General features: G+C 39.5%; 5 protein-coding genes and 2 pseudogenes across 6 annotated transcripts; 3 read left to right on the top strand and 4 right to left on the bottom strand.

Moving 5' to 3' along the window:
• Positions 1-1,867: 1,867 nt before the first annotated feature.
• On the bottom strand, positions 1,868-4,290 carry LOC104433132 (laccase-4). The gene is given in 9 exon segments (XM_010045787.3): positions 1,868-2,213; positions 2,313-2,636; positions 2,639-2,902; positions 2,905-3,237; positions 3,338-3,466; positions 3,582-3,826; positions 3,903-3,993; positions 3,996-4,053; positions 4,153-4,290. Coding segments are annotated over 9 exon segments (1,662 nt in total). The 5' UTR covers positions 4,240-4,290; the 3' UTR covers positions 1,868-2,082.
• A 37,248-nt stretch (positions 4,291-41,538) lies between these two features.
• LOC120292548 lies at positions 41,539-43,942 on the bottom strand (annotated as a pseudogene).
• Positions 43,943-45,775: 1,833 nt separating this feature from the next.
• On the top strand, positions 45,776-64,767 carry LOC120296104 (annotated as a pseudogene).
• Positions 57,694-60,170, bottom strand: LOC104433131 (laccase-4). Its single transcript, XM_010045786.3, is given in 8 exon segments — positions 57,694-58,096; positions 58,195-58,785; positions 58,788-58,884; positions 58,886-59,121; positions 59,222-59,350; positions 59,466-59,710; positions 59,787-59,938; positions 60,038-60,170. Coding segments are annotated over 8 exon segments (1,668 nt in total). The 5' UTR covers positions 60,125-60,170; the 3' UTR covers positions 57,694-57,965.
• Positions 64,768-97,686: 32,919 nt separating the features above from the next.
• LOC104429900 (laccase-4) lies at positions 97,687-100,219 on the bottom strand. The gene is made up of 6 exons (XM_010042698.2): positions 100,093-100,219; positions 99,843-99,994; positions 99,522-99,766; positions 99,278-99,406; positions 98,242-99,168; positions 97,687-98,136 (listed from the first exon to the last, which is right to left on the bottom strand). Exons 1-6 carry the CDS (start codon positions 100,177-100,179, stop codon positions 98,006-98,008), a joined length of 1,671 nt encoding a protein of 556 aa, XP_010041000.1. The 5' UTR covers positions 100,180-100,219; the 3' UTR covers positions 97,687-98,005.
• Positions 100,220-111,534: 11,315 nt separating this feature from the next.
• LOC104433128 (protein NRT1/ PTR FAMILY 8.1) lies at positions 111,535-115,644 on the top strand. Of its 2 annotated transcripts, none has more exons than XM_010045783.2 (5): positions 111,535-111,664; positions 112,512-112,649; positions 112,780-112,997; positions 113,539-114,089; positions 114,644-115,644. In XM_010045783.2, exons 2-5 carry the CDS (start codon positions 112,535-112,537, stop codon positions 115,473-115,475), a joined length of 1,716 nt encoding a protein of 571 aa, XP_010044085.1. In that variant the 5' UTR covers positions 111,535-111,664; positions 112,512-112,534; the 3' UTR covers positions 115,476-115,644. The 2 variants fall into 2 exon arrangements, with proteins under 2 accessions (XP_010044085.1, XP_010044086.1); XM_010045784.3 differs by having other exon boundaries at positions 111,547-111,664; positions 112,520-112,649.
• Positions 115,645-117,478: 1,834 nt separating this feature from the next.
• LOC104433127 lies at positions 117,479-119,781 on the top strand. The gene is made up of 2 exons (XM_010045782.3): positions 117,479-117,960; positions 119,184-119,781. The coding sequence occupies exons 1-2, from the start codon at positions 117,607-117,609 to the stop codon at positions 119,628-119,630; spliced, it is 801 nt and encodes a 266-aa protein (XP_010044084.2). The 5' UTR covers positions 117,479-117,606; the 3' UTR covers positions 119,631-119,781.
• The last annotated feature ends 24,398 nt before the right edge of the window (positions 119,782-144,179 follow it).

Below are 144,179 nucleotides of genomic sequence, written 5' to 3' on the forward strand. Positions count from 1 at the left end.
CGCAGTCGACTAGCATGCACAGCACAGAGACAGGTGTACATAGTTTTCGTTCAAGCGTTTCATCAAGCACGCAACGGGCAAGAAATGAGGAAAACGACGCTGGCCACTTCTTAGGACTCAGACTTAGACCTAGACCTGAGCGAACACATGGAAACGCTCAACATCAAACAAATTGACTCAGCTGGACACAATAAACTCAAGAATCAGAGAAAACTCGCTTGGCTATTCCATCACCAAAACAGGGCAGTTCCGAGAGAGTTCATGGGAAGGAATTTCAGTCATAAATCCCTACTCGGCTCGAAGATGGCAGCGCGAAGGCCAGTTCGAGACAAATCGAACTTCAGTCGACCACCTCGCGATATCCCCGAGCCGAGATCCTCGGGAGCAAACAATTTAGACAAAAAGGAAACTCGCCTGAGAATGCCGAGATTTGGGAATGAAAAGTTTTGCTCTCGAGGGCGTCGGCTGGAAGTCAGCAATTGGCCTCGAGGAGGGGCGAGCAATACTCCACCCAAGTAGCTTCTAGCTTTCTCCCTAGTCGTCTCCTTCTCTCAAGCTCGCTCCTTACTGTTTTTTTGTTGTTGCTGTTTTCCTCTCGGTTCCAGTCCTCCTCTTTTTTTCGCTCACTCTCGGTCTTATACTTCCTGCAGGTATCCCCGAGTGAAGACCCCCTGCCGTGCCAGCTGGTTAATCGGTCTGCTTCCTCGACCCGCGGATCGCGCCGAAAGCCCTACCATGCCGATCCTCTGCCTCGCCTTCTCTTCATCTTCCCGTTTCCTTTCTTTTTTTTCTGCAGGAACTTGCGAAGACCACGGCCAAGCCAGTTGCCGGTCGGCTGCTCCCGACCCGCGGATCATGCCGCGCCCCTGCCACACCGATCCTCTGCTACTCTTCTCGTCGCTGTGCTGCTACCTTGCTTTCTTTCCGTCTCCAGCTCTCTGCTTTTTGCAGGTTGTGCAGGTCGTGTGAAGACTGAAGGAGGGAGAAGACCGGATGCGGGCCGGGCCGAAAAAGAAAAGAGGTTGGGCCGGCCCAGCACGCGGGAGGAAAAGAAAAGGAGAGACGGGTCGGGCCACAGCCGAATCAAGCCCGACCCAACCATATTCTTTTTTGTTCGTTTTTTTTTAAATTAAAGAATATTAATTAATTTTTTGTGATTAATTCCTAATCTTTAACGCTACTTTAAATTAATTAACTTATGTAAAATTTAGGTGTCAACACCATGTCTCTAATGTTTTAATAGTTCTCATGTTGCCATCTCTCCTACAAATAGAGGAAAGCTCTCATTGTAATGCGAACTAGTTAAATAAATGGAATTCCTCTTCATGAGTTGTATTATTAATCTGATTTTTAATCCAAGTTTCTCGGTGGTAACTCAAATAGTTCTTAATCCTTGGCCGGTGGAGCAATCCTTACCTTGGTGGTGAGCTACCATCTATCTAGTTATTTATTCTAGCCTGATGGGCTATTAACTTAGTGGCTGAGCACATTTCTAATGATTGCATCTTTGTGCCTGTGGTGTAAGGGCTCTCAGCCACGGAAAGTCCGGTGTGTGGAATCTATGAATTTGCTTTTGATTGATTCCTTTTAATTAGCTATTTCCTCTTCTATCTCCTCCTCCTTAGACGGCTCCCGAAGGATAAAGCCTAGAATGTGTGTTAGGAGCAGAGAGGAGAACTTAGCTATATATATGATAACATCTATTGGACCTATCCATCATATGTCACTGTTAGAGGATTAGGCCCATTATCAACCAAAACATGATAGTCTAGTCTCTGTGTGCACAATTAACTTGTCAAGTATTTGCAATTTTGGCGAACAGCAGAATCTTTTCTCTTTTCCAGAAATTTTTTTAGCACCTAGCTGATTAAGAAAAATTCTTACGAAATACGAACTTTGCAATCAAAACATGGAATTTTTTTTTTCTTAATTAACATGCGTGAGCAATACTGATCCTACTTTTGCTCAAGAAACAATTCTGATCTTCATTGTACTAGGACAAAACCACCTACATATTTTATCTTCTCATCACTCTTCATCTCCAGATGCCGCATACTTGATTATCAAATTTTTCCCCATGGATCAACACTTCGGAAGATCACTCGGAGGCGGTAGAAGCGACTCGTTCGGGCCTTTCCCATTGTCCACCAAGAAGGCCATCTTGAGTCCCCAGGTTGTGTGAATTTCCAGATGACAATGCATGAACCAAACGCCTGCAAAAAGTTTCAACAACAGAGTCATGAAAAACTTGCAGAGTGGTTAAATTTTTGGAAATAGAGTAAACGAGAATAGTCGATAAACTAGAATTGTACCGGGATTATCTGCTCTGAATCTGATTGCAACCCATCCCCCAGATGGTACTCCTATTGTGTTCCTCTCGACAGGATCAACAAGGTTGAAGTTCTTCTGATCCACTTTCGGATTATAATTTCCTAATCCCTTCCCAATGGCGAAGAAATTGAACCCGTGAAGATGAATTGGGTGGTTCTCTGGGGCGATAATCCCGGTGTCTTGCAACACCAGCTGGACCGTCGAGTTATAACGCAACCGGTACACCTTTGTCCCGCTTGTGGTCCGCAAATTTGATGGCGGTGACCCCGTGTAGTTGAAAATGGTTGGCGGGTTACCAGGAAATCGCTCGTGAAGACGCCGCTTTTGTTGAAGAAATGTGCTTGGAGAATGGCTGTCGTCGGCATCACGAATGTCACGTTGTTCATGCTTGCCACGACTCTGCTTCCGTTGCCAGCTTTGCAGGAAGGGCAAGGGTTGATTCCTAGTCCAACTGTGAAAAGGAGGCTGTGATCGACGGTAAGAGGGACTTTGGCAGGGTACCTCTTCGAGTTGAGGCTCCGGAGCGAGTTAACGAAATTGTTGGCCACAGCGGTCGCGTTTTGTGGGGAGTCTTGGTGAGGGTCGTGGAGGTCGCAGCAAGCGTGCCAGAGTAGTGTAATGTGGCGGTCGCGGTCATGTTGTCGACAGCGATCGGGGAGTCCATAAAAGGGGAGGCGGCGACCATGTACTTGCCAGAGCTCTGGTCGGTGGAGATGAGGGCATTGGTGGTTTGGCCAGGTGCAATCACGATCGTGTCGGTCTTGAAAGGCTTGACGTAGGTGGCGTCGACCTCCACGATGGTCAGCTGGTGCCCGGCAATCTTGAAGAAGAGCTCCTCATTGAGCGCAGCGTTGATGATTCGCAGCATGTACTTCTTGCCACTCTCAACAGGCAACGTAAATCCACCTAACATCAGAGAAAATGAAGGTCAACATCAACTCAGTGAAACATTTTCATCAAGATTCAGATGTTGTTTTCATGGCAATGTTTGTCGATGGATTGTTACCCTGGGAAGGGCAATTGGAACTTGGCCCTGGATGGCCATTGATCGTGTGAGCATCGGAGACATTCGGTGCTAATCCGGACTTGATGGCTTGACTGATCACAGCTTCTGTATCAGATTTCCACCATTCGCCTGATTCACAAACCCCAAAATGGTTCAGAGCTTCTACTAGTATATGCTGTCAACCAAGCAATGATTGATCTTTCATTTTGGAAGTGAAGTAGATTGGAAGCGAAATCGAGCATACCCAATACGACAACAACTTCCTTGTGGGGTTTAGGGAAAGGGTATGGAACACCACGCTTGGGCAAGATGACAATGGCTCCGTGCAGGGTTGCCCTGAGCCAGAGTATGTGTGCATGCCACAGGAGGGTGCCCCGTTGGCCCGTGATGGTGAAATTGTACACATAGCTTTGGCCCGGCTGGATCGGGCATTGGGTAATGTATGCCGGCCCGTCGGCCCACCCCGTCCTCAACTGCCGGATACCATGCCTGACCGCATATACACCAAAATTAATATGCAATCTCTTGAAGATAACAATTTAATTTAACGCTCGGTTGAGCTCACCAATGGATGGTGACATTGTATTTGACACGGTTAGAGACCCTCACGAGCACGGTGTCATCTTCCCTAGCATAGAGAGTGGGTCCCGGAACATCCCGTTCACGGTCACGATGGGCTTGCTCGAACACAGTCTCGTGGTATTCTTCATTACCACCTGCCGATTAGAGGAATAAATACACATCGCTGCACGGGCTACCGTCCAAACAAGCAAGTTTTACAGAGGAATACTTCATTCCATAATGTTGTTACTTACATTGAATGTGTAGTTACGGACTCTGCCCTCAACCACGGCCGGAGTGATGCACGCAACGAGAACTAGGATTTGAAGCCAAGAGTCCATCTCTTGCAGTACAAATCTTTGTAGCTTAATTCGAAGCAAGCTTTGTTCTGGTGATCATCTGATGCAAAGTTCCTCACTTAAATAGGGGTGGAGAATCGACACAAAATTGCTGTTCCGTCGTTTTCTTCATCGTTAGGTTGATATGAAGGGGATTCTTACAAATCAAGACTGATTAGGAAAGCAATTCGGATCAGTTTCATGCGATTCAAATCTATGGAGTTCAAAAGATTATTTATTTATCAAGGACTCGCGTTAGCTAAAATGACCCTCACAAATTGCATATACTGATTTGTTAATAATTGATCGGATCGAAATCATGGCGTCATCGTTTACTAGAATCGAAAGATCCAGTCATAGTATGTATTGAACAAACAAATTATTGGAATTTCTGAAGCTATAAGATCTCGAATAGCGGCATGTATAACCAGAAAAATCCTTACTTGTTGGTGTCATAAATGCCTCAATTATCTGTCGAGTTTTCTTCGTTTTTTAATTATTCACAAAGGACTAATATGGTACATTCCGTTAGAAGGAGTTGCTTAAATATCATTTTCAACGTACCATTCAAACCTCATCGAGAAGCTTTAGTTGGTTCCAACTTGAAGTAGTTCAGATTTTATTTTTTCCTTTAGCAAAACTCATGACCAACTTGATTGTGAGATTTCGACCAATTGAACAATTTCTTGGCAAGCGTTTGACCTTTTTGTTTCTCTCATGTCTTACGCATGCTCGAAGTAGGTTCATGATACGTCCTCTACTAAGATTCTTGTTCCGTATGCTTGTCGTGCTATGTTTCATGTTACCTTTTCATAGCGTGTTGGGAGCTCTACTGCATATGCTGCCATCCGCTTGAGGTTAGATTAAATTCAGTGCGCATTTGAGTTTACATTGAGCTCTGATTTCCTGTTTCAGTCTTGGTTATCTTTTAAAGTTTGGATTTGATGTCGATTAACTTTTAACATCATACCAACCTGGGATTGATCCAATGGTAGAGGCGGTCTAGTTCTTTCGGTTCAAGAACCAGTGGTTGTGTGTACGATTTCTAATTTAGGGGACTCAAATTATGTTGGAAAATTGTTGAAAATGCATTGAAAAAGATTAGAAAATAAATGAATTGTTTAAAGCGACAAGCACTGTTTAGAATGATTCCGCTCATTGGAGTATGCAAGTTAGTGCATAAGGCTCTAGCAGCTATCATTCTAAGATACAACAGACTTTTTTTTTTTTTATAGTCCACACTGAATATTAGAAGAAAATAAAAATAGCATTATGTTCAAAACCCAACAATAAAATGAAAGACACGCAAAGAGAAATAAGAATATTGTTGTTCGATATATCAATATGACTTTCCAATTGTGTTTAGAGTAATAATTTATAGGTAAAAAAAAAAAAAGAGAGCCGTTAAGAAATAGTGATAAATTAATTAGTAATTATTGAAGAAGACGATCGTTGTATAGGCATTATCAAATAAATCCAATGTTATAAAACCGCTAAAAAGCCGTTACAAAACCATTATATGGCCATTGTAAAACCATAACAAAAATGAGAAATTTTATAGCAGTCATAATTTCTAACAAATATTTTCAAACTACTAAAATATCTAAGAATTAAGTGAGGGACCGCTGTAATGAGTTATAGTATTAATTTTACTTCACATAATAGGACGCACACAAGCTGATGCTTATTAACCTTACACGCACATGCTCGTTTCACTCAATATATACACAATCTCTCTCTCTCTCTCTCTCTCTGCCCTTATTTGTCTACCTATGTCCTTTCCGCGCTTGTGTCTTTCCGCGCTTGTGTTCATGACTTTGATGGACAAGACAGAAAAGCAACACCATGTTTTAATGGTTGCATTCGCATCTCAAGAACACATGAACCCCATGCTCAGGCCGGGGATGAAGCTACTGTCCAAGGGCATTATCGTCAAGCGCGCCACCGCATGCTAAAATACTCCTTGGCCGCTGTGTATTCCGCCTCTCGGATTGAGCTTCTCTACTACTTGGACAACCTAGCTTTGACTTCAACCGGAGGACCCTCCTCGACTGTTACATGGAGTCCTTGGCCAAGTTTGGAACCTCCTCGACTGTTACGAGAACCTGGAAGCGCCAACCTTTTGTGCAACATCATGAAACCTTTTGTTCAATGGCTCGTCAACATGGCGGCGGAGCATGAAGTTTCATTTGCCTTACTATCGATCAAACCCTATATGTTCTATGCCATATATTACCGCTTTCATAACAAGCTCAACCCTTTCCAAACTTGACTTGCGCTGAAATGAGCTTGGAAATACCAGGCTTGCCATTATTTGGATGTGGTTCATAATTCCTACCGACAAGATAAAATGGGGTCTCAAATTTTATTGGTAGTCTCGGCTTGGGCTCATGAATAACTACTATATATATATATGTGTATGTATGTATATATATGTATATTTATTATTCTCTTTCTCTTGTTGTTGAATGATGTCATAGAGAGATGTGACATGCTAATTATAGTAAAATCCCCAATTGGACGTAGTCCTAGTTTTGAGGTGAATTGGGATAAAAATTTTGTGTTTCGAATTCTTTTTCTTATTTTTATTCTCTATTTTCTTTGTGATTGTGTGGCAAATCCTAACAAACACTGCTAGGCACACAAGATCTTCCATCTTTTGTGCTTGCAAATAACCTTTCTATCATGCCCCAAACCCCAAGCACACGCACACCCCTCAGTAGTCGATTAAAATGCGACATTCCCAGAACACATCACCGACACATTCATTTTATGCACATGCGGAAGCGAATTAAATTAACACCCAAACAATCAACAACACAAGGATAGTAAAAACATCATGTTTTCCACATGGTTATTTCCTCTATCGTACTAACGCCTTTTTTCCACGAACCATACTTTATATACATATCCAGTTAGTCCTACTAGTCTATACATATAAGTTTAACTACCATACATACATACATACATACATACATACATACATATTATTCTCTTTCTCTTGTTGTTGAATGATGTCATAGAGAGATGTGACATGCTAATTATAGTAAAATCCCCAATTGGACGTAGCCCTAGTTTCAAGGTGAATTGGGATAAAATTTTGCGTTTCAAATTCTTTTTCTTATTTTTATTCTTATTTTTTTGTGATTCTCAAACACTATTTTCTTTTTTGTGATTTGTGGCGAATCCCCAACAAACACCACTAGGCACACAAGATCTTCCATCTTTTGTGCTTAACACAAACAACCCTTCTACTAGCATTGAAAAGCTGTATTGTATGAGTCCTTTTTGGCCCTAAGCATGAAGAAGTTCAAGGGGTATTGGCATATTATTCATTCTAATGATGTATGATAGAGATGTTATAGACTCCATGTCCGAGCTATGTCTAATCCGATTTTTAATTTTCTTTGGATTGTCCAACAAACACCACTAGGCACACAAGATCTTCCATCTTTTGTCCAAACTCCATTGCTGTATTGCCTTTTTGGTCAAGACCAAAGAGATGATGTTGGTATTGAGATATGGAGATCCATTGTTGCTTGGTCACAAAGAGATGATGCATCATCGAGTGGTTGGATCAACAACGACACTCTACGGTGATTTATGTCTCATTTAGTAGCATTCATGTCCTTCTGGTTGAGCTGTAGGCAAAAACTTATTAAATTAAAACATATAGAAAGTTATTGCATAAACTCATTGAATAAACCACCGGAGGGTTGTCCTAGTGGCACCCTTCTTACATGAAAAATGGGAAGTGAGGAGTTCAATTGCCCACGGAGCTAGGGGTGAAGACATTTAGTTTCAAATGTGAGATTTGACTTCAATGCTCTATAAAGAGATATAGCAAAAGTTTGAAAGTGAGTTGAAAATTAGAGTAAGATGGACAAAAAAACAAAAAAAACTCATTGAATAATAATAGGTAGTCAAAGACCCTTTAAAAAAGGAAAAATATAACAAAAGTCTTAAATATATTGTTGGTGTCAATTTAGTCCTAAACCTTTTGTATTTATGACAATGTAGTTTATCGAACCAATTTTGGTAATACGCTGATATAGATGTCGATCATCTTACATGGCACGATTGATACTAAGATAGATAAAATTTTCAAATTTTAAATACTTTTTCATCTATTATCATTCGCTAAAGTAGAAAGCAATTGTCCTATGTGGCACAATCGGTGATGAAGTGGGTAATTTTTCATAATTTTTTTCGAGTTTATTTATTTATTTATTCTTTTTTTTCCTTTTTCCTTCTTTTTTCTCACCTAAGGCCGGCAAGGGTCACACAACCTCACCAAGATCTGGGCAAGGCCATCACGATCGTTAGCAAGGGCTTAGCAAGCCTTGCTAAACATAGTTGAAAAAATAGAGATAAGGAAAAGAGAAGAAAAAAAGGAAAAAGATGAAAAAATAAAATAAATAAATAATTTTAAAAATATTAAAATATTATTAAAAATTGTTCACATTAGTGCCGGTTATGCCATGTAGAATGGTCGACGTCCATGTCAGCAAGTCAAAATTGATTAGGTGGACTCAAGTGGTGAAAAGTAAAAATATCTACGACTCAATTGTCACAATTAAATAGCTTATGACTAAATTGGTAAAAGTGTAATAAATTTAGATTTTTCATACAACTTTTCCCATTTAGAATTGGATAAGGTATGGCCTCAAATCAAAGCTTCATTTTATCTAGATCTCAAACTAAGTATGAGAAAATACTCTTTGTCAAGTAATTGGACACATTCGACCAAAAAAAAAGGTAATTGGAAACAAAATGGACCATGCACAACATGTATATGACATAGTCTAAAGTACTCACTAATCAACATTGCATGCACTGTGTCACTATTATTTTTCATTAAAAGAGGTAGTGGTACTTACTATATATGTTATGGGCCTTGGAAAAGTCAACTCAGATTTTTTGGTGCAATATGGACGTCAAGTCAAATAGGGCTGTTAAATGGATGGGTCAGATTGAATTTGGGTTAGGGCAAAAAAGGTCTAATAGAAATTAATCCATTTTTATGCAATACAAATCTAGTGACCAATAGTCGAGTGAAATCGTTGACATTAAGGTGTACCACAATGAAAAATTGTTGTAAGAACTACACCAGAATTTCACGAAAAGGTTTAGGTCTAAATTAGCAAAATTAAAAAATTAAGAACTGGATCGGCATCTATACAATTGGTTTAGGATTGATTGGATGATTTCCCCAATCTCAAGTGTGATCTCCACATTTCATGTTCTCATCACAAACGATATAAATTGGTTTGAGTTTATTTTTAGTTATTGGTCTACTACTTATAGTTTTGATGGTATCAATTATATAACAAGATGGGACAAGTCAAATGCAATCGCATGGCATTGATATTAAATTTTTTATAGTTAGTAGTATAGGGAATCAAAGTTTATGCCATTGCCCAATTTAATGCACCTAACTGTACATCGATAGGGTTTCTCTTTTTATGAAGAAACTATTAAGAGCATGATGTAAGAAAATCATTGATCCAAAATAAAGCCATTCACTTCAAGAACTAGATGATAAAATAGCTCTCGAGTTTGGACCAATGAACAAAATTCGACTCAAGATAAATGAAATATATGTGGACACCCACGGTGGTGTACCATGGAAATTATATATCCTATATGGTATGGTCCAAGTTGGAGGTTTCCCATATTGGTCAAGGAAAATGGTCTAGAGATTTGACAAAGGACTTTTATTGACTATTATATATATTTATAATATCAGTCAAGGAATGTTTTTCTCAAGAAGTCAAGGATATGGCTATTTTCTTTGTGAGTGCCTTAGGTGCTCAATTTGGGAGTAACATCCCACAGGCACTTGGCACTTGGCAGTGGGGTTACTTCATTTAATTACATCAAGAATTTAGGTTTTGAAGCTCATTAAATTCTCATCGTAGGAATTTATGTAAACATTTGTGAGATTGAGAGATCATTTTTGAAGAAATTGTGGGGCTAAACACTATGCGAGTTATTAGATGTAAGTACGGTTAGAAAACACATATAGTATTTGAGTAATTCGAGTGTGGTTGTATTATTTATTATATTGCTTAGTCTATAGTGGAACTCAATACTACTCTCCATGCGGATGTAGGTCACCAATCAAACCACGTAAATCTAGTGTTTAATTTATTTTCTTGTTTTTCTATAATATTTTTTTTTTGTAAAAGTAAGCAATATTGGGGAAAGGCCAAACTGTACAAATAAACGGCTTCAAAAACTTGCACTCAAGATGAACAGACTCATTATGAGTGAAAGGAAGTCGAGAGAAAAAGCCAAGTGGCTACAACAAGAACACAAAAAAGAAGAGAGCACCAGATGGCAAGAACAACCGCCAGTCAGAAGCAACCAACAACGATCAGTAGCTTAGACAGACGGTTGGAGATCTCTAGAAGAGAAGATAATGGGGTCAACATCCCAAGAATGTTGTAGCCTTCTATTTCTGATGGAGTCCTCAACATTTCTGAAGGTGACCGCCTTGTCTTTGACGACTTTGAGAAGATGCTTCTTTATGGCCGAAACAGAAAGTGGCTCCCCCCTGAAGAGAATATTGTTCATGTTCTTCCAAATGATATGGCAAAGCGTACCAAAAGAAAAGTGGGCAACACATTTATAAAACACATTGCCCAAAAGCAAGGTAATGGCCCAACGGAGATTCTTCCCCTAAGACCAGTTCCGTTAGGGAAGATTACATCTGGCTGCCCAAAAGAAAGCAATACTGGATGTAATGCGACACCCAAAAAAGAGATGATCTATAGAGTCAAGCACCTCATTGCAAAAGGGTCAGGAAGCATCATCATTCCTACCATAAGACATAAGGAGAGATTGGGTAGGAAGCCTACGCTTGGTTATAAGCCAAATGTTAAGTTGGTATCAAGGTAGGATGGCATTGTTCCAGATAAAAGGATGCTAATTGACTCGGGCCTTCTTCCGCCTTATGGCCTCCCAAGCCGAGCCGATCGAGAACACGCCCGATGAGTCCTCCCTCCAACAAAGACAATCCTGGCTCCTAGACAACGAGGGAAATGGTGAACCCCAAGACTCAATTATCGACCTGATAGCTTGGCCATCATCATAAAAGAGGTCAGACACCGAAGCCTACCTAGAGAGAATGGAGTTGTAGATGAGCAAATTTGAGAAATATAAGTTCAAAGGACCCCTAGGGTACCAATTGTCAAACAAGAGTGACATTGATAGGCCATCCCCTATCCTCCAAAAGAAGCTAAGCCGGATTTCCATCCTGAGTTGTAGAATCTTCTTCCAAGCTCAAGAATAATAAGTCGGCTTCTTTACGACCCAAAAATTCCTCTTCTTTAAGAAGGTTGAGTGGACCCATTTGCACCATAAGAACTCCTTATCTGAAAACAAATTCCAGATATGTTTGAGCATGGCTGCCTTATTGCACTCGCGTAGTCTCCGGATACCATGACCTCCCTCAGCTTTAAGGAGGCACACATCATCCCAGGAGACCTTGGCACCCCCTTTGCCCAACTCCGGGCCTCTCCAAAGGAATTGTATGAGAATGTGCTCAATCTAGGTCTAACACTACCGCAGGAAGAATAAAGACACTCGCCTAATAGGCCTGAATGGCATGAAGAACTGACCTGATCAGTTGAAGAAGGCCGACAAAGAAAAGAAACCGATGAGTCTAGGATTGCACCCTTGATGTGATGCATCTAACAAGAGCAGCACAATCTACCTTCCCTAGCCTTGATGTAATAATTGGAACTCCCAAGTAGTGGACTGGTAAGTTCCCTTCAAGGAAACCAAGATACAACAGGATTTGATTCCTTAATGACGACGAGCCTCTTGATAGGAACACCTCACTTTTCCTCGGATTCGGAATCAAGCCACTCCAAGAAGAGAAAGTTTGGAGTCCTTCCTTGAGGAGCGTCACAGATGGCAAATGGCCTTCACAAAAGAGGAATACGTCATCTACAAATAACAAATGGGAGAGGTAGTAGACTTGCATCTCCAAAAGAATCTAAAATCCGGGTGTAGCGAGCACCTCCCGAGTAACCTTGAGAGCACCTCTATAATCAAAGTAAATAAATAGGGAGATATGGGATCACCCTAGCGCGGCCTTGCCCACTAAGAAAGAAACCATGAAGCTCCCCATTCACAACAATAGAAAACCGAGGTGTCCGCACACAGGTCATGATGAGGTGTACCAATCGATCAGGGAAACGAAAAATAAGGAGAACACTCCCAAGGAACCGCCAATCCATGGTATCATAGACCTTTCTGAAGTCCACTTTAACAGCACACTTAGGTGTATAAGGCTTCAAATGGAAACTAGAAAAGAGTTTCTGAGTCAAGAGGATATTATCCCTAATTCACCGTCCGTTAACAAAAGCATTTTGAGACGGGCTCACAAGATCCCTCAGCACTGTAGCAACCCTATTCGCCAACACTTTAGTATTATCTTGTAGATAGTATTGCGGCATGCAATAGGCCCATAGTCATCGATGGTAGTCACATTAGGAACCTTCGGCACCAAAACCAAAATGGCGTTGTTGATTTCCTTAAGGAGTCTCCCTAAGGTGAAGAAATCCTTAACGGCTGTTGTGACCAACTGACCAACCGTCCTCCAATTCTCCTTGAAGAACTCAACCATGAAACCATTTGGACCTGGGGCCTTGCCCCGAGCTAGAGAAAAAAGAGTGTCCCGAATCTCTAGGTCAGAGACAGGCCGAGCAAGAGAGGTGATCTAGTCATCATTAAGCTAAGAGCGGATGACCTCACAAATCTCCGGAACTAGAGATGTATCCTGCTCCACCTGAGGCTTGAGGAGGTCCTGGAAGTACTCCACAAAAGGCTGCTGGACTAGCTGCAGATCAATGATTTGGTTACCTAGGGTATCCTCCGTAGAAAGAATTATGTTTCTCATCTGTCTTTTGCTGATATAGTGGCGGAAGAACTTCATATTCTGGTCTCCCACCTTAAGCCATATGATTCTAGCTTTCTATCTAAAGAATGACTCCTCCTAAGAGTGAAGCTCCAAGAAGGCGTGGTGTTGAACCTTCTCCAGATCCGCAAGCGCAATACTGGTAGGATCTTGAAGGAGGCCAACCTGAGTCTGATTTAAAGCCTCCCTTGCTTTTGAAGTCCTTATGTAGATATTGGCAAAAGAATCTCTACTTAACTATTTGAGCTAACTTTTTAGGGCATTTAGCTTGCAAACAAGCTTAAACATAGAAATCCCTTCTCCTGGCGCCTCAAAAACTTGCTTCACAATTGTCTCAAAGTCCAGGTGCTTCATCCAGAAATCAAAAAACTTGAACGGCCTCCTCCGAAACACCGGGTTCTCCACCTTAACCACCATAGGTGAGTGGTCGGAGATCTCAGGAGCGAGGAAGGAGGCCTATGAGAAAGAAAAAACGTGGCTTCTTCAAGGGTTCACCAGGACCCTGGGTGCATTTGGGAAAGCTTTTGGGAAAAACCTTTAAGGAAATGGAAAGGCCTTTAGTCTAAAGGGTTTTGATGAAATGCAATAACTGTTTGGTAAACTATAATTAAAAAGCGCCTTGAGAAGCAACTTTGGGGAAATGTTGTTTGGTAAACACATATTTGGGAAGTCCTTTAGCACAACCAATTTAAGTTTTTAATTTTTATTTTTTTAAATTGAAAACAAAAATAATGACTTTATATATATTTGCACTGAGATTTATATATAAAAGAGATATATTAACAAATTCAATGAATTTTTTTTTATATTTGCGCTTAGATGTGTATATAAAAGAGATATATTAATGAATTCAATGATTTTTTTATAAATAATTTTGCACTGAGATGTATATATAAAAGAGATATATTAACAAATTCATAAGTTAACAAATACATCATAGTGGACTTTTTCTCAATTAAAAAGAAAGAGTAATTTCATTACAATAAACATGATTACATATGCATCAAAGAAATAAATAGGTTTTTATCGAAAATTACAAACATCCTTAATTATGCAAAGTCATTGCTGCTATAACAATTTTTACTTGCTTTTCAAATGGAAAACTTGGCATATGCTTTGGAATCTTCCACTTTTTCTTCAAGACACCAAAAGGTTGCTCAATTTCCGATCGCAGCGAGGATGAGCATGATTGAATACCTCTCGATAGCCTGTAGGGGCAGGACCTTGTTGAAATTTTGGTAAATGATATCTAACTTCTTTGTACAGTTCCAAATAACCCGTCAGATTTGGATATCTAGCATCTACTAAATAATATTTACCTGCACAATATAATATAAATATAATCAACATAGACCACATTAATACATATTAATGTACAAAAACCATAATTAACAAATCTGAGGAGGATGAGGAAATTGCACATCACGTCTCCCTAAAGCTCAATAGAAAATACGAGTATTATAGGCTTGGCCCTCCCAACTAGCCCAAACATAATTGAATTCTATATTAAAATTACACACTACTAAGATATTTTGAGTCGGTGTACATTTTTGACCAATAAAATGAATATGATCTTTTATAGGTATAACCGTTGGGATATGAGTGACATCAATAGCTTCAATACAATCCTAAAAAAAAAATACAAATATTATTGTATAATCAAAATTTGCTTTTAATTCATTCTTCCTATTGTATAATCAAAACATACCTTAAAATATGGAAAAAATCTTCGATTATTTTTTATCTTCTCTAGAACATCCCTAAATTGCCAATCAGCTGGTTGGATCAAATCTTTTCCCATTTCACATACTTTATCTAATACCATGCTAAAGTACCTGCTTATGGTTTCCCCAGAACATTGAAAGCACTCTTGTATCAACCTATTACATATATCATGTCCTAAAATATGAAGAAATATTCCACACATTTCTATAACATCAATATTCTTAGTTCCTTCAAGACTATAACGTGTTACTAAATCATGCATTAAATTATTAAATACAATCTTATCCATTTAAACATTTTATAACACTTTATTGGATTAGCATCTTCATCCATCAACTCTCCTACCATGCATTTCCTATATATGATAATGTCCTACAAGGTTTTTGGTCACTATGTATTGCTTGATAAGAGATTGCGGCTTGAGTAATTTCCACAATTTGCCAATATTCCCGTCCTCTTTTCATGAATTTCTCTTTCAGGGAGAGTCGTCAATATTTGTTTAAAGTAACAAAATAATAAGAAAAGTGATGGGTAATCATCCATCAATGAAATAGTTATCATCCATAATGTATATGCAAACTCCATCTGATCAAAAGAACACAAAATAAAAACGCAAATCTCAAAAACATAATTAAAAGAAGAGTTCACAAGTAGTGCAAATCACCAATCCAAAATAAGTTTCACATTACAACATAGATTAATATGAAAAGCTCAAACAAGTAACTAGCATCCTAGCAACGACTATTATGCTCCTCCAACTTATATTTCAACCACTCGACTTTCTCTTCATCTCCATCCAAATTCATAAAAATTTGCCTATTTTCTTTCTTTTCAGAAAGATGAGAGAGTGTAAAGAAGACAACTTTCTGTCTTCCTTAATCTCTTCCTTAATCTCAGGAATGGCTTTCAATGTTTGCATAATTTCTTTATAAGAGTCAAATTCCCTTGCAACCGATGTTGCATTGCTCATACTTTCAACTGTTGAACAAAGTCTGTCAATTTGCGATGCTAACTTAGCAGGTCCGGTCAATTTTTTCTCTCTCTTTCCTCGACCTTCCTTCGTGGAACTTTGCACCGTTCTTTTATGGCTCTTACTTTGACTTGGTTGTACATTCGTTTCACCTACATCACACTCTAAAGTATCATTAGTAGATCCTACACAATTACCAATATCAGCTTGTGTGGTCTCAAGATTTTCAGTATTGCCTAAACCTTGTGCAGGATTCCAGATAACACTTTTAGTGGCAACCGTACCTTGGAACATTCTATCCAACAAAACTTCCATATCCGAATGTTTGCCTTTCGTTCGAAAGACTTTAAGCTTAGGATTGGCCTGTTATAATAAGATATTTTCATGAGTTATATCACAAAAGATGAACTTATAAAAAAAAATGTGGCAGAAAAGATAAACACTTGAATCTTTCCCTCCCACCATTCATCACTCGCATCAATGATTTTCTTCCTTGGATCCCATCCTAGTCTTGTTTCCTTTTGAACCAATTGCTTCCATCTTTTCCATTCTTCCTTTAGATTATCCCACTTACTCTTCATTTGATTTTTATCATATTTTTTGCCCCTTAGCTCCTCAAACTTGGTAATTATAGCTGTCCATCCGTCTCTTTTGTTGCTCTCAGGACGATTGCATTTTTCAATTTGTTCAATGCACAATCGACAAAACGTTTCTACATCTTCTTGGCTCCAATATGCCTTTTTTTTTTTTGAACTTGCCATCTTCCAATAAAATAAACTCGAACACATTTGAAAAATGAAAATAAATGAGATTAACTACGACCCAATTCCCTATAGATGAATGAACACATATGCATATAGATAGAACTATGCATAGCACTAAAAAATATTTGCTAGACGGTCTAAGATTTTACATCCATACCGTGAGGAGCCCAGAGAAGCCATCTATATACAATCTTTAGACGCCAAAAGTGACTTCATTGAGTTCAGCAATTCAATCTTCTGCTTCAGGTTGATCTGGTAAATTTATATTATTCCTGCCATTTGTTGGATATATATATAGGATTTGGCCATGATGTTTGTTGTGTCTCTCAGCATAAGCCTAGATATTTAATCTATATTTGTGCTGAAAGTACATTCTAAACAGGCAGCTCTTCAAGTTTACACTATATTTCTGAGGTGCTTGGTCAACAGATCTCTTCTTTTAGTTCAATTGGCATCGTCCTTTATGTTTTCTTTGCAAATAATGATTTTATGGCTTGTATTTGATGTAATCAATGAACGATATAGCCATAGAAAATGCACCTTAAAGGAAAAAGAGAGGGAAGAGAAGGTAAATCTATTGCTGGTGTAATGGTTATTCAGTTTGCTAAATGAATTTGAAGAAAATGATTGCTGGAGTAACACATTAAAAGGTGAGTAGATTTAAAATGCCAAAGACTGCTATCTTATTTATCAAAGAAAAAGAGAGTATCACATAAAGATATCTATTACCATCCATTGTTTGGGCTTTATATTCCAGTCAAAGGGGTGATATAGCAAAACAAAACCAGACACTGAGACACATGAATATTTCTGTTAAAAATGAATGATCAAGTAACTTGAAGAAACTTGACGTCTTTTTTGTTAAATTGTGTGAAAACTAAAGAAGATTGCATACGATTGTTCAACTTGCAAAATGTTGTTGTGACAGTGAGAGAACTATTAATGGCACAAGCTAGACCATTTCGAGATTGGTCCCTGCATAAACTTGGGAGACAACGCCTTTGATGTGTGTGTGTGTGTTTCTCCTTCAAACACCCTAGCACAAGAAGCCGAGGAGATAGAGAGAGGTAGTGGCAGAGAGAGTGAGAACTGAGAACAGAGAGAAAATATGAGCTGATCTTTCTATTTCTTGTTTCTTTTTCTTTAGGCTTTTGGGGGATTTTTCACTGGATGGTGAAAAGGGTTGAGAGCGAAAAGCTTAAAAGGGGATATTTACTTCATGTGCTCTGTTTCCATGTCCATGGGATCTCTCTCTCTCTCTCCCTCTGCAGTCAACCCCATATTTGATATTAGGATGAAGCCTTGACTTGAGCATTGTGCAAGTGCTTCTTTTGAGCCATGGCCAGAACTAAACTTGGCACAACTCGGAAGCAAATTGAATCACTTGTTTTTGGTCCAAAGATCAAATTCTTACTACTAATGTTTCAAGTTTGTCTGTTATAATTTCAAATCATGGATTTTGGAAGGAACTGGAGCAAAACATCCATTATAATTGAAGCAAAACGTTGTTATTTTAGCTGAGTTGATGTATCTATCACATACACATGATATCTATGGTATACACATGTTTTGGGGTAGTTTGAAACGGAGATTATTTTTATAATGCTGATAACCAATTTCGTGTTTTTTTCTTTTTCAGGATCATCCAAAAAGTGGGCTGGGGTTATTTTCTTGTGTTATAAGTTCTTATTTTTCTTTTGGTTTTCTTTTCGTTTGCACCTTCTACGAGCGTGGGTTCTAATTATAAAGAGAGATCTAATTCCTCAAAAAAAAAAAAAAATACTCAACTTTAGGTCTAATTCTAATTTTACCTAGTACTTCATTACTAAAATTGCGATTTAATAATTCGCAAGATAAATGATCATGAGATTTAAAATAACTATATTACTAAATTTGATTTTGAGATAAACTTGTGCATAACAGCTACTCACAACAAACAACAAACAACTACTCATAATAGCTACTCACAACAAAGTTGATTTAAAGTCACTGTAATGAGAGAGTATCGTGTCCTAAGTGCGTTAAATGACTTTCTGGTTTCACTAATTTAACGAACATCGTCTAGGATAACAAATGCATCAAGAAATGCAATCACACACTTAACAATCACAACTAGAAAAAGCATAATAAGAAGGAATCGAATCAAAAGAACCTGGATTTATGGCGACATGAGCAAGTACATTCTCAGTGAAGAGGGAGGCAAACACGAGAGAGTCGAGCGACTTGATTCAACGAAGAAAGTAGACACCAAGAGAGAGGCGAGCACTGGGAATGATGAGCGAAGACAGAAGATGACCAAGCGGTGACCAAATAGCTGAGCAATAAAGAGCAACAACACCAAAGGCGCAACGAAACCAGAGGCGTATTCCATAAAGTAGGAGTGTCAAAAACCAAACCGAAAACCGAACCGAACCGAACCGAAAATTCGGTTTTTTCGGTTCGGTTTTCGATCATTCACATTAAAAACCGATATTTTTTTATTGGTTCGGTTTTTATCGGTTAATCGAACCGAACCGAACCACAAACTGATAAACCATTAAAAATTCGGTTTTATTCTCCCCCGACTCTCGTCTCCTTTGGCTCGATTTCGCGTGCCTCCCTCCAATCCATGGTGGCCCGGCTCGAGAGCCCCCCCCCCCAGCCAGCAGCAAAGCGGCAGCCAGTCACCGCTGCAGCGGCAGTCTGCAACCGGACGGTGATGGTTCGTCGACCCGAGCGTCAACTTGGAGGGCGGGAGAGGAGTTGGGTAGGAGGCAGCAATGCTGGAGGTCAAAGAAGAAGCAGGCGAAGATGGATGCATAGATGGAGGCGAATTGCAAGAGAGCATTTTGAATAAAAGAGAATGGGTTTTATCCGCGGAAGACGAGAGGAGAGAGAAAGGAGGAAGATGAAGTCGCTGGTTCAGCCTCATCTCCCGCAACCTCCCCGCCCCCGACCTGCTGAACGCCGTCTGCTCCATCTGCGACGACGTGGCGACGGGCGGCGATGGCGAGGGGCGAGGACGGGGAGGACGGCGCGGGCAGCGGATCCGAGGAGATTCCGGTGGTGGTCGAGAAGGGTCCGGTGAGGGTTTTTCTCTCGGTCGTTGATCTTTTGGGGTTTTTGATGATGCGAGCGTCCGGGGAAGATGACGCAGAGAGGAAAGAGGAAATAAAAGAAATGCAAAAAACTAAAAACCGAAAACCAAAAAACCGAACCGAACCGAACCGAACTGAAATTTCAGTTCGGTTCGTATTCAGTCGGTTATTCGGTTCGGTTCAAAAATTTTATAATGGTTCGGTTCGGTTCGGTTTTCAAAAAAACCGGGCCCGAACCGTTGACACCCCTACCACAAAGTAGTGACACCAAAGGTGCAACGAAACTAGAGGTATATTCCATAGAGTAGTGACACCAAAGGCGCGGCGTGGCGCAGCGAAATCAGAGGCGTATTCCACAGAGCAGCGACACCAAAGGCGCAGCGAAACCAGAGGCCTATTCCACAAAGCAACGTCACCAAAGGCACGACGCAGCACAAAGAAATCAAAGGCGTATTCCATAGAGTAGTGAAACTAGAGGCGTATTCCACAGGAGCGTATCAAGAAGATGGCTTTCGGGTTGTATGGGGGAGCTCGGTTTGATGAAGATTCTTGGTGTGTGCTCGTGGATTTGAGAGAGAAGAATAAGAAGATGAGAACTTGCAGGTGGGTCAGGAAGGGAAGAGGAAAGTGTGTACAGATCTAGGGTTTCTAAAAGGTTAAACTTGGAATTTTATTAACTTATAAGGGAAACAATGGCAATCGAACAAAATTCATTAAAGGGGGATAGCCAGCTTACTGAGAATGCTAAAATGCCTAAGGCAGGGGGCCCTGCCTTGTGCTTTCAGCCTTCAAAAGGCTAACTTTCAGCCAAGGATGTTTACAAAACAAATTGTCAAACACTCATTTTTAGCCCAAAGGGCTTTAGAGGCCTAAAGTGGCTTGGAAATGCCAGATCCAAACGCACCCCCTATCAATTTTCCTCGCCTTGTGAGAAGATCTAGAAGAAGTAGACCACGTGTACTGAAACCCCACATATCTAAGGTCCTCCAGTTTCGCTGATCTAGACACTACTTGAACTCGTCAAAGCACGACAACCACACACTCGAACCCCCTAACTTGTCTGAGGGGTCCTTGATAGCATTGAAATCTCCCATAACAAGCCAAGGCATATTCTACAAAGTATAACTCCTAAGCACAAGGTCCTCCCAAAGAGGTCTCCGAAATGTGAAGGAGTGCTCAGCATATACAATTGAAACACAACAGACAACTCTCGAATCCAAACACCTATGATTCCCATGAATCACTTGGTCCGAAAACGAGAAAGGTTCAAAGGAAACAGTGGAAGGATCCTAACTAACCCAGATCCTTCCCCGATGGGAGTGTTCAAAGTTAGCCAACCAGCACCAATTTGTCATCAAACTCCCATAAATAGCACTAAATAGATTGTGGGGGACTTTCGTCTCAACTAAATTGATCAACACCAACTGATTTGTCAAAACAAGATTCCAAACTTCCGCTTGTCTCGAGAGGGGCAACAAGGCCCCTGATATTCCAGCATCCTATGTACATATATACAAATAAACAAGAAAGGAAGAAGGAGGGTTACCTCCTTTTGGAGGAGCTGTGCTGAGTGGGAGGCAAAGCAGCATGGGTCGTCAAAGGAGGAGGGTCTAGAGCCAGAGTGAGCAGCTTGTCTTGTATAGTCTCAACCCTCCTATCAGTAGCAAATGCCTTTGGAGAGGGGCATGAGGAAAGTAGATCATCATCCAAAGAGGAGACTAGATTGTCCGAGCCCCCTAGCTCCTCTCCCGGGCTAGGCAACTCAAGAGCGAATGGCTCCGTAGGGCTAGCGATCTTGTTCGTAGAGACGGGGGCAGCTTCAGCCTGCTTCAAATTAAATTTGGGACCTCTAAGAGTTTTGCGAGAAGCGGTAGAAGGTGTTCCCCTCTCCACTACCGCAGCCTTAGGCTTCAAAAGACCACCCCTCATCACTCGAACTAACCTGGATGGTTGAGCTAACAACCACCAGGGGAGGAGGCTTCTTCTTTTTTCCTTTAACTTGCTTCCAAGCTTGCTATGGTATTGCAGGGACTACCAAAACAAGGGTGGGGGGCTAGACAGGATCCGAAGAAATAGGGGCAGTGTGAGTCTATACTAGCGAGGGGGAGACCTCACACTTGTGGCCAAACACGCTACACTTGAGGCATTCCATAGGCCTCCATTTGTATTCAACGGCAATTGAACGTGAAACTCCATCCACATTCACTTCAACCGCCGAAACTCTTGGCTGTTTTTCTTGGATCTCAACACAAACTCTATCAAAAGAAATCATCCTCATACCCTTCGTGCGTTGATTCACATGAAGGGGCTTGCCAACGGAGCTAGCTATGGCACTAATCGTTGGCGCATACCAAAGGTCAAGAGGAAGATTCTTGAGCCTAATCCATACTAGGACAGAAGATTGCCTTCCTTTTTTAGTTCCAACAAAGGCTTCCACTACTGCAAAATAAGGGGAACCCTTGCTCCTGTGAGAAGCCCCTCTTCTAATATCTTCCTACGAAACAAAGGATCTGGGACATGAAAAAAGAAGAATCCCTAGTCATCGGCTAGCACATCCACCAGCTTGGGCCCCAAGTATTCTTCAATGCTTGCTCGATGAGTTGAAACGGAAGACTCTTCCCTACAAAGTAACCAACCAAGTACTCATTCCACTTGGGGTCCGCAACCTACAACACTTCGCCGGATAAGTTAACAACCAGCCTATCATTCACAAAAGAAGGAGGGACATAGGTCAGCTCGTATCCCTTTGCTGCAAGTCTCGCCACATTAGCCCAAGACCTAGCTTGGGGGGGCCTCGAAGAGCTAGGCAGCTTGCTCGGGGCTTGGAGACATTTAGAAGGGGCACGAGCACGACTACAACCCCTAGACTGTCCTTCGCGGGGAGGCCTAGACCACGGTCCTAACTTAATCCCATTCCCAACCGAAGAAGGCCCCACGATGGGATGAGAGGGTTGAACCGGCTTCCCAATAGGTCGGCTTACAACATTACGAGTAGGAGGGCTAAGCCCCTTAACACTAACGGCACCTAGGTGGGCCTCATTTAAGAGGCCACTCCTCTCGGCCGAAGAAGGCTCCATACAAGTGGTCGAAACCCTCAAGCAACCTAACAAAACCCTCTATAGTATGGACAACTCAGAAAGAGAATCCATACTTGTGACACCCCGAACCCTTCGCAGGTCGTCACCAGCGCCAATGTTACACCTTATTACCTTTCTGCTTTGAAGAAGTGTCCTAATTCGCAGACACATTTTTTTTTTTTTAAACAAAACGGTCCCAACGTGACTCATTAGTTGAAGCAAATTAAAACATCACCGTCTCTCCCCCTACCAACCATGATACAAATACACACCACTAATCACCATCATTTTATAAACAAGCCATGACACTTTATTTACATATATATATCAAGATGGGATTCCCTTCGGGTCGGTACAACAAAAGGAAAGGCTAGGACTCAGCCACGTCCAGCCTAAAACCTCAAAAAGAACCCTCGACCCTCAACATCATACGTGCACAACCCCCATCAAAAGTGTCGGCTATCTATATCAAAAAGATCCGGCTCTTACTCATCGCGCGCAGGTCTCACACCCAACCCGGTGCATCAGGCGGTGGCGGCGGCAACATCCCTCGCATCGCTCCATCCCAACAAACGTGCACGAGATATGAACTCCCGAATGACGGGGCCCCCGGCCCAGGCCTATGTCGTACATCACTAGACAACGTACTCGAATAAAAGTCAGTCCGGAATAGAGGGACGGTCTATCTCAGCACACTCGACCTCTACATCGGATGGTAGACCGTAAAACACCCCTCGCGTGACGGCAGGAAACGGCATACTGCTAATCTGAAATGTGGGTCCCCAAAGGGGTGAGTACAACCACTCAGCAGATAGGGAAATCCAATAACAACTCAATGCATCATGCAATCATACATGCATTGCAAGCATTACTTACCTTGAAGCCATGCGCATACTATCATGCATCATCATATCAATTCATAACACATTCATGTGTATCATCATCGTAACATACATGTCATCATCATCATGGCATCATTACATCATACATGTCATCATCATCATGACATCATTACATTACACATGTCATCGTACCATATCATATATCATCATGCATATCATCATGCATATCATATCATGGGTGATCATCATATCACATCACATATCATCATCATCATGCATATCATCATGCATATCATATCATGGGTGATCATCATTATTTCACATCACATATCATCATCATCATGCATATCATATCATGGGTGATCATCATTATTTCACATCACATATCATCATCATCGTGCATATCATCATGCATATCATATCATGGGTGATCATCATTATTTCACATCACATATCATCATGCATATCATATCATGGGTGATCATCATTATTTCACATCACATATCATCATCATCATGCATATCATCATGCATATCATATCATGGTTTAATTTCCACTTTTAGCTTTCAATTTGATCACCACATCACCCATTTCTCAAATCATCAATTTCATCATCCCTTCGGGCAAAAACCTCCGACAGGGCTCCCAGCATTCAGCCATCCCAGGGCCACCGGGCTTCCGGCCCCCCACATTCCGGGCATCTCGCATCTCAACTAGCATCACGAGACATTCCCTTCGGGCAGAAACCTCCGACAGGGCTTCCGGCATTTACACTCCCTGGCCGGGCATCCCGCACCCCAATCCTGGCATCGCGAGGCATTCCTTTCGGGCAAAGACCTCCGACAAGGCTTCCGGCCCCCCACATTCCGGGCATCCTGAATCTCCTAGGGAATTCCGGTAATGCATCTCCGTACATTCCGGCCTCATCCTCCACCACAACCACTTACTCACTTATCATTGTCCACATTTATCATCATTTTGATCTCATTTTAACATGGCATATGATTCACACATGCATCACAATTCATGGTCATACATACACCAATGTCTTATCATACATGCAACAATGTATAATTATTTATTAATAAATTCAATGGAATTTATGGCCAATAAAATAATCCATTTTATTTTATTTACTATTATTTTATTATTATTTTTATTTATTTTTATTATCATAAATAAATATTAAATTCAATATTTATAATTTCCCAAAATCATAAAATTCAAGCAATCATTAAACAAACCAATAGGATGACAATTTCATGCAAAATTCATGGCCAAATTGAATTTCACACAATTTCACAATTTCTACAAAATAGCACATAATATTCGGATAATAACCAGAATGCACAGTTTCCGAATAAATTTGATTAAAATATCCATATGGTCTCCAAAAATTATGAAATTTTACATACTAATAGCCAAGACATTTTCGTACAACTGTCATGAATAAATCCAAGCCAGATTCTTTTTATATTATTTTATACAACCTCACGAAGCTTCTGGATCCATTACCGCATCGTCCAGTGTACACATCTCCGAAATATTGATATTTTACCTACTTATCCTCTTTCGTTTCCTCTGAAATTTAGATATGTTATAAATCAAGGTATCCTATACAAGTTTCATGCAGATATCTAAGTCAAATAACCAGAGTAGAGTCATCATTTAGGTCCTTGAAGTCTCGGGTATCTCAAAATACATCACCAGAATCATCATCTTCAAGATCTAGTCGATTTTCTAGGCTACACTTGTTCATTTCACTTCAAATTTTAGTATGTTGTAGTTTAAGATATCTCCTACAACTTTCATGAAGAAACCAAAGTGATATTCTCAACAAAAACCAACATGTAACCACGAATCCAACAAGAGGTCAGTAAAAACTCTCCAGATCTGAGGTCTCCGTAGAACAAGACTTTAACCCCTCAAATCTCCATCATTTTCCACTAAATTTCAGTATGTTGTAGTTCAAGATGTTAGCTACAACTCTCATGAAGAAATCAAAGCCAAAATCTGACTCTAAACACACATGCAAGCTCAAACAAGTTTCTGACTCACACGGTCCGAACACAAACAGCCACACCATTCACACGCCACTCATCCATGCTTCGGTTTTTCTCATCTAACACTCAAAGATTCAACATGCAAACGACATACAAGCATGCAAGAGAAGCTAGAGGACTCCCACTTGCCTCTAGGACGGACGGTCGACAGCGAACGGCGGCGAAAACGGCGGCTCCTCCTCGGCTCCGCCTCCTTCCTCTCTCAGCCTCTCCCTCTCTCTCGCACTCCTCTCTCTCTCTCTCACCCTCTCTCTCGGTCGAATGGAGTAAACCGGCCACCTTCTCTCTCTCTTCCCCTTTTATACTCCCCTAATCCTCATGATTAGCAATCATGACTTGCCTATAAACCAACCAATGCATGGCCTTCCCCTTTGCCACTTGTCACATTGAATTTTTTTGAATTTGGGCTTGGGCTTTTGGGCTTGGGCCATCCGGCCACTTCTTGGGCCTCCTCTAGGGCTGGCGACAGCCCACTTGTGGGCTTCAATGGGCCGCCCATCTTGGTCCATTAAAGGCTTAGGCCAATGGGCCTAAGGCCCATTCCAAAAATTAACCCCTTTTTCCTTCTTCTTTTTTTTTGAATTTCTTCTATAAATATTTTTAAACTTCAATTCTCATCTTGGCCAAAGTCTTGGGACATCTTGGTTATTGGAATTTAATTTATAAAGCACATGGCCAAGCATAAATTATTAATCTATCAAATTTAAAATTTCCACAATCATATGCACAAATCATCTAATTAAAAGACTAATGGCTAAAACATAAGCCATGGAAATTCTATCACCTAATTAGAGACTTTAACACACCTTATGGCTTGGCTTTGAATTTTGGGATGCCACAATACTAGGGCAAAGGCTGCAATAAGGAGAGGAGGGGTGCTACGGGGCCAATACAACCACCGCAAGGCCCTTCGTCTAGCTCTAGAACCAGCTCGAGCAAAACCAATGCAGGGGCCGACAGTGACTCGGGGAAGAAATAGGGCTGCTTCAATCTCCCCTAAGGGGCAAACTGGAACAAACCGTTAAGTGGGAAGATGGAGGGAAGCTAGAAGAAGAAACTCTCCACAAATTGAGACAAACCAGCGGCTAAAGCTCACGGGACGAGCTGAAGACCAGGCAGGATGAACAGTGTGAAAATCACCCTCTTGAGAGAAGATGATGAACAATATACTAAGAATGCACAAATTGCCAGCCCTTTATAATATTATTTGATCGTTTGCTTCTATAACAATGAGTATCAGAGCTAAGTTTGGTTGAGTTGAAATGAATCAATGGTGACAAAAGAAGGAAGAGTGAGAATTGACAAATTTAATCAAAATGATTTTGGTTTCTAAAAGATGCATATTGATGATTATTTGTATTTAAGAAATTTGCACTTACTCTTATCTCGAGAGAAATGAGTCAATGAAGTAAGATGAATGGGAATTGCTAGATAGACAAGCATTGTGTGTTATTTGGCTTACGTTGGCTTGTAACATCGCATTTAATAGTGTGAACGATAAGATCACTGTGGAATTGACAAAAGCCTTATAAAAAGTATATGAGAAGTCCTCGGTGATCAATATAGTCTACTTGATATGACGCCAATTTAACTTGAATATAAGTGAATGTGCGTCAGTTGTTGATTATATCAATAAATAAAATGTGATTGTTAGTCAATTAAGTTAAGTTGAGATTGACTTTGATGATAAATTACATGATTTGATTCTATTATCCCTATTGTCTTATAGTTGGAATACTACTATTACTACTATTAGTAATTTATATGGATCAATAAGCATGACGTTTGATGAGATTTGAGATTTGAGATTTGATTCTGAGTGAGAACATCCATTGAGGAGTATCTGTCTGCATTTACTACTTTAGCAGGTAAAATAAAGGAAGATCTAATACGTGTGTTAGCAAGAGTGGTGTAAATTCAAATAGACATAGCCAATCTAGGACTGATGGTGATGTGTTGAAGTTGTGACAAGAGGGGATATTTTAAAAGGGATTACTTTAAGATGAAGAATTCAAAGAGTTAGGAAATTAGATTTGAGTTTGCAAATGATGTTACTATAATGGCAGATAGTAATTCAGATAATATTGATCATGTATTGTCTCTTACAACTAATTCGTCGTTTGGTGAAAGGATTATGGATTGTGATCGCTCGTTACACGCAACACCAAATAGGAATTGGTTTACTACCTATCAATGCACATATAGTAGCAATATAATCATATAACAACGTTGAGTGTAATATTGTAAATGTTGGTAATGTTAGAATCCAAATGAATAACAATGTTGTAAAGACATTGACTGGAGTGAGGTGTGTTCTAGAGTTGAAGAAGAACCTGATTTCCTTGAGTGCCTTAAACTCAATTGTGTGTCATTATATTTCAGAATGTGAAATTCTAAAAGTTGTTTGAGGTGCATTAGTGATAATGAAAGACATGAAGCATAGTGGTTTACATGAGTTTTAAGATGAGACAATGATAGGTTTTGTTGCGGAAACGTCAGATGCATTTGATCAAGAGTTTAAATTATGACATATGCTTTAGGGTAGAGGTGAACGATTATAGGTGGTTCTAAGTGGAACCTAAAACTTGGAACTTGCCTGTCATAACAAGATTCATAATTTTTGGAACTTAGAACCTACTTTGCATGTCTAAGAACCTAAAATCTACCCTATAATAGGTTTTAGGGCCTACCTAGGTTCCGCTTGTATTCTTAATTGAATGGTTGTAGTGAATTATCACTATTAATGACCACCATTTGCAATAATTCGCTTATCACAACCCATATTTAAAGATACGGAGATTATGAAATATTAACAAAATAAAATTCTCAATCATGAATATAACCACAAATGGAAGTTCAAGCTAGTATTTTTAGATTATACTCATCATTGGACACTTGAAATGTCCTAGGCTCACGTGAAGACATAGAATAAGAAAAACAACAAAGACTTGTTTTGGTTTTCAGTTTCACCTAGAACTTGAAACCTACTCATCGAAATAGTTTTGGGAACTTATAACTTACCCTACATATTCTAGGACTTAGGATCAGTGGTATTACCCAAAAACTATGCTCACCCCTAGTTTAGGGCACATTAATGAGAGAAGCTTGGAAATTTTAAGTTAAAGAAATTTATTATATGGTTACATTACTAATAAACTAAATGTATGCAAGTGTTGTGATTTAGATCAACGGGAAAATGTGCAATTCAGTACAGGTGTTAGAAAAACCATGGAGATTGCAGAGTTGACTCATTTGAATGTTTGCAAGTTGTAGCGAATTTCTTCAAGAAAGATTGCCAGATATATGTTAACAATTGTGGATGAATACTCAAGGATGATCTAGGTGTTTTACTAAGGCACAAGTTTATGATGTTAGGATTGGAGAGTTGAGAGTTTTGATCGAAAAGGAGCATGGTAAAATGAATGAGCATATGCAAATTGATAGTAAGTAGTATAGAATTCTGCTCACAGTTGTTAAATGAATTATGCATGAAGGAAGGTATAGTGAAACATCACACTAGTGCCAATAAATCACGACATGCTGCAGAATTGCTAAGTACAACATTACTAGAGACGGCCCAAAAAATACTCTCTAATGCTTTTATGGCTAAGAAATTCCTAACCAATGTGCTTCGTACAACGAGCAACTAGGTGAATAGATCCCCAATGATTGAGATTGGATGTCGAACTTCCAAAAAAGTTTGGTAAAGTAAAGTTACTAATTATATTGTTCTCAAAATATTTGATCGTTTATGTTATGTACGAATTAATGATGGTAAGCTTGATAAGAGGGCAAGAAAGCGCATGTTCCTAGGCTATGCACAAGGTGAGCAAAGCAATCGATTGTGGTACCCGAAATCAAATTTACTTATTATCAATAGAGAAATTACATTTGACGAGTTTTCAGTACTTTTGGGCAGGAATGTTATTAGTAGTGTTTATACAAATCCCAATGGTGTTTAGCTTGAGATGGAGTTGCAATTAGAAACTCCTGAAGTAGAAGATACTGCCAAGGTAATGACACATATGGTGCTTATGGCGAGATTGAGCTTGTAGAGCCAACAATTGTTAAACTGCTGATATTTGCAAGGTACATATTCGATTTCCTCATAGATATGGATGCAAAAATGATTTTACTTTATTTATGGTAGAGGTGGTTGTGTCTAAGGGTGTGCAATTAGATTGGATATACCTAGGAACCTAACCAACCCATTCGGAAAACATGGTTTGGAACCGGTTCCTCTTGAAAATAGTCTAGGAATTGGTTCCCAAAATACGGAATCGATTTGAACCCATTAGGGAATCAGTTCCAGGTGATTACCGTTGGAGAAATCTTTCCAGAATATTTTGAAGCTGACAAAACATTTCTATCAGTCTAAGTCTGGATATCGATAGTTAAAGTCTCAAGACTTTATAGTCTCAAGACTCTGTTATCTCAAGACTCAAGACTCAAGACTCAAGACTCAAGACTCAAAGTTATTCTCACTGACAGTCTTTCTAATCCGGTGTTGAAGGAAATCCAAAGTCGAGGTTTATGATTGAGGATTTGATCCTATCCTCTGGGATAGATTCTTTGGTTGGATAATCATTTCGGATTCTTTATATCTTATCTAAGAACGATTGAAGATCCGATGGTCGATCGAAATAATCTTGGATTATTCTATTCTTGGAAACCGAGATCCCGATTGTATGGGCGAACAGATTGATGGGCTATCATCGAATTCCTTATATAGCTCGGATGATCTTCTTGATTGATTCCGTCCAACGGGTAGATTGGAGGAATTCCTTTGGTAAGTGCCAACGGCTATGATGGCATGAAGGAGTATAAAAGGAAGACGTTCTAGTTGTTTTAAGTGTGTGATCGATAGAAAAATTCCAGTCGAAGATCCTTTGATTGTTAGTTGAGACCGAGCGAAATTGTATGCGAGAGTGTTTATACTTGGTGACGCCTTGAGCAAGTGTGGTAGATCATCTACACCTAGAAATCAAGGAAGATCAACACCGTAACAACTCTTTGATCATAGTGGAATCCAGCCAATCGGCTGTCGGTGCGAAGAGTGGACGTAGGCTTGAATCAAGCCGAACCACTATAAACGAGTGTTCAATTCTCTCTTTCCCTTACTCGGTCTTGCGATTGAATTTTCAACTGTTGCAAAGTCTCTAATTGTTTAAGTATCGTGCAAACATCGAGAAATTTTTGTGTATACCTATTCACCCCCTCTAGGTACTCGTACTAGCTATCTCAATTGGTATCGAGCTGTGTTCTTACTTTGTTTGAAGTGTTTTACTTCAGAGTAAAAGATCCATGGCTAGTATGCTAGCACCTGGGCTGATGGAGGGGCAAAGCAATACCAGACCTCCCTACTTCGATGGAAAGGATTACAACATCTGGAAGAACAAGATGAAAGCTTTCCTACGATCAAAGGATCCTCGGAATGGGACGTAGTGGAAAAAGGAATCACTATTGCTGCTGCATCAAACACTGAAAGAGGAAAAGAAACCGTTGAAACCAGCGGAATGTCTCAAGAAGAAATAAACAAGAGACAAGCACTTGATGCTAAAGCAATTTATTCTTTATATTGTGCTTTGTCACCAACTCAATATAACAGAATATCTTCTTGTGTCACAAAGCAAAAGAAGTGGGACAGGTTACATATCACTTATGAAGGAACAGTCAGTGAAGGAGACCAGAATTAACATTCTTCTTGGTCAATATGAATCCTTCAAAATGAAACCAGGAGAATCTATAACCGACATGTTTAGTCGTTTTACGAGATATTGTCAATGGTCTTGAGAACCAAGGACAAAAAATTTCTGATCCCATGAAGGTGAACAAGCTTCTACGTGGACTCTCCAAGGATTGGAATCATATAAAGACTTCAATAAGAGAGACGCAAAGAATCATGCCATTATCGTAGACGAACGATTGGAACTCTTCGATCTTACGAAGTGGAACGAATTAATGAAGACGAAGATCCAAGAGGTAAGAAATCTATTGCACTTGAAATCAAATGATGATTCGATGATGCGATTCTGAAGATGATATGAATGATGAGGAGCTCGCCCTCATGATAAGAAGATTCGAAAACCGAATAGAAAAGGCGAAGGTTTATCCCAAAGAAACAAAGTTCTCGAGACAGCATGACCAAGTACGGTGATGAGGAACCAAACAAAGAAGTAGTTTGCTTGAATGTAAAAAGAAGGGACACATCGGACCCAACCGTCCTCTTCGAAAAGAAAAGAGGAAAAGCTGAGAAATTTCGAAAAGCTCTTAAAGCCGAAACCTGGAGCGATACGAGTGTGAAGAGAGTGATGAGGAATATGCCAACCCGTGTCTAATGGCGCAATCGGACTCGGACTGGATCGGACTCGAACGGTGAATTTGAGGTCTCAAAAAAAAGAAGGTAAAGTGGTATCTTGACGCGGATGCTCAAGACACATGACAGGAGACTCGAGTGTTTCATAAAGCTTATTAAAGTGAATGGTGGAAAAGTTTCATTCGGAGGAAATAGCAAAGGAAGTATTGTGGGATTCGGAATTGCGAAAATTGGAAATCTCACAATAAGCAATGTCTCTCTAGTGGAAGGACTCAACTACAATCTACTCGATTAGCCAATTGTGTGATACGGTTACAAGATCTTCTTTCAAGAAGGCATTTGTTCTGAATTAGCAAAGATTCGACTCGGTCTTTCATGGGTCGAAGGCATGGAAACATCTACCTCCTTGATGTAAAGCCAAATGAAGAACAATGCTTAATTTCAATTCAAGATGAAGCAATTCTATGGCATAGAAAGCTTGGCCATATCAACAAGAAGCAATTAGCCAAAATCTCTTCAAAGCAGCTTGTTAGAGGTCTACCTAAACCGCCATACCAAAAGTCGACTTATGTACTCCATGCATTCAGGAAAGCGGTAAAAATTCATTTAAACAAATAAATCATGTATCTACTAATCATGTAATACAGTTGCTTCATATGGATCTCTTCGGACCAACAAGAACCCGAGCATTGGAGGTAAGAAATATTGTCTAGTAATTGTAGATGATTACTCTCGTTTTACACAGGTATATTTTCTAGCAAACAAATCGAAACCTTTTCGTACTTTGAAAAGTTTGCTAAAAAGGTTCAAAATGAAAAAGGATGTGCTATTTCTAGTATAAGAACAGATCATGGAAGTGAATTTGAAAATCAAGATTTTACGAGATTACGTGATAAATGCTGGTGTTAATCACATGTTCTCCTCTCCGTATACTCGAGCAAAATGGAGTTGTGGAAAGAAAGAATAGATCTCTTCAAGAAATGGCTAGAACACTTTTAATTGAAAGTAAAATTTCTTCACGATTTTGGGCTGAAGTCGTTTCAATCTTGCTATATTATAAATAGAGTCTTTTTAAGACCTATTCTTGATAAAACCCCCTATGAATTGTTCAAAGGTAAGAAGCCTATTGTTTCATACTTTCATGTGTTCGGTTGCAAATGCTTTATTTTGAAAAATGCAAATGATCGAGTTGGTAAGTTTGAAGAAAGATCGATGAAGGCATCTTCCTTGGATATTCTACATCAAGCAAAGCCTACGAGTCTACAACAAAAAAAAAGCCAGTCCAGTGGAAGAATCAATGAATGTCAAATTCCAAGACTCGGTGCAAGATGAATCCAGCCCGACTCGATACGATGAGACCAATCCGCTCTAGATCTTCAAATGTCTACATCTCAAGAAGCATCTCGGATTCTGGAAGTCCATCATCAAGACGATCATGGAGAATCAAATAAAGAAAGAGATCATCAACCCAGTAACTGGAAACACAAATCCAGTCATCCCAAAGATCTTATTATTGGCGAACTTAATGAAGGAATCCGCACCCGATCAAAAAGGCATGAAGAATCTAGTGCTTTGTGGCTCTCATCTCTCAAATTGAACCAAAAGCATAGAAGAAGCTTTATCGATGAAAGCTGGATCGAAGCTATGCAAGAAGAGCTTAGACAGTTCAACATCAATGATGTCTGAATTGACATCTAAACCAAAAGGTAAAACTGTTATTGGAACCAAATGGGTATTCGGGAACAAAATGAACGAAAAAGGAAAAGTCGTACGAAACAAAGCAAGGCTCGTGGCCAAAGGGTATACGCAAGAAGAAGGAATAGACTATGACGAGACTTACGCACCCGTTGCAAGGTTAGAAGCTATTCGTCTATTACTTGCGTTTGCTTGTTACAAAAATTTCAGGTTATTCCAAATGGACGTCAAAAGTGCTTTCCTAAATGGATTTATCCATGAGGAAGTTTATGTGGAACAACCGCCTGGATTTGAAGACCCAAAGAAGCCGGACTCGCCTTCGACCGAAAAGGCTCTGTATGGTCTAAAGCAAGCACCTCGAGCTTGGTACGACAGATTAAGTAAGTTTTTATTACAAAATGGTTTTGTCAAAGGTAAAGTAGATACTACTTTGTTTATCAAAAAGGAAAACAAAAACTTTTTACTTGTTCAAATATATGTTGATGACATTATTTTGGATCTTCTAATGAAAGTCTTTGCAAGAAATTTTCTAAGTCTATGCAGGATGAATTTGAAATGAGTATGATGGGAGAATTAACATTCTTTCTTGGACTCCAAGTGAAACAAATGAAGGAAGGAACTTTCATCCATCAAGAAAAATATGCGAATGATCTTGTCAAAAGGTTTGGATTGGAAAAATGCAAAAGATCGACATACCAATGTCATGTTCTCGGAAGATAGACAAGGATGAAGAAGGGAAGAAAATAGATCAAAAGCATACGAAGCATGATCGGTTCACTTCTTTATCTTACCGCTTCTAGACCCGATATTTTGTTCGAGTGTTTGTATCGTGCTAGGTTTCAATCGGATCCTAGAGAATCACATCTCGGTGCCGTGAAACGAATTATCAAATACGTTGCTTCATCTTCAAGCATCGGTCTTTGGTATCCAAAGAAGGAGACTTTAATCTTCTAGGATACTCGGATGCGAGATCTGGCCGGTTGCGAATCGATAGAAAGAGCACTTGGAACTTGTCAACTACTTGGAAACAGAGCGGTGTCTTGGTTTTCGAGGAAACAAAGCACCGTAGCTCTTTCAACAACGAAGCGAGTATGTAGCTCTTGGAAGTCTGCTGTTCGCAAATTCTATGGATAAAACAACAGCTACAAGACTTTGGCATTGAAGACTCATGCACGAAATCAGATGTGACAACACCGGTGCTATAAATCTCACCAAAAATCCAATCCTTCATTCAAGAGCAAAGCATATTGAGATTCGACATCACTTTATTAGAGATCATATTCAAAATGGAGAAATCTCGATCCAATTTGTTGATTCAAAAAGTCAACTAGCGAGACATATTCACAAAGCCTTTGGAGAAGAATCGGTTTGACTTTATCCGCTCAAGACTCAACATTTTGAAGCTTGAAGAAGTTAAAGTCTAGAGACTCACCAACTCTAAAGACTCGATCTCTTAGACTCTAAGTCCCGAGACTCGGACATTCGTGGATAAAGACGTAAGTTGTATTTCTTCTAAAAGGTACTAATTGTCATTTAGTCGAAAAGGTACGATCTTTTGTTTAATAATTTTGGCAGTTATAGATTTTGAAAAGAAGTAATCGTTCACTTTCCATTGCACCGATTGAACTTCCCTTTTCAAAAACTAAGTTATATATACGATTTTCCCAAATCTTCAAAACCCTAAAAGCACTCTTCTCTCTATACTTTTTTTCTACTCTTTGTTCATCGTCGAGAAAGTGGTCATTTTTCTTGGGAAAGCAAGTGAAGGAATCCTCCAATAGACAAAGAAAGATGTCGTCTTCAAGGAAATCATCAAGAATCGCGAACGGGGACCACAAAGAATGAAGAAGGGACCGACTCATTTCGATCTCACCGAGGAAGAAGACTTATCTGGTCACGACAAAGTCCGATTCGCTCTCCTCCACGTCATTCAGCATCTCCCGCCCCACAAAGTGAAAGTCATAATCTGGAAGAAGAGATAATCGAGGATGCCGACCAGAAGAGTTCAAAAGCCTTCCTTTTTGTATAAACTTTATTGTGCATTGAAAAGCACGGTACTCCATTGAACTACATAGATGACTTCCTTAAGGACAAAAATTATGGGAATGAGTATCTTTTTCTGAAGAAAATGGAGGAATGGGGAATTGCCCCAAAAGGAAAAGCGAGGAAGCTCTTGCGAACATTCCAAGAGATCCTCGTATGCCGAGACAAAAAATCTGATTGACGCGAATGATGATGACAAAATGTTCCTTGAATTTGAACCTAGAATGGGTGTGGCGGCAAGGCGAAAGGAAATCGGATGGATTTGTTTAAATCCAAGGATCAAGAAAAGTGTATTACGATGCATTGAAAAGAGGGGTAATCAACCTAGAAGTGTCGATTTTGACTTCTGGATTCCATCAACTTGAACCTAAGAGAGAAGTTGAATTTGCTTCAACTTGAGACTTTCGCTCGACTCTGAGACGGGTATGATCATCCGACTGCTTATTTCTATTCAAATCTTAGCTTTTTGGATGCGAATAGAATTTCATTCAAAGGTTCGAGACAAAGTCTATGTGGTAGATGTGAATATGTTGGCGTAGACATAGTTGGAGTTGAACGGGACGCTATCTCCCAATTAAAGTCTCACCGCTCGAACTACTCGGATCTTGTCAAAGATAGGGATGTAGATAAGAAAATTATCTATTCCGAATGAACGCTATCAACATTGTGCTTCACAAGATTGTGATCAATTGTCTAAGACCTAAGTCTACTTCAAAGACTTCGTGTCTCTTTAAAGCAAAGTTGATGTATGCGATCAACTCGGGACGGAAGTTCTCTCTCCCGCACACTATTCTTTTCCATATGTACGTAACGTGTCAAAAGACAAAGGACAATTGCCTTATCCTCGGCAGTGACCAAGATCTTCGAGACATCTGAATATTGAACTGCCACATACTTTTTGTGTTCGACCGTGTGATAAGATGGTGGTAGGGTTGAAAATGTTAATGAAGATGCGTCTGCAAGAACTTTCTAAGGCAATGGAGAAATTCAAAGTGAAATCTCCAGTCCAGTCTGCTTCAAAAGGAAAAGGAAAGAAGGCATTTAGTGCTTCTTCGAAAAAAGAGGAAAAGAATTCTTATCCTGGAGGATGAGGATGAAGATGAAGATGATGAAGATCCCACTATTCCAAAGACCGACAAGAACAAGACGTTCGTGTCTTATTCGACGTAACTTCAGCGAAAGCGAGAAGAAGAAGAACAGAGAGAGAAGGAGAAAGAAGTTGAGGAAGAAAAAGAAGAAGTAAAAGATCGGTCGATAAATGAGAGAAGGGAAATCAAGAGATTGATCATCACTCTTCCCCTTTCGATGTCCTAGAGACGGGGGGAGTTAGCGAGCAAGAGAGGTCTCCACCTCATGCTTCGCTGAAGATCAAAGAAAATCTCCGAAGACCTAGAAGAAGCTCGGGTCTCTCAATTGCCCAAGAAGATGATACGACGATTCCAAATCTGCAAGACCGTTCGTAAGCGCCATCGTACGCACACACACCATCCGAGAAAGCCAATGCCGGTACATGACGGATGATTAGTAGATCTTCGTAGTATCATGAATATTCTTCGAAATGCGTAACCGGATATATATTCTGGATTGTGAAATCCAAGTCTTGAAGCATCTTGGACAAGCATCTTCGGTCTCTCGAAGAAAAATACAAAGACCTCTCTACAACTTCAAGCCAATGCCAAGAGAGAAGAGGTAGCTCATCTGCGAGAAGATCCGAAGAAGCTCGAAGGAGTAGTCCAGTCCATTGGGGATTTCCAGATCGTGCGCATTCCCAAGCGGACATGACTCCTTTCTCACCCTCTTTTAATGATGACAAAAAGGGGAGAACCAATTTGAACAAACATTATTTATTTGACTTTTTGTGGTTATGTTTATTTTTGAGTATGACTTGAGAACTTGAACTTGAGTGTTAGACTTGAATTGGTTGTGGATTTTGATGCTTGACTGGTTGCATTTATATCAAGTATTGTTACATGGTATTACTCATGAAAGACTAACCAATTTGCTGTGGATGCAGAGTCTGGTTGTTTATTAATCTTTATGAGTTAGCCATATTGCTTGAGAAATGTTTTTGCGGGTCAAAGTTGTTCAAATCTTCAAGAAAGTTTTGTCACCATCAAAAAGGGGGAGATTGTTGGAGAAATCTTTCCAGAATATTTTGAAGCCGACAAAACATTTCTATCGATCTAAGTCTGATATCGATAGTTAAAGTCTCAAGACTTTATAGTCTCAAGACTCGTTATCTCAAGACTCAAGACTCAAGACTCAAGACTCAAGACTCAAAGTTATTCTCACCGAGTCTTTCTAATCCAAAGTGTTGAAGGAAATCCAAAGTCGAGGTTTATGATTGAGGATTTGATCCTATCCTCTCGGGATAGATTCTTTGGTTGGATAATCATTTCGGATTCTTTATATCTTATCTAAGAACGATTGAAGATCCGATGGTCGACGAAATAATCTTGGATTATTCTATTCTTGGAAACCGAGATCCCGATTGTATGGGCGAACGAGATTGATGGGCTATCATCGATTCCTTATATAGCTCGGATGATCTTCTTGATTGATTCCGTCCAACGGGTAGATTGGAGGAATTCCTTTGGTAAGTGCCAACGGCTATGATGGCATGAAGGAGTATAAAAGGAAGACGTTCTAGTTGTTTTAAGTGTGTGATCGATAGAAAAATTCCAGTCGAAGATCCTTTGATTGTTAGTTGAGACGAGCGAAATTGTATACGAGAGTGTTTATACTTGGTGACGCCTTGAGCAAGTGTGGTAGATCATCTACACCTAGAAATCAAGGAAGATCAACACTGTAACAACTCTTTGATCATAGTGGAATCCAGCCAATCGGGCATCGGTCTGCGAAGAGTGGACGTAGGCTTGAATCAAGCCGAACCACTATAAACCGAGTGTTCAATTCTCTCTTTCCCTTACTCGCTTGCGATTGAATTTTCAACTGTTGCAAAGTCTCTAATTGTTTAAGTATCGTGCAAACATCGAGAAATTTTTGTGTATACCTATTCACCCCCCTCTAGGTACTCGTACTAGCTATCTCAATTACCCACCCAAGAACCGGTTCCTAGACCAATTTTGGAATCAGTTCACAGTCGCACGACGTTTTTTCCTCTCAGCACTCCTCCTTCGTCATTCCTTCCTCGCTCGCTAGCTCACCATTGCACTATCCATCGCTAGCTCACCCTCACACCGTCCATCGCCGGCTCTTTCTCACACCATTCAACAGATGGCATCTGCTATGTCGCCAAATTCTTGTGATCCAAAACATACTGTTGCAGAACCAACATGGCAAGACCTATCTCGCCAAGTACTACGTCCCCCTTAAGGACTCTCAGAAGCACAAGCTTGAGTACGAGATAGCCCTTTTTGCTCGATTTTATGCTCGTTCCCTATTTCTCGGGGCCAAATTGGCATTTTGCTTAGCTATACTCTTTGTCTTCTCTTGTGCACATGGTTTCATGGATTTCTAGGTTCATCAGTTGGTGGTCAACAGAAATTCCAAGTTCACCAATTTTATTGAGGTTAGGAATCTCCAGTCTTTCTTATCTCGAATTTGTTAGGCTCTTTTGTGTAAATGTGTTGTTAGCGCGCGTTATACACATTGTTTCCATTGATTATTTGTCAATTGGTGATTTTTCGCTCAGCAACTCCAGAATTTGGTGTCAACCTTAGTCCCCTCTAAAATGTTCTCGTGTATTAATGTATAATTCAAAGCCGTATAGGATCTCGGATGATTGCAAAACAGGATCTGGTGGAATAGGGTTGATCCTGGAACCGGATTGAAAAAACATGGTGGTTTGAGTATAGGGTCTAGTGCAAACAGAGTCGAGTACAGGGTAAAAAAAAGTAGAACCGATTATAATAGGATCAAGATAGGATCTAGGTATGGACCCGATCACCCCTAGTTGTGTCATGGGGAGCAGTTAAAAGTTGAACCGATAACAACAGGATAGGGTCTAGTGCAAATAGGGTCGGGTACAAGGTAAAAAAAAAGTTGAACTGATTACAACAGGATCAGGTATAGGATCCAGGTATGGACCCGATCACCCTAGTTGTGTCATGGGGAGCGATTAAAAGTGCCGGTGTTGTTGGTGTTTAGATGAGGTCTACAATTATGCTGAAATTCAATACTTGGACTTGGAAAATGTTTGTGATGGTTGAGCTTGTAAAGGACTACAGGAAAGTAGTAGTGAAGTCCAAATTCCAACGAAGCAATGACTTGACTCAAATATTGAATTAAGGTTGAGTCTATTAAAATATCTCAAGTTTGACCCCGCAAACGAAATCCGACTCAAGATAAATGGAATATATGTGGATGTTCGTGGTGGTGTGCCATGGAAATCATATTTCCTCTTCATTATGCTCTAAGTCGAAGGTCTTGCATATCAATCAAGGAAAATTGAAAAAAAAGGAAAAGATAGAAGTCAAGGAATTTGGCAAAGGACTTCATAATGACTATTATAAATATTTACAATATGGGCCAAGGGAAGTTTTTCTCAAGAAGTCAAGTGATGTTCTCTTTGTGAGTGTCATGGGTGCTCAATTTGTGAGTAACATCCCATAGACATAGGTGCTTGGTAGTGGGGTTTCTTTGTGAAATTACACGAACAATTCAAGTGTTGAAGCCAATTAAATTCTTGTGGTAAAAATTTGTGTATCATTCCTTTATTAGATTGAGAGCTTATTTCGTGATTAATTGTGGGGTTAAACATTATTTGGGTTATTGCATGTAATTGGAGCTAGAAGACAATGATAGTGTTTAAATGACTTGAGTATGGTTTCAATCTCTATTATATCGCTTGATCTATAGTAGAATATATTGCTGCTTTCTCTATAGACGTAAGTCATCTGATGGAACCACGTAAATTTAATGTCCTATTTATTTTCTTGTTTTATTTACATTATTGTTCGATTGCTTGCTTCTGCAACAATTCAAGAAACATGTACATGATAAATTCAAATAACACACACCCTTTCAAACTATGTCATTTGATTATGCCTGAAGTCATTATCTTAAACACAAGGAGTTTGTGACTAGATGAAATCATAGCAAGGTAGCTATACTAGAAGGTATGGCTTGCTCACCTCCATTTTAGGGAGAGATAGTTCTCATCAAATGTTTAGGTTTGACATCGCTTTACATCCAAAAAGGGACGAGCTACGTCCAAGTTCAATTAAGAAATGCAACTTCTTTTTTATTATATGGATGATGAAGTGAGAAGAACTTTTAACTTTATTATTTTAAGTCAGAGCAAGTTGGTAAAATCCCTTTTTTTTATGTCTTCATGCCCCTTTCACATGGTGATATAGGGGCAAAGAAGGGAAAAAGAGAGCCGTGCTTTCTCTCGCTTTTCATCTGGTGGGCCTAGAGGAGAGGCCCATAAGATGGGCTATTAACTTAGTGGCTGTGCACAATTCTAATGATTGCATCTTTGTGCCTGTGGTGTAAGGGCTCTCAGCCACGGATAGTCCGGTGTGTGGAATCTATGAATTTGCTTTTGATTGATTCCTTTTAATTAGCTATTTCCTCTTCTATCTCCTCCTCCTTAGACGGCTCCCGAAGGATAAAGCCTAGAATGTGTGTTAGGAGCAGAGAGGAGACCTTAGCTATATATGATAATATTTATTGGACCTATCCATCATATGTCACTGTTAGATCATTAGGCCCATTATCAACCAAAACATGATAGTCTAGTCTCTGTGTGCACAATTAACTTGTCAAGTATTTGCAATTTTGGCGAACGGTAGAATCTTTTTTCTTTTCCAGAATTTTTTTTAGCACCTAGCTGATTATGAAAAATTCTTACGAAATACGAACTTTGCAATCAAAACATGGAATTTTTTTTTTCTTAATTAACATGCTTGAGCAATACTCTTCCTACTTTTGCTCAAGAAACAATTCTGATCTTCATTGTACTAGGACAAAACCACCTACATATTTTGTCTTCTCATCACTCTTCATCTCCAGATGCCGCATACTTGATTATCAAAATTTTCCCCATTGATCAACACTTCGGAAGATCACTCGGAGGCGGTAGAAGCGACTCGCTCGGGCCTTTCCCATTGTCCACCAAGAAGGCCATCTTGAGTCCCCAGGTTGTGTGAATTTCCAGATGACAATGCATGAACCAAACGCCTGCAAAAAGTTTCAACGACAGAGTCATGAAAAACTTGCAGAGTGGTTAAATTTTTGGTATAGAGTAAACGAGAATAGTCGATAAACTAGAATTGTACCGGGATTATCTGCTCTGAATCTGATTGCAACCCATCCCCCAGATGGTACTCCTATTGTGTTCCTCTCGACAGGATCAACAAGGTTGAAGTTCTTCTGATCCACTTTCGGATTATAATTTCCTAATCCCTTCCCAATGGCAAAGAAATTGAACCCGTGAAGATGAATTGGGTGGTTCTCTGGGGCGATAATCCCGGTGTCTTGCAACACCAGCTGGACCGTCGAGTTATAACGCAACCGGTACACCTTTGTCCCGCTTGTGGTCCGCAAATTTGATGGCGGTGACCCCGTGTAGTTGAAAATGGTTGGCGGGTTACCGGGAAATCGCTCGTGAAGACGCCGCTTATGTTGAAGAAATGTGCCTGGAGAATGGCTGTCGTCGGCATCACGAATGTCACGTTGTTCATGCTTGCCACGACTCTGCTTCCGTTGCCAGCTTTGCAGGAAGGGCAAGGGTTGATTCCTAGTCCAACTGTGAAAAGGAGGCTGTGATCGACGGTAAGAGGGACTTTGGCAGGGTACCTCTTCGAGTTGAGGCTCCGGAGCGAGTTAACGAAATTGTTGGCCACAGCGGTCGCGTTTTGTGGGGGAGTCTTGGTGAGGGTCGTGGAGGTCGCAGCAAGCGTGCCAGAGTAGTGTAATGTGGCGGTCGCGGTCATGTTGTTGACGGCGATCGGGGAGTCCATAAAAGGGGAGGCGGCGACCATGTACTTGCCAGAGCTCTGGTCGGTGGAGATGAGGGCATTGGTGGTTTGGCCAGGTGCAATCACGATCGTGTTGGTCTTGAAAGGCTTGACGTAGGTGGCGTCGACCTCCACGATGGTCAGCTGGTGCCCGGCAATCTTGAAGAAGAGCTCCTCATTGAGCGCAGCGTTGATGATTCGCAGCATGTACTTCTTGCCACTCTCAACAGGCAACGCAAATCCACCTAACATCAGAGAAAATAAAGGTCAACATCAACTCAGTGGAACTTAAACTAAACTGCTTCATCAAGATTCAGATGTTGTTTTCATGGCAACGTTTGTCGATGGATTGTTACCCTGGGAAGGGCAATTGGAACTTGGCCCTGGATGGCCATTGATCATGTGAGCATCGGAGACATTCGGTGCTAATCCGGACTTGATGGCTTGATTGATCACAGCTTCTGTATCAGATTTCCACCATTCGCCTGATTCACAAACCCCAAAATGGTTCAGAGCTTCTACTAGTATATGCTGTCAACCAAGCAATGATTGATCTTCATTTTGGAAGTGAAGTAGATTGGAAGCGAAATCGAGCATTCCCAATACGACAACAACTTCCTTGTGGGGTTTAGGGAAAGGGTATGGAACACCACGCTTGGGCAAGATGACAATGGCTCCGTGCAGGGTTGCCCTGAGCCAGAGTATGTGTGCATGCCACAGGAGGGTGCCCCGTTGACCCGTGATGGTGAAATTGTACACATAGCTTTGGCCCGGCTGGATCGGGCATTGGGTAATGTATGCCGGCCCGTCGGCCCACCCCGTCCTCAACTGCCGGATACCATGCCTGACCGCATATACACCAAAATTAATATGCAATATGCAATCTCTTGAAGATAACAATTTAATTTAATGCTCAGTTGAGCTCACCAATGGATAGTGACATTGTATTTGACACGGTTAGAGACCCTCACGAGCACGGTGTCATCTTCCCTAGCATAGAGAGTGGGTCCCGGGAACATCCCGTTCACGGTCACGATGGGCTTGCTCGAACACAGTCTCGTGGTATTCTTCATTACCACCTGCCAATTAGAGGAATAAATACACATCGCCGGACGGGCTACCGTCCAAACAAGCAAGTTTTACCGAGGAATACTTCATTCCATAATGTTATTACTTACATTGAATGTGTAGTTACGGACTCTGCCCTCAACCACAGCCGGAGTGATGCACGCAACGAGAACTAGGATTTGAAGCCAAGAGTCCATCTCTTGCAGTACAAATCTTTAGCTTATTTCGAAACAAGCTTTGTTCTGCTGATCATCTGATGCAAAGTTCCTCACTTAAATAGGGGTGGAGAATCGACACAAAATTGCTGTTCCGTCGTTTTCTTCATCGTTAGGTTGATATGACGGGGATTCTTACAAATCAAGACTCATTAGGAAAGCAATTCGGATCAGTTTCATGCAATTCAAAATCTATGGAGTTCAAAAGATTATTTATTTATCAAGGACTCGCATTAGCTAAAATGACCCTAAAAAATTGCATATACTGATTTGTTAATAATTGATCGGATCGAAATCATGGCGTCATCGTTTACTAGAATCGAAAGAATCGCAAGATCCAGTCATAGTATGTATTGAACAAACAAATTGTTGAAATTTCTGAAGCTTTAAGATCTCGAATAGCGGCACGTATAACCAGAAAAACCCTTACTTGTTGGTGTCATAAATGCCTCAATTATCTGTCGAGTTTTCTTCGTTTTTTAATTATTTACAAAGGACTAATATGGTGCATTCCGTTAGAAGGAGTTGCTTAAATATCATTTTCAACGTACCATTCAAACCTCATCGAGAAGCTTTAGTTGGTTCCAAATTGAAGTAGTTCAGATTTTATTTTTTCCTTTAGCAAAACTCATGACCAACTTGATTGTGAGATTTCGACCAATTGAACAATTTCTTGGCAAGCGTTTGACCTTTTTGTTTCTCTCATGTCTTACGCATGCTCGAAGTAGGTTCATGATACGTCCTCTACTAAGATTCTTGTTCCGTATGCTTGTCGTGCTGTGTTTCATGTTCCCTTTTCATAGCGTGTTGGGAGCTCTACTGCATATGCTGCCATCCGCTTGAGGTTAGAATAAATTCAGTGCGCATTTGAGTTTACATTGAGCTCTGATTTCCTGTTTCAGTCTTGGTTATCTTTTAAAGTTTGGATTTGAAGTCGATTAACTTTTAACATCATACCAACCTGGGATTGATCCAATGGTAGAGGCGGTCTAGTTCTTTCGGTTCAAGAATCAGTGGTTGTGTATACGATTTCTAATTTAGGGGACTCAAATTATGTTGGAAAATTGTTGAAAATGCATTGAAAAAGATTAGAAAATAAATGAATTGTTTAAAGCATACAAGCACTGTTCTTTAGAATAATTCCGCTCATTGGAGTATGCAAGTTAGTGCATAAGGCTCTAGCAGCTATCATTCTAAGATACAACAGACTTTTTTTTTTTTTTATAGTCCACACTGAATATTAGAAGAAAATAAAAATAGCATTATGTTCAAAACCCAACAATAAAATGAAAGACACGCAAAGAGAAATAAGAATATTGTTGTTCTGATATATCAATATGACTTTCCAATTGTGTTTAGAGTAAAAATTTATAGGTAAAAAAAGAAGAAAAAGAGAGCCGTTAAGAAATAGTGATAAATTAATTAGTAATTATTGAAGAAGACGATCGTTGTATAGGCATTATCAAATAAATCCAACGTTATAAAACCGCTAAAAAGCCGTGACAAAACCATTATATGGCCATTGTAAAACCATAACAAAAATGAGAACTTTTATAGCAGTCATAATTTCTAACAAATATTTTCAAAGTACTAAAATATCTAAGAATTAAGTGAGGGACCGCTGTAATGAGTTATAGTATTAATTGTACTTCACATAATAGGACGCACATAAGCTGATGCTTATTAACCTTACACGCACATGCTCGTTTCACTCAATATATACACAATCTCTCTCTCTCTCTCTCTCTCTCTCTCTCTCTCTCTCTCTCTCTGCCCTTATTTGTCTACCTATGTCCTTTCCGCGCTTGTGTCTTTCCGCGCTTGTGTTCATGACTTTGATGGACGAGACAGAAAAGCAACACCATGTTTTAATGGTTGCATTCGCATCTCAAGAACACATGAACCCCATGCTCAGGCCGGGGATGAAGCTACTGTCCAAGGGCATTATCGTCAAGCGCGCCACCGCATGCTAAAATACTCCTTGGCCGCTGTGTATTCCGCCTGGGATTGAGCTTCTCTACTACTTGGACAACCTAGCTTTGACTTCAACCGGAGGACCCTCCTCGACTGTTACATGGAGTCCTTGGCCAAGTTTGGAACCTCCTCGACATTACGAGAACCTCGGAAGCGCCAACCTTTTGTGCAACATCATGAAACCTTTTGTTCAATGGCTCGTCAACATGGCGGCGGAGCATGAAGTTTCATTTGCCTTACTATCGATCAAACCCTATATGTTCTATGCCATATATTACCGCTTTCATAACAAGCTCAACCCTTTCCAAACTTGACTTGCGCTGAAATGAGCTTGGAAATACCAGGCTTGCCATTATTTGGATGTGGTTCATAATTCCTACCGACAAGATAAAATGGGGTCTCAAATTTTATTGGTAGTCTCCGCTTGGGCTCATGAATAACTACTATATATATATATATATATATATATAGATATGTATGTATATATATGTATATATATTATTCTCTTTCTCTTGTTGTTGAATGATGTCATAGAGAGATGGGACATGCTAATTATAGTAAAATCCCCAATTGGACGTAGTCCTAGTTTTGAGGTGAATTGGGATAAAATTTTGTGTTTCGAATTCTTTTTCTTATTTTTATTCTCTATTTTCTTTGTGATTGTGTGGCAAATCCTAACAAACACTGCTAGGCACACAAGATCTTCCATCTTTTGTGCTTACAAATAACCTTTCTATCATGCCCCAAACCCCAAGCACACGCACACCCCTCGGTAGTCGATTAAAATGCGACGTTCCCAACACATCACCGACACATTCATTTTATGCACATGTGGAAGCGAATTAAATTAACACCCAAACAATCAACAACACAAGGATAGTAAAAACATCATGTTTTCCACATGGTTATTTCCTCTATCGTACTAACGCCTTTTTTCCATGAACCATACTTTATATACATATCCAGTTAGTCCTACTAGTCTATACATATAAGTTTGACCCAAGAAGAAACTACTAGATAACCTACACCCCCAGGTCCCTCCGCCTCGGGCTCCAAATCCTCCATGACACCATCTAGGATGTTGATGTCCAAAGGATGAGCTACCTTTCCTCCGAACCCTTCAACCTCAGGCCCCAAGTTCTCCATGATATCATTTAGTATGTCGACGTCCATGGGGTGAAGTACCTCTTCATCCGGTTTCGACAGTAGGCCCGTCAAAACCCTGCAAAGGACCCTTTCGAACCCCATTAGGCTTGTTAAGGAACTACACTTTGAAGCGATGAGGTACCAAGTGAGATAGGCCCTCGTCGACCCAAATAGTGGTCACCACGAGCTCATGGTTCCAAGTGGTCCCGAGGATGGGGAAAAAGGTAGACTCGGACTCCACCTCCCGTGGACACTCAAAACGGACGTGACGTACCTCCATCTAAAGACCTGAAAAAAGGGTTAACCATGACGAGGTGAAATAAAATCTCAGTGAATCCTAATTAGGATGAGAATTCACTCAAAGGCAGCCTAAACAGGCATTACACACAAACTTACCTCGTCTCAGCACCTCCCTACACATTAGGTCATCACACATATCATATGTATATAGAAAACATATTTCATAACTGAAACATATCAATTCATCTTTCAAATAATCACAAAGGTCTCGATTATAAGACTAAATCGTTATGACACGTCTTATTCCGTGTCACACAATTTTGTCCCATAATCATGCGCATCAATCTCAACTACTCAAGCATGTCCCAGTTATTTACGACCTATCAGCCCCAGCCAACTCAACAGTCGGCGGTCATCCGGCATAATTGGGCGTCATCTCGCTCCGTCGAGTACGGCAACGTCTACATCTAGATATCATTCCATAAAGGAGCATCAGCCTAGTCTCCACTGCAACCAGCATCCGTTGACAAAGGGCATCTGAACTTAATCAGGCATCGCCCCGCGTGAACACATCAAGATGGGTTCCAATAGTGATCACACGCATATCCATACTCTGCCAAGAATATTGTATTTTGCACTCAAATGCCTCAATTTCAAATAATGGACTTTGCCAATTTTCTTCATATTAAAAATTCCCGGTAAAATAATTGTGCGTGATCACACATTTAAATCAAACCATTAAACGCGGTACTCTCCCATTTCAAAATTCCACAATTTTATATAGTACATAAAATATTTTGGCGTAAAAAATCGACACCCGGTATTTTTCTAATTAAATACCCATAAAATCAATTTTTGCAATAATAAACCATGACGACAATCAAGCACTTAATTGCACAATTAAGCAATCAATTTCACATATGGACTCATCCACGACGATCAGCATAAAATTCTAATAAACGGCTATCTCGTCACAATTTATGGTAATTATAATTAATTAAATAAATTGCAAATTATTTAAACTAATCCACTTAATTAATCTAAATAAGCTAACCAAAGTAACCTAATTGAGCTAACTAAACTAATCTAACTAGGCTAACTACATCAACCTAACTAAGCTAACCAACTAACCTATCTAACCATCCTAACCAAACTAGCTTAGGTAACTAACAATCCTAACTACTAATTACACTAACTAGGATTACACTAATTTTTAATTAACACTAACTAACCTACTAAGTGCAATTAACATCCTAATCCGAGATTAGAGCGTTAACTTACCGGATTAAGGCGGCGACGGGTTCACAGTGACGGTGGCATTAAAGCGGTGAGATCCTGTGACTACAGTGTCACCAACAAAGGCTTGGATGAGGCTGAAAATAGCCCAGCAAGCTCACGACTTGCTGCTGGTTTCGGTACTGAGCTAAGCTGGTTGGGCTCAGCTAAGGTGGGTTGGCCGGTGGGTGGCTGGCAAAGCTAGCTAGTGGTGCGAACAGGGACGGCCAGGGGTGGTTGCTGGGCTCAGGATAAGCTGAGGCAATCCGGCGACAAGGTTGGGCTGAACAAACGCTAGACACAAGTGGACGGAGGGCTGGCAAGTTAGAGGTGGTTGAGTGGGTGGTAAGGCTGGCGGACATGGAGCGGTTGCGGTTCCGGCGGCCAGGCAGGGGCTGGTGATGCTACTAGGTGGTCACTGGTGGTTCTAGCGGTGTGGAGGTGAGGCGCGACAGCAAAAGGAAATGGAGTGAGGTAGAAAAGAAGAAGAAGAAGAAAGCTGAAGGGTGTTCGGCCGGGGGATGCGCATGGAGGGGGAACAAGGAGCCAAGAAGGTCAAGGCTTCATTCAATGAGAGCCAAGCCTAAATATTCCATGCACTTGAGTGTTCATGCCCCAAAGTCTTTAGCAATATAAGTCAAGGCATCAACCAATGGTCAATTTCTTCTCATTTCTTCACAAAACAACTTCATTTTGATGGCCAAAAATGCCAAGGAAGCTACCCATACGAATTTCCCTTCAACTCTTCATAAACCAACTCAATTTGGTGGCTAAAAATTCAAATAAAGGTGCCTATCCGAATTTCTTCCATTTTCTTTGCTGAATTTGAATTTTTTTTCCGCAAAATTCCGAGTTCGACGGAATTTTTCAAAAGTTGAGACGATGTCCTAAAAATAAATCATGACACACTCAAATGTTTGATTCCTGAAAATAAATTCAAGTGGTTAAAATCGATTGGATGCGATTTTATTATAATCCAACCTACTTGGTAGCTTTTAGGGATTTTAATGCGTTTAACCTGTGGTCGATAATTTCCGATCCACGTTTGTGCATCTCTGACTTGTAGACGACTCTTGGTTGTCGTAAAAATCACAAGGTTTCAATTACGGGCACCGAGTATAAAATTGATAAAATAAAATAAATAAAAACAGGGTTAGTGCCGTTCGACGTAAATTTTGCAATCAAGCGGAATCACCTGCAATTCAATTACATGATTCCGTCAAACCGACCTATATCCGATCACTAATCGATTATAACAGTATCGTATTGACCATTGCCAATTATCACGGTCGAGTAGTCAATTTCCAATCGAATTCTCAAGTCTATCGCATTTATATCTCTTAACGACTTCACCTAATAAGTTAGTTAACTCGTGAGTGATTAGCTCAGAGAAAAAAGACCGTAGGTGCGTTGATGAAAAGCCCATTTCATATAATCAAGACAAGGTTGAAAATTCAGGATGTCACAACTCTTCCCCTCTTATAAAAATTTCATCCTCAAAATTTAAACCATTACAATTCTTCTTCGAAAAGGTGGGGGTAGTGATGTCTCATTGATTCTTCGCTTTCCCAAGTAGCTCCTTATGTTCTGTGGTGTTGCTAGACCACTTTAACCAAAGAGACCGTCTTGTCGCGCAGCACTTTCTCCTTTTGATCCACTATCTAAACCGGTCTCTCCATGTACGACACTCTCTCGTCCACATCTAATTCTTCAAAATTCAGCATGTGGGTTGGGTCAGGCTCGTACTTCCTCAACATCGACACATGGAAGACGTCATGCACTTGTGCAAGTCTCAGTGGCAACACAAGACAATATGCCAAAATCCCTATTCGCTCTAGAATCTCAAAGGAACCAACGTACCTCGGACTTAACTTCCATTTCTTGCCAAAACACGAAATACCCTTCATCGGTGACACCTTAAGGAATATGTGTTCACCATTCCAATAGTCTTCGATGCTTATCTACATAGCTTTTCTGACGACTCTGAGAGGTCTTGAGTCTTTCTCAAATAATTTTAATGACGTTTACTAATTGTTGAACTAACTCAAGACCCGTAATCTTCTGCTCTCCGATTTCTTTTCAACACACTAGAGTTACGTGGCTCGCCATACAACGCTTCAAACAGTTCCATCTAGATGATCTGCTGATAACTGTTGTTGTAGGCTAACTCAACTAGATGAAGTTGTTCCTCCCAGCTTCCTTTGAAGTCCAACACGCAAGCTTGCAACATGTCCTTGAGAGTGCTAGATATATGTTAACAATTGTGGATGAATACTCAAGGATGATCTAGCTGTTTTACTAAGGCACAAGTTTATGATGTTAGGATTGGAGAGTTGAGAGTTTTGATCGAAAAGGAGCATGGTAAAATGATTGAGCATATGCAAATTGATAGTAAGTATTATAGAATTATGCTCGTAGTTGTTAAACGAATTACGTATGAAGGAAGATATAGTGAAACATCACGCAAGTGCCAATAAATCACGACATGCTGCAGAATTACTAAGTAGAACATTACTAGAGATGGCCCAAAAAATACTCTCCAATGCTTTTATGGCTAAGAAATTCCTAACCAATGTGCTTCATACAACAAGCAATTAGGTGAATAGATCCCCAATGATTGAGATTGGATGTTGAACTTCCAAAAAAGTGCAGTAAGGTAAAGTTACTGATTATATTGTTCTCAAGATATTTGATTGTTTATGTTATGTTTGAATTAATAATGGTAAGCTCGATAAGAGGGCAAGAAAGTGCATGTTCCTAGGCTATGCACAATGTGTGCAAAGCTATTGATTGTGGTACTCGAAATCAAATTTATTTATTATCAATAGAGAAATTACATTTGACGAGTTTTCAGTACTTCTGGGTAGGAATGTTATTAGTAGTGTTTATACAAATCCCAATGGTGTTTAGCTTGAGGTGGAGTTGCAATTAGAAACTCCTGAAGTAGAAGATACTGCCAAGGTAATGACATAGATGATGCTTAGAGCAAGATTGAGCCTGTAGAGCTAACAATTGTTGAACTGCTCATATTTGCAAGGTGCATATTCAATTTCCTTATATATATGGATGCAAAATGATTTTACTTTATCTATGGTAGAGGTGGTTATGTAGGGGTGTGCAATCGGACTAGATATACCTAGAAACCTAACCAACCCATTCGAAAAACAAGGTTAGAAACTGATTCCTATTGAAATCGATCCGAGAACTGGTTCCCAAAATTCGGAATCAATTTGAACTAGTCTAGGAATTGATTCTAGGTGATTACCACCCAAGAACCGGTTCTCGGACCAATTTTGGAATCAGTTCCAAAACCCTTCTTTTTTCCCCTGATTTCTTTTCTTATTTTCGCAGTTGCATGGCACTTTTTCCTCTCGACACTCCTCCTACATCATTCCTCTTCCTTGCTCGTTTCCCTCCCTCGCCAACTCACCATTGCACTATCCATCGCCAGCTCACCGTCACACCATCCATCGTCGACTCCTTCTCACACCATTCAACGGACGGCATCCGTCGTCGCCAAATTCTTGTGATCCAATTTATACTATTGCAGAACCAATGTGGCAAGACCTGTCTCATCAAGTACTACGTCCCCTTCGAGGACTCTCAGAAGCACAAGCTCGAGTACGAGATAGCCCTTTTCGCTCAATTTTCTGCTCGTTCCCTATTTCTCAAGGCTGAATTGGCATTTTGCTTCACTGTAATCTTTGTCTACTCTTGTGCACATGGTTTGATGGATTTCTAGGTTTATCAGTTGGTGATCAACAGAGATTCCAAGTTCACCAATTTTATTGAGGTTAGGAAGCTTTGGTCTTTTTTATCTCAAATTTGTTAGGTTCTTTTGTGTAAATGTGTTGTTAACGCATGTTATACATATTGTTTCCATTGATTATTTGTCAATTGGTGAATCTTCGCTCACCCACTCCAGAATTTGGTGTCAACCTTAGTCCCCCCTAAAATGTTCTCGTGTATTAATGTATAATTCAAAGCCGTATAGGATGTCGAACAGTTGCAAAACAGGGTCTAGCGGACACAAGGTTTGTGACATTTTGATTTTTAGGTTCTGATTTCAATTGGATAAGTTGGGCCTTTCATCGACACGCTTATAGTGCTTTTCTCTTAGATGGCAACTCGTGAGATAACTAGACTATCTGGGGAAGTTATTAAGAGATTTTAATGCAATAGACTTGAGGATTCGACTAGGAATCGGCTACTCGACCGTGCTCATCTGCAGAGATCATTTCGGCATAGTAAGATCGATTAGAAATCTGGATCGGTTCAATTGAGATATGTGGTTAAACGTGGGTGATCCCACTAAATTACAAAATTCCCGTCGATCAATACTAGATTGATTCTTCTATCGTTTTGGTACCCTATGTCCATATTTGAAATCTTGAGATTTTCATGATAACCAAGAGTCGCAAATATGTCGAAGGGGTTCATTGTGGCTCGAAAAAAATCGACCACGAGTCATTTGCACTAAAAAGTTTTGAAACCTACCCAATAGCCTAGGTCACGCTAAAAACGCGCCAAAGTGAAATTAACCGTGAATTTGAATCCAATTTCAAAAATTGAAGGTTTTTCATGTCACAATAAATTCTAGGAACATCGACTCAGTCTCTGAAGATTTTTCTACAACCCAAGACTTTTTGGGAAAAAGTCGACATAGGACCATTTTTGTTTAGAAAAAGACAGGGATCGTTTTTTGTCGAGAAATTGGGAAGCAAATGGAATGTATGGGTGAGGAAAAATGCCAAGATGACTGATGTTGGGTTGATTTGATTTATTAAGGCCAAAAGGGATTGGATTGAGAGTGAGATCAAGTCCAACTGAAGCCAAAATTTGTGAAATTCATAACTCCCCCACCACCATGACTTATGGACCATCTAAGAAGGCTTTTAGAAGGATTTTTGTGCTGGAAAATTTCAAGCTAGACAAGCTTGGTGGACAAGTTCACGGGGACAAACTTGTGGAAAAAAATTGACTTGTGGCCCCCTTGTCCCCCTCTCCTTGTTCCTCAAGCCAACCAGCCAGCTTTCCTCCCCCTCTCCTGCCATTTTCGACCACTAGCAAGCCAGAGAAGGAGCAATAGCCACCTAGAGCTACTCACACGTCGCCGCCCTCGCCGTCACGCCGTTCACGCCATCGCTCACCACTTGCTGCCCTCGTGAGTTCGCCCAGCCCCGTGCACGTTCCAGCCCTGTTCCTCCATTCCAATAGCCCCCACAGCCCGTGTTAGAGTTGTTTGGCCCGCCTCCAACCACCGTAAGTCCTCGCCGTTGGCCATCGAGACTCCCTCAACCCATCTCGATTCTTGTTTGCCTCAACCAAACTTGTTTCCTCTCTTTTGCAGCAGCAAACATAAGGTTTATTATTGGGTTTCCAACGGTGCTTCAGGCCCATTTTGAGGTGGTTCCGAGCCCCGAAACCTAGTCTCACTTTGGAGACAATCATCCCTCATCGCGTTCCCATCGATTTGAACCGACTGGCTCATCGAACAAGTGAGTTTGCTCACTAAACCTTACTTAGGATGTTAATTATGCTTAATGGTTGTTTAAATTAGCTTAAGTATGAATTAGTGATAAGCTAGGATGGTAAGATTAGTCTTAGAATGAATTAGTGTTAATTTAATTAGTGAGATTTGTACAATTGATGATGGATTAGTTGAATCCAGTAGAATTCCTGCAGTTTGGTTTTCTGGACCCTCGCCATTTGCCATTTATGTAAATCGAAATGAGTTACGATTTTGAGGTTTATTTTTCTTGAGAAATGTTTTAGATATCCTTAGCTACAACATATATTTTTCTCAAGATTTTTAGGGATCTAAAAGAATGAGATATTAGCTTCGTCATTTTCAAATAGAGCCTCAATTTTATTGGGACCGGTGACCTTTTAGGATTCTAAGGGTTCTTATCAACTCTTAGGGTTCGAAATTCAAAATGGTTTCTTCACAAAAGTTGTTTGTCACATCCTTTAGTTTAACATATCAAATTTCAAATTAAATGGACATGGTTTATATCTCAAATCAAACTAATTTCAGAAAACAGACTTTCTGAAAAACGGACATAGTTTTGTACTGGATTGAGCGATTTACTGGGCCGAATGTAGAAGGATCTGGGTTAAGGTGTCTTCATGGAAAATGTTTTTTTTATGTGTCTTTTACAACATATTTAAATTTGAGAATTTTCTGAACTCGTTCAATTAGGTTTCTAGATTTAAACTTGGAGACGTGCGAGTGGGTCTATTCTGCTGGTTAGAGCCAGTCATGATTTTGTGATGATTCTTGAGGTTTTGATTATTGGAAATGGCACATTTTATGATATATGGTTGGTTTGTGATATGCCTAGAGATTATGCTTGATGATCGTGTAATAGTTAAGAGAATCCATCCCCAACGTGTGTTGGTGGATGTTAATAGTTAAGAGAAACCGTCCCCAGCGTGTGTTGGTGGACGTTAGTAGTTATTAGTTGTTTCCGACATGTGTCGGTAGTTATTAGTCGTTCCCGGCATGTGTCGGTAGTTATTAGTCATTTCCAACATGTGTCGGTAATTATTTTCTTCCCTGGCATGTGTCAGATAAAACTACTCGTGTGGGTAGCAATAGTTAATTAATTAGAATGCATGTTAAGTTGAATTAATGGATCGGTGTGTCAATAATTCTTGATTTGATGTGTATCAGTAGTTCTTGCTTGTGTGAGTAATGATTTAATTGTGATTCTTGCTCGTATGAGTAATGATTGGTTTGGACATTCCAAATTAGTGTGTAAAATTGCTATATACACATGGTTGTGATATGAATTGTGCTGACCTACAGGGAGGAACTAAGGCCAAGGTAAGCCTCTGTGATTGTATGATTGTGTGATTAAGATGTCTTAGGCGTATTACCCTCTTAATCGGGGTTTAGAGGGTGGCCTTGCTAAGACATTGTCTCACTAGTTATTGTATAACCATTTTCAGGTCCTTAAAAGGTGGTCGTGGAGGACCAAAGCCTCAAAGTCTGTGGAGGTGGAGTCCAAAGGATTGGTGTATGTGTCCAACTAGTATGTCGTAGGATAATTCCCTTTTTAGAGTCAATCATTTGAAGTCTTGTGGCTGTAGACTTTTGTATTTGACTCGGTGTATATTTAAAAGCATGTTTGTTTGAAAATTTGTTGTCTTGCTTTTCTATCCCGAGATGATTATTGTTATGGGATTTATTATTCGCTTCCGCATGTGCAATAAAAAAAAAGGGTCGGCGACTCATCCTGGGAAGTCGCAAAATTTTTATCAACCAAAGAGGGATGTGCGTGCACTCGAGGATTAGGGCGTGACAGGGTTGATCCTAGAACCAGACTGGAAAAACAGGGTGGTTCGAGTATAGGGTCTAGTGCAAATAGGGTCGGGTACAGGGTAAAAAAAAAAAGTTGAACCGATTACAACAGGATCAGGTATAGGATCCAGGTATGGACTCGATCACCCCTAGTTGTGTCATGGGGAGCAGTTAAAAGTGCCAGTGTTGTTGGTGTTTAGATGAGGTCTACAATTATGCTGAAATTCAATACTTGGACTTGGAAAATGTTTGTGATGGTTGAGCTTGTAAAGGACTACAGGAAAGTAGTAGTGAAGTCCAAATTCCAACGAAGCGATGACTTGACTCAAACATTGAATTAAGGTTGAGTCTATTAAAATATCTCAAGTTTGACCCCACGAACGAAATCCGACTCAAGATAAATGGAATATATGTGGATGTTCGTGGTGGTGTGCCATGGAAATCATATTTCCTCTTCATTATGGTCTATGTCGAAGGTCTTGCATATCAATCAAGGAAAATTGAAAAAAGGAAAAGACAGAAGTCAAGGAATTCGGCAAAGGACTTCATAATGACTATTATAAATACTTACAATATGGGCCAAGGGATGTTTTTCTCAAGAAGTCAAGTGATGTTCTCTTTGAGAGTGTCATGGGTGCTCAATTTGTGAGTAACATCCCATAGACATAGGTGCTTGGCAGTGGGGTTTCTTTGTGAAATCACACGAACAATTCAAGTGTTGAAGCCAATTAAATTCTTGTGGTAAAAATTTGTGTATCATTCCTTTATTAGATTGAGAGCTTATTTCGTGATTAATTGTGGGGTTAAACATTATTTGGGCTATTGCATGTAATTGGGGCTAGAAGACAATGATAATGTTTAAATGACTTGAGTATGGTTTCAATCTCTATTGTATCGTTTGATCTATAGTAGAATATATTGCTGCTTTCTCTATGGACGTAAGTCATCCGATGGAACCACGTAAATTTAATGTCTTATTTATTTTCTTGTTTTATTTACATTATTGTACATGATAAATTCAAATAACACACACCCTTTCAAACTATGTCATTTGTTTATGCCTGAAGTCATTATCTTAAACACGAGGAGGATAATGCCAGAGGTGGGGTTTGTGACTAGATGAAATCATAGCAAGGTAGCTATACTAGAAGGTATGGCTTGCTCACCTCCATTTTAGGGAGAGATAGTTCTCATCAAATGTTTTGGTTTGACATCACTTTACATCCAAAAATGGACGAGCTACGTCCAAGTTCAATTAAGAAATGCAACTTCTCTTTTATTATATGGATGATGAAGTGAGAAGAACTTATAACTTTATTATTTTAAGTCAGAGCAAGTTGGTAAAATCCCCTTTTTTATCTCTTCATGCCCCTTTCACATGGTGATATAGGGGCAAAGAAGGGAAAAAGAGAGCCGTGCTTTCTCTCGCTTTTGATCCGGTGGGCCTAGAGGAGAGGCCCATATGATGGGCTATTAACTTAGTGGCTGTGCACAATTCTAATGATTGCATCTTTGTGCCTGTGGTGTAAGGGCTCTCAGCCACGGATAGTCCGGTTTGTGGAATCTATGAATTTGCTTTTGATTGATTCCTTTTAATTAGCTATTTCCTCTTCTATCTCCTCCTCCTTAGACGGCTCCCGAAGGATAAAGCCTAGAATGTGTGTTAGGAGCAGAGAGGAGACCTTAGCTATATATGATAATATTTATTGGACCTATCCATCATATGTCACTGTTAGATCACTAGGCCCATTATCAACCAAAACATGATAGTCTAGTCTCTGTGTGCAACTTGTCAAGTATTGGCAATTTTGGCGAACAGCAGAATCTTTTCTCTTTTCCAGAAAAAGAATTTTAGCACCTAGCTGATTAAGAAAAATTCTTACGAAATACGAACTTTGCAATCAAAACATGGAATTTTTTTTTTAATTAACATGCTTGAGAAATACTCGTCCTACTTTTGCTCAGGAAACAATTCTGATCTTCATTTTACTAGGTCAAAACCACCTACATATTTTGTCTTCTCATCACTCTTCATCTCCAGATGCCACATGCATGGTTATCAAAATTTTCCCCATTGATCAACACTTCGGAAGATCACTCGGAGGCGGTAGAAGCGACTCGTTCGGGCCTTTCCCATTGTCCACCAAGAAGGCCATCTTGAGTCCCCAGGTTGTGTGAATTTCCAGATGACAATGCATGAACCAAACGCCTGCAAAAAGTTCCAACAACAGAGTCATGAAAAACTTGCAGAGTGGTTAAATTTTTGGTATAGAGTAAACGAGAATAGTCGATAAGCTACAATTGTACCGGGATTATCTGCTCTGAATCTGATTGCAACCCATCCCCCAGATGGTACTCCTATTGTGTTCCTCTCGACAGGATCAACAAGGTTGAAGTTCTTCTGATCCACTTTCGGATTATAATTTCCTAATCCCTTCCCAATGGCGAAGAAATTGAACCCGTGAAGATGAATTGGGTGGTTCTCTGGGGCGATAATCCCGGTGTCTTGAAACACCAGCTGGACCGTCGAGTTATAACGCAACCGGTACACCTTTGTCCCGCTTGTGGTCCGCAAATTTGATGGCGGTGACCCCGTGTAGTTGAAAATGGTTGGCGGGTTACCGGGGAAATCGCTCGTGAAGACGCCGCTTTTGTTGAAGAAATGTGCTTGGAGAATGGCTGTCGTCGGCATCACGAATGTCACGTTGTTCATGCTTGCCACGACTCTGCTTCCGTTGCCAGCTTTGCAGGAAGGGCAAGGGTTGATTCCTAGTCCAACTGTGAAAAGGAGGCTGTGATCGACGGTAAGAGGGACTTTGGCAGGGTACCTCTTCGAGTTGAGGCTCCGGAGCGAGTTAACGAAATTGTTGGCCACAGCGGTCGCGTTTTGTGGGGAGTCTTGGTGAGGGTCGTGGAGGTCGCAGCAAGCGTGCCAGAGTAGTGTAATGTGGCGGTCGCGGTCATGTTGTCGACGGCGATCGGGGAGTCCATAAAAGGGGGAGGCGGCGACCATGTACTTGCCAGAGCTCTGGTCGGTGGAGATGAGGGCATTGGTGGTTTGGCCAGGTGCAATCACGATCGTGTCGGTCTTGAAAGGCTTGACGTAGGTGGCGTCGACCTCCACGATGGTCAGCTGGTGCCCGGCAATCTTGAAGAAGAGCTCCTCATTGAGCGCAGCGTTGATGATTCGCAGCATGTACTTCTTGCCACTCTCAACAGGCAACGTAAATCCACCTAACATCAGAGAAAATGAAGGTCAACATCAACTCAGTGAAACATTTTCATCAAGATTCAGATGTTGTTTTCATGGCAATGTTTGTCGATGGATTGTTACCCTGGGAAGGGCAATTGGAACTTGGCCCTGGATGGCCATTGATCGTGTGAGCATCGGAGACATTCGGTGCTAATCCGGACTTGATGGCTTGACTGATCACAGCTTCTGTATCAGATTTCCACCATTCGCCTGATTCACAAACCCCAAAATGGTTCAGAGCTTCTACTAGTATATGCTGTCAACCAAGCAATGATTGATCTTTCATTTTGGAAGTGAAGTAGATTGGAAGCGAAATCGAGCATACCCAATACGACAACAACTTCCTTGTGGGGTTTAGGGAAAGGGTATGGAACACCACGCTTGGGCAAGATGACAATGGCTCCGTGCAGGGTTGCCCTGAGCCAGAGTATGTGTGCATGCCACAGGAGGGTGCCCCGTTGGCCCGTGATGGTGAAATTGTACACATAGCTTTGGCCCGGCTGGATCGGGCATTGGGTAATGTATGCTGGCCCGTCGGCCCACCCCGTCCTCAACTGCCGGATACCATGCCTGACCGCATATACACCAAAATTAATATGCAATCTCTTGAAGATAACAATTTAATTTAACGCTCGGTTGAGCTCACCAATGGATGGTGACATTGTATTTGACACGGTTAGAGACCCTCACGAGCACGGTGTCATCTTCCCTAGCATAGAGAGTGGGTCCCGGGAACATCCCGTTCACGGTCACGATGGGCTTGCTCGAACACAGTCTCGTGGTATTCTTCATTACCACCTGCCAATTAGAGGAATAAATACACATCGCTGCACGGGCTACCGTCCAAACAAGCAAGTTTTACAGAGGAATACTTCATTCCATAATATTGTTACTTACATTGAATGTGTAGTTCCGGACTCTGCCCTCAACCACGGCCGGAGTGATGCACGCAACGAGAACTAGGATTTGAAGCCAAGAGTCCATCTCTTGCAGTACAAATCTTTGTAGCTTAATTCGAAGCAAGCTTTGTTCTGGTGATCATCTGATGCAAAGTTCCTCACTTAAATAGGGGTGGAGAATCGACACAAAATTGCTGTTCCGTCGTTTTCTTCATCGTTAGGTTGATATGACGGGGATTCTTACAAATCAAGACTCATTAGGAAAGCAATTCGGATCAGTTTCATGCAATTCAAAATCTATGGAGTTCAAAAAAAAATTTATTTATCAAGGACTCGCATTAGCTAAAATGACCCTAAAAAATTGCATATACTGATTTGTTAATAATTGATCGGATCGAAATCATGGCGTCATCGTTTACTAGAATCGAAAGATTCGCAAGATCCAGTCATAGTATGTATTGAACAAACAAATTATTGGAATTTCTGAAGCTATAAGATCTCGAATAGCGGCATGTAAATCCTTACTTGTTGGTGTCATAAATGCCTCAATTATCTGTCGAGTTTTCTTCGTTTTTTAATTATTCACAAAGGACTAATATGGTACATTCCGTTAGGAGTTGCTTAAATATCATTTTCAACGTACCATTCAAACCTCATCGAGAAGCTTTAGTTGGTTCCAACTTGAAGTAGTTCAGAATTTATTTTTCCTTTAGCAAAACTCATGACCAACTTGATTGTGAGATTTCGACCAATTGAACAATTTCTTGGCAAGCGTTTGACCTTTTTGTTTCTCTCATGTCTTACGCATGCTCGAAGTAGGTTCATGATACGTCCTCTACTAAGATTCTTGTTCCGTATGCTTGTCGTGCTATGTTTCATGTTACCTTTTCATAGCGTGTTGGGAGCTCTACTGCATATGCTGCCATCCGCTTGAGGTTAGAATTAAATTCAGTGCGCATTTGAGTTTACATTGAGCTCTGATTTCCTGTTTCAGTCTTGGTTATCTTTTAAAGTTTGGATTTGATGTCGATTAACTTTTAACATCATACCAACCTGGGATTGATCCAATGGTAGAGGCGGTCTAGTTCTTTCGGTTCAAGAACCAGTGGTTGTGTGTACGATTTCTAATTTAGGGGACTCAAATTATGTTGGAAAATTGTTGAAAATGCATTGAAAAAGATTAGAAAATAAATGAATTGTTTAAAGCGTACAAGCACTGTTCTTTAGAATGATTCCGCTCATTGGAGTATGCAAGTTAGTGCATAAGGCTCTAGCAGCTGTCATTCTAAGATACAACAGACTTTTTTTTTATAGTCCACACTGAATATTAGAAGAAAATAAAAATAGCATTATGTTCAAAACCCAACAATAAAATGAAAGACACGCAAAGAGAAATAAGAATATTGTTGTTCTGATATATCAATATGACTTTCCAATTGTGTTTAGAGTAATAATTTATAGGTAAAAAAAAAAAGAGAGAGCCGTTAAGAAATAGTGATAAATTAATTAGTAATTATTGAAGAAGACGATCGTTGTATAGGCATTATCAAATAAATCCAACGTTATAAAACCGCTAAAAAACCGTTACAAAACCATTATATGGCCATTGTAAAACCATAACAAAAATGAGAACTTTTATAGCAGTCATAATTTCTAACAAATATTTTCAAAGTACTAAAATATCTAAGAATTAAGTGAGGGACCGCTGTAATGAGTTATAGTATTAATTTTACTTTACATAATAGGACGCACATAAGCTGATGCTTATTAACCTTACACGCACATGCTCGTTTCACTCAATATATACACAATCTCTCTCTCTCTCTCTCTCTCTCTCTCTCTCTCTCTCTCTCCCTTATCTTCTCTGCCCATATTTGTCTGCCTATGTCCTTTCCGCGCTTGTGTTCATGACTTTGATGGACGAGACACAAAAGCAACACCACGTTTTAATGGTTGCATTCGCATCTCAAGAACACATGAACCCCACGCTCAGGCAGGAGATGAAGCTACTGTCCAAGGGCATTATCGTCAAGCGCGCCACCGCATCCTAAAATACTCCTTGGCCGCTGTGTATTCCGCCTCTGGAATCGAGCTTCTCTACTACTTGGACAGTCTAGCTTTGACTTCGACCGGAGGACCCTCCTCGATTGTTACATGGAGTCCTTGGCCAAGTTTGGGCCCACTACTCTCTCAAATTTGATCAAACAATATTACGGGAACTTGGAAGCGCCAACCTTTCGTGCAACATCGTGAAACCTTTTGTTCAATGGCTCGTCAACATGGCGGCGGAGCTTGAAGTTTCATGTGCCTTGCTATCGATAAAACCCTATATGTTTCTATGCCATATATTACCGCTTTCATAACAAGCTCAACCCTTTCCAAACTTGCACTGAAATGAGCTTGGAAATGCCAGGCTTGCCATTATTTTTATGTGTTCATAATTCCTATCGATAGGATAATACGGGGGTCTCAAATTTTATTGGTAGCTTTGGCTTGGGCTCCTAAATAACTACTCTATAAATAAATAAATATATATATATATCATGCTAATTATAGTAAAATCCCCATTATTTTTTGATGAATTGGGATAAAAATTTTGCATTCTTTTTCTTATTTTTATTCTCTATTTTCTTTGTGATTGTGTGGCAAATCCTAACAAACACTGCTAGGCACACAAGATCTTCCATCTTTTGTGCTTACAAATAACCTTTCTATCATGCCCCAAACCCCAAGCACACGCACACCCCTCAGTAGTCGATTAAAATGCAAATTTCATTTTATGCACATGTGGAAGCGAATTAAAGTAACACCCAAACAATCAACAACACAAGGATAGTAAAAACATCATGTTTTCCACATGGTTATTTCCTCTATCGTACTAACGCATTTTTTCCACGAACCATACTTTATATACATATCCAGTTAGTCCTACTAGTCTATACATATAAGTTTAACTACCATACATACATACATACATACGTACATACATACATACATACATGCATACATATTATTCTCTTTCTATTGTTGTTGAATAATGTCATAGAGAGATGTGACATGCTAATTATAGTAAAATCCCCAATTGGACGTAGTCCTAGTTTTGAGGTGAATTGGGATAAAAATTTTGCGTTTCGAATTCTTTTTCTTATTTTTATTCTTTATTTTCTTTGTGATTGTGTGGCAAATCCTAACAAACACTGCTAGACACACAAGATCTTCCATCTTTTGTGCTTGCAAATAACCTTTCTATAATGCCCCAAACCCCAAGCACACGCACACCCCTCAGTAGTCGATTAAAATGCGACGTTCCCAGAACAAATCACCGACACATTCATTTTATGCACATATGGAAGCGAATTAAATTAACACCCAAACAATCAACAACACAAGGATAGTAAAAACATCATGTTTTCCACATGGTTATTTCCTCTATCGTACTAACGCTTTTTTTCTATGAACCATACTTTATATACATATCCAGTTAGTCCTACTAGTCTATACATATAAGTTTAACTACCATACATACATACATACGTGCGTACGTACATACATACATACATACATACATACATACATATTATTCTCTTTCTCTTGTTGTTGAATGATGTCATAGAGAGATGTGACATGCTAATTATAGTAAAATCCCCAATTGGACGTAGTCCTAGTTTTGAGGTGAATTGGGATAAAAATTTTGCGTTTCGAATTCTTTTTCTTATTTTTATTCTCTATTTTCTTTGTGATTGTGTGGCAAATCCTAACAAACACTGCTAGGCACACAAGATCTTCCATCTTTTGTGCTTACAAATAACCTTTCTATCATGCCCCAAACCCCAAGCACACGCACACCCCTCGGTAGTCGATTAAAATGCGACGTTCCCAGAACACATCACCGACACATTCATTTTATGCACATGTGGAAGCGAATTAAAGTAACACCCAAACAATCAACAACACAAGGATAGTAAAAACATCATGTTTTCCACATGGTTATTTCCTCTATCGTACTAACGCATTTTTTCCATGAACCATACTTTATATACATATCCAGTTAGTCCTACTAGTCTATACATATAAGTTTAACTACCATACATACATACATACATACATACATACATACATACGTGCGTACGTACATACATACGTACATACATACATACGTGCGTACGTACATACATACATATTATTCTCTTTCTCTTGTTGTTGAATGATGTCATAGAGAGATGTGACATGCTAATTATAGTAAAATCCCCAATTGGACGTAGCCCTAGTTTCAAGGTGAATTGGGATAAAATTTTGCGTTTCAAATTCTTTTTCTTATTTTTATTCTCTATTTTCTTTGTGATTGTGTGGCGAATCCTAACAAACACCACTAGGCACACAAGATCTTCCATCTTTTGTGCTTACAAACAACCCTTCTACTAGCATTGAAAAGATGTATTGTATGAGTCCTTTTTGGCCCTAAGCATGAAGAAGTTCAAGGGGGTATTGGCAAGTTCATTCTATGAGTATGATAGAGATGTTATAGACTCCATGTCCGAGCTATGTCTAATCTGATCAATTGGTCCACTGATCCCTCCATTGTTGCTTGGTCAAGACCAAAGAGATGATGTTGGTATTGAGATATGGAGATCCAACAAGAGGTGCATCGAGTGGTTGGATCAACAACGACACTCTACGGTGATTTACATCTCATTTAGTAGCATTCATGTCCTTCTGGTTGAGCTGTAGGCAAAAACTTATTAAATTAAAATATATAGAAAGTTATTGCATAAACTCATTGAATAAACCACTGAATGGTTGTCCTAGTGGCACCCTTCTTACATGAAAAATGGGAAGTGAGGAGTTCAATTGCCCACATTCTCAAGGGGAGCTGGGGGTGAAGACATTTAGTTTCAAATGTGAGATTTGACTTCAATGCTCTATAAAGAGATATAGCAAAAGTTTGAAAGTGAGTTGAAAATTAGAGTAAGATGGACACAAAAAAAACTCATCGAATAATAATAGGTAGTCAAAGACCCTTTAAAAAAGGGAAAAATATAACAAAAGTCTTAAATATATTGTTGGTGTCAATTTAGTCCTAAACCTTTTGTATTTATGACAATGTAGTCTATTGAACCAATTTTGGTAATACGCTGATATAGATGTCGATCGTCTTACATGGCACGATCGATACTAAGATAGATAAATTTTCAAATTTTAAATACTTTTCATCTATTATCATTCGCTAAAGTAGAAAGCAATTGTCCTATGTGGCACAATCGGTGATGAAGTGGGTAATTTTTCATAATTTTTTTCGAGTTTATTTTTTTATTTTTTATTTATTTTTCCTTTTTCCTTCTTTTTTCTCACCTAAGGCCGGCAAGGGTCACACAACCTCACCAAGATCTAGGCAAGGCCATCATGACCGTTAGCAAGGGCTCAGCAAGCCTTGCTAAACATAGTTGAAAAAAATAGAGATAAGGAAAAGAGAAGAAAAAAAAAGGAAAAGATGAAAAAATAAATAATTTTAAAAATATTAAAATATTATTAAAAATTGTTCACATTAGTGCCGGTTATGCCATGTAGAATGGTCGACGTCCATGTCAGCAAGTCAAAATTGATTAGGTGGACTCAAGTGGTGAAAAGTAAAAATATCTACGACTCAATTGTCACAATTAAAGAGTTTATGACTAAATTGGTAAAAGTGTAATAAATTTAGATTTTTCATACAACTTTTCCCATTTAGAATTGGATAAGGTATGGCCTCAAATCAAAGCTTCATTTTATCTAGATCTCAAACTAAGTATGAGAAAATACTCTCTGTCAAGTAATTGGACACATTCGACCAAAAAAAAAGGTAATTGGAAACAAAATGGACCACGCACAACATGTATATGACATAATCTAAAGTACTCACTAATCAACATTGCATGCACTGTGTCACTATTATTTTTCATTAAAAGAGGTAGTGGTACTTACTATATATGTCATGGGCCTTGGAAAAGTCAACTCAGATTTTTTGGTGCAATATGGACGTCAAGTCAAATAGGGCTATTAAATGGATGGGTCAGATTGAATTTCGGTTAGGGCAAAAAAGGTCTAATAGAAATTAATCCATTTTTATGCAATACAAATCTAGTGACCAATAGTCGAGTGAAATCGTTGACATTAAGGTGTACCACAATGAAAATTGTTGTAAGAACTACACCAGAATTTCACGAAAAGGTTTAGGTCTAAATTAGCAAAATTAAAAAATTAAGAACTGGATCGGCATCTATACAATTGGTTTAAGATTGATTGGATGATTTCCCCAATCTCAAGTGTGATCTCCACATTTCATGTTCTCATCACAAACGATATAAATTGGTTTGAGTTTATTTTTAGTTATTGGTCTACTACTTATAGTTTTGATGGTATCAATTATATAACAAGATGGGACAAGTCAAATGCAATCGCATGGCATTGATATTAAATTTTTTTATAGTTAGTAGTATAGGGAATCAAAGTTTATGCCATTGCCCAATTTAATGCACCTAACTGTACATCGATAGGGTTTCTCTTTTTATGAAGAAACTATTAAGAGCATGATGTAAGAAAATCATTGATCCAAAATAAAGCCATTCACTTCAAGAACTAGATGATAAAATAGGTCTTGAGTTTGGACCAATGAACAAAATTCGACTCAAGATAAATGAAATTTATGTGGACACCCACGGTGGTGTACCATGGAAATTATATATCCTATATGGTATGGTCCAAGTTGGAGGTTTCCCATATTGTTGGTCAAGGAAAATTCAAAAGAAAATAACAGAAGTCTAGAGATTTGACAAAGGACTTTTATTGACTATTATATATATTTATAATATCAGTCAAGGAATGTTTTTCTCAAGAAGTCAAGGATATGGCTATTTTCTTTGTGAGTGCCTTAGGTGCTCAATTTGGGAGTAACATCCCACAGGCACTTGGCACTTGGCAGTGGGGTTACTTCATTTAATTACATCAAGAATTTAGGTTTTGAAGCTCATTAAATTCTCATCGTAGGAATTTATGTAAACATTTGTGAGATTGAGAGATCATTTTTTGAAGAAATTGTGGGGCTAAACACTATGCGAGTTATTAGATGTAAGTACGGTTAGAAAACACATATAGTATTTGAGTAATTCAAGTGTGGTTGTATTATTCATTATATTGCTTAGTCTATAGTGGAACTCAATACTACTCTCCATGTGAATGCAGGTCACCAATCAAACCACGTAAATCTAGTGTTTAATTTATTTTCTTGTTTTTTCTATAATATATATATTTTTTTTTTTGTAAAAGTAAGCAATATTGGGGAAATGCCAAACTGTACAAATAAACGGCTTCAAAAACTTGCACTCAAGATGAACAGACTCATTATGAGTGAAAGGAAGCCGAGAGAAAAAGCCAAGTGGCTACAACAAGAACACGAAAAAGAAGAGACCACTAGATGGCAAGAACAACCGCCAGTCAGAAGCAACCAACAACGATCAGTAGCTTAGACAGACGGTTGGAGATCTCTAGAAGAGAAGATAATGGGGTCAACATCCCAAGAATGTTGTAGCCTTCCATTTCTGATGGAGTCCTCAACATTTCTGAAGGTGACCGCCTTGTCTTTGACGACTTTGAGAAGATGCTTCTTTACGGCTGAAACAGAAAGTGGCTCCCCCCTGAAGAGAATATTGTTCATGTTCTTCCAAATGATATGGCAAAGTGTACCAAAAGAAAAGTGGGCAACACATTTATAAAACACATTGCCCGAAAGCAAGGTAATGGCCCAACGAAGATTCTTCCCCTAAGACCTGTTCCGCTAGGGAAGATTACATATGGCTGCCCAAAAGAAAGCAATACTGGATGTAATGCGACACCCAAAAAAGAGATGATCTATAGAGTCAAGCACCTCATTGCAAAAGGGTCAGGAAGCATCATCATTCCTACCATAAGACATAAGGAGAGATTGGGTAGGAAGCCTACGCTTGGTTATAAACCAAATGTTAAGTTGGTATCAAGGTAGGATGGCATTGTTCCAGATAAAAGGATGCTAATTGACTCGGGCCTTCTTCTGCCTTATGGCCTCCCAAGCCGAGCCGATCGAGAACACGCCCGATGAGTCCTCCCTCCAACAAAAACAATCCTGGCTCCTAGACAACGAGGGAAATGGTGAACCCCAAGACTCAATTATCGACCTGATAGCTTGGCCATCATCATAAAAGAGGTCAGACACCGAAGCCTACCTAGAGAGACTGGAGTTGTAGATGAGCAAATTTGAGAAATATAAGTTCAAAGGACCCCTAGGGTACCAATTGTCAAACAAAAGTGACACTGATAGGCCATCCCCTATCCTCCAAAAGAAGCTAAGCCGAATTTCCATCCTAAGTTGTAGAATCTTCTTCCAAGCTCAAGAATAATAAGTCGGCTTCTTTACGACCCAAAAATCCCTCTTCTTTAAGAAGGTTGAGTGGACCCATTTGCACCATAAGAACTCCTTATCTGAAAACAAATTCCAGATATGTTTGAGCATGGCTGCCTTATTGCACTCGCGTAGTCTCCGGATACCATGACCTCCTCGGCTTTAAGGAGGCACACATCATCCCGGAGACCTTGGCACCCCTCTCGCCCAACTCGGGGGCCTCTCCAAAGGAATTGTATGAGAATGTGCTCAATCTGGTCTAACACCACCGCAGGAAGAATAAAGACACTTGCCCAATAGGCCTGAATGGCATGAAGAACTGACCTGATCAATTGAAGAAGGCCGACAAAGAAAAGAAACCGATGAGTCTAGGATTGCACCCTCAATGTGATGCGTCTAACAAGAGCAGCACAATCTACCTTCCCTAGCCTTGATGTAATAATTGGAACTCCCAAGTAGTGGACTGGTAAGTTCCCTTCAAGGAAACCAAGATACAACAGGATTTGATTCCTTAATGACGACGAGCCTCTTGATAGGAACACCTCACTTTTCCTCGGATTCGGAATCAAGCCACTCCAAGAAGAGAAAAGTTTGGAGTCCTTCCTTGAGGAGCGTCACGAGATGGCAAATGGCCTTCACAAAAGAGGAATACGTCATCTACAAATAACAAATGGGAGAGGTAGTAGACTTGCATCTCCAAAAGAATCTAAAATCCGGGTGTAGCGAGCACCTCCCGAGTAACCTTGAGAGCACCTCTATAATCAAAGTAAATAAATAGGGAGATATGGGATCACCCTAGCGCAGGCCTTGCCCACTAAGAAAGAAACCATGAAGCTCCCCATTCACAGCAATAGAAAACCGAGGTGTCCGCACACAGGTCATGATGAGGTGTACCAATCGATCAGGGAAACGAAAAGTAAGGAGAACACTCCCAAGGAACCGCCAATCCATGGTATCATAGACCTTTCTGAAGTCCACTTTAACAGCACACTTAGGTGTATAAGGCTTCAAATGGAAACTAGAAAGAGTTTCGAGTCAAGAGGATATTATCCCTAATTCACCATCCGTTAACAAAAGCATTTTGAGACAGGCTCACAAGATCCCTCAGCACTGTAGCAACCCTATTCGCCAACACTTTAGTATTATCTTGTAGATAGTATTGTGGCATGCGATAGGCCTATAGTCATCGATGGTAGTCACATTAGGAACCTTCGGCACCAAAACCAAAATGGTGTTGTTGATTTCCTTAAGGAGTCTCCCTAAGGTGAAGAAATCCTTAACGGCTGTTGTGACCAACTGACCAACCGTCCCCCAGTTCTCCTTGAAGAACTCAACCATGAAACCATTTGGACCTGGGGCCTTGCCCCGAGCTAGAGAAAAAAGAGTGTCCCGAATCTCTAGGTCAGAGACAGGCCGAGCAAGAGAGGTGATCTAGTCATCATTAAGCTAAGAGCGAATGACCTCACAAATCTCCGGAACTAGAGGTGTATCCTGCTCCACCTGAGGCTTGAGGAGGTCCTAAAAGTACTCCACAAAAGGCTGCTGGACTAGCTGCAGATCAATGATTTGGTTACCTAGGATATCCTCCGCAGAAAGATTTATGTTTCTCATCTGTCTTTTGCTGATATAGTGGCGGAAGAACTTCGTATTCTGGTCTCCCACCTTAAGCCATATGATTCTAGCTTTCTATCTAAAGAATGACTCCTCCTAAGAGTGAAGCTCCAAGAAGGCGTGGTGTTGAACCTTCTCCGAGATCCGCAACCGGTAGGATCTTGAAGGAGGCCAACCTAAGTCTGATTTAAAGCCTCCCTTGCTTTTGAAGTCCTTATGTAGATATTGGCAAAAGAATCTCTACTTAACTGTTTAAGCTAACTTTTTAGGGCCTTTAGCTTGCAAACAAGCTTAAACATAGAAATCCCTTCTCCTGGCGCCTCCAAACTTGCTTCACAATTGTCTCAAAGTCCAGGTGCTTCATCCGAAATCAAAAACTTGAACGGCCTCCTCCGAAACACCGGGTTCTCCACCTTAACCACCATAGGTGAGTGGTCGGAGATCTCGGGAGCGAGGAAGGAGGCCTCCGAGAAAGAAAAACGTGGCTTCTTCAAGGGTTCACCAGGACCACAGGTGCATTTGGGAAAGCTTTTGGGAAAAACCTTTAAGGAAATGGAAAGGCCTTTAGTTTAAAGGGTTTTGATGAAATGCAATAACTGTTTGGTAAACTATAATTAAAAGAGCCTTGAGAAGCAACTTTGGGGAAATGTTGTTTGGTAAACACATATTTGGGAAGTCCTTTAGCGCAACCAATTTAAGTTTTTAATTTTTATTTTTTTTAAATTGAAAACAAAATTAATGACTTTATATATATTTGCACTGAGATTTATATATAAAAGAGATATATTAACAAATTCAATGAATTTTTTTTTTTTTTTTTATTTTGCGCTGAGATGTGTATATAAAAGAGATATTAATGAATTCAATGATTTTTTTATAAATAATTTTGCACTGAGATGTATATATAAAAGATATATATTAACAAATTCATAAGTTAAAAAATACATCATAGTGGACTTTTTCTCAATTAAAAAGAAAGAGTAATTTCATTACAATAAACATGATTACATATGCATCAAAGAAAGAAATAGGTTTTTATCGAAAATTACAAACATCCTTAATTATGCAAAGTCATTGCTGCTATAACAATTTTTACTTGCTTTTCAAATGGAAAACTTGGCATCTTTTTCTTCAAGACACCAAAAGCTTGCTCAATTTCCGATCGCAGCGAGGAATGAGCATGATTGAATACCTCTCGATAGCCTGTAGGGGCAGGACCTTGTTGAAATTTTGACAAATGATATCTAACTTCTTTGTACAGTTCCAAATAACCCGTCGGATTTGGATATCTAGCATCTACTAAATAATATTTACCTGCACAATATAATATAAATATAATCAACATAGACCACATTAATACATATTAATGTACAAAAACCATAATTAACAAATCTGGAGGAGGATGAGGAAATTGCACATCACGTCTCCCTAAAGCTTCATAGAAAATACGAGTATCATAGGCTTGGCCCTCCCAACTAGCCCAAACATAATTGAATTCCATATTAAAATTACACACCGCTAAGATATTTTGAGTTGGTGTACATTTTTGACCAATAAAATGAATATGATCTTTTACAGGTATAACCGTTGGGATATGAGTTACATCAATAGCTCCAATACAATCCTAAAAAAAAATACAAATATTATTGTATAATCAAAATTTGCTTTTAATTCCTTCTTCCTATTGTATAATCAAAACATACCATAAAATATGGAAAAAATCTTCGATTATTTTTTATCTTCTCTAGAACATCCCTAAATTGTCAATCAGCTGGTTGGATCAAATCTTTTCCTATTTCACATACTTTATCTAATACTATGCTAAAGTACCTGCTTACGGTTTCCCCAGAACGTTGAAAGCGTTCTTGTATCAACCTATTACATATATCATGTCCTAAAATATGAAGAAATATTCCACACATTTCTATAACATCAATATTCTTAGTTCCTTCAAGACTATAACGTACTAAATCATGCATTAAATTATTAAATACAATCTTATCCATTTAAACATTTTATAACACTTTATTGGATTAGCATCTTCATCCATCAACTCTCCTACCATGCATTTCCTATATATGATAATGTCCTACAAGGTTTTTGGTCACTGTATTGCTTGATAAGAGATTGCGGCTTGAGTAATTTCCACAATTTGCCAATATTCCCCGTCCTCTTTTTCATGAATTTCTCTTTCAGGAGAGTCGTCAATATTTGTTTAAAGTAACAAAATAATAAGAAAAGTGATGGGTAATCATCCATCAATGAAATAGTTATCATCCATAATGTATATGCAAACTCCATCTGATCAAAAGAACACAAACTAAAAATGCAAGTCTCAAAAACATAATTAAAAGAAGAGTTCACAAGTAGTGCAAATCACCAATCCAAAATAAGTTTCACATTACAACATAGATTAATATGAAAAGCTCAAACAAGTAACTAGCATCCTAGCAACGACTATTATGCTCCTCCAACTTATATTTCAACCACTCGACTTTCTCTTCATCTCCATCCAAATTCATAAAAATTTGCCTATTTTCTTTCTTTTCATAAAGATGAGAGAGTGTAAAGAAGACAACTTTCTGTCTTCCTTAATCTCAGGAATGGCTTTCAATGTTTGCATAATTTCTTTGTAAGAGTCAAATTCCCTTGATTTATGCTCAATTTCAACTGCAAAGTCTGTCAATTTGCGATGCCTTAGCAGGTCCGGGATTTTTCTCTCTCTTTCCTCGACCTTCCTTCGTGGAACTTTGCACCGTTCGTTATGGCTCTTTTGACTTGGTTGGACATTTTATTCACACTCTAAAGTATCATTAGTAGATCCTACACAATTACCAATATCATTGGAAATGCCAGGTGGTTCATAATTCCTATCGATATAAAAATTTTATTGGTAGCTTTGGCTTGGGCTCCTAAATAATAAAAATAAATGGGATAGGAAAGATCGATTTATGAATGCCATGTTTTTTCATATTGAAATTCACAACCACACTTTCATTAACAACACAACTCATAGTACATTTACAATACTATTCATAGCTTACTTGTCTCACACCTATCTATACTAAGACAGGGTTCACAAAAGGGATGGGATCTCAATCCACATCCAGGTTATACTCAAGATCCCTCTCTGGATCATCTGCTTCTTCAAAAGTCTTTCTCCCCTTCAGGTTCCTCCTCCTCAGTTTCTCCTCAGGGTCCTGAAATGGTTATTCAATAACCAATGAGACCACGTCTCAGCGAATTCTACTCCCTAATACCCGATTAGTAAACTAATACACTTTAGGCTGCCTAAGCACATCACGAGTCAGAGGACTTACATTGGCCTCAGCTCCTTCCTGCAAGTTAGTATATATATCAAATATACATCATCACATCACATCACCCAATCAGATCGAATCGTCGATCAATCGACCTAGTCGATTACATGTCATCCAAATTATCGCTTGATCGACCCCTTCCATACTTTCTATAAGTCTGATTAACACCCACGACTACTCACCCTAGGTGATTTATAGATAGTATGTTATCTTATCTCTAGACGACATATAGAGTCATCGAGCTATCAAATCATACCGTACTGTCTCAAGATGATTTGTAGGATTATCGAGCTGGTAAATCATACCGTACTGTCTCAAGATGCTCCGTGGAGTCATTGAGCCGGTATACACACAATTTATCATACCGTACTGTCTCCAGATGCTCCGTAGAGTCATCGAGCCGGTAGATCATACCGTCTTGTCTCAAGATGCTCTATGGAGTCATCGAGCCGGTATACACACAATTTATCATACCGTACTGTCTCCAGATGCTCCGTAGAGTCATCGAGCCGGTAGATCATACCGTCATGTCTCAAGATGCTCCATGGAGTTATCGAGGCAGTATACATGTCATTCCAAGCAAACAATCAAATAACCAGTTTTATCATTCCCAATAAAATGCCATGAGTGTGTACTCGATCGGCCCTAATCAAAATATAATAGTTTCCTTTTTATAAATTCCACCATTTTCTGTAGCCCACTCAGATCCTTTTGGCATTATCAACCGATGCCCAGTTCTTTTTCAATTAATAATCAAAGATTATTCAATTAAAGAATAATTCATTCTTTCACAAATAATTCAATTCAGCATGAAATAGGGCTCAATTAAATAAACGGACTGCACCACGACAATCAGCATAAAATTCCGGTCACCATCCATCCTGGTTGAATTTCCGGAAAAATAAATAATTAATTAATTAATTTCGAAAAATAAAATAAATAAATACTAAAAATCCAATTTAGGCCCGTAATGCCTATTGGATGCCAAAACGGATCGGGAAAAATCCCGAGATACGTTCAATAAATAATAGAAACTCTCTACTTGCTAATGACTAAATCTAACCACCTAACATGCATCATTAAGTCACTAATTTAATTGTTCTAGACTAATCTAACCACCTACTTACATTTAATTAAATCTAACCAACCCCTAAGCATAATTAGCAAACTAAGAAAGCATTAGTGAGTAAAACTCACTTGAGTAAAGCAAAGATCGGAATACTGCGACGGCAATGCGACGGCGGCCGAAATCCGAACTTTCGGCAGCGTCAACGGACACTCAGGCCGGGCCCAAAGATCTTGCCTCGCAGGCTTGGGCTTCAAAAGGACTTGCTGGACTTCACTGGACTGGGCTTGAATTAAGACTGAACATGGGCTTCAAATGGACTGAAGCTTGCTGTGAATGGGCTTGAACCAGAAAAGAATCTGCTGGGCCGAAGACTGCTGAAATCATGGGCTTCCAATGGGCTTGCGGCTGAACTCACGAAGGAGCTGGGCAGAGTCTCACATGGGCCGCAGACTGACTGGATTCACGGGCCTGCTTCGTGGACTGGAGTTGCCGTGGCTTCAATTGCAGGGCCGATCCACGAGCTGGCGAAGAAAGAGACGAAGACGCTGAAGCTGCAGGCGTTGGATTTGCTGGCATCGAGCTGCGGACGACGCCGGATTTGCTCGAGCTGTTTGGGGACGTCTCGTAGAAGCGAGAAGTGGGTTGGCGTGTGTTGTTACGGAAGATGGGAGCACGCGGACAAATGGCCGAAGCTGCTGGAGTTGGCCAAGGTTTCGTGGATGCTGCTCAGTCAAACATCAAAGCCAGCGAGAGTGTTTTGACCGAGGGAGACCAACGTTAGTGGAGATGGGCGTTGGTAGCTTCGGTCTTCGTGGGGAGGAGACGCAGGCGCTGCTGTTGGAGGAGAAGACCACGTGGCTGAGAGAGGCGGAGAAGCGGACGAGGGAAGCAGCAACTGCTTCGCTTTGGTGATGTTGAGCCCGTGAAATTCGCTGGATGAGGACTGCACGAATTCGGGGGAATCACGGTCAACAAATCTGTAGAAGCTGAACCCGAATCTGCTGGACTCACGGCTGAATTCTCTAGCGTTGTTCGGTTGAGGACACGTGCAGATGGAGGAGTTTCGGCGGATGAAGGGCACGTGAGAAGTCAACTACGGTGGAGGAACTTGTTGGGTTGTTGACTCGGTTTGCTGCGGCAGAAGACCAAAGATTGTGGGAGAGCAGCTTCGGTCACCGCCTGGGAAAATCTTGCGACCGTGCTGGCAGTCGAAGGAAAAGAAGCGGACGCGTGGGGATTTCTTCGGTGGACTTGCTTCGTGGAATTTTTGGGGCTGCTTCAGTCAACTAAAGCTTCAATGGTTGACTGGAGATGGGTGATTTGCAGACGAGTGGCAGCTTGGCATGGGATGAGGCGCGCGAGTGAAGAATTCTAGCGTGAGTGGTGTCTGCTGGAGGGGAAAAATGGTGAAGACGGCAGCACATGGAGGGAGAGAGAACATGGAACGAAGGCGACGGCCACAGGGGTTGTTCGGTGGAAATTTTTACTGGATAATTTAAACGAAGGAGACAACAGAAGATGGAGGTCGGCAGCTTGGTCCGCACGAAGGAGGGGAATAGATAAGGATGAGTGCCCCAAAAGTCCACAACTTAATCTCTTCCATTAAAACCTTGTCCCCTCTAATTTTTTCTAGAATATAATTTCACCATTTATTCCAAATTAAAGCCAAAAATGCAGCCCTTAGTCCAATTCCGAATTTCCTTAATTTTTGGCTACAATTTCTTCATTTGATTCTCCAAATCAACGTCAAATTTTGCTGAAGAAAAATCCCGAATAATTTTCTATAAGTCCTTGATACTCAAAGGCTTGGCTTAGAAGTCCAAATTTCCTTTAATTGAGTCCATCCAAATTTCTGTTAATTTCCGCGACGTCCGAATTGATTTTCCGAAAAAATCCCAGAATCTCCGAAAAATCTTCTGAGACTGAGTCAACATTCCTAAAATATCTCGTGACACCACAGAACTTTCAATTTCTGAAATCGGGTTCGAATTCACGGTTAATTTCCATTCGACGCGTTTTTAGCGTGACTTAGACTACCGGGTAACTTTCAGAACTTTGCAGTGCAAATGACCCGTGGTCGATTTTCTTCGAGCCACTATGAACCCACTCGACTCATTGGCGACTTTCGATTGTCGTGAAAATCTCGAGAATTCAAGTACGAACACAGGGTACCAAAACGATAAGAAAATCAGTCTAGTGTTGGTCGACGAGAATTTTCCAATTTAGTGGTGTCACCCACGATTAGCCACACATCTCAATCGAACTAACTTGTATCTGATCTCAAATCGATTTATATCTGTGTCGTAATGGTCTCGACAGATGAGAACGGTCGAGAAGTCGATTCACGATCGAATTCTCAAGTCTATTTGCCTTAGAATTCTTAATGGCTTCTCTAGATAATCTAGTTATCTCGAGAGTGATCAGCTCTGAGAACAGCCCCATAGACGCATCAATGAAATGCCCGATTTATTCAATAGAAAACAAGACTAAAAATCTAGGATGTCACAATATATATATATATATATATATATATATATATATATATATATATATATTATTCTCTTTCTCTTGTAGTTGAAAGATGCCATAGAGAGATGCAATATGCTAATTATAGTAAAATCCCCAATTGGATGTGGCCCTAGTTTATGGGTGAATTGGGATAAAATCTTGAGTTTTAAATCCTTTTTCTTAATTTTATTCTCTATTTTCTTTATGATTGTGTAGCAAATCCTAACAGACATTGCTAGGCATGCAAGATCTCCCATCTTTTGTGCTTACAAACAACCCTTATGCTAGCATTGAGAAGCTATTGTATGAGAACTTTTTGGCCCTAAGCATGAATAAGTTCAAGGGGGTATTGGCAAGTTCATTCTATGAGCATGATAGAGATGTTATAGATTCCATGTTCAAGCCATGTCTAAGCCGATCAGTTGGTCCGCTGATTCCTCTGTTATTGCTTGGTTAGGACCAAGGAGATGATGTTGGTATTGAGATATAGAGATCCAACGAGAGGTGCATCGAGTGGTTGGATCAACAAAGACACTCTACGGTGATTTATGTCTCATTTAGTAGCATTCATGTCCTTTCAGTTGAACGGTAGGCAAAAACTTATTAAATTAAAACATATAGAAAGTTATTGCATAAATTTATTGAATAAACCACTTAAGGGTTGTCCTAGTGGCACCCTTCTTACATGAAAAAGGGGAAGTGAGGAATTTAATTGCCTACATTCTCAAGGGGAGCTGGGGGTGAAGACATTTAGTTTCAGATGTGAGATTTGACTTCAACGCTCTATAAAGAGATATAGTAAAAGTTTGAGATTGAGTTGAAAATTGGAGTGAGAAGGAACAAAAAGAAAAAGAAAAAAATTGAATAATACTAGGTAGTCAAAGACCCTTTAATAAAGGGAAAAGTATAATGAAAGTCTTAAATATATTATTGGTGCCAATTTAATCATAAACCTTTTATTTAGACCAATTTAGTCTTAGACATTTTGTATTTATGCTAATGTAGTCAATCTAGCCAATTTTGATAAGACGTTGACATAAATGTTTGCCATCTTACACAGTACAACCGATGTTGACATGAATAAATTTTGCAAATTTTAAATATTTTTTCATCTTTTATCATTCGCTGAAGTAGAAAGTAGTTGTCCTATGTGGCACAATCAATGCTAAAGTAGGTAATTTTTCATAATTTTTCTACTTATTTTTTTTTTCTTCTTTTTCCTTTTTCCTTCTTTTTTCTGACCTAAGGCCGGCAAGGGTCACATAGCCACACCAAGATTTGGGTGAGGCCATCATGACCATTAGCGAGGGCTCGGCAACCCTTGCTAACCATAGTTGGAAAAAAAAAACATATGAGGAAAAGAGAAGGAAAAAAAAAAAAGGAAAAAAAGGAAAAATAAAATAAATCAATCAATTTAAAAAATATTAAAATATTATTAAAAATTGCTCACATTAGTGCTGGCCATGCCATGTAGAGCGGCTAGTGTCCATGTCAACAAGTCAAAATTTATTGGGTGGACTCAAGTGGTGAAAGGTAAAAATATCTAAGACTCAATGGGCAAAATTAAATAGTTTATGACTAAATTAATAAAAGTACAATATTATTTAGACTTTTCGGACAAATTTTCCCATTTAGAATTGGACAAGGTATGGCCTCAAATCAAAGCTTCATTTTATCTAGATCTCAAACTAAGTATGAGAAAATACTCTTTGTCAAGTAATTGGACACATTCAACCAAAAAAAAAAAAGGTAATTGGACACAAAATGGACCATGTCCAACATGTATATAACATAGTCTAAAGTAACTCATTAATCAACGTTGCATGCACCATGTCACTAGTTTTTTTTTTTTATTATTAAAAGAGGATAGTGGTACTTACTATATATGTTATGGACCTTGGAAAAGTCAGCTCAGATTTTTTGTTGCAATCTAGATGTCAAGTCAAATAGGGTTGTTAAATGGATGGATCAAATGGATGGATCAGATCGAATTTGGGTTGGGTGAAAAATGGTCTAACACAAATTGATCCATTTATATGCAATACAAATCTAGTGACCCATAGTTGAGTGAAATCACTAACATCAAGGTGTACCACAATGAAAAGTTATTGTAAGAACTACACCAAAATTTCGCAAAAAGGTTTAGGTCTAAATTAGCAAAATTGAAAAATTAAGAACTGGATTAGCATCCATACAATTGGTTTAAGACTGATCGGATGATTTCCCCAATCTTAGGTGCAATCTCCACATTTCATGTGTTCATCACAAACGATATGAATTGGTTTGAGTTTATTTTTAGTTATTGGTTTGCTACTCTTCGCTTTGGTGGTATCAATTATATAACAAGATGGGACAAGTCAAATCCACTCACATGGCCTTGATATTATTATTTATTTATTTTTATAGTTGGTAGTATAGGGAATCAAACTTCATGCCATTGCCTAATTTAATGCACCTAAATGTACATCGATAGGTTTTTTTTTTGAAGAAACTATTAAGAGCATGATGTAAGAAAATCATTGATCCAACATAAAGTGTTCACTTCAAGATCTAGATGATAAAATATGTCTCGAGTTTGGACCAATGAACGAAATTCAACTCAAGATAAATGAAATATATGTGAATGCCCACAATGGTGTACCATGGAAATTATATATCCTATTTGGTATGGTCCAAGTCGGCGGTTTTCCATACTAATGGTCAAGGAAAATTGAAAAAGAAAATAATAGAAGTCGAGATTTAGCAAAGGACTCTTATTGACTATTATATATAGTTATGATATCAATCAGAGAATGTTTTTTCCCAAGAAGTCAAGGATATGGCTATTTTCTTTATGAGTGCCATGGGTGCTCAATTTGGGAGTAACGTCCCACAAGCACTTGGCGCTTGGTAGTGGGGTTACTTCATTTAATTACATCAAGAATTCAGGTTTTGAAGCTCATTAAATTATTGTCGTAAGAATTTATGTATAATTCATTTGTGAGATTGAGAGATCATTTTTTTAAGAAAGGGATAAGTGCTGTAGAAATCCTAAAACTTGTTGCAAAAATGTATTGAAGTCCTAAAACTTACAAAAAGTGCAAATAAATCCTAAAACTTGTCAAATGTTTCATTTGAGTCCTAAATTCAACGCCGCCAGTTTTATTGACGGAAAATGCTAACAGCTAACATAGTATTTTAAATGAGTTTTTTATTTTCCAGTTGGTTTCTTAAAATAATTTTTTATTTAATTTTAAAAAATATATTTAAAAACTAAAATTCAATTTTTAAAAACTATTAAAAAAGAAAAAAAAAGAAAAGGGCAAGAGTCACCAGCCGCCCATCGCCGGAGGGGCTGGCAACCGTCACTAGCTACCACCCGACCAAGGCTTGGGCTAGCGACCCTTACCCGCGCGGGCAAGGGCTCGGCGACCCTAGGCGAGGGCCGCCGGCCTCGCCTCCGGCGACCCTCGCCCTAGGCGAGGCTTCGACGGCCCTCGCCTAAGGCCGGCGAGGCTCACCCAAATCCGGGCAGCGCAGCCCAGATCTAGGCGAGCCCCGCCGGCCCCAAGCGAGGGCTGTCGAGGCCTCGCCTAGGGCTGGCAACGATCACCGGCCCCCCGTGAGGGCCGGCGTGCCCAGATCTAGGCGCCCTCACCCGTGTCAGGCGAGGGTCACCGGCCCTCGCTTGGGGCTAGCGAGCCCTCACTCACACCAGGCGAGGGTTGCCGACCCTTGCCTTGGTCGAATGATGGCCAGCGACCGTCGCCGTCCCCTTTGACGTTGGGCAGCCAACTCCTCTTGCCATTTTTTTTTCTTTTTTTAACAGGTTTTTAAAAATTGAATTTTAGTTTTTAAATATATATAATTTTTAAATTGAATAAAAAATTATTTCAAAAAGCCAGCTGGAAAATAAAAATATAATTTAAAATGCCACGTTAACATTTTCCATCAATAAAACTAACGGTGTCAATTTTAGGATTCAAATGAAACAATTTGACAAGTTTTAGGACTTATTTGCAATTTTTGTAAGTTTTAGGTCGCAAATGCATTTTCGTGACAAGTTTTAGGACTTCTGCAATACTTATCCCTTTAAGAAATTGTGGGACTAAACATGTGATATCCAAAATTTTCAATCATGTTTTCTATTGAATAAATTGGACATTTCATCAACGCACCTATAGGGCTGTTCTTAGAGCTGATCACTCTCGAGATAACTAGACTATCTGAGGAAGTCATTAAGGAATTTTAAGGCAATAGACTTAAGAATTCGACCGAGAATCGGCTACTCAACCGTGCTAATATTTAGAGGTCATTACGACATAGTTAAAAATAAATTTGAGATCAGAGATAAGTCGGTTCAACTAAGATGTGAGGTTAATCGTGGGTGACTCCACTAATTTGGAAAATTCTCATCGGCTGGCATTAGACTGATTTTTCTATCGTTTTGGTACCTTGTATCCGTAATTGAATCATCGAGATTTTTACGACAACCAAGAGTCGCTAATGCGTCTAGTGGGTTCATTGTGGCTCGAAAAAAATCGACTACAAGTCATTCGTATTAAAAATTTCTAAAAGCTACTCGGTAGCCTAGATCATGCTAAAAACATGCCAGATTGAAATTAACCACGAAAATGAGTTCGATTTCAGAAATTGAAAGTTCTGTCGTATCATGAGTCATTTTTTGGAACGTCGACTCAGTCTCAAAATTTTTTTCTACAAACCCGAGATTTTTTGGGAAAAAATCATCATAGGGCCATTTTTGTCCAAAAAAGTCAGGGACCGTTTTTTATCGCAAAATTAGGATGCAAGAGGGATCAATTGGTGAGGAAAAATTACAATTTAATCATTGAGATGTCGGTTGATTTTTGAGAGGCCAAATTAGATTGATTTAAACAAGAACAAGTGTCCAATTGAAGAGAAAATCAAGCAAATTCGTATGCCCCCACCACCATGACTTATGAACCAATTTAAGCTTCTAGAGGTGAGCTTTGGTGGCTAATTTGTGGCCATGGAAGCCAGCTAGTGAAGGGGTGAGGTCAAGGGGACAAATGAAGAGAAAATGTGACCAAGTGGCTCCCTCCAACCCTATCTTGTTCCCTTTCTCCTCCTGCTACCGTCGACTGCGTCTCCTTCATCTTCTTTGTGCCATTCAAAGCCCTCAAAGCCAAGAGAGAAGTAGCCGAGCCACCCCATCCACGCCGCACGCCACTATGACCGCCAGACTACCCGAATAGCGCCGTCCTCGCCCCACCGCCCATGCACGCGTGTCTCCGCCTTGCCGCTCCCAACTTGCTACCATCCCTAGTTGTTCGTGTGTCGTCCAGCACCGTGAGCCGCCAACGAAGCTTCCTCCAACCACCGTGAGTCTCCGCTTGAACCCGATTTAGTCCCCTCAACCTTCCTCAGTCCATCCCCGCCTTAAACCGAGCTTTTTACCCTCTTTTTCAGCCAATATCATAGAGCAAAACAGTGGGTATTCCAGCACTATTTTGGCCCGTTTTGAGGTTGTTCCGGACCCCGAAAGTTAAGCCTGCTTTGGAGAGAATCAAGCCCTGTCGCATCCCCTTCAATTTGCACCAATCAAATCGCCGAGCAAGTGAGTTTAACTCATTACTCCTCGCTTAATAATTAATTATGCTTAAGGGTTGATTAGTTTAGGCTAAGATGGATTAGGTAGTTAGATTAAATTATATTTGTGAATTTAATTACTTGTCGATGCATGTTAAGTGGTTAGTTTAGTGCAATTAGCGAGTAAACACGTTCTAGTATTTATTTAACGAACCTTGGAATTTTTTCTGGGTCCGTTTCGGCGTCCAATTAGGTATTACGGGCCTAAGTTGGATTTATTGGCATTTATTTAATATTTTCCATAATTATTTAATTATTTATTTATTTTTCGAAAATTAGACCGAAATAGCAGGTGACCAGAATTTTATGTTGATTGTTATGGTGTGGTTCGTTTATTTTAGAATTTTATTCCTAAATTAATTAATTTTGATAAAAAAAATTGAAAAATTACCGGGCGTCAACCTACAGCGCCAAAAATCTAATTTTGGACTGTTGAAAGTAGTGAGAAGATCAAAAGTGAAATTATTGTATTTTGGCTAAGACCAACCGTGTACCAACACACGAGTATTTTTATCAGGTATGATAAAAATGATGAATTAGTTGTATGGTGAAAGTGGTATACTATATTGGCCCGGAGGCCTTAATTTATCAACTTTGGGCAAGCATATAAATAGTATACCATAGTATCAGCTTTGAGCGAGCATATATATAGTATACTATATTATCAGCTTTGGACGAGCATATATACAGTATACTATATTATCAGCTTTGGGCGAGCATATATACAGTATACTATATTATCAGCTTTGGGCGAGTTATACTATCTACTTTCAGCTTTAGGTAAGCAGTCCTAAATTAATAAAACCTTATAGATAGTATTGAATATACCGACTAGGGAAAGGTCGTGGTGACATGTAATTGACTAAGTCGATTGATTGATGATTCGATCTAGTTGAATAATTGTTTGAATTATGTTGTTTGAATTATGTTGTTTGACAGTAAGGAACTAAGGCCAAGGTAATTCCTCTAACCCATGGTGTGCTTAGGCGGCTCTTAAGGCATATTTTTTTCCTAATCGAGTCTTAGGGAGTAGAATTCACTAAAGCGTTGTCTCAACCCATTGTGGGATAACATTTCAGGTTCATAGATGGCAGCACCTCCACCTCCTCCTAAGCATTTTGGTATATCGGAGGAAATCATTAAGATAGTTATCACATTCCAATACACCATCACCATAAAGGCTTGGAATATGTACTGGTCAAATCCACCATCTAGTTGATGTGGGTGAACCCCAAAAGGTGCCTCACAAATACCGGTCATGGTATCGACATTACAATGATGGACGAAGGGTGGCCCTGTACCGGAATCTGATGTACCTCTGTACGTTTTAGAGGTAACGTTCGGGAAGGGGACAGCAAATCCTAAGGGTGGATCGATGGTGGATCCAAAAGATCCCAAGCTTGGTGATGATCTTGACTCTTCGAGTGCTCAGTAGTGGGCTCCAGCTGGAGCATGGAAGAATGTGAGATTGTCGAGGAGGAGAGGAGGATCCAGGAGAGGATTGAAACCCCCACCCCTATTTGCAAGACTTGTGTATTGAACTAGCTTGAGTAGAACCTAACCTGTTACGGTATTGTATGTATATATATAACTCAATTGTTATATATGTACATAAGTGTGATGGTTTTTCAGGTTTGAGATCTTTAGTCCTACTCTCCTATCACATTATTTTATTGTCTGGGGATTTTATATCTGCTTCCGCATGCGCATTGAAATGAATAGGATCGGCGATACATCTTAGGGCGTCGCTATTTAATCGACCAATGAGGGATGGGCGCATGTTCGAGGATCGAGGCGTGACAAAACACTAGGGGTGAGCGGTTCCCGGTTCCTTACAAGTTCCATTTGAAACCTAGAACTTACCCTCGAGTACAGGTTCCTTATTTTTTAAAACTTGGAACCTACCCATAAAAAACAAGAACCTGGAACCTACCCTGTCAGAAGTTCCGAGGTCGGTTACAAGTTCCAACATGTTCTTTTTTCTTTTTCTTTTTTTGGTTTCATTTTCAAATAAACTATGCAACAATTGCTCAGTTCTGGGATTGGGTAAGATCTTAGGGAAAAGTTGTGTCTGATGTTATAAGCTAGCATTTTCACTAAGGAAGATCTTTATGACTTTAACTAAGGAAGCTACAAATGAAAATAAAAAGGAAAATTACTCTCCTTACTCTGTTACAGATAAGTGATAACAATAACGGACTGATGAAATATCCTCTTTATATTGAAATTCACTTGTCATAAACTAAAGGAATGAAAACATAACAATTGATACATATAAAGGTAGCTACCCAACATATGGTGATGAAAAATCTTACTAGATTAACCATCATGTGATATGTGCTTACCCTTGGGCAAAGATGATCATGAACTTTGAATGTTGCAACTAGTTTAGAACCCATATGCAGATCCCAAAGCTATCTGAACACGTTCAGAAAGCAAAAGAAAGAGGAAAATAATACTCAAATCAATAACATTTCAAGGTTAAATTCCACAGAAGAAAAGCAAGATAGTGACACAAACAGAAAATGGCCTCAACCGTAAGGTTTCAGTGGTCAATTTTCCTAAATAGATTCATCTTTTCTTCAAATACAGCATAATGAATATGTTAAATATTCAAGGATTTCACTGAATTTCAATAGACACTTATGACCCTGTTTTAAGTTCTAACACTACCCAACATTTCCACCACTATGTCAAGGAAAACTGGAAAGTTATTATCTGATGGTTTTCTGAGAAAACAATCAATGGATCGTGTCCGTATGGCAAGCCAAGAAAGTATTCTTTTTTTAACTCTAACCCTACTTTTTAGCATTCCCTCAATGGACATTTTGCTTCTGCAATGTGCACTACTTGCAAAAATAAAGGGAGAAAACCATATAAAAAGCACTTTGTTCTGCTTCAAAGAGATCAAATAACAATGATGGTTAAGATAGAATCATTCAATAATCTATAGAGACCTTTTATTGTCAGTAACACTTCGACTAAGGGGAGAAAGATATTTAAGAGAAGCGCCACTTACTGAGATAATGAATTATCTAAATCCCAAAACATTTACTGAGATAATAAATTATTTAAACCCCAAAAGGACAAAAATATAATTGATTAAGACAGACTTGATTATTTTATTTCTCTCTTATCATTGAATAGAGGAATAGAAACCAACCCTGCAGCGTCCCATCTCCTTGTGCTTGTGCTTGCATTGATTCTTTTTTCTTATCTTCTTTTTTTAGCTATTCAAGGATGTTGCCAATTCTTGAACAAAATAAACCATGATAATTAGCTTACCTTTAAGTTTAAGTAATCATGACTCATAAGGTATTAGCCAACAGCTACAGATTTTATGTCGGAGATTGATGCAATGATCTCTGTGAAAAATGATTTAGAACCACGTTGTTCTCCATCCTGTAAGCTGTATATCTAAGGTTTTGATGCCAGGTATCGGAACAAGAACACATGCAGATGACAAGAAAACTTACGATATAAATGCACAATGGACCTTAAAAATCAAACAACATAGTTGGCCGACACTCACATCCTTGCACTATGATCGCATAAGGCCGATTGCCGCATATCAACTAGACAGATGAAACCTCTTGAACTGCTGTAAGCAAGCAGATTATAGTGAACCAGATGGAACTGAGCTGAAGTTATGACCTCTGCAGAAGAGATGGAAGTGCTTACAAAAAAACAAAAACAAAAAAAGAAAGTGGGGGCAGCATCACGGTACCTTAAGGGTGATTGCTAAGTCAAGCGTTCAATTAGCTACTAGCAGAAGTAAAGAATTGTCGGCGAGCAAAGCATTGAAATTACTAGTCAAATCCTCCATATTCATTGGTTTTATGTCAATTATATTGAAACATTGACCACTGATCTCCATGTTCCACAAATTAATTCTAAGGTCATCAGCAAAAACAAAAGTCTCACCATCACTGTAGAGAGATTATAAAACAAGAAACTGTTAAGTGTCATTTTTATTGCTTGCCTTCGACAATTCCAACAAGAAAAGCAAGTTTTAAGGAAATTTTGAGCAACCCGACCTTCACCTGCCCCTATAGAATGCCCTAGTAATAAACTGGTGTGAAATGACTAGAGATGCAACCGTCGAGGGACTTGTCATGTGTTGAAAAAGCACTAGACACCTATCATTAGGCACAGGATTTTTTTTATTGTTAAATCCTTTAAGAAATAGCCAGTTGGAAAGCCATGCTATACTAGTGCAACTAAATATTATGCAACAAGTTCTAATATAACCTAAAATAGTTATTCAACTTACTGAACAAAATAACCATCATTACCTGTTATTCGAAACTAATTTTATGTTGAAATCATTAGCATGAGCATAAATTTGTCGACATCGTGCAAGGGCATCATCACTATTATCAGCCATCTAGTTTTGCATCAACATATATTATCATCCTATCACTTAAAGAATAAGGTTGGGAAAGGCACTAAATCTACACTGGTACATACCCCTAGAAGTTCATGTGAAGGCAACTCTTGGTAAGCTATTTTCTCTGTCCATTCTGCATGATAGCCATTATCAAAATTAATATTCTCTTGATCACTCAAGTAACTTATTTCTACCAATAGTGCATTCTCCGGAGAAATATAAGGATTGAGATCCTTTTCTCTCACTTTCTTCATCCTACATTCCTTTACCTGGCTTCAAAAATAACAAAACATAACAAATTTGACAGCTAAAAGCACATCTAAGCTCAAGTAGGAGAACAATCAAATGAAACTGCAAAAGGGGATAAGAAAAAGTAGTCAAGAAGGCCTAAAAACTCACCGTCATTCAATAATCATAGATGCAAATGTAGATACCCACGAGTAACGGATATCAAGCGTATGCCTAGTCACTGCCTATTTCCTCACATCTTGCAAATGTAGATACCCACAAGTAACAGATATCAAGCGTATGTCTAGTCACTGCCTATTTCCTCACATCTTTCCTTATCGATATACTATAACCTGACAAACACACTCATGGAGTTACAACGCATTTACCCACAACATTCTCTTCAAATAGATAGATGAAACACTTGATCTTTGAAAAAATCATAACAATATAAGGAGAGGAAAAGCATATGATATTGATTGTTAAGTTCCAAAAACCTTGTGCTAGCAGCGTCGGTGGCAACTGGGCTAGCAGTGTCAAAGGCAGCTAGGCGAGTAGTGAGCGGTGTCGAGGGTGACTAGACGAGCAGCGTCAGAGGCTGGGCGAGCAGCTTCGGGGGAGGCTCGGTGGCGGCGTTGAGGGTGAATGGGTGAGCGGTGTCAAGGGCAGCTGTGCGAGCAGCTTCGGGGACGATTGGGCAAGCAACGTCGGGGGTGGCTGGGCGAGCGGTGAGTGTCATCGAGGGCCGACTAGGCAAGTGACGTCGAAGGCGGCTAGGTGAGCAACATTGGGGGCGAGCCACATCGAGGGCAACTAGGCGAGCAGCGTTGGGGGTGGTTAGGTGAGCAGCGAGCAGCCTCAATCGGGGGACAAGCAGCATCCACCAACGGCATCGACGGCGAGCAATTGAGCAGCAAGACAAGCGAGGCGTGACAGTGTTCAATGGCGGCGTCGAGGGCCAGTGGCTGAGTGGTGAGGCGAGCGAGGTGTGACGGCATCGAGGGAGGCAAGGGTGGGGTGAGTGCCAGCCAACTGGCGTCCAATGGCAGGACAAGCAACGTCTCGCAGCAGCTGAGTAGCGAGGCGAGCGAGGGGCGACGACATTGAGGGAGGCAAGGGCGAGCCAAGCACGGGGCGACTGGCGTCCAACGACAGGACAAGTGGCTTCCAGTGGCGGCATCGAGGGTTAGCGGCGTTTGGCGGCGGTGTCAAAGGCGAGCAACGTCCGGCAGTGGCATCGAGGGTGAGCAGTATCGGCGACAAGGCAAAGGCAAAGAATGGGAGAGGACTCAAAGAACTTTGAAGTGAATTGAGAGTAATTGATTTGGGGCTTTTTTTGGAACCCTAACCGGTTCGATTCCGAAACCAAAACCGGTCTCTTTAGAACCGGGAATCGAACCGGACCTCCAGTTGGGTTCTTCAGTTCCCAGTTCTAAAGAGACCAATTCTACCCAAGAACCGTGCTCACCCCTACTAAACACTATGTGAGTTATTAGATGTAATTAAGGTTTGAAAACACATGTAGTAAATGAGTAATTCGAGTGTGGTTATATTCTCCATTATATTGCTTAATCCATAGTGGAACTCAATACTACTCTCCATGCAGACATAGGTCACCAATCAAACCATGTAAATCTAGTGTTTAATTTATTTTATTGTTTTGTCTATATTATTATTTAATTGCTTCCTTCAACAACAATGAATATCGGAGCTAAGTTTGGCTAAGTTGAAATGAATTAATAGTGCAAAAGAAGGAAAAGTGAGAATTGACAAATTTGATCGAAATGATTTTGGTTTGAGGATTATTTGTAGTTGAGAAATTTGTACTTACTCTTATCTGGAGAGAAATCAGTCGATGAAGTAAGATGAATGGGAATTGCTAGATAGATAAGCATTGTGTGAACGATAAGACCACTGTGAGACTAATAGAAGCCCCATCAAATATATATGAGAAGTTCTCAATGATCAATAAAGTCTTCTTGATGTGACGTCAATTTAACTTGAAGATAAGTGAATGTGCGTCAATTGTTGATCATATCAATAAATTAAATGTGATTGTTAGTCAATTAAGTTAAGTTGAGATTGACTTTGATGATGAAGTACATGCTTTGATTCTATTATCCCCATTGTCTTATAATTGGAATATTATTATTACTGTTGTTAGTAATTTATATGGATCAACAAACTTGACATTTGATGAGATTTGAGATTTGATTTCGAGTGAGAACATTCATTGAGAAGAATCTGTTTGTGTTTACTACTTTAGTAGGTAAAAGTAGAGGAATAACTAATACACGTGTTAGCAAGGGTAGTGTAAATTCAAAAAGATATAGTCAATTTAATACTAATGGTGTTGTGTTGAAGTTGTGATAAGAGGGGATATTTTAAAAGGGATTACCTTAAGTTAAAGAATTGAAAGGGTTAGGAAATTAGAGTTGAGTTCGCAAATGATATTACTGTAATAGCTTATAGTAATTCAGATAATATTGATCATGTATTGTCTCTTATTGCTAATTCGTCATTTAGTGGATGGATTATGGATTGTGGTTGTTCATTACACGTTACACCAAATAGAACTAGTTTACTACATATCAATGCACATATCGTAGTAGTATAATCGGAGAACAACGTTATAATTAGAATGAATAACTATATTGTAAGGACATTGACTGAAGTGAGGTGTGTTCTAGAGTTGAAGAAAAACTTAATTTCTTTTAGTGCTCTAAACTTAGTTGTGTGTCAATATATTTCAGAATGTGGAATTCTAAAAGTTGTTTGAGGTGCATTGGTGATAATGAAAGACATGAAGCATAGTGGTTTACATAAGTTTTAAGATGAGAAGATGATAGGTTTTGTTGCGAAAATGTCAGATGCATCTGATCAAGAATCTAAATTATGGCATATGCTTTTAGGGGGCTAATGTCAAGCCCCAATCCTCGAGCGCATGCCCATCCCTCGGTGGTCGATAAATTTGCAACGTTCCATAATGCATTGCCGACCCATTCATTTTAATACGCATGTGGAAGTGAAACAATACCCCTAACAACGAATAGCTTAGGATAGAAACGTAGGAAACAATTCACAACCAAAACAAGCATTTTATAAACAACAGGGTTTAGATACAAAACAAGTCTAGTAAAAAGTCTACAAAAGGTCGGCTCTAAAAAAGAAGCTGTCCTACAACATACTAGTCGGACACATACGTCGATCTTTTGGACTCCACCTCCACAAACTCAAAGGTTTCAGGTCCTCCACCAACCACTATCTAAGGACCTGAAAAGTTAAGCTCACAACAGAGTGAGACATTGTCTCGGCAAGTTCACCCCCTAAACCCCTATTAGGAAGGAAATACACTCAAGGGTGGCCTAGCCACACAATATAGAGGACTTATCTCGCCTCAGTTCCCTCCTGCACGTCAGTACAGTTCACAAACTCAACCAACCAATTCAATTCAATCGATTCAATACCAACGATACTATCTATCATTCAATCCAATCAATAATATCTATCAATCTAGTACCAACTATTAAATCACTCGGTCGATACGATAACTGCTCACCCAAGCTGATATAGATAGATAGTAGCTCACCAAAGCCGATATATGTATATTATAGCTCACCAAAGCTGATACATATATATAATTGCTCACCAAAGCTGATTAATGCTCACCCAAGCTGATGTGGTACTAAAAAAACCACTTTCGATGTCAACACCCGACACTCGGTATTTTCTGATTAAAATACCGATATTTCAAAACCATCACTCAATTTCACAATACTGCATTCAATTACAGAAACTAAACACATCACTTTGCGATCAACTCGAATTCTATCGAGCGGCTCTCTTGGTATAATTTCCGGAAAATATTAATTAATTAATAATTAAATAAATTCCGAAAATTAAATTAATTTAAATTTTAAAAATATAATTAAATAATATTTAATTAATTAATTAAAAGTATAATTATGATTACACTAATCTAATCGCATAATTAAACTAATTAATCCATCTACTAAATAATTATTTATCTAATTTAATTAACATTTAAATAAACTAATCTAACCACCTAAACATACTTAGCATAATCTAAACACCACTTAAGCATTATTAACTCCCTAAGCAGAATTTAGTGAGTAAAATTTTCGGATTAATGTTTCGATAAGTCCACAGCGACGGCGATGCCAAGGCGAGCAACAAACCTCCGAGTGGCGACACCAACCAAGGCCGGGAAGAGACCTAAAATAGGCCTTGAAGTCTCAAAGCCTTGCTAGTTTCTCAGCTTCTGCTTGCTAGACCAAGAGAGAGAACAAGTTGCTGAAACAGTGAGGAAGGGCTGATCGAAGCTCCGGTAAGCGAGTGGCCAGCAACCGGCGGTACCTAGGGGTCAAGGGGGACTTGTTAGTGGTTGGGATGGGCGGAGAAAGGGTTGGAATTAGAGGAAAATAGCGAAAATCGCAAAATAGTGCAGATGAGCAGGCGGACCAACGAACTGGTGGGCGATGGCTTCCGGCTGGCAAGCGGGTCAACCAGCGGCTCTGTTCGGTGAGCAACAGCCACCTTCCGTACGGATTGGGTCTCCTGGTCACGATGGTGGGTGGCATGGAGGCTGATTAGCACGGAAATGCAACTTTTAACTCGGGTTTTTGGAGAAAGGTCAGCTGGAGCAAAAATAGGAAGAAGGAGAAAATAAGAGGGAAAAGAGGTCGACGGTGGCTGCTCGGCTGGTTCGGCAGGTGTGTGATGGCGGAGAGGAAGCTACTGCTAGGTTTCCTAGTTCTCTCAAGCTTTTCCTAAGCCTCAATAATGGAGAAAGCCAAGCTTCAAGGAGAAAGAAGGGCTGCTAAAGAGAAGAGACCCCAAATGGCCTCATAGGCTTCTAATATTGGGCTAAACACTTGAGTGGCTGCCCCACCACTTGCTCAGTCATCCACAGCCCATTTCTCTCTCCCCAAGCTTCCTCAAGAAGCCTCCCATGTGGTCCAATTGTTCCTCCTCCCATGGCATACGAATTTGTACATTTTCCCCTCTAAATCCATCAATTCCCCTTCAATCCTCAACCAATTGAGTTCAATTTGTTGTCCATAAATCCAACCAAGGTGCCATCATCCTAATCAACATTTTTCCTCATTAATTAGTCCAACTTGAATTCCAAAAATGCGATCAAAAATGGGCTTACGAATTTCCCGATCCAAAATACCCTTACTTTGGATTTTTCGCCGAAAATCTCGGTTTGTAGAAAAATCTTCAGAAGATGAGTTAACATTCCTAAAATGACTTGTGACATGATAGAACTTTCAATTTCTGAAATGGGGTTCAATTTCATGGTTAATTTCAATCTGGCGCGATTTTAGCGCGTCCTAACCTACCGGGTAGCTTTTATGAACTTTTAGGAACTTTTTGTACAATTGACCCATGATTGATTATTTTCAAGCCACAAAGTGCATCTTCGACACATTGGCGACTCTCGGTTGTCGTGAAAATGTCGATATTTCAAATATAGATACAAGGTACCAAAATGACAAAGAAATCGGTCTAGTGCCGATTGATAAAAATTGTGCAATTAGATGGAATCACCCACACTTAATCATATGGCTCTGTCAAATCGATTTATCTCCGGTCTCTAATCGGTCTGTGCCGTAATGACCCTTGTAGATTAGCACGATCGAGCAGTCGATTCGTGGTCAAATTCTCAAGTATATTGCATTAAAATCCCTTAACAGTTTCACCTGATAGACTAGTTATCTCATGAGTGGCCAACTCAGAGAAAAGAACTATAAGTGCGTCGATGAAAAACCCAACTCATTCAATTGAAAACATAATTGAAAAATCGGGATGTCACAACTCTTCCCCTCTTATAAAAATTTCGCCCTCGAAATTTAAACCATTACAAATCTTAAAACAAATAGATTGGGGTATAGTCGTCTCATCAACTCTTCACTCTCCCAAGTTGCTTATTCAGTGCCATGGTGTTACCTAACCACTTTGACTAATGGAATGGTCTTGGTGTGCAAAATATGTTCTTTTCGATCCACAATCTGAACCGACCTTTCCACATACGATACTCTGTCGTCCACGTCTAAATCCTCAAAATTCAACATGTGGATCTGGTCAAGCTCATACTTCTTCAACATCGACACGTGAAAGACGTCATGCATTTGTGCGAACTTCGACGGTAATGCAAGACGGTTCCGATCTGGTTAACCGGAAACCCGACGTGGCACTTTTTTATTAATTTTTTAAGCTAATGTGGCTCGTCGAGAGTACAGTCAGCATTTAAACAACAAAATGACACCGTTTGGTCTCTCTCCCCAATTCAAAACCCTAAATCCCCAAATTGAGAGAGAGAGAGAGAGAGAGAGAGAGAGAGAGAGAGAGAGAAGATCTTCAACCGCCCACATCCCTTGCCTCCACCTTTGCCGGCGATGGGCCAGCCATCATCCTCGATGGCCCCCTCACTCGACAGCCGTGACTCCGACCTCAACCTTGACCCCAACGACGGCCACTCGGTGACCAAATCAAAGGTCGTGATCTAGCCGGTGCTCAGGGAGGCCACCGATGAGTGCACCACCCCCGATCTCTCCCTCTCCATCTCCGATCTCCCTGACAAGTGCCTAGCCTGCGTTTTCAATACCTAGGCTCCGACGATGGGGGCCGATGCTCCCTCGTGTGCCGCCGCTAGCTCGCAATCAAAGGCTAGAGCTGTCAGAGGTTTTACCCTCCCCACCCACTCGGAGCTGCTGGACGCGGTCCCAGCACTGTTTGCGTGGTTTGGCTCGGCCACAAAGCTCGCGCTCAAGTACGATCACAAGTCGTTAAGCATCAGCGACGACGCAGTTATGCCAATCTCACTCAAGTGTAGGGATCTCATGTGCCTCAAGCTGCGACCGGCGTTGGGTGAGAATCAAACAAAAAAACCCTAAATGAGTTGTGCAGCGTCGTTTTTGTGAGAGCATCCACTTAGGAAAAACGACATTCTTTTCTTAAGGAGGACAGAAAACAATGTCATTTAAAAGCCATGTCAATTTTTTTTTTTAAATATAAAAGCCACGTAATCATTTTGGCCGGAATCTCTTGCTGGTGGCACCAAAGTAATCGTTTTTCCTCCAATTTGGCACTTAAGCGATCCGATAGAAATTTTTGGCACCTAAGTGAGCGCCATATACAACTTTTGGCACTAATAGTATACTTACCGCTGCTTTTAGGGTAGAGGTGAGCGATTCCAAGTGGTTCTAAGTGGAGCCTAAAACTTGGAACTTACCCGTCATAATAGGATCTCTAATTTTTGGAACATGGAACCTACTTTGCATGTCTAGGAACCTAAAATTTACCCTATAATAGGTTTTAGGGCATACCTAGGTTTCTCTTGTACTCTTAATTGAATGGTTGTAGTGAATTGTCACATTTAATGACCACCATTTGCAATAATTCGCTTATCACAACTTATATTTAAACATACGAAGATTATGAAATATTAACAAAGTAAAATTCTCAATTATAAATATAACCACAAATGGAATTTCAAACAAGTAGTTTTAGATTATACTTATCATTGGACACTATGAAATGTCGTAGGCTCATATGAAGACATAGAATAAGAAAAACAACAACTTATTTCGGTTTCTAGTTCCACCTAGAACTTGAAATCTACTCATTGAAATAGTTTTGGGAACTTATAACTTACCCTACATATCCTAGGACTTGAAATAAGTGGTATTACCCAAAGACTAGGTTCACCCCCAATTTGTGGCATATTAGCGAGAGAAGCTTGGAAATTTTAAGTGAAAGAAATTTACTATATGGTTATATTACTAAAAAATAGAATGTAGGCAAGTGTTATGATTTAGATCAATGGGAAAATGTGCAATTTAGTAAGGGTGTTAGAAAAACCATGGAGATTGTATAGTCAACTCATTTGGATGTTCACAAGTTGTAGCGAATTTCTTTGAGGAAAAGTGCCAAATATATGTTAACAGTTGTGGATGAACACTCAATGATGATCTAGGTGTTTTACTAAGGCACAAGTTTGATGATGTTATCGGGATTAGAGAGTTTAGAGTTTTGATCAAAAAGGAGCATGGTAAAATGATTGACCATATGTAGATTGATAGTAAGTAGTATAGAATTCTACTCTTAGTTGTTAAATGAATCATGCATGAAGGAATGTATAGTGAAACATCACGCTAGTGCCAATAAACCACGACATGCTGCGGAATTGCTAAGAGGGACATTACTAGAGACGGCCCATAAAATACTCTTTAGTGCTTCTATGGCTAAGAAATTCCTATCGATACACTTTGTACGACGAGCAACCAGGTGAATAGATCCCCAATGATTGAGATTGGATGTCAAACTTCCAAAAAAGTGTGGTAAGGTAAAGTTACTGATTATATTGTTCTCAAAATATTTGATCGTATGTTATGTTCGAATTAATGATGGTAAGCTCGATAAGAGGGTAAGAAAGTGCATGTTTCTAGGCTATGCACAAGGTGAGCAAAGCTATTGATTGTGGTACCCGAAATCAAATTTACTTATTATTAGTAGAGAAAATACATTTGACGAGTTTTCAGTACTTCTAGGTAGGAATGTTATTAGTAGTGTTTATACATATACCAATGGTGTTCAGCTTCAGATGGAGCTACAATTAGAAACTCCCGAAGTAAAAGGTACTACCAAGGTTGAGCCTATAGCAAGGTTGAGCCTATAGAGCCAACAATTACTAAACTACTGATATTTGCAAGGTACATATTCGATTTTCTTATAGAAATGGATGCAAAGACGATTTTACTTTATCTATGGTAGAGTTGGTTGTGTCTTGGGGACTAGTTAAAAGTGCAAGCGTTGTTTGTGTTTAGATGAGGTATGCAATTGTGATGAAGTTCAACGGTTGGACTTGGAAAATGTTTGTGATGGTTGAGCTCGTAAAGCACTATGGGAAAGTAGTAGTGAAGTTCAAATTCCAACGAAGCAATGACTTGACTCGAATATCGAGTCATGGGTGAGATTGTTAAAATATCTCAAGTTTGAGCCCGCGAACGAAATCTAACTCAAGATAAATGGAATATATGTGGATGTTTATGGCAGTGTGCCATGGAAATCATATTTCCTATTTGTTGTGGTCCAAGTTGAAGGTTCTGCATATCAGTCAAGGAAAAGTGAAAAAAGGAAAAGACAAAAGTCAAGGGATTCGACAAAGGACTTCATTTTGACTGTTATATATACTTATAATATGGGCCAGGGGATGTTTTTCTCAAGAAGTCAAGAAGTGCCAGTCTCTTTGTGAGTGTCATGGGTGCTCAATTTGCGAGTAACGTCCCATAGGCGTAGGTTCTTGGCAGTGGGGGTTCTTTGTGAAATTACACTAACAATTCAAGTGTTGAAGCCAATTAAATTCTTGTGGTAAGAATTTGTGTATAATTCCTTTAATAGATTGAGAGATTATTTCATGATTAATTGTGGAGTTAAACACTATTTGAGTTATTGCATGTAATTGGGGTTAAAAGACACCGATAGCGTTTAAATGACTTGAGTATGGTTTTAATCTCCATTGTATTACTTGATCCATAGTAGAATATACTACCGCTTTCTCTATGAACGTAAGTCATATGACGAAACCACATAAATCTAATATCCTATTTATTTTCTTGTTTTATCGATATTATTGTTCAATCACTTGCTTCCACAACATTGAATATAGATTTATAGCATATAAATAACAATTCAAGAAACATCTACATGATAAATTCAAATAACACAGCCCATCAAACTATGGGATTTGATCATGCCTGAAGTCATTATCTTAACCACGAGGATGATGCCAAAGGTGGGGTTAGTGACTAGATGAATCATAGCAAGGTAGCTATACTAGAAGGCATGGCTAGCTCACCTCCATTTTAGGGAGAGCTAGTTCTCATCAAACGTCTTGGTTTGATATCGTTTTACATCCAAAAAGAGCCGAGCTACGTCCAAGTTCAATTAATAAATGCAACTTCTCTTTTATTAAATTGATGATGAAGTGAGATGAGCTTATAACTTTATTATTTTCGCTCAAAGCAAGTTGGTAAAATCCCCATTTTTATGTCTTCATGCCCCTTTCACATGGTGATATAGGGGCAAAGAAGGGAAAAAGAGAGTCGTGGTTTCTCTCGCTTTTGATCTGGTGGGCCTAGAGGAGAGGCCCATATGATGGGCTATTAACTTAGTGGCTGAGCACATTTCTAATGATTGCATCTTTGTGCCTGTGGTGTAAGGGCTCTCAGCCACGGATAGTCCGGTGTGTGGAATCTATGAATTTGCTTTTGATTGATTCCTTTTAATTAGCTATTTCCTCTTCTATCTCCTCCTTAGACGGCTCCCGAAGGATAAAGCCTAGAATGTGTGTTAGGAGAAGAGAGGAGACCTTAGCTATATATGATCATGTCTATTGGACCTATCCATCATATGTCATTGTTAGAGCATAAGGCCTATTATCAATCAAAACAAGATAGTGTAGTCTCTGTGTGCACAATTAACTTGTCAAGTACTTGCAATTTTGGCGAACAGCAGAATCTTATTTCTTTTCCAGAAAAAAATTATGGCACCCTGATTAAGAAAAATTCCTACGAAATACGAACTTTGCAATCAAAACATTGAATAATTTTTTTTTTTAATTAACATGCTTGAGCAATACTCTTCCTCCTTTTGCTCAAGAAACAATTCCGATCTTCATTGTACCAGGTCAAAACTACCTACATGTGCCTTTCCCTCTGTGCTCAGGCTCTCTTGTCTTCTTATCACTCTTCATCTCGAGCTGCTGCGTACTTCATTATCGATTTTTTCCTCGTGGATCAACACTTAGGAAGATCGTTCGGAGGCGGTGGAAGCGACTCGTTCGGGCCTTTCCCGTTGTCCACTAGGAAGGCCATCTTGAGTCCCCAGGTTGTGTGAATTTCCAGATGACAATGCATGAACCAAACGCCTGCAAAAAGTTTAAACAACAGAATCCTGAAAAACTTGCAGAGCAGTTAAATTTATAGTATAGACTGTAGGGTAAACGAAAATAGTTAATAAACTAGAATCGTACCGGGATTGTCTGCTCTGAATCTGATTGCAACCCATCCCCCAGATGGTACTCCTATTGTGTTCCTCTCAACAGGATCAACAAGGTTGAAGTTCTTCTGATCCACTTTTGGATTATAATTTCCTAATCCCTTCCCGACGGTGAAGAAATTGAACCCGTGAAGATGAATTGGGTGGTTCTCTGGGGCGATAATCCCGGTGTCTTGCAACACGAGCTGGACCGTCGAGTTATAATGCAACCGGAACACCTTTGTCCCGCTCGTAGTCCGCAAATTTGATGGCGGCGACCCTGTGTAGTTGAAAGTGGTTCGCGGGTTACCAGGGAAATCACTCGTGAAGACGCCGCTTATGTTGAAGAAATGCGCTTGGAGAAGGGCCGTCGACGGCATCACGAACGTCACGTTGTTCATACTTGCCACGACTCTGCTTCCGTTGCCAGCTTTGCACGAAGGGCAAGGGTTGACTCCTAGTCCAACCGTGAAAAGGAGGCTGTGATCGACAGTGAGCGGGACTTTGGCGGGGTACCTCTTCGAGTTGAGGCTCCGGAGCGAGTTAATGAAATTGTTGGCCACCGCGGTGGCATTTTGTGGGGGAGTCTTCGTGAGGGTCGTGGAGGTCGCAGCGAGTGTGCCAGAGTAGTGTAAGGTGGCGGTCGCGGTCATGTTGTCGACGGCGATTGGGGAGTCCATAAAAGGGGAGGCAGCGACCATGTACTTGCCGGAGCTCTGGTCGGTGGAGATGAGAGCATTGGTAGTTTGGCCTGGTGCAATCACGATCGTGTTGGTCTTGAAAGGCTTGACGTAGGTGGCGTCGACCTCCACGATGGTCAGCTGGTGCCCAGCAATCTTGAAGAAGAGCTCCTCATTGAGCGCAGCATTGATGATTCGGAGCATGTACTTCTTGCCACTCTCAACAGGCAATGTAAATCCACCTAACATCAGAGCAAATGAAGGTCAACATCAAGTCAGTGAAACATTAAATTGAACTGCTTCATCAAGATTCAGATGTTTTCATGGCAATGTTTGTCGATGGATTGTTACCCTGGGAAGGGCAATTGGAACTTGGCCCTGGATGGCCATTGATCGTGTGAGCATCCGAGACATTCGGTGCCAATCCGGACTTGATGGCTTGATTGATCACAGCTTCTGTATCAGACTTCCACCATTCGCCTGATTCACAAAATCCCAAAGGATTCAGAACTTCTACTAACATATGCTGTCAACCAAGCAATAATTGATCTTTCATTTTGGAAGTGAAGTAGAATGGAAGTGAAATCGAGCATACCCAATACGACAACAACTTCCTTGTGGGGTTTAGGGAAAGGATATGGAACGCCACGCTTGGGCAAGATGACGATGGCTCCGTGAAGGGTTGCCCTGAGCCAGAGTATGTGTGCATGCCACAGGAGGGTGCCCCGTTGGCCGGTGATGGTGAAATTGTACACATAGCTTTGGCCCGTCTGAATTGGGCATTGGGTAATGTACGCCGGACCATCGGCCCAACCCGTCCTCAGCTGCCGGACACCGTGCCTGACCACACATTCACCGAAATCAATATGTGATCTTTTGAAGATAACATTTTAATTTAATGTTCAGTTAAGCTCACCAGTGGATAGTGACATTGTATTTGACATGGTTGGTGACCCTCACAAGCACGTTGTCATCTTCCCTAGCGTAGAGAGTGGGTCCTGGGAACTTCCCATTCACAGTAACGATGGGCTTGCTCGAACAGAGCCTCGTCTTGTTCTTCATTACCACCTGCCAAATAGAGGAATAAAAACATATTGCTACATGAGCTATGTCCGAACGGGCTAGTTTAACAGAGGAATGCTTCATTCCATAATGTTAGTACTTACATTGAATGAGTAGTTCCGAACTCTGGCCTCGACAACTGCCGGGGTGATGCATGCCACGAGAACAAGGATTTTCAGCCAAGAGTCCATCTCTTGAAGTTTACTTGATTTGAAGCAAGCTTTGTTTTGGTGATCATCCGATACAAGATTCGCACATTTAAATAGAGTGGGGGAGGTCAATCGACACATAATTGCTGCCATGTCGTTTTCTTCATCGTTAGGTTGAAGGGGATTCTTACAAATCAAGATTTATCAAGGAAGATTCGGATTATTTTATGCAATTCCAAATCTATAAAAAAATAATTATTTATCTTATTATCAATCAAGAACTTCACATATAACAAGAATGATTCTCACAAATTGCAAATACTAAATTGTTAAGAATTAATCGAATCGAAGTCACGGCTTTATCTTTTGCTAGAGTCAAACGATTTGCAAGATCCAAACACAATATGTATCGATCAAACAAATTGTTGGAAAAGTTGTACGCTCTTGAAGAGCCATTTTAGTAGAAGATTCTTGCTTCTAAGTGTCATAAATCCCTTAATTAACTATCTAGTTTTTTCTTTCTTTTAAATTATTTACAAAGGACTAATAGGGTCCATTCCGTTAGAAGAAGTTGCTTAAATTTCCTTTTCAATGTGCCATTCGAACCTCATCGAGAAGCTTTAGTTGGTTCCAACTTGAGATAAGTTCGGATGCTTCTTAGCAAAAGTCATGACCAGCTTGATTGTGAGATTTCGACCGACTTGAAAACTTCTTGACAACCATTTGACTTTTCTGTTTCTCTCATACCTTACGCATGCTCGAAGCAGGTTGATGATAACTTGCTTAAGTATGATTCTGGTTACATATGCTTGTCGTGCTATGTCTCGTGTTCCATTTTTATAATGTGTTGGGCCTCTGCGGCATACGCTGCCATCCGCTTGAAGTTAGAATACATTAAGTGTGCATTCTGAGATGGCATTTCAACCTTGAGTTATCATCTTTCATCTTCATAATCTTTTAAAGGTTGGATTTGTTGTTGATTAACTTTTAATATCTTACCCAACTTGAGATCGACCCATTGATAAGTGCATTCCCATGTTTTTGACTTAGGAATGGATGGTTATGGGTTTGATTTCTACCGTGGGGAACTCGGATTTAAGTAGGGGGTGTGGCGGCTTCTTATTATACTAGTTCTTCTCTAGGTAGCCTATTAATTACGATCATACCCTGGGCTAGAAAAAAGAAAAATTTTAAACATCATTAATAGATCTAATCATGAGCCTGACAGCTACAAAAACCCAGCCCAATTTGATTAAGTCTAAACACAACTTGTCTCGACTCAATGATTTTGTATATAAATGATTGGACGAGCGTGGAAAAAAATTTAGTCTGCCGAATGATCCTATAGCCCCCCAAATAGGATCTCAGCCACTGTGTTCTACTAATATTGTACACGAAATTTCCTCCGCAGGTTCAGATGATTGTACATGCTTTTTATATACTTTATTTTTGTTAATAAATATTTTAATTACATTGTTGTTACATTTCCTAGCAACTTAAAATTCAAGGAAAAGTAATTTGTTTAACCCAATATCAAAGAACCGATTTAGAGTTTAATTTGATACTCGCTCTCAAACTCATTACACATGGCGAGTTCACAACTTGCTCACACAACATAAGAGCCATGCCCATTTTATAACATAGAGACAAGTCTTGCATATCAAGGAGAGTGCTAGGAAATATGTTACAAATGCTTTGTTGGTACGTTTCCAACTGTTCAAGCTTATGGGGAAAAATGTTTGTCCCGTACTTCTATTGACAATTTAAACTTTAGGAGGAAGAAAAGGGTTATTTAATGCAATGTCATTCGGCTAGTGAAAATCCAAAATCTTCTCACTATCCACTATTTTAATTCAGCTTGCTTTCATGTCAATCACATTCTCATATACAATTATCTATTTCAAGTGGTTATTACATTCACATCTTATGTTCCACATAAGTAGATCAACTCGCATTTATGAGAGTAATTACTAGATACATATTTGTTATACGCTGTACTAGTTGCCGACGGCTAAAATTTAAACCTTTCACGGTTGCATTGCATAGACACAATTTGACAAATTTAGTTGACGAGTACCTTTCTTCAAGTTTTCTCCTAGGAAGAAGCGGACATCATAATGAGTTTTGGAATACAAAAAGACGAAACCGAAGGTGGGTAAACTGGAACCACTTGACAGCACTATAACCTCCTTCCCACTAATTGTCTGACCATTTCTGGTCATTTTCATCTTCAAGCGCACTAGAAAAGGGTAATTTTGCATTCTAAAATTGTTTTTAGCTTCTAGAAATAACTGCTCTTCCTGAAGGAAAAAAAAAGGTTTTACCACAATCTGCTTTAAAAAGTTGAATTTTGGTTTCCTTGATATTCAGAAAAGACAGTAAAAGGAGCACACACCCCCGTTTCCTAGAATGAGGAGAAAACCTATTTGATGGGCTCAATTAAATATCCAGGTGTTCTTCTAATGATTTCAGTATCAACGAGATTATTAACAGTATTCCTTTTCGAGAATGTTAATAAATTTCAAAATCCATTTCATGGTTCAATAGTAACAACTATCTTTTGATTGGTACTGTAGTGGCCATTCGGTTGGGTATTGAAGTAACGAAACCTATTGATTTAAAAAATCTCAACTTATGCATTTCCGAAATAGTCCTTCAAAGTGAATCTTCCCTAAATACATCTATTTAATTAAATATGGATTTATTTCAAATATATAAATTGGACAAAAGGTGAAATATTATTTTTCTTTATAAAAGAAACTAAAATAAAGACGATTTCCAATTTATTCTTCATCAAATGGGTTTGTGAAAAAATGAATTTTTAATTTCTGCACTGTCCACCATATGTTTTACATCTTTTCTCCCAAAATCTTCCACTTTCCTATGTGTCCATCAATTAGGGCCCATCTTGGTTCGATGTAAATTTCTTGTAAAACCAATTGGACCAAGCCGAATTCATGGCCCACAAATTGGACCTAGCCAGTTTGCTGTCGCTTAGGAGGTCCAGAATTATAATTTAGTCCAGAGTCCATTTAACATTGGACAGAGCTGTTTTCGGACCTAACCAAGTTCTGCTTGACTGTCAAGTTTGCTCTTTATTTCCAAGATTCAACTAATGTCCATTGCCCACCCCTAGACCTAAAGACAAAAGCTATGTCTACCTAGTAAGTTGCTAGTTCATGAAGTTGACTGCGGTTACGCGTCTGCCGTATACACAGATCGGGACACAACTATTCTCTCTTAGGATAAGGACCTTGTCGGTTTAGTAAGAAAATTGGCCCGAAAGATGATGCTAATCTCCTTATTAAAGATCTAACATATCTTACGTTCCCATGTCTTTGAGATAACACCTACCGCTAATGTGAGTTTTATGAAATATCAACTACCACTATGTGAGTTTTGTAACACCTGACTATTCTAAAAACAGTTTTCAATTATTAAATGAAATCATACTTTATTATTTAAATAATCTTCTTTATGCCTGCCAGGTGTATTCCTAGACTTTGCAACTCCTTTACCAGAAGCTTGGCGGGCCCCTATTGGCCCACTTGGGGAAACCCATAAACTCATAAATCCTTTATTTTGAAGAGGGATGGTTCGAATTTGATTATTATTTAAATATTCTAACAAATAAAATAAGAATCTAACATATATCGGGTTTGTTCAATTTGATAAGGCTTTCTCTCGAAAGTTAAATTCTCGTTGACAAAATCTGAAATAAGCTTAATTGAGCATCCTACTTTTACTTCTTTGAGTTTAGTGGATTCAATGCTTTTATCCCCACATACTCTTGTTTTATTCTTTTCCTTTTGCTTCCCTACGGAGAGAACGCCATCGGAGAATGTTTGGGTAGGTGAGCCAGATCAACTCCGAGGGTTGCTCAAGTAAAAATCTGTCTCATCATCTTCGTTGAAGAATCCATAGAAGTACCAATCAGCGAATCTCCAGCAATCACGAGTGTTTGTGCGATGAGGGCATCATCACGGTTGGTGGGAATTCGCTGGATGATCAAACTAGCCTCGGTGCCAAATCGATATGACAAGCCGCGAGCAGACTCGTCCCGATGATTAATTGGCATGCACTAGGAGAGAGAGTTCATTTAAACACCCCCCCTATCAAACCCACTATTTTAGGATGCATTTATTTCGTAACAAATAAATAATTTTGAAAACTCTTTTTCTGAAATCAATAACCTATATAGCTTAAATGAATATTTTTCATTGTTTTAGAAAATGTTTATGAAAATTTTTCATCGACTCATTATTTTAAAAGAAACAAGCGACCATTTTAAAGAAAAAAAAATTTAAAATGATTTATTTTAGTGAAATAAACGTAATTTAAAATTAAATTATCTTTAGACACTAGGCCTACGAGAAGCATTAGGTGCAAATTCCTAAAGTTACAAGCAATCATTTTCTCTAAAAAAAATTTAAAAATATTATTTTTTAACTTACTTAAAGGTTAATATCATGAAGAATCCAAATTAACAAATTTACCCAAACTAATTTTTTTTTTTCGATAACAGCCGGCAGCCGGCAGCTGGCGAGGTAAACCCGGGTGATGCTAACACAGGACCCACCACCACAACGTTACACTTAAGAATCTCTAACGACAATGCTTGGGGTTTAAACTTCTTCCCTTCGTGAGGGAAAGAGAGCCCGAAGTCAACGTTGCCACTGCAGGCGGTGGTTACCAAAACTAATTTTTTTACCACTAAAAATTATAAAATTGGTGTACCTATGATACATTTATCTTAAACTAATTTTTGGACTAATGTCAAATATATATTCTATTAATTTTCGTTAAATTATATTTAATACCACAAAAAATCACAATAGATACACTTATGCAAATGAAGAGTAAAATCTCAAACTGATATACTCGTTAACTGTTACATATTATTCAACTCGACAATTTGAAAGTACTATTTAATGGAATTAACGGATGATAAATTTATTATTTATGTACTAATCTTGTATTTTTGATAATAAAAAAAAATAATTTGAAATAAATTGATAATAGCTATACTACTTTCGGATTCTGATGGTATTAATCCTTATTATAAACTACGTAAGCGATTAATTATACTTCGCCAAATAAATAGAGTTTAAAATTAAAATTTAAAATGGTCTCGGGACGCTCGCGCCTACGAGGCATCGTAGGTGAAAATTTCTAGAGATGGGCGAGTCCTTTGGTTTTCATATTTGTATGAGCAAACGCAAATTACCCGAAACAATGACGACACAAAAGCAGAGTCCCCGTCGGATCCCGGATGATAGCGTGCCGAGAACGAAAAGCCAAGAGAGCCCATCATTAATGTGGTCATCCATCACCCTGTCCCCTCTGATCACGCATTCAAGAATCAAACGTCATCTCTAGATCCCGCCCGCAACCCTATGATCGACCGTGCGACTTTGGTTTCTAATTTATGACGACCAGGACCACGTCATCATCGGTCATCATCGACGTCTTCGAAATTTGTCTTTGTTATCGGCACTTTTATCATCGAAGCCGTACCGCCTTCGAATGCTCAATAGACGTGTTTGAAAATAATGATTACGCGCACCAAGAAAAGAGTTGGTGCTCTTGTATTGAAAATCGACACTTACGAGGTTATTGTGAACTCTTATGAAGAAGTGACCCTTTTATTTTTGGGATAAATGTATTAATAATTTTAAAACTTATTATGAGAGTGTAAGTGAGTGTTGAAACTGTTGAAAAGTGCCATAAGATCCTTGAAATTTATCAAATTGGTGTAATTAGTCCTTTTGTAAAGTCCGTCAAATTTGGCTAATAAAAAATTTTGACGTAACTTTTCTTGTTGTTATTGTCTCTTTCTCACATGACGTTACTCAAACACTAAAGCGACATTGTTTTGATCAAAATCTCAATTTTTTAACTTAAATATTGGTCATATTAGATTTTAAAAAATAAAAAAGTACAAACCTATTGTCCAGCTTATGACTACATCCTCGATGGGCATCGATGATGGCTGGCAACCTTGTCTAGATTAGGAGGGTAGTGGCCCACTCCAGATTTCAACGAGGGTTGCTGGCCCTTGTGGTGGCGCTAGCAATTCCTCCGGCCATTGGTGATGCCATTGGTGATGCCCTATCGAAGATGGGACAATGGCTGTAAGGGGGAGGGCTTGGCCCTCCTTTTGCTGGTGTTTTATTTATTTATTTATTTTTTCCCTTTTTGTGTCTTTTTTACTTTTTACCTTTTCGGTTTTTTTAGTTTGTCTTTTTCTTCAAAAATTTTGGATTTTTTTAACCTAATTTAGTTAAGATTTGGTGTAAAAATTGGGAGTCAGATCAAAACGACGTTGTTGTAGTTTTTTAGTTAACTTGAATGCCACATAGGATAGCATATAGGAGAGAGAAAATAATAAAAAATCATATTAATATTTTTCATTGATCAAATTAAACGGAATTTAGTAGAAAGACTTAACTGTATCAACTTGACAAATTTTAAGATTTGATTGTATTTTTTTGAAATTTTTAGTAATTAATTCCACTTCATGATACATTTTGGGACTTCTATTGTGCCTATGTCTTTATTTTCGTAAACAACAAATTTGCAACAATTAATGTAGGGGAACACTAGTTGAATTTGATGTAAAAGTCCAAAATATGTTTCGCTGAAATCTTAAACTTTAGACGGCACAATTTTTTATATTCCTGTTCAAGCTATCAGCTCCAAGTCGGTCACGGCCATACGTTGAGCCACATATTTGATTCAATGGGTGTATGTTATCAAATGAAGATCTTGCCTACCTCTTGGGTATCTTTTACGGCCAGAAAACCCTAGCTTTCAAGTTCAGGAGATAGCCGTTGACCTCGTGAAATTAAGTTAGACGTGATGCAATTGTTCAAGTGAATAAACGTGTGTCTAGCTCCTTACTCGAAACTCGATTTGAATTTTCATGTTCAGGCCCTGTCTTGGAACCGTTCTTGGGAGTATAGACCTATGTATCTCGATAAATATCGAGTGTGCGGGATGGGTAGACTATAGCACCTGATGAAGATTAGTTGGGTTCTCCAAAAATCCGAACACCCATTAGGACTGGCACAAATATGAAACTACTGATTTTTGGTGATGTGAGAAATTGAATCTGTATTGATGTCAAATCCATTGTCAATTCTTTAGGCACTAAGTAAAACTTTGTGGGATTTATCTTACAGTCTGTCCAAAAATCCGAACACCCATTAGGACTGGCACAAATATGAAACTACTGATTTTTGGTGATGTGAGAAATTGAATCTGTATTGATGTCAAATCCATTGTCAATTCTTTAGGCACTGAGTAAAACTGTGGGATTTATCTTACAGTCTGTCCAAAAATCCGAACACCCATTAGGACTGGCACAAATATGAAACTACTGATTTTTGGTGATGTGAGAAATTGAATCTATATTGATGTCAAATCCATTGTCAATTCTTTAGGCACTGAGTAAAACTTTGTGGGATTTATCTTACAGTCTGTCCTCTCTCTCTCTCTCTCTCTCTCTCTCTCTCTCTCTCTCTCTCTATATCTATATCAAGCTTAGATTAGCCGAACAAAAATCTGACGAGTAAATATCAGGGTTCAATTCCTACAAAACGTCACAAGATTCCTGTTGGGCCTCTTCATTTTCCTGAACCTTGCTGGGAATGGTTACCCAGGATCGGCTTCACGGGAATCTGAGGGGCCGCCGCCAACCCCATAAAGGGGTTGTGTGCGCGGGCGGGCCAATGGGCCGGTATATTTATTGAGACCCGGATCCCGATCTCTATCCTGTCTTTCCAGGATGTTATAGCCTTTTAAGGTCTTGCTACGGACCACTCTCTCTCTCTCTCTATGTATATCAAGCTTAGATTAGCCAGAACAAAAAATCTGACGAGTAAATATCAGGGTTCAATTCCTACAAAATGTCATGGGATTCCTGTTGATTCCCTTTTCGGAAGTAAGATTCTGTACCCAAGCGTCCGTGCGTGAGGTGGGGGGTTCGTTCAGCAATTAAAGGTTGATAGTGAAACTAAATATCATCCATCAGAAGATAAAAAAAATCGACCACCCTGTCAACATGAAATGGGGGGTGGGAATTCTAATCCCCACATTCTCAGGGGTTGGGGTAAGGACGATTTAGTTTCAAGAGTGGGTTTCAACTCTCACTACGTAAGGAGGCAATGCAAAAGATTGAGAGTAGAAATTAGTGTAAGAATAGAGTAAGACCGACAAAAAAAAAAAAAAATCTATCAGGAAAAAACTAATAGCATCATATTTAATTTTCTATACACTTCTCTCCTAATTAATGCTTTCTTTATTTCTCAACACTTAACCTAAAAAAGATTGTTTGTATCGTGTGATGTAATTACTCAATAAAAATTATCGACAACAATTTATACATAAATATTTTTGTGAACGATGAAAATATTTTTTATTATTCATTTTTATAAGTGATATAAGTGATCATTCTTTAGAAAATATTTTTTAATTCCTTCATTTTCCACAAAATAAACGAAGCCTAAATGGATATTATTAGCAAATGTCCCAGGGGTATAGTTTGGGGATAATGCTGAACACTTCTTTTACTTGAGTATAAATATTTCAAGTCATCTAACTTTTTTTAATAATTAAAAATGCCCAAAACAATACCATCAGCATTCAAATATTGCACATCAATGAGTACAGCTCGAACAATGAACAAATTTATTAAAAATAATTACTTGCATTGCTTAATGTAATTAGCTAATGAAAAATGGTCTTATCATCAACAACTATTTATGTATCAACATTTTCGTGAACGATAAAAATACTTTTCATTCATTCATTTTATGATATAAATAATTATTTTTAGAAAAAAAATTTCCAAGACATTCATTTTTCGTGAAATAAATGGACTTAAATGGATATTATTAACCAATGTCTCTATGGCACTTATTAAACATTTTCATAAAGCAAATTCTATCATTTTCAGATACTATTTTCCTAGTATAATACCAACTTGCACATTATAAATAAAATTTGTTATCATTATATATGGTTAATAAGTATTTTGAAAATATACTTATAAAAAAAAGTATTTTGAAAATACTTGCCAACATGATCCTAATTAAATAAGCTGGCGTCTGATCTAAAGCCACCCACAATCACGCACGCCTCACATCACCAAGCCATCTTATTATTATTGTCATTATGATTATTATTATTGCAGCTGTGAAGTTTAAAGCAAGCTATTTAATTTATCACACCCCTTTTTAGGAAGTTATTTATACTCAGAAAACGCAAAAAAAAAAAAAAAAAAAAAAAAAAAAACTCTTTTTCAATAGTTCGGGGATAAAACGAAGGCATCATGCGAACCGTGAATCTCGGCCAAATGCTTTCATCTTTGCGCGAACAAATCAATCAGCTGCTCTATAAGCTGCCCAAGTTAGGCATGCTTGGGTGTCCATTTTCGTCTGATTTGAGTTCGCATGAATCGAGTTTAAGTCCTTGCCTACACCAAGTGCTTGTAAATTTTACAAAGTCCAATGACTCTAATTGTAACCGGTTGATCGATGAATATAGGATTTTAAGGTGGGTAGGTTCCAGATTAAGGATCTTGGAACCTATCTTGTTAGAACCAATTCCCAGTTTTTGAACCTTGAATTGATCCTATTTTTTCGGTTTGGTTCTAGGATATACTTGAGAACATATTTTTGTTTGGCTCCTTTTTTATTTTTATAGCAAAATAATATAATCACTAAAATGGTGCAAAATAAAAGATAAATGAGGGTGAGCAAGTGAAGGTGAGCTAGGAACGAGCGAGGGTTGCAAGACTCAAATGAGTGAGGGTGAGCTGTGAGCTAGTGAGGAAGAGGGTGAGTCACGAGTGAGAGAGAGCAATGAAATGTCTAAGTGGAGTTGGAGTAAATAGATAAAAAGAGATCAAGAGAGCAAAACTAGTGTTTTTAGATTTTATGAAATTGGTTCCAAATTTGGTCCACTTATTGGGTAGATTTGATGATTTTTCACTTAGAATTAGGAATTGGGCTGGTTTCAATGGGAATTAGAAACTAGATCCGTTTTCAGGGTCTCATTTGATTTTTAAATAGAACCGATCCTGTTATACACCCCTAGATGTCCATGTATTGCTGCATATATAAAAGGAAAACGCCAGTCGTTCATGCGCTGTTGTGTGCGAATGCAATTTTTCAAGAATGTTGTTTTTGACTTCTAGTTTCCCTAAAACTGGTCATGCTCTTTTTATGCACAGCAAACCAAAAATAAAACATCATTGAGAATAGTGCTGGCTAAAGAGTCCACGTTCAGAATCTTCAGATCCTTATCTCGGTAAACACACAGGGCAATAAATCAGGTACGTGAGGTGGATTCATTATTACAGCATCCCCACCTAATTTTACCAAATTCATTGTATTAGTTTTTTCCTGAGGGACTTTTATTCTCTGGTTTTTGTGCTTTTGGCCCAAGAAATTTGCAACCACCGCCTGGAATTTATGATTAGAAAATTATGAATTTTGCTTAAAAGTCCCACTCAAAGGCTTGAATTTATTGGCCAAGGTAGATCACAGGTTCACTTGTATAGAAAGAGCATAGCTTCATAATCAAATGACACGTGATATTAGTCGGATTAAGAATGATGTGTGGGATTTGACAAATGACAAGCACAAGAAAAAATTGGAGCATAACACCAATATACAACCTTAGAATATCAAACATTCCATAGGTGGAGTGAGATGGTACATATAAAATAAATATATAAGGCTTTGGTTGTTTTGTAAAAAATGAATGATTTCTAAAATATGTTTTTAAAAATGCTCGTTTGAAATAATTAGTCAACAAAAAATATATTCATTTTTTTAGGGAGATGTTTCTCAAATCACTCATTTTGTGCGAAACAAACGAGTTAAAAATAATCGTTTGTATCATCTACAAAAATAATTGCTTGAACGATGATGCTTTATACATAAATCTTTGTCGATAATAAAATATTTTTTCATTAATTCATTATTTCAAGCGATATAATCAGTTATTTTTAGGAAGATATATTTCAAAATCACTAATTTTTCATAAAATTAACATAACCTTAATTCAATGACGTGGGATATTGCAACAAGTAATATACCCGGCTTTTCTGATGCGGTGGCGCTCGCATGAGCGAGGTTGACTTAAACGTGCAAAAGAATAGAAGAAAAAGTTATAAAAAAAAAAAAAAACCAAAGCGAATAGATTCAGATTCACATGCTCAATTCCCATGGCCGGCCGCAGATTCCTGCCCCCGAATCGGACGGGGGTAAACAAATACCAAAAAATACGTGGAGGGAATCTACAAATAACGCAAATTACCGGGGCTCTGTAGCAATAACCCTGAAAGTCTCGAAGCTATAAATAACGACGCCTTTTTTCACGTGAGTTGGTACGAGATCACTTGCCGAGGTTCTCTCGTCGTCTTCCTCCTCCTCCTCTCCTCGCGCGCGCAGGATCGCCGGAGCTCCCCTGGCCGTCGCCGGAGGGGAAGCGACGTCGTTCGCCGTCCGGGATCGAGGTGCGTCCATGGCGTCTCTCTCTCTCTGTGTGCGTTAGTTGGTCTCCGTTCTTTACCCGCTTCGAATCCGTCGCCGGGTTCTCGGCACGCGAACGGGGCGCGCTTCCGTGCCGTGTTATGCTAACGTCGCGGCGTCCGAAAGTCGTGGTTTTCCGCTACGTGCCGACGTTTCTTTTCGGTCGTTTTTATACTCGGCGAGTGCGAGGAGTGCGGATCTGGTGCACCTTTGGGCTTGTCGCCGTTGGTCTGAAGAATGGTCGGGTCGTTTGCGCTTGTCTGCGAACTCCCTGGGAGCGTGGTTTGCGCCTTGCGGTTAAGCTGGCCGTCCGAAATTTGTCAAATTTTTGGTTTTTGTCGGTTTTTGAATCGGTCTGTGAGATGGATTTCGATGCTGGAGCATGTTTGGTTTAGGCAGTGAGGAATCCCATGATGCCGTCTTCTTGAACGTTGTGCTTAAAGTAGCATGAAGTAATCTAAATTTTAGATTGTTTTGAATTGGGAGGATCTGATTCTTTAGTATATAAATCTTTGTACGGAGAATATATTATTTATTTAATTATTCTTTGTTATTCCTCTGTGGGCCATCAAGTTTGAGTGGGACTCGTCTTGTGGACTACTCATTCCTGGGTGAAATTCGCAACAAGTGCCGTAATTGATGTCAAAAGATACCACACACGCTAGTAACATGAAATATTTCTTGGCTTTTCAGAATAGAAGTAGCATTCTACCGATAACTGTCCATGTTCGATGAGAAATTATTGATTCTAGAGTCCTGACATGATCTGTTTTAGATCGACATGCTTATCGAGATGTTGACTTGCTGAGTTTTCGGGTGATTCTTTTGAAGTTGCATAGGGGTTTGAGAGTTTGATGGATATCATGGCTGAAGAGGATATTTACACAAAAGATGGGACGGTGACCATCCGTGGTGATCCTGCCGATAGGACAAAAACTGGGAACTGGAAGGCGTGCCGCTTTATCCTGGGTATGGTCTAGGGGCGCTATTTGTCCATCTTTAACATTCCGTATGTTGAACTGGTTGTTGGATTCCTCTTATGTCAGGAACTGCATGACCGTGAGAGTGTTATATATTCTAACAAAGATTATTCTATCAGGAAATGAATGTTGCGAAAGGTTGGCATACTATGGCATGGGCACCAATTTGGTGAACTATATCCATGAACGCCTACACCAGAGTAATGTTGCCGCATCAAATAATGTTACCAATTGGTCAGGGACCTGCTACATTACTCCACTGATTGGAGCCTTTCTAGCGGATTCATACTTGGGACGATATTGGACAATAGCCATCTTTTCAATGGTTTATGTTCTGGTAAGCATGGCCAAGAATATAAATGCTATTGTGTGTTCTCAGATGACTGCACTGCAAATCGGATGCATTTCGATGCATGCCTGTCTATGTATCAAAATCAACTGGATAATTATGGTACAGATTACATGTTACAATCATGAATATTTCTTCTGCCCAAAGAAGACCACGGAGATTTTCTTAGCGAAAGAAGAAAAAACAACTCTAAGATTTGGTATAGGTCCCGCAGTTAAAAGAAAAAGAATCTTATTTTGAAGATTTACTCCTAATATACTCTTTATAGACTATAAAGATTTTTCTTCTCTTCCTTCTAGCTGTATCAAGGTCAATTGAAATGCTTCCAGTGTCTGTGATGGCGTCATTTGGTCAAGCATCTTTGCTCCTTTGATTGGGAGAATAACTTGGCATTGCGTTCAGATGGACAGATTATTTGTGGGACTTGTATAGATGATGAAGGCTGAGATATTTGAAGCAACTTTACATGTGCTTTTGCCCCCTCTTTTGACAAAGAGTTCCTAAAAAGATGTTCTTCTAACTCGTGCAGGGGATGACACTGTTAACAATATCTGCTTCTGTTCCTGGGCTAAAGCCTTCCTGTGAAAATGGTGAGTGCCATCCTAAAACATCCCAAACTGCTGCCTGCTTTGTGGCGCTGTATTTGATTGCTCTTGGCACTGGTGGAATCAAGCCTTGTGTTTCATCCTTTGGTGCCGATCAATTTGATGAAACGGATGAACCTGAGAGGAAAAAGAAGAGTTCGTTCTTTAATTGGTTTTATTTGTCAATCAACATTGGTGCACTTATTGCATCCTCAGTCTTGGTGTGGATTCAAATGAATGTTGGTTGGGGATGGGGATTTGGAATCCCAGCAGTTGCAATGGCCATTGCTATTGTGTTTTTCTTCTCCGGTAGCCGGTTGTACAGGATACAGAAACCTGGAGGCAGTCCCCTTACAAGGATTGCCCAGGTAATAGTCGCATCCTTCAGAAAAATGAAGGTAGAAGTTCCAGCTGACAAGACTCATCTCCATGAGACAGCAGATGCAGAATGCACTATCCAAGGAAGTCGCAAGCTTGAGCACACGGATGAGTTGCAGTAAGTGTCTAAATCCCCTGATTTTATTAGGTTTAAAATATTTTGAAGATTTTCGGGGTATTTGTACACATCATCATTTATTTATGCCTGTTTTACCAGTGGTCTCTGTTAGGATATGTTTAAGAAACATTGAAGCTTAGTGAGTAGGTTAATTTCCTAACTGATTTGGATCGTTAATTACAAAGAAATGTCCTTATGAAAAATATGGATTGCTCAAGTCAGTCGCTGTTGTTGCATCTTGCTCTATCCTACCACATATAGAAGTAAAGATCTCTTTTCTTTTGTACGTTCTGCATTTTACGATTTGATGCTCCTTTGCTGATACCATGGTTGGGTGAGAAGCTGTTTGGCTCATCTCCCATAAAAAAAGTTGGGATGAGTTTATAACTTATGTTTCTGGGCACACTCTTACGTCCTAATTATGCCTTACAATTACAATGCTGAACCATCCCTGGGCATTTTTGTTTGTAGTAGATTGAAATGATCGGCTTTAGCAGCATACTGACAATTGTAGATAGTTTAACCTGTGGTTTTTAATCATTTACATATTGCAGGTTCTTTGACAAGGCTGCTGTTGAGATCCCAACTGATAACATAAAGGGGAATACAGATCCCTGGCGTCTTTGCACAGTCACACAAGTGGAGGAGCTTAAATCAATCATCAGGTTGCTTCCAGTATGGGCATCTGGAATAGTCTTTGCGACCGTGTACAGCCAGATGAGCACGATGTTTGTTCTTCAAGGCAACACTTTGGACCAGCACATGGGACCACACTTCAAGATCCCATCGGCTTCCCTCTCTCTCTTTGACACACTGAGTGTCATCTTCTGGGCTCCCGTATATGACCGAGTTATTGTCCCCTATGCCAGGAAATTCACAGGCAGGGAACGCGGGTTCACTCAGCTGCAGCGGATGGGCATCGGCCTTGTAATTTCTATCTTCTCCATGCTCGTTGCAGGGATTTTGGAAGTCATTCGTCTTGGCATCGTCAGGAGGAACAACTACTACGATCTTGAGTACATCCCAACGTCAATATTCTGGCAGGTCCCTCAGTACTTCCTCGTGGGGTGTGCCGAGGTTTTTACCTTTATTGGGCAATTGGAGTTTTTCTATGACCAGGCACCGGATGCGATGCGAAGCTTGTGCTCTGCTCTCTCTCTTACTACCGTCGCATTGGGAAATTACCTGAGCACTTTACTTGTGACCATCGTGACTAAAGTGACCACTCAAAACGGAAAGCTTGGATGGATTCCCGATAATCTGAACAGGGGTCATCTCGACTATTTCTACTGGCTCTTGGCGATTCTGAGCCTGCTTAACTTCTTGGTCTATCTCTGGATTGCAAAGTGTTATACCTACAAGAAAGCGACAGGAGTTGCCCGTTGACAGAGCCTGGTTTCTCTGATGCTGTGCAATTTAGTTACCTATCTTCCCTGCTTTAAAGTTAAAAAGTTCAGTGTCTTGCGTCTGGCGTACATGCTGATGTGCTCGTAATTTGTAAATATATTAATTTACTTGGTGCCTTTTGGAAAGGAAGTTGTTGATTCTTCTGTTACATTCTGCCTTTTTGGTTCTCTGACACATATAAGATTACTGTCTCTTCGACATTGTTCATTACTTGGTTGTTCAAGGGTCGATCGAGCTTCGCTGATGCATTTGCCTGGAGGTAATAGTGCTCATAACGCATCTTGATACTGGCTCCTATTCCGTTTCCTAACATCTGTTTGGTAAAGAGTACCTCATGTTCTTAATGACTATCCATTGGCCATAGAAACTTGGAGAATAATGACAAAAGTGGTCTCTGTATCCCTTACTTGAAATTGAGGAAAGTTGTGTTTGTAACTCCATTGATTGAGATGGGGCCTTGCGGCGGTAGGACGAGGGGAAATTAGAGATTGTTGGCCTAGGATGTTTAAGCGGTAGTTTTAAAAGTAGTGGATATAAAGAGTGCGTTTGGTTGGACTTTTGGGAAAGTTTTTGAGAAAATGCAAAAGTCTTTAAGTGAAAGGGGTTTGTTAAAATGCAAATTGCGTTTGGAAAACTATAATCTAAAAGTCCATTACGAAGTATCTTTGAATAAAATAGCTTTGGAAGACTTATATTTACAGAGCACTTTTATTATTAAAAAAAAAAAAAAAAATATATTTGGCCGATAAGGGCAGCGACCACCAGTGATATGGGACCACCGGCGTGTCGTTGTCTAAGGTCACTGGACCTTAGGTGGCCCTTGGAAACCACTGGCGAGGTTGCTCGAGGTCGGGCGACCGCTAGCGAGGGTCGCGTGACCCTGGTGAGACCCTCGCCCGAGGTCGGGGCCTCGGTGAGGGCCGCACCTAGGTCGCGCAACCTCGGCGAGGGTCGCGCTTGGGTCGTGTGACCTCGTCAGTGGTCGCGTGACCCCGATCGACTGTCGCCGAGGCTACGCAACCCTCGCCTGAGGTCGGGGGACCTCGGTGAGGGCCCCACGACCTCGGCGAGACGCCGCGTGACCTCGGTGTGGGCCACGCTTGGGTCGCGCGACCTCGGTGAGGGCTACACCTAGGTCGCGCAACCTCACCGGCCACGCGACCCTCGCCTAAGGTCACGCGGCCTTGGCGAGGTCGGCCGAGATGCAAATCGCACGGCCCCTCACGAGGCTGCCGTGACCCAGATGGTGTGGAGGTCGTCACGACACCCAGGCGATGGTCACCTAGGTCGCCGTGACGGTCGCTTGGGTCACCGTGACGATTGCCAGCCTCCCTCTAGCCGATCGTTGGCCCCTCGTAGCCCTGCGCAACCCCGCCGACCGCCTTCATTGAAGAACATGAACAGTAAACGTCGAAGATGATAAACAGTAATGTTTATATTTGCAGAAGGTTGAAAGCCCAAGACATCCCAAGATCTATCTTGGGCTCTCAGCCTTACAAATGTTGGCTTGCCAGTAAGAGACTTTCAAAGTTTTTTCCCAAATACTTTATTTTGGCCCAAGGGGCTTTTGATGGCCAAAGTCCCTTCCAAAGCTTCTCCCAAATGGACCCAAAGTATGATCTACATGACTCTTACATTGACCGTTTCCAATTTCCAAACCTTTGAATCTCACGAGTGTTGTAACTGAATTTAAAGATCACATATGATGATGGGATTGTCTTTGATAGTTGACAAGCACTCTTTTAGGTTTGAAAATTGAACTCACCACCGCCACTAATATTTAAAACCCTTGCCTTCTACCAATGAGGTGTTAGATCGTCCCTAGTAAAGGGCAAGAGTCGTCTTTGGCAAGGATCTCTTTTCGTATATCTGGGAAATTAGTTGAGCGACATGACCCATCTGTCCAATTGAGCTATTTGACGGAACGATCAGCATCCAATGACATTATCATTGCTCCTAAGTTACTTGACCGTGTAAGAAGAGATAATGCAGCACAAAAAACGAGAGGTCCGAAACTGTCCCGGAAAATGACAAAAAAGAAAAATCCCTCTTCCTCCTTCTCCTTCTCCTTCCACTTCTCCATTGTTCAACCGAAGAAAGGATTCGAAAGATGATGGCGCTCAAAACCCTGCACACCTCCTTCTCCCCCGCCGACCCGACCACCTTCCTTCCCTCCAACCTCAACCCCAAGAAGAAAAAGCGCCCGGCTCTCTCCCTGTGCAGATGCAAGCGAGGCGGCTCGTCCCGCCCCTCCGACTCTCCTCCGCCGCCGCCGCCAGAGGGCGATGCCCGGAAGCAAGAGCTGCTGGCCCGGATCGCGATGCTTCAGGCGCAGAAGGTCCGGCTCAGCGACTACCTGGACGAGCGGTCGGCCTACCTGACCCAGTTCGGCGAGGAGGCCGGCGCCGAGTTCGACAAGATCGGGGAGGACGCGCTCCGAGGCCTCGACGAAGCGGGTAACCGGGTCTGTTCATCCTCACGATTTTCGGATCCGATTAGACTTTTGGTATAAGAGAGTGCGACTGGTCGGAATGGATAATGGAAAATGGAAAAAAAAAAAGGCATTTCGAAATTCGTTTTTCTCTTTCTAATGCTGCCTCCCAATTTGGAAAAGAAAAAGAAAAAGAAAAAAAAAGAATATCGGTCAGTACTAAATTCTTGCAGTTGGCTTGATACTATGATATTACGCTTGGAATTTATTTACATGCTAAGCATACCGTTGCATAATAAACTTTTGGGTTGGCATAAGTAAAATTGGTAGTTTTCCGCACCCTCCACCTAAAAATAAGAATTTCGTATGATGGATATATCGTTTAATAGCAACATGTGATGCATTCGACCAATTACAAGTGAGATGCGTGACCATCCATAGTGATGTCAAATGTGATGAGCAGTGCTAGTTGGTATACTTTCTCCTGTCTGGACCTTTTTTGGGTTGCCATTGTTTCTTCGTCTTTGCTGGATTAACATAGTTAGGAATGAAATGGAGCGCTTATTTAATCGAGGAGGAAAGGGGAGAAGGTGGTGTTTTCACTGTTGCCCTTACCTATAAGTTTAATTCATTTGACCGCGTTGAAAGTGTTAGAGCCTTCTTGGATAGAACTTTGCTTGCTTGCCTTTAGCTTGATTTAATTTTGTGGCTGTCGCGTTTTGACTTTCTTTTAATTGGAACATCCAAAAATTTCACCATTTAGAAATTTTGGCACTTAGATATGAAGTTTTTTACAATCCTTTGAAACTTGCATAATATTTTAAACTTTGGCGAGGTAAATAGTTGTCCTTTTCTTTTGAAAATAACGCAAGTAAATAGGCACTTAGTTTGAGATTTCTAACGTTACATTTTCTATGAACATGTATGCAGAAGTGGAGGTGAAAAAACTTCGTCGTTTTAATTATTATCCCATATTTCATCTATACTTTTATATAAAACGAAGGGACCTCATTCCTTAGTATAGTCTAGTCCATTTTTTCCATTAAAAAAAATCCTAAATTAGTTATTATCTAAATATTCAAGAAACAAAAAAAAAGTAAATTGATAATTTTTTTATCCTTTTCTTTCATGTATTTCGATTTTAGAATTTCAATTATTTCTACCCTATAAACACCCTTAAAAATAAGTTTACTTCCAGAAATAGTTTTTCTCTTTACATTTGCACATGCATATCTTCCTTTACGTATTATTGCCAGATAATGGAGAACATAGAGAGCAGAATGCAATCATTTGAAGAATCCATGGAGCTCAACAGAATGGAGATCGAGGAGAGCGACAACAAGTTGGCGGAATTCGAGGGGCAGGTCGAGAAGGACCGCAACGAGGGACTCTTCTTCAAGAGCCTCACCCAGGAGAAGAAGCCGGTCGAGAAGGCGAAAGCCAAGGAGGAGGCGAAGAAGGTCCAAGAAGTCGTGAAACAGAGCGCTGGGTCGAAAACCCGAAGATATGTCTATGTCGCGCTGATCGGCATCCTAGTCACCGGGATCGCCGACTCTTTCATCTTGTCCTCGCCCGATTGGAGAAAAGTCGCCGTCCTCGGGGCGATTCTAGTGGCTCTGATCACTCAGTTCGCGTACGAGCAAGGGATGCTGTCGGAAACAGAGCAGACGGAGAAAGAGAGATCCGAACGAGAAGATAAGTAAATTTTTGAACTTATTTTTCCCTCCATGGTCAAAATGTACATTCTTTGCTCATTGATGACTCTGGCAATGAACGGGATGATGCCACACTATACAGCAGAGTCCATAGTTTGGTTTTGATTTGATATATGAAGTTCGTTCTTTCTTTTCCTTTTCTTGACTAAGTACTGTTCAAGATTAGGATGTTTTAGGATCTCTCATAAATGCATACTCACACACAGAGATTTCAAGAACTCTTCAATTTCTCATACACGCTTCTGTTTCTCGCAAAAATGTTGTGAGTGGGAGATGAAATCAACCAGTGTTCGACGTGGGTGGAATTTCTTTCCGTGCCTCGACAAACCTCAATAGTTGATAAAAATCTACTCATAGATCAATTATCAAATTTTTAAAATCACAAAGATAGTACCGTGCGGGATAAATGATCCATGTACTTCTCAAGTATTCGTAATTTTCATTGGATCGAGTAGCTTCCACAAATAAGTTTAACTAAATATTCTATCCATTTTCATCAATAGGAATTCTATTGTTACGTGTCAGAAGATCTGGAGATTTTTCAGTGCTGATAAATTTCAATAAGTGTTGAAAATCTGTTGCTATTATCAATGTTATTTTTTTAGGTAAATTGTTTGTTATTTTCCAACATTTTTATCAAATAACAAACTTTTGTTTGATAATTCGCAAATTGGCAACCTTTATTCCAACTTACATATTTTTATTTGCTTGACTTACGAATGTTTTGAATTTACAAACTCTTATATAAAATTGCCAATCTAAATCATATTGATTTACTAACTTTTGTCATATTAACTTACTAAACTAAGTTTGGATTATTGACAATCATTTGAGTTATTTACCAACATCTAATTGTTAGTTTTAGACTATTGATTCTTACTTGAGTTATTACCAACATTTTTTTTTTAATTTATTTGCTTTTCACTTGGGTGACCTCTTTTAGAATAGAGTTGGTAAGTAACCAAATAAAGCTTGATAATCGGAAGAAATATACCCCAAGTACCAAAACTTGGCACAAAGGGATATTTAAATGTCCAAAGTTAAGAGTGACACTTAAATGCTATTTAAAAAAAAAAAAAAAAAAAGTGGGACACTTGAGTGCCATTTCGCGATTTTCATTAGAAATCTTATATGACAATTTTTTATTATTTTTCTCGCTTATGTGGCTCGCCGAAGAGCTAACTTAGCAAAGGATTGCAAAAATGACGTTATTTTGGTGTGGATTTGAAGTTTAATATAAATACTAATTAAATTAAATTATAAAAAAAAATTTAAAAAAAAGGGGAAGAAAGCGGCTGAGGGCTAAGCCCTCCTTGCCGTCATCGAGAAGAGCCTGTGATAGTGGTGGGGGGGTGTAGGCCGGGGTCGCCGGCCCTGCCAGGGCCTGACCTGACCCTAGCCCTTGGCCATGGCTCGGTGACCCTAGTGGACCCTCGCCCCACCATCGTTGGCCTTTCTCAATGGGGAGAGGTAGTGAACGGTGAGGGCTTAGCCCTCATCTGCCTCCCTTAGTTTGTTTGTTTGTTTGTTTGTTTTTTTTTATAAATATTTTAAATAAATCTAGTCTTAAATTCAATTTAATTAATTTTTATATTATTTTTATCACGTCATGCACAAAGATGACGTCGTTTTTGCATTGTTTAGCCACGTCGGTGTGCAAAATGACGTCGTTTTGCACTTACTTTGTTGGAAAATCGCTATATCAGCATTTTGGCCGGATTTTCTTGTTGTTGGCACTTAAGTGATCAATTTTGCTTTGATTTTGACACTTAAGTGTCACTTTCTTAGCTTTTGGCACTTAAGTGTTCTTTCATGCCAAGTTTTGGCATTTAGGGTTCTCATATAATAATTGATAGATTTAAAATGTTGATAAGAAAGTAATAAAAGTTGGTAAATAATAAGACAAGTCTTTTTTTTTCCTTGTAAAAAATAAGAGAAGCTGGTAACTTTAAAAAGCAAATAAACGGTTGTAACTAACTTAAATATGAGTTCGTAACACAAAGTTTAAATGGTAATGTAGTAGTAAAAAAGGAGTCTGTAAGTAAGGTAAATAGTCATAATCAATAGAAAAGGTAGTACATTAAAAATTTTCTAATAAATTTTGAGAGCAAACTCGAGTGGGAGTTGATAATTTAAAACAAATTGATATTTTAATTGGAGAAAGTTATTAAGTTACATAAAAAGGATGATAATTTCATATAATTGTAGGTAAATTTAAGCATTGCCAAGAAAGGTACAGAAAAGTCACAAACATATAAGACAATATTTTTTTTTTTGTAATAAATAAAAGAAGTTGGTAAATTAAAACAAAAACCCAAATAATTATTGGTAACTAAGTCGAATGAGAGTTAAAGATGTAAAAAGAGCTTCTAAGTTGATTGGAGAATGTTGGGGGCCAACAATATAACCATAGGCATCTCGCTTTGAGGCATCTCAATATCACATAATTGAGGCATTCTAGTCACATAGCAGGGACATTTCACTTCGATACATCTCGATACCACACAACAAAGGTAGGGGCATCTCACTCCAAGGCATCTTGGTATCATACAACCGAGGCATCCAAGATCACACATCATAGGCATCCCACTTCCCGGGGCATCACTGGTATCACAAAGTCGATAGAAATCTTTTAAATTTAGTTTATTCCGCACATTTTATGCATCACACCTTTAAATAATCACGCCACAACAGCATGCTTACCAACTTAGTGCACAAAACCATTCCAAAGTCAAGACTCAATGCTCGCATAGACGACCTCATGGTGTACTTCATTCATCACACAGGAGAGACTCGACCATTCACAATTTAAAGTCATCTTGTCATAAGCACGAGAGAGACATATCAATTAGCAATCCATAAGAGGCCATAAGACTCCCAAGGGGTCGCCAAAAAGTTCAAACGAGTGGTCTACAATGTTTGTAAGAATTCAGATTAAAGTAGAAAATAGGCAGTTTTGAGCAGTATGGAACACATGGGTAAAAACTATAGTAAATCATTTCGAAAAATTATGAAATTTTAATAGTTTTAGAAAAGACATTGATAAACATTTTCTGTGAAGGCATCTAGTCTTATTTCTTGTTGTATAGAGAGCAGTAAGTCATTAAATTAAACCCTAAAACTTGTAAAATTTTCCAGAATCTATCGCACACTAAGAATGGGCATTTCAGTGCTCAAACATAACCAATCACCACAAAATATACACAAGAACCAATCCTACAACTTTTATGAAGAGTGTAAGACCTGATTCTAACCTGAAAATGATAGAAAAATCAAACGACCAACTGATTTTCCCTGTTTTCACTTATTGGCAGATAACTACACTAGATAGAATTTACTTTTTCACTTCTTGTACTACTTCCAGAAAAATCTAAGAAAAATATACGACATAGAACAAACAGTTTGCTGCAACTTCTATGAAGAACAGAAACCTAAATTCATGGCAGATTCTTCAGTATAAAATTCACAAAATCTCGAGACCAGAAGCATCCAATATTTTTCTGGTCATCCTCTATTCCACAGCTCATCCTCTATTGCACTACACCTCCTTAAACTAACCTTGTCCCAACTTCAAGCACACACAATGTAGCAACTAAAGTCTACACCAAACACCAAATGACCACCCAAACTAGAACGAAGCTTGTAAACTACGAACAAACAACTCGTCTACCTAAATCAATATGCACAACCCTCACTGCAACACACCCGACCGCCTACCAGACTAACAACGACACCTTAGCTCCTCTCCTACGTATACATTCCTAAGACCACCTTGAAACCCACATGCAAGCCACTAGAAGATCATCTAACCTTACGATCGGCGAGCTAGACCTCAAAATAGAATCATCAAAGATTGTTTCTTTCCTAAACCCACGCGTTTCGTACCTCGCTCAGCAACCTGCGGAAAATCCCAGCATAGAATCCCATCGTTTCCTTACCCAGTCAATCCTTGCCTTCCTTACTTGCTGGCTCTTTCAGATTTCACCTCTTTCGAGCTTGAAACCGTAGCAAAATTGCAGAGGAAGAAGAAGAAATATTCTATTAAGCCGAGAGAGAAGAAAACGAGGAAACGAGAGAGAGAGAGAGAGATGAGTCGGACGGGAGAGTGTAGAAGAGAGAGAGAGAGAACAATGATGATATCTTACCTTGAGAATTATTCCTAAATCTTCATGAGTCCTTAGGTGGCTCATGGATCACTAGTTTAGAGCCCTATTTTTTTTTTTTTTTTTACTAGCATTGCTCATTCCTTCATCTTTTTCAGATTGTTGGAATGGCCGTTTCACTTGTGGCACGGTACGAGCTCATCACTTATATTGATATGTGTTTCCATGATGTTTACGACACCAATTGAAATGACCTACACTTGGTACAAAGCCATACTATGGATGGACGATGACCGTGTCGACTGGATTCCTATGCGGTTTAAGGCTTGGTTCATTAACCATGAAGAAGAGCTATTCAGAGCTCTTCGGTTCGATGATGGTGGGTTTGGAGTTGGAGTGGGTGGTGCTTAGAGCACCTAGTTCGTGTGGAAGCTAAGGATATTTTGTTTTTTGAGCGACATTGGTTAGATTAAGGGGTAATAAAGATAGGCTCCTTTTGACACCTTCTCAAGTTTGATGTATACACTTTTGGTTAATGTTATATAAATATTTCCCTATGTATGCCTGGAATATGTAAGCTCCCATGTTTATGTAAGAAAAGAAGCAAGAGATGATCACTAAAAGGAAATGAGATGGTGTCACTTCTATTGTTGGGATATAATATACGGAAATGACATGATCTTGCAACTTACGTCAACGCGAAATCACCAGAGAAATAAACGAGAAAAATGAGGACATCAGAAATTTACGTGATTCGGTTCGAGTATCGATACCTACATCCACGGGAAGAGCCAGCAGCAAATAATTCACTAAAATCGAAGAATCAGAGTTTACAATCACTCAATCACTCAAGTGTTTCCCACACCTAAATTTAACCCCAAACCCAAAGTGTTTATAAATAAACAACTCACTTGGGAATAAACTCACTGCACAAAATTATCGTGCAACAAAACTCTACGTATAACACGCACGGCTTCAAGGACTTGCGGCTTCGGAATCCTCACGGATCGTGGACGTGCGCTTCGTAGGTTTTCGTAAAGCTGCAGCGAGGACCGAAAGAAGAATCTCTCCTGGAGATTTCGGTTTTATATATGCGTGAGTGTGCCCAAGGTCAAAAGTTTGACCTTGGGCCTCACTTTCCTTTTGAGTCTTCATGTGCAGGGCTTCGCGGACTCCTTTCTCCGTAGGGTTTTATTTTCCCTTTTATACGTGTGCCCCAAAATCAAATTCTTGACTTTGGGCCCACCATCTTCCTCATCACGCCAAAGGTGCAGCAGACTTCATTTTCACGATTCGAATTCCGCGGCAAAGAAAAACTTTGCTTCCATTTATTTTATATTCATCGAAATTCCTTTACGAGTCCAGCGAATTTCCTCATTCAATTTAAACTTGAGTCATAATTTAACAATTCTCCACCTTGACTGGATGTTTGAAGCCAAGTTATAGTGCTCATCATTCATGCTGCTCTCTCAACGCCCCAATGGGCACTAACTCTCCACAGACGCTAATAGAGCTTAAGCAGAGCTTGAGTTTCGCCAAAGGAACAGACTTAGTCATCATGTCTGCTGGGTTATCTGCTGTAGCAATCTTTTTAACAGTAACAATACCCTTAGCTAAGACATCTCGGATGAAATGGTACTTGATGTTGATATGCTTCGTTCGCTCGTGATAAACTGGATTATATGCCAAATATATCACACATTGGTTATCACAGTGTATATCTACACTATTATGTTCTAACCCAAAGTCCAAGAGCAAACTTTGTAACCATATCGCCTCCTTCGCTACAAAGGTTAGTGCCATGTACTCTGCCTCAGTCGAAGACAAGACAATGTGATCCTGCAAGGATGCTTCCAACTAACTGCACTACCCGCTAGCATAAACATGTACCTTGCTAAAGATCTGCGATCATCCAAGTCAATGGCATGATCCGAATCCACAAAACCAGTGGTCTCACTGCCATTACTGTCCCTCCGGTATACTATACCCATATCTGTTGTCCCCTTTAAATATCTGAGATTCCACTTCACAGCTTCCCAATGAGCTTTACCAGGATACTTCATATAGCGACTAACTACGCTCACAGCTTGTGAAATATCAGGCCTAGTGCACACCATATCATACATAATATTACTCACGGCACTAGAATAAGGAACACGGACATATGCTCCTCCTCCTCCTCAGTCTACGGTGATAATTTATCTAAAAGTTTAAAGTACTTTGCTAGAGGTGTACTCACAGATTTCGCCGACTGCATATTAAAACGTGCCACTATCTTCTCAATATATTTCTTTTGAGATAGACGTAAAACTCCTACAGTCCCGTTACGCAAAATCTCCATATCCAAAATTTTCTTTGCTGCACCTAAATCTTTCATCTCAAATTCAGCATTTAATTGCCTATTCAACACATTAATATCAGACATATTCTTAGCTGCTATCAGCATATCATCAACATATAAGAGTAGATAAATCAAAGAATCATTCTCCAATCTTCTAAAGTAAACGTAGCTGTCCATCTAACTTTTTGAATAGTTTTGACTAGCCTTGAAAACATCAAAACATTTATACCATTGCCTAGGAGACTGTTTCAGCTCATACAAAGATTTCTTTAACAAGCAAACATGATCTTCCTTACCCGGAATAACAAATCCCTCTGGTTGCCTCATGTAAATTTGCTCCTCTAACTCACTGTGAAGAAACGCAATTTTCACATATAATTGCTCTAACTTGAGATCTTGCGAAACAACTAAGGCAAGTAAAACACGAATAGAGGTATGTCTTACCACAGGAGAGAACACCTCATTGTAGTCAATGCCCTCACGCTATGTATATCCTTTCGCCACAAGTCTTGCCTTATATCTTGCTCCCTCGACACCAGGAATGCCCTCTTTCCATTTGAAGATCCATTTACTTTCGACAATCTTTTGGCTCTTTGGTACTTTGACCAGCTCCCATGTCTAATTTCGATGGAGTGATTCCATCTCTTCACTCATAGCCCCTAGCCACTGCGATGACTCCAAACTAGCCATCGCCTCAGAGTAAGACGAAGGCTCATCTGTCTCCACCTCATTACCTACAGTCAATGCATAAGCAATATCTGTATAACCATAATGTACCGGTGGTTTAGTTTGCCTTCGTTGTCTATCTGCGGCTCTAGTCTGCTGCGGCTTTGCTGGTTGTTCACTATCACTAACTTCAGGAACTGTGGCTTCATCTGCAGTCTCAACCTCTGTTACCTTCGAGGTCTCTGGAGTCTCTGATATTGCTAGTATGAGTACCTAGAGGGGGGTGAATAGGTATATAAAAGATTTTTCTTCAACAATCGCACAATACTAGACAGTTGATGGATTTTAGACAAACGATAATCAAAGTAAGACTGAGAGAAGAGAAAATTGAACACGCGGTTTATAGTGGTTCGGCTTATATCAAGCCTACGTCCACTCTTCTTCACTGACAGCCTATTGGCTGGATTCCACTATGAACAAAAGAGAAGTTACAGCACCGCTTGCCTTGATTCCACAAAGTGTAGATGTTCTACCACACCTCCTCAAGATTTCTCACAAATATAGACTCTTTTTGTATACAAGTATTCGCTCAAAGGAATTGTCTAAACAAAAAGGAGCTTCAGACTTTGGAATTCATCTATCGCGCACACCTTGAACAACTAAGACCGTCTTCCTTATATACTCCTTTATGCCATCATACCCGTTGGCACTTACCAAAGGAATTCCTCCAATCTACCCGTTGGACGGAATCAATTAGGAAGATTGTTCAAGCTATTAAAGGAACGTGTTGATAGCCCATCAATCTGTTCGCCCATACAATCAGATCTCGGTTTCCATAAGTAGAACCTTCCAATAATATTTAGGCAATCACCGGATCTTCAATTTATCGAGTCAATCTTCGATCAATCAAAGGACTTCGTTATGTCTTCTCCAGCCACGAGATCTTCTCCGCTTGATAAGGTTAAATCCGTAACGAAACATCCAGATTCCGGATAACCTTTCTTCAACGGATTAGAGACTGCACAATGAGGATAGACTTTGAGTCTTGAGTCTGGCTGTCCGGAGGTCTTCAGACTTTAAATAACAGAGTCTGCAAGCCTTCAGACTAGATTGATAGAAACGATTTGTCAACTTCAAAACACTTCAAGAGGATTTCTCCAACAATCTCCCTCTTTTTGATGATGACAAAACTTTCCTGCAGATTTGGATATCTTTGACCTGCAAAACATTTCTCAAACACATATGCATATCTTATAGAGATAAATGGCTAAAAGAATAACACTAGAATCTGCAACCACAGAAAATAGGTTAGTCTAGTATATGATAAAGCCATCCATAAGATATCAATACTAGTTAATAGAAGCAAATAAGTCCAAGTCTAGTTCGGTTCTCATCCAGTGACACAAAACAAAGTCAAACAAAGTTTAAACAACACAACAATCCAACAAACAGTTAAAAGTTTAATGATTGAAAGTTTTTGTTAGAATCTTGCATCTCTCCCCCTTTTTGTCATCATTAAAAAGGATGAGATGAAGTCAAGATTGCTTGGGAACGCGGACAAGCTGGAAATCTTCCATAGACTGAACGATGCCTTCCAGCCTTTTAAAATCTTCCTTTAGTTGTGCAATCTCCTCACTCTTGGCATTGGCCTGATTCTGAACAGAGAGGGCTTGCATCTTATCATTCAATGAACAGGAAGAAGCTTGACCTTCATTCTTCAAGCTTTGAACCTCGCATCCCAAGGCATAAATTTGACCTCGCATCTCCAAGAGAATATCCATGATTCTGCGAAAATCTGCTCCATTATCAGTCTGAGTACTTGCTTCGGCTCGATCGATGGAGTAAATGCGAAGATGGTAGATCAGCATAATCTCGCAGGTTTGGCGATGAAACTTCATGACCTTCCTCTGGAAATTGAGATGCATAAACATCCTCTCGGGTCCGCAGTGAACGATCGACTCCTTCACTTGCATCGGGATATGAAGACTTCACTCCTTTCTCCCGATCTCCCCCTGTTTCCATGCCTTCATGTGGAGAAGAGTGTTCCTTAGGTTCTCCTTCTTCTCTTCTTTCTTCTTCAGTCTTTCCTCCTCTCGCTTCTTTTTCAGCTTCTCTTTCTTCTTCTTCCTTCTCCTCTCGCTTCTTTTGTCATTTGTTTCGATTCTTTCGTGGAACAGACGACTTAAATTCTTCAAAGCCAATGCGAGATGGTGATGTCTTCCTCATCATCTTCATCCTCAACGAGGAGAGCTCTTCTTCTCTTGGATGGAGCAACCATGGGCTCCTTCCTTTTCTTTTAGCCGCGAAAGAGATTTGATGAGATTTGGCAGAGTCTTCTCCTTGAATTTCTCCAAGTCCTTGCTCAGTTCCTTCAGACACATTTTGGTCACCATTTTCAGTCCTACCACCATATGATCGCATGGTCGAACACAAAAGATTTGTGGAGGCTGAATATTCAGATGTCTGAATAACTTCGTAACAAGGCTTGGGTAAGGGAGTTGACCTCTGTCCTTCATCATTGCTCTATACATGTGAAACATAACGGTGTGAGGGAGAGAAAACCTTTTTCCAAAGAGAATGGCATACATCGCTTGGCCTCCGAACTTGAAATATCGAGTCTTGGAAGTTGATTTCGGTCGGAGGCAATTAATCACAATCTTGTGAAGCAAGATGTTGAATGCACCCATCCTTAAGTAGGTGATCTTTTCATCTCGTTCTCCTGTCCTTCACCGGTTCAAGTGTGGCCCGAGCAACGGAAACTTTGATTGGTTGATATCTTCCTCTTTCAACTTCTAACACATCTCGCCAAAGATATTCATATCCACAACATAGTCTTGGTCTTTAACGATGAAAGAGAATCTATTCGCATCCAAAAAGCTAAGATTTGAATAGAAATATGCAGTTAAATCAGCATAAGCTTCTGTAGTGTCAGAGCAGAACTTTTCAAGTTGAAGATAACTGAACTTTTCCCTCAAGTTCATATTCACAGCATCCAGAAAATCAAAATCCACACTCCTAGGGTTTATTACCCCACGTTTCAGCAATTTCGAGTACAAATCCTTTTGCTCCTTTGATCTGAACAAATCTCCCCTTTTTCCTTGATTTTCAACCGCAACACCCATTTTCGGTTGAAATTGACTATATAATTTGTCATCATCATTCCCATCTACGATTCGGCCCCCAAATACGAGGATCACTTGGGATATTTGCAAGGGTTTCCTCGGCCACCCCTTTTCGAGCAATTCCCAAACTTTCCATTTTTCGCAAAGATATATTCGTTCCCATGTCCTTTGTCTTTAAGAAAATCATCAATGTAGTTCAAAGGAGTACGAATTCCTTTTAAGGCACGATATAACTGGTATATATAAGCGGGCTTTTGAACTCTTACGAGGTCCGCATCCTCGATGATTTCTTCCCGTTGTTGATGATCAACGCCTTGAGGACTAGATGGAGGAGAATGACGCTGCTGAGAATGTTGTGGGCTCGCTTGCTGTTCTGGAGTCACTTCTTCTTTAGTAAGATCGAAGTGCGTAGGCCCCTCACTCATTCGTCGTGGTCCCCTGCTTGCGATTCTCGAAGACTTTCTTGAAGATGACATCTTTCTCAATTTTTGGAAGATTCATTGCTTGACTTTCCCAGGAAAGATGACAACTTTTTGAACATTAAACAAAGAAGGTGAAAAACGAGAATGGAGGATCGATGCTTTCTAGGGTTTTTGAGAGTAAAGTGAAGAAGAATCGACAGTGCACGATCAGTTAAAAGGAGGGATAAACGAACCGTCACAAAGGAAATAAAAATTTGCCTTTTCAAAATAACTGCCTTTTCCCAAAAATAGCCATTTCAAAATAACTTCCTTTTTGAAAATGAAACAATGCAATATTTACGTCAATTAAATATAGCAATAATTTAAACACAAAGCCGACGATCGTACCTTTTCAAGATGAGATTAAGGAGAGAAAGACTTACAACTCGACGGTCGTACTCAAGACTATCTTTCGATAAAGTCTTGTAAGTCCGAGTCCGAAAGTCTTTAGACTTTAATATCCTCATACCTCAAAATGTTGAGTCTGGAACGTATAGATTCAAATTGATTTTTCTCCAAAGTCATTGTGAATATATCCGCCGGTTGATTCTTTGAGTCAACAAATTGAATTGAAACATCTCCATTTTGAACATGGTCTCTAATAAAGTGATGTCGAATCTCTATATGCTTTGCTCTTGAATGGAGAATTGGATTTTGGTGAGGTTGATAGCGCTGGTGTTGTCGCAATTAATCTCCGTGCATGAGTCTTCAATTTCAAAGTCTCTTAGTTGTTGTTTTATCCATAGAATTTGCGAACAGCAGCTTCCAATGGCTACATACTCGCTTCGTTGTTGAAAGAGACACAAAGGTGCTTTGTTTCCTTGAAAACCAAGACACCGTCCCGCTTCCAAGCAAGTGGCAAGTTCCCCGAAGTGCTTTTTCTATCAACTCGCAACCGGCCAGATCTCGCGTCCTCGAATATCCTTAAGATTAAAGTCTCCTTCTTAGGATACCAAAGACCGATGCTTGATGATGAAGCAACGTATTTAATGATGCGTTTCGCACCGAGATGGGATTCTCTAGGATCTAATTGAAACCTAGCACAAATGCAAACACTCAACAAGATGTCAGGTCTAGAAGCAGTAAGATAAAGGAGTGAACCAATGATGCTCCTGTACAGCTTTTGATCAACTTTCTTCCCTTCTTCATCTTTGTCTATCTTTAAAGAACTTGACATTGGTATGTCGGTCTTTTTGCACTTTTCCAGTCCAAACCTTCTGACAAGATCATTAACATATTTTTCTTGATAGATAAAAGTTCATTCCTTCAATTGTTTTACTTGAAGACCAAGAAAGAATGTTAACTCTCCCATCATACTCATTTCAAACTCATCCCGCATAGACTTAGAAAATTTCTTGCACAGATTTTCATTAGAGGATCCGAAAATAATGTCATCCACATATATTTGAACAAGTAAGAAACTTTTGTTTTCATTTTTGATAAATAAAGTTGTATCTACTTTACCTTTGACAAAACCATTTTGTATTAAGAACTTACTTAATTTGTCGTACCAAGCTCGAGGTGCTTGCTTTAAACCATACAAAGCCTTTTTCGGTGAAGACCGAGTCCGGCTTCTTTGGGTCTTCAAACCCTGGTGGTTGTTCCACATAAACTTCCTCATGGATAAATCCATTTAGGAAAGCGCTTTTGACGTCCATTTGGAATAACCTGAAATTCTTATAACAAGCAAACGCAAGTAATAGTCGAATAGCTTCTAACCTTGCTACTGGAGCGTAAGTCTCATCATAGTCTATTCCTTCTTCTTGCGTATATCCCTTGGCTACGAGTCTTGCTTTGTTTCGTACGACTTTTCCTTTCTCATTCATCTTGTTTATGAACACCCATTTAGCTCCGATAACAGTTTTACCTTTTGGTTTGGATGTCAATTCCCAGACATCATTAATGTTGAACTGTTTGAGCTCTTCTTGCATAGCTTCAATCCAGCTTTCATCAGATAAAGCTTCTTCTATGCTCTTTGGTTCAATTTTAGAAACGAGAGCTATATCACTAGACTCTTCTCCCCTTTTTGATCTGGTGCGAATTCCTTCATTAATTTCGCCGATAATAAGATCTTTGGGATGACCGGACTTATGCTTCCAGCTACTTGTTGATTTGTCTGGTTGATGATCTCTCTCTTTGTTTGGATCTTCACGAACAACCTGATGCTGGTTTTCCAGAGTCTGAAATGCTTCTTGAGTTGTAAGCTTTGGAAGGTCTGGAGCAGGTTCAGACTCTTCTTGATGAGTCTGACTTGATTCATCTTGCGTTGAGTCTTGAAATTTGACATTCATTGACTCCTCTACAGACTGGCTCTTCTTGTTATAGACTCTGAAGGCTTTGCTTGATGTAGAATATCCAAGGAAGATACCTTCATCTGATCTTTCTTCAAACTTACCAACTCGATCTTTTGCATTTTTCAATATAAAACATTTGCAACCGAATACATGAAAGTATGAAACAATAGGCTTCTTATCTTTGAATAACTCATAAGGGGTTTTCTCTAGAATAGGTCTTAAGAAGACTCTATTGATGATATAGCATGCTGTTGAAACAGCTTCAGCCCAAAATCGTGAAGAAATCTTACTTTCAATTAAAAGAGTTCTAGCCATTTCTTGAAGAGATATGTTCTTTCTTTCCACAACTCCATTTTGCTGAGGAGTATATGGAGAGGAGAACACATGATTAAAGCGATTCATCACAAAATTTTGTAAAATCTTGATTTTCAAATTCACCTCCATGATCTGTTCTTATACTTGTGATAACACATTCTTTTTCATTTTGAACCTTTTTAGCAAATTTTTCAAAATACGAGAAGGTTTCGGACTTACTTGCAAGGAAATATACCCAAGTAAAACGAGAGTAATCGTCCACAATTACTAGGCAATATTTCTTACCTCCAATACTCTGTGTTCTGGTTGGTCCGAAAAGATCCATATGCAGCAACCGTAGTACATGATTAGTAGAGACATGATTTATTGGTTTAAATGAATTTCTTACCTCGCTTTCCCCCGAGAATACATGGAGTGCATGGATCAGTCTTTTAATAAGGTAATTTGGGTAGTCCTCGAACAAGCTGCTTTGATGAGATTTTGGCTAATTGCTTCATGTTGACATGACCAAGCTTTCGTGCCATAAGCTTGCTTCGTCTTGAATTGAGATAAAACATTGCGATTCATTTGGTTTCACATCCGTAAGATAAATGTTTCCATGTCTTCGACCCATGAAAGATGAGTAGAGTCTTTTACCGATTCCGTAACATATTCCTTCTTGAAAGAAGATCTTGAAACCAAAAGATCACACAATTGACTAATGCTGAGAAGATTGTAATTGAGTCCTTCCACTAAGGAAACATTACTTATTGTGAGATTTCCAATTTTCACAGTTCCAAATCCCACAATACTTCCTTTGCTGTTTCCTCCAAATGAAACTTTTCCACCATTTACTTGAGCAAGCTTTATAAAACAATTTGAGTCTCTGTCATGTGTCTTGAACATCCACCGTCAAGATACCACTTTACCTTTTTCTTAACGGTGACCTGCATTTAAAATAAAGTCTCAAGCTTTCTTTGGTAGCCAAACTTTCTTGGGTCCTTTGGTGTTAGTAACATAAGTAGTATTAGCCCATATTTTCTTAACAGTTTCCAAACCATGGGACACTCTTTTTCAAAGTGATCCGGACTGTTGCACTTTGAACATTTGAGAGCATTTCTTCCTACAGATTTTACAAAAACTTTCTTGAAATGATTTTTGTAAGCCTCTCTCGAGAGTCTTTCCTTAATTCTTTCTTTTACTTTAGGAAAATCAATCAAGGGAATTGTTTCTGCTGTCATACCTAGACCAGACTTATTGAAGTAAGGTCTTTGAGCTGAAAGAATTTTTTCAAGTTTTTCAAACCCTATTGAAAATTTCTTTGAAATATTTGATAAGTCTGTTTTTAAAAGAGCATTTTCTTTTAAAAGATTATCTTCATTTTCTTTAAGAGTGGAAGTCGTCAAGTCTAGACTTTTAACTCTTTCTACTAAAACATTTTCTTTTTGTTTTAAAGCTGAGTTTTCCTTTTTCAGTTCGGAAATTCTTTTGAGAGAAGTCTTAAGACTAAAACACAGTTCATCAATGTATTTAGAAACTTTGACAGAAATTTTAAAATTACTTGCCTCAAATTCACCGTCCGAGTCCGATCCAGTCCGAGTCCCATTGTGCCATCGGACATAGATTGGCATATTCATTATCACTTTCTTCACACTCTGTATCACCTGTGTTTCGGCTTTGAGAGCTTTTCGAAAATTTTCAGCTTTTCCTCTCTTCTTCTTCGAAGAGGACAGTTAGGTCCGATGTGTCCCTTTTTCTTACATTCAAAGTGAGACTACATCTTTGTTTGGTTCTTCATTATCAACAGACTTGGTCTGCTGTCTTTGAAAGCTTTGTTTCTTTGAGTTGAACCTTCTTCCTTTTCTATTCAGTTTTCTGAATCTTCTTATCATGAGAGCAAGCTCCTCATCGTCCATATCATCTTCGAATCTGTATCATTAGAATCATCAATTGATTTTAATGCAATGGATTTCTTACCTTTTGGATCTTCATCTTCATTGATCCGTTCCACTTCATAAGACCAAGAGTTCCAATCAGCTCGTCGACAGATAGTGGCATAATTCTTTGCGTCTCTTTATCGAAGTCTTTATGTGATTCCAATCCTTGGAGAGTCCACGCAGTAGCTTGTTTACCTTCATGGGATCAGAAATTGGTTGACCTTGATTTCCAAGACCATTCACAATATCTGTAAAACGACTAAACATGTCAGTTATAGATTCTCCTGGTTTCATTCTGAAGGCTTCGTATTGACCGAGAAGAATATTGATTCTTGTTTCCTTCACTCGATATGTTCCTTCATAGGTGATATGCAATCTGTCCCAAACTTCTTTTGCTGTAACACAAGAAGATATTCTATTATATTCAGTTGGTGACAAAGCACAATATAAAGAGTAAATTGCTTTTGCATCGAGTGCTTGTCTCTTGATTATCTCTTCCTGAGTCATTCCGCCGGTCTCATCGCTTTCTTTCCCTCTTTCGAGACTGATGCAAAGTGGTAGGAGTAATTCCTTTTTCTACAACTTCCCATTCCAAAGGATCCTTTGATCGTAGGAAAGCTTTCATCTTGTTCTTCCAGATGTTGTAATCCTTTCCATCAAAGTAGGGTGGTCTGGTATTGCTTTGCCCTTCCATCAGCCCTGGTGCTAGCATACTAGCCATGGATCTTTAACTCTGAAGTAAAACACTTCAAACAAAGTGAGTACACAGGCTCTGATACCAATTGATATTGCTAGTATGAGTACCTAGAGGGGGTGAATAGGTATATAAAAGATTTTTCTTCAACAATCGCACAATACTAGACAGTTGATGGATTTTAGACAAACGATAATCAAAGTAAGACCGAGAGAAGAGAAAATTGAACACGCGGTTTATAGTGGTTCGGCTTATATCAAGCCTACGTCCACTCTTCTTCACCGACAGCCTATTGGCTGGATTCCACTATGAACAAAAGAGAAGTTACAGCACCGCTTTGCCTTGATTCCACAAAGTGTAGATGTTCTACCACACCTCCTCAAGATTTCTCACAAATATAGACTCTCTTTTGTATACAAGTATTCGCTCAAAGGAATTGTCTAAACAAAAAGGAGCTTCGAGACTTTGGAATTCATCTATTGCGCACACCTTGAACAACTAAGACCGTCTTCCTTATATACTCCTTTATGCCATCATACCCGTTGGCACTTACCAAATGAATTCCTCCAATCTACCCGTTGGACGGAATCAATTAGGAAGATTGTTCAAGCTATTAAAGGAACGTGTTGATAGCCCATCAATCCCGTTCGCCCATACAATCAGGATCTCGGTTTCCATAAGTAGAACCTTCCAATAATATTTAGGCAATCACCGGATCTTCAATTTATCGAGTCAATCTTCGATCAATCAAAGGACTCCGTTATGTCTTCTCCAGCCTCGAGATCTTCTCCGCTTGATAAGGTTAAATCCTTAATGAAACATCCAGCTTACGGATAACCTTTCTTCAACGGATTAGAGACTGTCAATGAGGATAGACTTTGAGTCTTGAGTCTGGCTGTCCGGAGGTCTTCGGACTTTAAATAATAGAGTCTCGCAAGCCTTCGACTAGACCGATAGAAACGATTTGTCAACTTCAAAACACTTCAAAAGGATTTCTCCAACAGTCTCCACCTGAAACTCCACCTCACTTATGACACAATGATCTGTCTTTTCTGCTGGTTGTGTCTTAGAACTTCTCTATTGAAGTCTCATCGAAGATCACGTCTTTGCTGATTAGGAAACCGGGTGATCTGGAATCAGTGCACCACAGCCGGTAGCCTTTCACCCCATGTGCATAACCCAGAAATATGCACTTCTTCGCCCTCGGCTCAAGCTTACCATCACTCACATGAGCATACGCAGGACATCCGAATATTTGTAATCTGGAATAATCAACAAGTTTCCTCGACCATACTTCCTCAGGAGTCTTCCACTCGATAGCAGATGATGGAGATCGATTAACCAGGTAACATGACATATTCATTGCTTCAGTCCAAAATTCCTTGCCAAGTCCTGCATGCGAAAGCATGCATCGAGCTCTGTTCTTTCGTTCTGCCACGCCATTTTGCTGTGGTGTCCCAGGTACTATGCGGTATCTTACAATACATTCTTTCTCGCAGAACTCGGTAAAATCTTTACTACAGAACTCCATGCCATTATCGATTCTCAAGCACTTGATCTATTTATCTGACTGCTTCTCAATCAATGCCTTAAATTTCTTGAACCGATCAAACACATCATATTTGTGCTTCAGAAAGTAAACCGATACCTTCCTTGAATAATCGTCGATAAAAGTCAGCATATATCGGGCACCTCCTTTTGAATGAACCGAAGACGGGCTTCAAACGTCTGAATGAATATATTCAACTGGTCATTTGGTCGAATGAATAGCTGTAATAAATTTAACTCCGTGCTACTTCCCATAGATGCAATGCTCATATAAGTCCAGCTTTCTTATTTTCTGACCACTCAACAACCCCCTTTCACTCAACATCGTCATACTTGCCTCACTCATGTGCCTTAAGTGCATATGCCATAATTGAGTCAAGTTAGAGTTTGACTCACCTGATAAAACTACAGCGGTTCCGGTCACGGTCTCTCCCAGTAGATGATAGAGAGTATTTACTTTCTTCCCCTTCATCACTGTCATGGCACCTCAAGAGATCTTCAGTACTCCACCTTCAGCGGTGTACCTACACCCGATATCATCGAGTGTCCCTAGAGAAATAAGGTTCTTCTTGAGCTCCGGTACATGCCTCACATCTGTCAATGTGCGCACCACCCCATCGTGCGTTCGGATTTGGATTGTCCCTATCCCCACAGCCTTACAGACTGCATTATTCCTAAAAAAGAACCCTACCACCATCTGCAGCTTGGTAAGTAGTAAACTAATTCTTATGAGGCGTCATGTGATAAGAACACCTTGAATCTAGCACCCATTCGTCTCTTGACGAAGTAGCAGTTACACATAAGACAGCTTCTGCATCAGTAATGATCCCCTCAGCAACGTTTGCCACATTGCTTGTGGCATTCTGCTTATCAACTTTATTTCTCCGCTTTGGACAATCTCTCCTAAAGTGCCCCTCCTCGTGACACTCAAAGCACTTCACACGTCCATTGGACTTTCTATGGCGTGATTTTGATTTGCTTTTACCTTTGCTGCTACTAGGCTCTCGATGTTGTTTTCTACCCCGAATCATCAGTGCTTGGCGCTGCTCTTTTCGCCAGATCGTCATCTCGCAACTTTCTCTACCACTCTTTAGAGAATAAAGCGGACTTGACCTCCTCTGAGGTAATAGTAGTACGTCCCTGCAACAGTGAATCAGTAAAGTGCTCCCATGACTCTGGTAAAGAGGCTAACAACATCATGCCCTGTTCTTCATCATCAAGTATCTTACCGACGTTCTTCAGATCCAACATGAGTTTATTAAATTCATCTAGGTGGATTCTGATAGACGTACCTTCAATATATCTACATTGAAACATCTTCTTCAGCATATACAAGTGATTGTTCAAACCTTTCTTCACATAAAGTGCTTGAAGTTTTGCCCATAATGCTGCGGCATCCTTCTCCTCAATAACCTCTAGTAAGACCTCATTCGACAAATTTAACAATATTACACTCTTTGCTTTTTCCATCAGCTCTATCCTCTCTGAAGCTTTCATTATAATCGGCAACTCATCTTCACCATCTAGCACCTTAGCTAAACCTTGTGTTGTCAAAAAGCCCGCATCTTGATGCTCCATAACACACAGTTATTTCTCCCATCAAACTTCTCAATCTCAGATTTCCTCTCAGACATAATTGCAATAACAGAATTTCCAGATAATAATCAGATAAGCAAAAGCCCCAAATCACAATCAAGAAATCCAACCCCAAGCTCTGATACCAATTGTTGGGATATAATACGCGGAAACGACAGGATCTTGCAACTTACATCAACGCAAAATCACCAGAGAAATAAATGAGAAAAATAAGGACACTAGAAATTTGCGTGGTTCGGTCCGAGTATCGGTACCTACGTCCATGGGGAGAGCTAGCAGCAAATAATTAACTAAAATCAGAGAATCGGAGTTTACAATCGCTCAATCGCTCAAGTGTTTGCCACACCTAAATTTAACCATAAACTCAAAGTGTTTATAAATAAACAACTCACTTGGGAATAAACTCACTGCACAAAATTCCGTGCGACAAAACTCTACGTATAACGTGTGTGGCTTCAAGGACTTGCGGCTTCGGAATCCTCGCGGATCGTGGATGTGCGCTTCGTAGGTTTTCGTAAAGCTGTAGCGACGACCGAAAGAAGAACCCCTCCTAGAGATTTCGGTTTTATATATGCGTGAGTGTGCCCAAGGTCAAAAGTTTGACCTTGGGCCCCACTTTCCATTTGAGTCTTCATGTGCAGGGCTTCACGGACTCCTTTCTCCGTAGGGTTTTATTTTCCCTTTTATACGTGTGCCCCAAAAATCAAATTCTTGACTTTGGGCCCACCATCTTCCTCTTCACGCCAAAGGTGCAGCGGACTTCACTTTCACGATTCGGATTCCGCGGCAAATTTTTTTTTGCTTCCATTTATTTTATATTCATCGAAATTCCTTCGCGAGTCTAGCGAATTTCCTCATTCAATTTAAACTTGAGTCATAATTTAACATCTATGATGAATCGTGTATGTCATTAAATGGATTATTGATATTAATGATAGGATAGAATGATCAAGTCTTAGGAGATTCCAAAACACTGTAATATTGGTGTTATACATACTAATCGTTTAGGTTGGAATACCTTAATGTAATTGTTGATTAAGATAGGTCCTGTTAATGCATTTTAATTAGTTTCCGTTTGCATTTTAGTGTCTGACGCAATGTGGACATCGTAGTAAGCCTACGTTCACTCTCAACATTAACAGCCATAATAAGTCTGAAATCCATTAGTAATCTTCAAAAGAAATCACCTAAGTGCTGTCTTTCAGTAGATGACTCATGTATTGCTATCACATTCATGCACTTCCTCTTATCACTAATTACAAACAGTAGCACCACACATACATTGACATTACCTAGCTACTATTAACAAAAATAAAAGTAAAGAAGAAGACTCTATAGCACTGGACTTGTTTTGTTCGTTTCCACCCAACATCACTATTTCTTTTGGACTCAATTTATAGCCATCCATCCTTAGATGACAATTTCCCATTAAAGTCCTTAGGTAGCCATTGGTTCTACCATTACCAGCAGTAGAACATCTCTTGAAATCATTGAAATGGCTCTTTGACATTAGCAATGTCTCTCTTGACAGTGGCAGTTTTCCATAACAATGTTAGTATCTTTTTGCTAGAGTTTGTCTCTGTCGTGATCTTATCTTAGGTGGATCATCTAGGGTTTGGCAAATGAATTATTAAATCTAGATTTAACTTGGGCTCTCCCAAGCCCATACTAATTTACAACTTGGTTTAAGTTCTTAACATACAAATCAATTTTTATCTAGAAATCGTCATTAATCAGTTTTCAGTTAATCGATTAAATACCCAAGTAAAGCATTCGGAAAATTACTATACTTCTACAAACAGGAGATTTAATGAATTCGGAGACTTGATTACGTTAGATTATTCTAATGTCCTTTTGGTACAATTTTTTTTAATAATTATTGAGGCAGCTTGGATTGATTTTAACCTAAATTACTAACATGCAAGGGAGTAATCACGCGAGTGTGTAACCATAAAAATAACACCCAAGGAAAACAACACAATAAATAAATTACATAAATAATTAAGTAAACTATTTAATTTTTGGGTTTTGTCTTTAGTCCTACGTGGGAATTAACTATGTAGGAATGGAATTTTAATCAAATTATTTCATTTTTCCAGTTTTCATATGAAGGCTAAACTAGGACGCAATGCATGTAAAGCAAACTTAAGGCTAAGAGCAACTCTAGATTAAACTACTTTACATGTGATGAGATTTTAATTAAATGAACATAACATGCAAACTTTATAACATGCGCATGATATTTTTGTATTTTTATTTATTATGATTTGGAATAAATAAATGCCATTGTTTAAACATGCAATTCAGCGTAAAGGCAAATCTAATTTATTCTAAGATTACTCTTTTTTTTTTACTTAATTTTAAATTCATAATTCAAAATTACTATGATGGAAAGGTTATTCTATCCGCAGTAAAAAATAATTAGATTAAATCCTATTTCAACTAGGAAAAGCCTTATCTCATCAACTAGATAATACTGAACACACAATGCTATCTAAACCATGCAATGTTATCTAAATTACCCTATATTAAAGAAAACTTTAATGTGGAATCTTTCCTAATATAATCTAGCCTAAATATGCAATATTATTAGAAATTCCTATATATTTCCAATATGCGATCATTTTATGTTTTCTAGATAAAGAAGGCAATCAAACAAATTAAGCCCCTAAGATATTATCCACCACCAAATATATCCACATTTTTCAAAATTGGGAACACTATCTAATCACCTTGACATTTTTGTAAAATAAAAATCGGGTATAAAAGATTAAAATATTAAATTTTAAATCTGATAATTCCGTTTAAGGGCTTATAGATATAATCAAAATATTATGTTCACATTACGGATTAGAAAATAAATCCTAATCAATAATGCTTCTCACTCAAATCATGCATGTTAGATATTGACCAACGCATAATAGTCAATAAAGTATCTAAATTGATTTGGATCGGATTTTTTTACCTAATTGCGCAGATAACTTTCCAAATTTGAACTGGCAATGGATGGTTGACGAACGGTGGCCTGCGGAGTGCTTGCGGCAAGGCAACGATGATGGGGCTCTCGGTGAAGCTTGGTCGTGTGATGAGCTTGGGGGAGGACAATTGGTTTGATAATGTGAACTCACAGCGGTGATGGCACGCCAGTTCTTGGTTCAGCGGGGTTGAACCGCTGTGATGACGATGGATGGCTCGGCGGTGATTCTCGCGTTGTGGCTTCCCGATGAGGGCCTTGACCGTTGTGTTCTTGGTGAACCTGCAAAGACAAAAGCTTGTGCAGCAATGACGTCAACGGCGAGAAAGAAGCTCGGCTTGGACTTGGCTGCAACAGAGACGTCGTCAGGCCGAGCCGTCGCAGGATGGTGTAGTAGGTTGTCGCGGGACAGTGATGGGCGCAGGCGACAGCAGGAGCAACGAGGGCAGGTGCATCGTCTGTGGCTGAGCGGCGGTGGCGTTGGTGCCCAGGAATCGAGACAGCTACAATGGAGCGATTTTTCCTTGGAAAGAAACAAGATTTCTTTCCTCTTTCCAATCACATATCGCGCAGCCAAGAACACAATTTCCTTTCTCGTTTTATATTTCCTTCAGTCACCAATTTTACATAGGGCAAACGTGTTCTTTCCCTTTCTTTTCAACTAATTAATTTGCCTTCTATTGGCCAATTTGATTGTGGCCGTGAATCTGTGTCCCTGCCGAATCTTCACCTCCCATGCAATCTTCCGCCAGGTAAGCGTGTAACGGGCTTTGGCGAAATTTTTGTTCTTGGGGGCTTTTTTTTTTTTTTCCAGCCGGATTAAAATAATGGGCCTTAATATGCTTCAGCTCAAAGCCTTTGATCAGTTTTAACTTTTACGGTCTCAACCAAACTTAGATAAAACTCAGAATTCCCCTCTTTTGTCACATGATTTTCGGCCCGTGTGCATCTCCATGATGTGGCCGAATGTTGCTTCAATGCTAGCCTAGTCCACGCGGCTAATTCAGGTCCATTCACCACAGCTAGTATAACGCAAAATGCAATAAGCTAACTTTTTTTTTTGTTGACCGAGGAGCCGCCGGAGATCATCATTCGGGAATCACACAATCCTTCAGTACTTGATGACATCGTCGGGCCTCACAAACCACTATTTAGACGTAAATCTAGGGGGAGACTAGCCCAGAACCCCAATACCAAGACCTCTCACTTTAGACACTTTAGCAACAAAATGGTTCAAACCCTCGGCCTTTACGATGAGAGAGAAAACTCACACTAACTACTTTGCGTATGATTGGGTGCAATAAGCTAACTTATATGATGAATAATCCTTAAAAATGATATGTTATGTAATTTAATTATAATATGTTGGTTAGGAGTTAAATATTAATTCCTTATTTTCTATATAACTTACTATTAAATGGTTATTTAAAGTTTTGATTTTAAAGCTTTTTACTCATTATTGCTAGAATTGCTACCGAAGCACTTCAGTGCTCTTTTCCGAATTCCAAGCTTCGAAGATAACTATTAGACACCAAATTGGGGTTCAAAGAGGACGTTACACATCTTCCACCTTTTTGATATCAGTAGCTACTCCTGCCAACAATCTACCACTCTCGATATCCATCCTAATTGTCTATCTTTAGTTCAATCTACCACTCTCGATAACCATCCTAATTGTCTATCTTTAGTTCTTTCCAAGCATATTGATAATTATGACTTCATTAAGTTGTTTACCTTCATGATCGTTCCAAGCTTTGTTTTTTTTTTTTTTTGGTCGGTCCTACTTTAATTCTACTCTAACACTCACTCTCAGACTTTTGCCCTTGCCTCTTTACAGGGCGTGGGAGTCGAAACCCACTCCTGAAATGAAATCGTCCTCACCCCAATCCCCTCCTAAGAATGTGGGGATTTGAACTCCCAACCTCCCCCTTCCAAGTTTCCAAGCTTTGTTGAACATCCCCGTTTTTCTTTGTTTGTTCTCTCTCAATATGAAGATCCTTCCAACCTATAGACATCTTCAACACCTAATACCTTATTCACCCTTAATATCAGCAATGATCCTGGATATCAGTAGAGCACTCTTGTGAATGATAGAGCACTTTTCATTTTAGAATCACTTAATGCTAATGATGACATCATCCACGTATTGGCTTGTGTATATATTATCTGATACTACTCAATTAATATATATTAATAGTCTTTGATTATTTTTTATCTTCAAAGTAACATAGAGATTTTCCCAACACAGAAAAGTTGGTAATCCCTCTAATTAAGATTAATATATATATATATATATATATATATATTTGCTATTGTTCATTTGAGTTGCCAATAATTCTTTGTTGATCTTGAATTTACTCATTTTTTATTCATTTTTTATTGTTTATCCGTTAGTTGCCAATTGCCGAGATAGAGGAAGAAAAAAAGGAATATGTTAAAATATGTTTTGAATTTGAATTCAATTGAATTATTTTTCCTAATTTGAGCAAGTTTCCTATTTTGAGTGG

Source organism: Eucalyptus grandis, chromosome 1 (assembly GCF_016545825.1).
Source record: "Eucalyptus grandis isolate ANBG69807.140 chromosome 1, ASM1654582v1, whole genome shotgun sequence".
NCBI classification, from domain to species: domain Eukaryota; kingdom Viridiplantae; phylum Streptophyta; class Magnoliopsida; order Myrtales; family Myrtaceae; genus Eucalyptus; species Eucalyptus grandis.

Bases quoted from the DNA above. Each gene is read 5' to 3' on its own strand.
- LOC104433128 (XM_010045783.2), top strand. From the start codon at position 112,535: ATGGATATCATGGCTGAAGAGGATATTTACACAAAAGATGGGACGGTG. The intron at 112,998-113,538 runs GTAAGCATGGCC...TAACTCGTGCAG, and splicing joins TTTCAATGGTTTATGTTCTG to GGGATGACACTGTTAACAAT. The intron at 114,090-114,643 runs GTAAGTGTCTAA...TACATATTGCAG, and splicing joins GAGCACACGGATGAGTTGCA to GTTCTTTGACAAGGCTGCTG.
- LOC104429900 (XM_010042698.2), bottom strand. From the start codon at position 100,179: ATGGACTCTTGGCTGAAAATCCTTGTTCTCGTGGCATGCATCACCCCG. The intron at 99,995-100,092 runs GTAAGTACTAAC...TCTATTTGGCAG, and splicing joins TTCGGAACTACTCATTCAAT to GTGGTAATGAAGAACAAGAC. The intron at 99,169-99,277 runs GTAACAATCCAT...CTCTGATGTTAG, and splicing joins TTCCAATTGCCCTTCCCAGG to GTGGATTTACATTGCCTGTT.
- LOC104433127 (XM_010045782.3), top strand. From the start codon at position 117,607: ATGATGGCGCTCAAAACCCTGCACACCTCCTTCTCCCCCGCCGACCCG. The intron at 117,961-119,183 runs GTCTGTTCATCC...TATTATTGCCAG, and splicing joins TCGACGAAGCGGGTAACCGG to ATAATGGAGAACATAGAGAG.